At 56.4% G+C, this 134100-nt stretch overlaps 12 protein-coding genes, 1 long non-coding RNA gene and 1 other non-coding gene across 46 annotated transcripts in view; 6 read left to right on the top strand and 8 right to left on the bottom strand.

Moving 5' to 3' along the window:
* Positions 1–3375: 3375 nt before the first annotated feature.
* Positions 3376–16725, bottom strand: EPN1 (epsin 1). Of its 3 annotated transcripts, XM_060130212.1 has the most exons (11): positions 16565–16725; positions 13417–13743; positions 9470–9719; positions 8068–8192; positions 7625–7699; positions 6997–7080; positions 6066–6369; positions 5604–5714; positions 5419–5505; positions 4078–4335; positions 3376–3996 (listed from the first exon to the last, which is right to left on the bottom strand). In XM_060130212.1, the coding sequence occupies exons 2-11, from the start codon at positions 13642–13644 to the stop codon at positions 3788–3790; spliced, it is 1731 nt and encodes a 576-aa protein (XP_059986195.1). In that variant the 5' UTR covers positions 13645–13743; positions 16565–16725; the 3' UTR covers positions 3376–3787. The 3 variants fall into 3 exon arrangements, with proteins under 3 accessions (XP_059986195.1, XP_059986196.1, XP_059986197.1); XM_060130213.1 differs by lacking the exon at positions 7625–7699; XM_060130214.1 differs by lacking the exon at positions 3376–3996 and having other exon boundaries at positions 4247–4384.
* Positions 16726–17859: 1134 nt separating this feature from the next.
* On the bottom strand, positions 17860–33900 carry U2AF2 (U2 small nuclear RNA auxiliary factor 2). Of its 9 annotated transcripts, XM_060130218.1 has the most exons (13): positions 33101–33284; positions 31971–32081; positions 29752–29887; positions 29092–29136; positions 28697–28800; positions 28217–28368; positions 26681–26797; positions 26370–26508; positions 22050–22129; positions 21849–21971; positions 21464–21550; positions 20947–21195; positions 17860–18138 (listed from the first exon to the last, which is right to left on the bottom strand). In XM_060130218.1, exons 1-13 carry the CDS (start codon positions 33267–33269, stop codon positions 18004–18006), a joined length of 1647 nt encoding a protein of 548 aa, XP_059986201.1. In that variant the 5' UTR covers positions 33270–33284; the 3' UTR covers positions 17860–18003. The 9 variants fall into 9 exon arrangements, with proteins under 9 accessions (XP_059986201.1, XP_059986202.1, XP_059986205.1 ...); XM_060130219.1 differs by lacking the exon at positions 33101–33284 and adding an exon at positions 33688–33900 and having other exon boundaries at positions 21452–21550; positions 21849–22129; XM_060130222.1 differs by lacking the exons at positions 31971–32081; positions 33101–33284 and adding an exon at positions 33688–33897 and having other exon boundaries at positions 21452–21550.
* Positions 33901–35384: 1484 nt separating this feature from the next.
* On the bottom strand, positions 35385–39645 carry CCDC106 (coiled-coil domain containing 106). 6 transcript variants are annotated; one of them, XM_060130231.1, is made up of 6 exons: positions 39319–39645; positions 38600–38678; positions 38348–38450; positions 38085–38261; positions 36757–36969; positions 35385–36254 (listed from the first exon to the last, which is right to left on the bottom strand). In XM_060130231.1, the coding sequence occupies exons 2-6, from the start codon at positions 38627–38629 to the stop codon at positions 35938–35940; spliced, it is 840 nt and encodes a 279-aa protein (XP_059986214.1). In that variant the 5' UTR covers positions 38630–38678; positions 39319–39645; the 3' UTR covers positions 35385–35937. The 6 variants fall into 6 exon arrangements, with proteins under 6 accessions (XP_059986214.1, XP_059986212.1, XP_059986215.1 ...); XM_060130229.1 differs by having other exon boundaries at positions 38348–38455; XM_060130232.1 differs by having other exon boundaries at positions 39315–39645.
* A 687-nt stretch (positions 39646–40332) lies between these two features.
* Positions 40333–43050, bottom strand: ZNF581 (zinc finger protein 581). Of its 2 annotated transcripts, none has more exons than XM_060130234.1 (2): positions 42753–43050; positions 40333–42042 (listed from the first exon to the last, which is right to left on the bottom strand). In XM_060130234.1, the coding sequence occupies exon 2, from the start codon at positions 42021–42023 to the stop codon at positions 41430–41432; it is 594 nt and encodes a 197-aa protein (XP_059986217.1). In that variant the 5' UTR covers positions 42024–42042; positions 42753–43050; the 3' UTR covers positions 40333–41429. The 2 variants fall into 2 exon arrangements, with proteins under 2 accessions (XP_059986217.1, XP_059986216.1); XM_060130233.1 differs by lacking the exon at positions 42753–43050 and adding an exon at positions 42517–42657.
* Positions 43051–43085: 35 nt separating this feature from the next.
* On the bottom strand, positions 43086–52423 carry ZNF580 (zinc finger protein 580). 6 transcript variants are annotated; one of them, XM_060130236.1, is made up of 3 exons: positions 49381–52423; positions 45925–46360; positions 45271–45847 (listed from the first exon to the last, which is right to left on the bottom strand). In XM_060130236.1, exons 1-3 carry the CDS (start codon positions 49751–49753, stop codon positions 45529–45531), a joined length of 1128 nt encoding a protein of 375 aa, XP_059986219.1. In that variant the 5' UTR covers positions 49754–52423; the 3' UTR covers positions 45271–45528. The 6 variants fall into 6 exon arrangements, 5 of the variants coding, with proteins under 5 accessions (XP_059986220.1, XP_059986222.1, XP_059986223.1 ...); XM_060130235.1 differs by having other exon boundaries at positions 49372–52423; XM_060130237.1 differs by lacking the exons at positions 45271–45847; positions 45925–46360 and adding an exon at positions 43086–44047 and having other exon boundaries at positions 49112–50235.
* Positions 52424–63979: 11556 nt separating this feature from the next.
* LOC132510543 (U6 spliceosomal RNA) lies at positions 63980–64086 on the top strand. Its single transcript, XR_009537347.1, has one exon. It is a non-coding gene; the product is annotated as a U6 spliceosomal RNA (small nuclear RNA).
* Positions 64087–67827: 3741 nt separating this feature from the next.
* LOC132509926 (uncharacterized) lies at positions 67828–74646 on the bottom strand. The gene is made up of 3 exons (XR_009537172.1): positions 74572–74646; positions 73816–74252; positions 67828–68542 (listed from the first exon to the last, which is right to left on the bottom strand). It is a non-coding gene; the product is annotated as an uncharacterized LOC132509926 (long non-coding RNA).
* On the top strand, positions 69477–71737 carry ZNF784 (zinc finger protein 784). The gene is made up of 2 exons (XM_060131524.1): positions 69477–69570; positions 70808–71737. Exons 1-2 carry the CDS (start codon positions 69493–69495, stop codon positions 71696–71698), a joined length of 969 nt encoding a protein of 322 aa, XP_059987507.1. The 5' UTR covers positions 69477–69492; the 3' UTR covers positions 71699–71737.
* Positions 74647–74856: 210 nt separating the features above from the next.
* Positions 74857–84922, bottom strand: ZNF865 (zinc finger protein 865). 4 transcript variants are annotated; one of them, XM_060130829.1, is made up of 2 exons: positions 84789–84922; positions 74857–78436 (listed from the first exon to the last, which is right to left on the bottom strand). In XM_060130829.1, the coding sequence occupies exon 2, from the start codon at positions 78408–78410 to the stop codon at positions 75267–75269; it is 3144 nt and encodes a 1047-aa protein (XP_059986812.1). In that variant the 5' UTR covers positions 78411–78436; positions 84789–84922; the 3' UTR covers positions 74857–75266. The 4 variants fall into 4 exon arrangements, with proteins under 4 accessions (XP_059986812.1, XP_059986816.1, XP_059986814.1 ...); XM_060130833.1 differs by lacking the exon at positions 84789–84922 and adding an exon at positions 82632–84774; XM_060130831.1 differs by lacking the exon at positions 84789–84922 and adding an exon at positions 80894–82616.
* A 1579-nt stretch (positions 84923–86501) lies between these two features.
* ZNF524 (zinc finger protein 524) lies at positions 86502–89261 on the bottom strand. 2 transcript variants are annotated; one of them, XM_060130855.1, is made up of 2 exons: positions 89141–89261; positions 86502–87557 (listed from the first exon to the last, which is right to left on the bottom strand). In XM_060130855.1, the coding sequence occupies exon 2, from the start codon at positions 87516–87518 to the stop codon at positions 86733–86735; it is 786 nt and encodes a 261-aa protein (XP_059986838.1). In that variant the 5' UTR covers positions 87519–87557; positions 89141–89261; the 3' UTR covers positions 86502–86732. The 2 variants fall into 2 exon arrangements, with proteins under 2 accessions (XP_059986838.1, XP_059986839.1); XM_060130856.1 differs by lacking the exon at positions 89141–89261 and adding an exon at positions 88115–88265.
* Positions 89021–95044, top strand: FIZ1 (FLT3 interacting zinc finger 1). Of its 5 annotated transcripts, none has more exons than XM_060130849.1 (4): positions 89021–89051; positions 89643–90075; positions 91587–91926; positions 92839–95044. In XM_060130849.1, exons 2-4 carry the CDS (start codon positions 89726–89728, stop codon positions 94036–94038), a joined length of 1890 nt encoding a protein of 629 aa, XP_059986832.1. In that variant the 5' UTR covers positions 89021–89051; positions 89643–89725; the 3' UTR covers positions 94039–95044. The 5 variants fall into 5 exon arrangements, with proteins under 5 accessions (XP_059986832.1, XP_059986837.1, XP_059986835.1 ...); XM_060130854.1 differs by lacking the exon at positions 89021–89051 and adding an exon at positions 91020–91091 and having other exon boundaries at positions 89400–89727; XM_060130852.1 differs by lacking the exon at positions 89021–89051 and having other exon boundaries at positions 89400–89727; positions 91020–91926.
* A 7052-nt stretch (positions 95045–102096) lies between these two features.
* On the top strand, positions 102097–105290 carry ZNF579 (zinc finger protein 579). Its single transcript, XM_060130198.1, has 2 exons — positions 102097–102201; positions 103182–105290. Exon 2 carries the CDS (start codon positions 103184–103186, stop codon positions 104873–104875), a length of 1692 nt encoding a protein of 563 aa, XP_059986181.1. The 5' UTR covers positions 102097–102201; positions 103182–103183; the 3' UTR covers positions 104876–105290.
* A 20839-nt stretch (positions 105291–126129) lies between these two features.
* SBK3 (SH3 domain binding kinase family member 3) overlaps positions 126130–134100 on the top strand; it is a 137221-nt gene continuing 129250 nt past the window's right edge. Inside the window, exons 1-4 of one of the 3 annotated variants that reach the window (XR_009537131.1) lie at positions 126130–126603; positions 127132–127282; positions 127808–128013; positions 129290–130193. Coding sequence is in view for 2 of the 3 variants with exons in the window: in XM_060131269.1 (XP_059987252.1) it covers positions 126439–126603; positions 127132–127282; positions 127808–128013; positions 129290–130108 (1341 nt within the window). In the remaining variant the exon portion in view is untranslated. Of the gene's footprint in view, positions 126604–127131; positions 127283–127807; positions 128014–129289; positions 131918–134100 lie in introns of those variants that run through there. The other 2 variants (XM_060131269.1, XM_060131270.1) reach the window with 2 other exon arrangements.
* SBK2 (SH3 domain binding kinase family member 2) overlaps positions 133233–134100 on the top strand; it is a 5768-nt gene continuing 4900 nt past the window's right edge. Inside the window, exon 1 of one of the 2 annotated variants that reach the window (XM_060131736.1) lies at positions 133233–133316. The gene's annotated coding sequence lies outside the window, so the exon portion shown is untranslated. Of the gene's footprint in view, positions 133374–134100 lie in introns of both variants that reach the window. The other variant, XM_060131737.1, reaches the window with a different exon arrangement.

A 134100-nucleotide genomic window follows, 5' to 3' on the forward strand; every position in this document is an offset into this window, starting at 1 on the left:
TCAGTAGTTTGCTGCTATGGGAGGGGTGGGGGTGGGGGGGCGCAGTTCTTTAGAGACTGGTGAGTCTGTCGCTGCAGGTGTGCCACCCAGGGAAAGGGGATATGAGTGGAGATTAAACTACATCCATCATGGTACCATTTTTAGTATTTGTCTTCTGTTTAATTCACATTCTCAAATAATCGTCATTTGCCTTTATAATGATTGAAGTTAATGAGGCTTAATCAGGTTTGCCTGCGTGATTGAAGTGAGGCGATATGAAGTCATCAGTTGGGACATTCCGAAAGGCAACAGGGAAGCAATTCTGCCATAGTCCTATCGTGAACCTCTCCCCCATTGTTTATTCCCCTTTGAATGTGTCGGGTTAACTGCTACACGGTCCCCTCCCCCCCATATATGCACTAACACCAAACTGTTCCCAGCCAGGGTACAATTATCATTTAAAAATTCTCCAGGGGAAGGGGCTGCGAGGGGGTGTGTAGATGAAACTAGATCTCCTGGATGTAAACGATGGTTGAGGGCAGACACGAGCTCCCCAGCTGTGGGGGGGGGGGGCAACTGATGACCCTGTTATCTACAGTTTTGTGTGCTTGAAAACGTCCATTAAAATCGTATTTTAAGGAGCAAACGTTAAATAGTACTCTTGGAAATTATAAGTGTTCGAACAGAAGTAAACTGATGTGGATGAAACAAAGAATTTGCCCTAGAAGTAGAATAAGAGCAGGAAGACACACTCAATAGGAAACGAAAGACAGCAAAAAGAACTTGCTGAAAAGCTCTTGGGAAACCTATGGTTGTCCCGGGGGCTGGAGGCCCTGTGGGCTTTCAGCTGGTATGGCTGGTGGGCACTAGAATTCCCGCAAGGTACAAGGAGCTGCTGGGAGCAAGCTTTTCCTCAGTCAGGTAGTAAATACTTTAGGCCGGAGGGTCTCTATGACACCTATTCAACGCTGCCTTTGTATGTAGAAGCTGCCCTAGAGGACGGGTGTGGCTGCATGCCAGTAAAACTCTACACAGTGAGCGCCCCTTCCCACCCTCCAACCACAGGGCGCAGACCCCGGAATTGGGGCGTCAGCTGACGTGTGTGGGTTTCACTCCCGCACGGTAAAGGTCTGGTTACACCGACTCAAAGCAGGAATGAGGGCGTTGGTTCCAGTGTGGCAGGAGACGGACGGGCGTTCTGCAGAGAGCAGACCGTTCTGAAAAGTATTTCTGCTTTAAAGGAAACATGGGGCAAAGGCCGAGTCTGGCTGAGGCCGAGTCTGGGCCTGAACTGGAGTTTCCGTGTGAGAAAAATTAAGACGGGGTGAGACTGAAACCCTGTGAGCTTGTGCAGCGCAGGGCGGTCAGTACGGACGTGCACCTGCGTGAGAAGGGGGCATCTGCAGGGGCAGGTGAGAGGGAGGGTGCAGGTGAGTGTGGGGACGTGCTGAGGGCGTACGTGCAGACGTGCAGGGTGCCTGGGAGAGGAAGCGTGTCCAGCGCTGGCGCCCAGCTGCCCTGCGTCGCCTCCGCGCCCGCCGCCCTCGGTCTCTGGCGCCACCTGCTGGCCACAGGCCCACAAGCCGCTCCCCGACCCTAAACCAGAACAGCCCTGGGTGGGGGCTTGTCCCTTCAACCCCCTGGACACAGACGCCTGGTTGCAGGCGCACGCACAACGGCCCGGGCGGCGGGCGTGAACCACCAGGAAGGGACGAGTCACTACAGACCAAACGCTCGGGCCTACGAGGCGGGCGCCCTCAGGCGGCAGCTCCCACTGAGAGTTGGTGGCCGGAACACTCTGGAAAGCGTGATACACGAGGAGACCCAAGGTTCTGGAGCTCCTGTGTACTTCACGCTGTAAGGAATGAAAAGGAGGACGCCCGGGAGGTGATGCTGCCTCATGGGCACGTGGCTGCCCGGGTTGTGGTGGTTTCTCCTCGTTTTGACAAATAAGGAAACCACCAGAAAGACTGCAGTCTGTAACCTTTAATCCTTCCACTAGCGTAAACTGAAGTCCCACATTCCCGTCATTGCCTTCCTCTGCATTTTTTAAGAGGTGGCGGGCAGGCTCTGCGGCATCACGCCCAGTGAACACAGAGGGTCTGGCTCGTGTCTGGAGGGGGAGGGTCCTCGGGGACCCCAGGGGCTGGAACAGGAGGGCTCAGGAGCCCGAGTCAGGAGCAGGGATCAGGATGGCCCCCAAGGATGGTACCCCTGCCCTTGGCAACTGCCCCACCGCCCCCCCGGGCCACCTCCCCACTCCCACAGTCCAGGTGGCCAGGAGCCCGCCCCCCACACCCCGTAAGCCCAAGAGACACAGCACCCTGAGTCCTGAACCAACCGACTGGACCGAGTTCCCTGGGCCCCGTCCTCCTTGGGGAAGGGTGGTGGTCCCCTCTTCCATCTATCCGGACCCCACAAAGCTCCAATCACCACAGGTGCGCAGGAGGGAGCCTGACCTGACCAGTCCAGGGCCACTTGATTCTAACCCCCGCCTCTGACCTGTACACTCGCTCCTGTTCTAGGACCCATCGGGGCCACCGTGCCACAGCCGTGTCTGAGGTTCCCCAGTCACCCCCCCACACCGTGGGAAGTGGGCGCCACTGGAGGCAGGTCAGTGCAGGCCAGCCTGGGCACACCCTCTGGCCCCCGGTGGTCTGCATGTACCTGTGCCCTCGCCCACCCCATGCCAGGGCACCTCCTGGGAAAGAACAAAGGCCAGTTGGTCCCGTGGTGCCCGGCCCATGGGATGGGCCCCTGAGCCAGCTGTTAAAGGGAATCACTTCGGGAACAAACCGGGGCGGGGACCTGACCCCACGAGCCTGGAGGGAGCCCCCGTCACCCAGCCGGGACTGCGGGGCCTGGACCAGGCGACGCTTGCTGCTCCTAGGGGCGACAGTGGCTTCACCCTGCCGGCTGGCCTGCAGACCCCCTGGGGCCCAGCCTAGAGAACAAACAGGCAGTAGGCACCTGTGGTCTCCGAGCTCAGCCAGCAGCAGCCGGCGCGGGTCTCCAGCGGTGCCATGCTGGGCACAGGAGGATGGCTGGAGTGTGTCTGAGGTGTGTCAAGTGCGTGCCGCCTCGGTAAGGACCCCCCGTCCTCACCGACAACTCACGAGCCCTGGACCCCAACCTCACCGTGCTGTCCGCTGGTACAGCCCAGGGCCCCGCCAGCTCTCCAGAGGGACTCCTGACCCTCATGAGGGTGACTGGCCCTGAGTGGGCCACAGCTCCACCAGGACTCAGTGCCCCCTCCGTCCCTCGGCACAGAACCCAACGGCACCCAGGGTCAGGGAAATCAAGGCTTCCACGAGGCGCCAGCTCCCACCTGCCCCCCGAGGCCCATGGGTTCGGAGCCCTGGGTGCCCCAGGTGAAGGAGCCACAGAAACCATGAATGGGAACTTGAGGGCACCGTGCCCATAAGAATTGCCATTTATTCCCGAAGTTGCCAAAATCATCACCAAGGATTCACCGAGGGGTGCATGAAGGGACGAGGAGGCTCAAACACTGATTGAGGGGCCAGTCAGGAGTTGGGAGGGAGGGAGATGGGTGGGGGGACCCCCCGCTGTCCCTCCCCCTTCTAATGCCGTGGGCAGGGGTCCCCCTCCGGCCGCACCCCTCCCCATCCCCAGGTCCAGTTTCTCTCCGGGGAGGCAGGGTCGGGGATGGGGGGAGATGGTGTAGTGTGAGTGGGCCCCAGGAGGGGGAAGGACGCTGGGGTGGGGGCAGGGGTCCCCCACTTCACATGCACTCACAACACTGGTCGCCCAGGGAGCAGGAATGGGGGAAGCCCCCTCCCGCCCTGGATTATAGGAGGAAGGGATTAGTGTTGGGGGCTGGGGGTCCCTGGGGCATCATGGGGGGCAGGCCAGGGCCCCCGCCAAGGGGAGAGATGTACGTCGGCGGCGCTCCAGCGACCGGGGGCACGGGGCTGAGCCGGAGCTGGTTCAGGGTGAGTGTCGCGGGGGGTGCGGGCTGGAAGGGGTTGGTGATGGAGGGGCCGGTGGCCGGGCCTCCTGCGGGGGGAGACGACAGGGAGCGGAGTCGAGTCGGGTCTGCCGGGCGGGCCAGCACCCCTGCTCCCGGGCCATACTCACCGCTCGGCAGGAAGGGGTTGGAGGCCTTGGCTCCTGGCGGCGTGGGGCCTGGCCGGCTCACCAGCGAGTCCAGGTCTACCAGGGCAGCATTGGGCCCCAGGAACGACTCAGGGGTCTTCCGCGTGGGCGGCGTGGGCGTCGGGGTGGCTGCAGGCGGGGGGCTCCCCACAGCTTCGGCCAGAGAGCCCCCGACCCCACTCATGTCAAAGGCACCGGGACTACGAGCGGGCACCTCTCCGGCGAGCAGCTCCAGCTCCCCTGGAAGGGGCCGCAGAGAGGGTTCAGGGGAGAGGCTGCCGTGGGGACCCTGAGGAGGCAGCCCCAAAGCCAAACCATGCGGGTGTGAGGTCAAGAGGCAAGGCCGGGAGGACCACCCTCTGACAGCCTCCAGGTCAGGGACCGACCCCAGCGGGTGACAGCAGAATAGCACCGCTTTCGGGACGCTCACACGACGGGTCACGACTGCCCCAAGGGGACGCGCGGGGGGACAGTGGCAGGTGCCCACCGTCCCAGGAGACTGGGTGATGTGCCGTTAGCGTGAGGCCTGATTTTTTGTTTCTTAAGATTTAAGAACCCCGTCTGATACTGAAAGACAGGCACACGTAGCTGAAGAGAAGCCTGGAAGGGTGAGACCTGCAGAAGACTGGATGGCAACCTACAGTCAGCCTGGGGTGGGGGAGGCACTAGTGCCAGGCCTGCTCCCTCCACAAAGCCTGCTGCACTCGAAGACGCAGAAAAACCAAGGGACCAGAGGAATGTTACCCAGGGCGGGGAGGTGGGCACTATGAAGAGAGCCCCCAACACCACACAGACTCGGGGTCTCACCTCGAGGACAAGCCCAGGGACAACCTGCAGACACAAGGGTCAGCCCGGACTCTGGCCGGAAGACAGGCGCTCGGAGCTCCAGGAAGAGGGGCGCACAAACACCCCTGCCCCAGGACGCCGGTGGGCAGGTGAGGAAAGGCGTGCAGTCCCCAGAGGGAGGGGCAGCCATCAGGCCAGTCCAGGCGCCACACTGCCCGGAGGCCCCCGGAGTCTGCACTGCACTCCAAGGAACATTCCAGGGTGACAGCAGCATTTGGGGAAACTGGAGAAAGGGAATTCTCTGCACGATTTTTGCACCTCTTCTCTAAGTCTGACGTTATTTGAAAACAAAGTAAGAAGTTCCTCTTTACGACAGGTGAACGACCAGCTCCACCTCAGTCACGCTGTTACAAGGGCCCTGGGGGAGCCCTGGGGGCCGGGCCCACCTGGGGGCTGCAGCCATCCTGCTGTGTCTCAACCCTCAAGCAGCCGCCCAGCCTGAAGGGCAGGCCTCCTGGGCTTGGGGGGGACACTCACCCGTGCTGCTCCCAGAGGCTGGCAGGGCTGTGCGCAGTTGCTCGAAGTCGGAGAACTCGTCGGGCTCCGTGTCAAACCCCCCGACCGCTGTGGGGTCAGGGTGTGCCCTCAGCTTCCCCAGGGGCCCAGGCGACACAACTCCTCCCACACTCGAGGCCCGGCCCCCCCGGGCCACCCCCCAGTACCTGCGGTGCCATTGGCGCTGGGCTTGGTACGGGACCCCCCCCAGGGGTCTGAGAAGGCCGGGGCCGGGGCCCAGGGATCGGAGCCTGGGGGTCCGCCGACTGGGGCCCCTCCTGCGTGAGGAAGAAGGCAGGTGAGGGGCTGGCAGCCCACCCCACCCCCAAAGCCAGGCAGCCCCGAGGCTTCAGGCCCCTCCCCAGCTGGCCCCTCCCACCACGTCCCCACCCTCCAGCCCTGCGGCTCACACTGCCAGGCGCCCCCTTCTGGCAAAGCCCTCCTCAGCCTTGAGGCCTCCAGAAAGCCCCCGAGAGGCCCCCAGCCAGGGTGGGGTGAGGGGTCTCGTGCGTGCCTCACCCAGGCACCCCCCCGCCTCCTACAGCCCCCACAGCCGCTGGGCACCCACCCCCCCAGGCACCCCAGGACTGCACGCCACACGCAGGGCCAGGGAGGCAGCGGGCACTCACCATCTGAGCTCCCCCACGGGTCGGGGGTAGGTCCTTCTCCAGCCACAGGGGCCGCAGTCCCACCCCAAGGGTCAACCGGGGGCCCCGTGGGGGCAGCAGGCCTCCAGGGGTCCCCGGAGGCCGGTGTAGGAGCCGGACCACCCCAGGGATCAGCAGCAGGAGGCACGGGGGGTCCCCCCCAAGGGTCCGAGGTGGGGGCCGCCGTGGGGAGGGCAGCAGCCATGGGTACTGGGCCCCCCCAGGGATCCGCGGCCTGCGGAGCAGCCGGAGCCGTGAAGACGTCAGCAAGATCCATGAGGGACGACTGCAGGGAAGAAAGAGGACAAAGAGAAAATGGGGAGTGGGGCAGACCCCGACCGAGAGAGAGAACGCCGGGGGCTACAGGACAGCCACACAGCAGGAAGGGCAGTGGGAGCCGGGTGTCAAGGTGAGGCAGACCTACCGCCAGGGGACCTCCTAGCGCCCAGAGAGGACGGGAGCGGGGGCAGACACCCAGCTGCTTGTTCCTCTGACACGCTCCACCCTGTCCACCTCCCCACCCGCCCCGGCCCTCCTCCCCCCAGCCCCTCCGTCCACTCTCCGCACAGCAGTCGGCTGGCTCTACAACACCACACACCCGCTTCCCACCCAGCCCAGGCCACTGACCAGTCCCCGACGGAGTGAGGACAAGGGCCGCAGCCGTCGCCCTCGGCCCCGCACCCGCAGCTCCCCATGCGCGTCCCAGGGGTAGCCCAGCTCGCTCTGGATGGGAGGTGCCCCTGCAGACCCTGCACACCCCTTCCCAGGGGCAGGGGAGCAGGCAGGGCAGGGCCGAGATCCTCCTGGGCTGCGTCGGACACTGATGAGGCCTCCGGCCAAGGCCGGCCTGGACACGCTATCCCGCCAGTCCGCCCGCCCACCCACCTAGGCCCGGCCCGGCGCCCACACTCACCTCCTCCTGGCCCACGGTCTCCCTCTTGCTCTCCTCGATGGCCATCTGCAGCCGCAGGTCATCCCCACGGCGGATCCGCTCCTCCTGTTCCGGCCAGAAGCAGCAGGCAGGGGAGGGGTCAGACTCTGAGCGATGGGGCTGACACTGCACTTCCCCCTACCCCACCCCCAAATGGACAGCCCCGAACCCTCCCACCCAGACAATGGCGACTGAAAATTAAAATGGGATGCGGACGATGTGTGGGATGCGGTGGGACACGGGGTCTCAGGCCGGGGCGGGGGGAACAATGACGGGAGGGTGCTGTGCAGGGGACGGGACGGGATGGGATGGGCTGCTCTAACGGGCTGGGGAAGCACGGGGCGCCTGACTCCGGGTGTTTTCTGCAGGGGGTGAAGGTGGTGGAGCCCTGGGGCTGTGACAGAGAGAGAGAAGGGCACCCTCACCACCCAGAGCAGCCACAAGGCATCTGCTTCACGTGCCGGGTATCCTTCCGGGGACCCATTAGACACAAGGTCCCACTGAAAACGCTGCAGCACGGATGTGTAGGGGTGGGGCCCTTCAAGGTGAGAGGAGGCGGGGACCTGGGGAGGGTCTCAGGGGAGCCTCGGGGTGGGGAGGCTGCTCTGACCTTATCGTGCTCCTCACGGCTCAAACTAAGGGCTAGCTGGAGCTGGACGTCATCCTCGGGGCCGCAGGACGGGGGCTGGGGGAGAGAGAATGTGAGGGGCTGGGGGAGACAGGTGGGGCCCAGAGGCAGGGAGAGAGAGACGAGCACACACAAGGATGGAGACAGAGAGCCAGGCTCGGGCAGAGCAAGAGACACACACACAGACGTAGTCCCCGAACTGGTGAAGAACAGCAAAGAGACAAGCCTGGGGTGTGGGTGGGAGCCGGGCTGGGCAGGGCCAGGAAGGCCAAGCACCCAGAGAGGAAAGGGAGCGGGGAAAGACGGGGCAGAGGGTGAGCAGAGGAGGGAGACCGGGAGAGGAGGGGCAGGCAGAGGCTGAGGGCGAGGCGTGGAGACGGACGGCAGAACGGCGGGCAGCCCCGCGCCCTGTGGCCAGGCCGTACCTGGTCGGCCTCCTCCTTGCTCATGGCCAGGGCCAGCTGGAGCTGCAGCTCCTCCTCCCCGCTGCTCTGCGGCCAGGCCTGCTCTGCCTCGGGCGGGGGCCCCGAGCCCACGGCTGCGGAGGAGGCTGAGGGGACACACACGCTGAGGCCCAGATGGAAGAGGGGACCCCACGGCCCAGGCAGCCAGGCTGGCAGAGTCTGAAACCCCCCACCTCCCCTCGGGCCTAGCCTCCCTCCCCCAAGATCCCCAGTGGGACCCAGACCCCAGGCTCCATGGTCAGGGAGGGGGTGTGGTGTGCATGCAAACCCATGGAGGGGTACGGCGGCCCCACCTGCAGGAAGGACAGGGTTAAAGAAGGACAGCCCTGATGGCCCAAGACAAAAGTCTGCTGATAAAGAGGGAGGGCCCTGGGGAACCTCTGAGCCCGTGAGCTAAGTTCCCGCACCGGGTCAGAGATGCCTTGTGGCCTGTCTCGGGGCCCCATCTCAGGCCCCAGGGGGATGGAGGGCCTTCCTCCCTGGTCCCCAGGTGGGAAAGCTCCCAACAGCCCCCAGTGGGGAGCCTGGAGCCTCGGTCTCCAGGGCTAGGGCCAGCGGCTGGATGCCGGGGGAGGAGTGGCCTGCACACCTGGCCCCCGGCCCCATCCCGGGACAAGGGGGACAAGGGGCGAATGAGGAAAGGATGGAGAGAAGACATGGGCCCAGACAGGAGGGAGCGCCCAGCCTTCCCTCAACGGGCCAGGCTCGCTCCTGCCGGCCAGGGAGCGCTCGCCATCACACGTTGCCTCTCCATCCTGACCACCTACCAAGACACCACCTCCATCACCTGGAAACTGCTTGGGCCTCCTACACGGTCCCGCCTCCCCAGCCCCGGTCCGAGAGCTGCCAGGTAGAGCTGCCAGGCCCACCTCTCGGCATTACTCCCATCTCCACCCTTCCCGCTTCAAACGCACAGACGGCTTCCACCCGCGCTCACGACACCACTTGGGCAATGTTTCTACCTTCGACACCCACCCAGTCCCAGCATAAAAGGCCCTTCCCAGGAGCACTCAGAATCCTGCACACCCATATATAAAACTGAAAGCTTCCCGACACAGCTGGACCTCCCATCATGGAGGACGCCCTTTCTATCTCCTCTACGTCACCTCTTGTCCTCCTAATCGCTGGTCGCCACCCAGCACCTACACTTCCTCCAACTCCAGCCGAGTCCCGCTCGCCACCGCTCTGGCCCTCCTCCGTCCTGTGCAGCCGCCTAGGGCCTCAGCCCCCTGCCCTCTGCCTGAGCACAGCTCCCGCGGTGGCAGCAACCTCCTCCGGACCGCGCACTCCCTCTCGGGCACAGGCCGCCCCCAGACAGACCAGAGGGGGCACGCAGGGGATGGGCCCGGACACCCTGGCTCACCTGTGGCGGTCTGCGCCAGCTTCTCCTTGGTCTTGAGTGCATGGGCACGCTCCTCCCGCAGCCGGTCCTCATCGCGCAGCAGGGCCACCAGCTGCTTGGCCTTCTCGCGCACGTTCACACCCTGGTCCTTGCCGTCACGGTCCACGTACTGGAAGTCCTTCAGCGTCTGCACGGCGTACATGTTCTCCTTGCACTGCTGCGACACGCGCTCCGAGCCCGTCTTGATGAGGTACTCCATCAGCGTCATGGCCTGCAGGGGGGGACGCACTGTCACCCGAGGCCCAGCTCACCCACACCCTCTGCAGCACGAGCTGCCACCGGGATGGACCTTGAAAACACCACGCGGGGTGGCCGAAACCAGGCCCCAAAGAGCAGAGTGTGCGAGAGTCCATTCACAGGAGATGTCCGGGCCGGCAAACCCACAAAGTGTGCCCGGGGACTTAGGGGTGACTCTCAGTGGGATAGGGAGATCCCCCCTTCTGTCTAGGGGGACGAAAATATTCTGGACCTAGGTGGGGTGATGGCTGCACAACACCGTGAATGTGCTTAACGCCACCAAGCTGTGCACTTTGAAAGGGTGAATCGTGTGTTACGTGACCTACGCGTATCTCAATAAACACCGGGAAAGGCGAGACGGCCGGTGCATCACCACAGCCCACGTGGGGATCGCCAAGCGATCGGTGCAGACCCTGCTCTGTTCATTAAAACGAAGATCTAAGGTCACACGGCCGGAAGGCAGCTTGTTAGGTCCCGCTCAGGGTGCCCAGTGCACGACACATCCGCCCGCTTTCTTTAGCACCCTGTGAATCTGGAAAGTGTCACCCCACGCATAAAGTTTCACACCACCCGGGCACAATCTGAAGACAATGGCGGAGGAGGGAGACGCCGTGCCGGCAGGGCCCGTCCAGGCCTGGGCACCCCGAGGGAGGACCACGTGGGCAGGGAAGAGGGAACACCCTTTGGGATTTTCTGCATTTTATGACATGGGAACAAATCCCTTTTCAGCAAGGTTTAATAGGAAATACCCCCCCACTCCTCACCCCAGGCAAGGCCTTTGTGGTCTGAAGAGCCTGGAATCCAGGCAGTCTGGGGAGTGAGGCGAGGGGTCCTGGCCCCTTTCAGGCTCTGTGGGAGGCCATGGCCACTGTCCTCAGGAAAAGGGAACACCTTAGATTTTGCAGGTGACACCAGGGGCCTCCCAGAGTTCCCAGATCCACCCAGGGCTCCTAGGTCTAGAGCAGAACAAAACAGAGAGGAAGGGGCAGGCCACCCCGGGGAAGCCGTCTGAACCACAGCGGAACAGCGGAATCCGCCAGGGTCACATCTCCTCATCCTTCCCAGGGAGCCTGACCTGTACCTGGCATGGGTCCTGAAGGTGTGTTGACACTATTCACCTCTGTAATTAGAGATTAGTCTTTAACTGACCGAGAAATGTTTACGCCTTAGAGGAGAACCGAAAGAAGTAAAAAGCACATCCGCGTGTGGAAGGCAGGTTCCAGAACCCCTGGGCCAGCGGTGCTTTGGAGTTCAGAATTTTCACGAGTTCGCGCCATAAAGACTGCACACACCACGTGTAACGGAAGTCCCCCAGAGGAGGGTGACACCACGGTCGCACTCTGTGGGACCCTCAAATGCCAGGTAGACCACCTCACCACAGTCCAGACGGGGCCTTGGTGCCAAATGCCTTTTGAAAACTTTCGTTTTCAGAGCTTTGGAACTGCAGTTTACAGACTGCAAACATGGAAATAACCCAAACACCCCACGGGGGGAAATACACACGTATGAGTCGTGGCGTGTTCATATGACAGGAGCCCCACACACACAGCCGCGTACGTGAACGAGTGGCTGCTCCACACATCAACCCCCCAGACGTGACGGCGAACAAAGACTAAAGACAGCAGGCACCAAGGCTCACAGGCCACAGGACTCCACGCCTGGAACAATCTCAGCAGACAGAAGGCCGGGCACGGTGCCTCCTGGGAACACATACTCTATCTCCACCTGGGAAGTGGCTACAAAGCGGTGCACACACCTAAGAGCCAGCTGGGCTGTGCACTCAGAACATGCGCCTCGATGGAAAACATCACGGGTTTCCAAAACAGCCTGGTCCAGGATGTCCCGGGCCGTCAGAATGCGAGCATCCGCTTAAACAGGGGTCAGCAAGCTTTCTCTGTAAAGGGCCGCGTGATAAACCCGCCAGCATTTCAGGCCGTACACTCCCGGTCCTGAGAGCTCAGCCCTGCACCAGGCCACGTGTGATAAAGCTTTACTTACAAACATAGGCGCAGGGCCAGGTGTGACGCGTGGGCTGTAGTTTACTGACCCCTGCTTTCAGAAATAAAGACTGAGACCCTGCACTCCTCAGCAAAGTCAGGTGACACAGCCCGGAGTCAAGAGGGTGGGCTCAGGGACGGCCCTCTCAGCCCCACCACAGCGAGGGCGGGCCTGAACCTCTGCATCTCAGTTCCCCCACCTAGAAGAAGTACCTCTGCTGCTCTCCGCCCACAGGCACCGGTCACAAAGAACCTGCCACCTGTGGCCTCTCAGGACTCACCTCCCCTCGCACACCTGGCCCGGGCCCCTCCCCCCAACCTCACACAAAGGCTCCCCAGCTCCCCCTGCCCTTTCCCTTCACAAGAAATGACTCAATCAAATCCAAGACCAAGACCCAAGCGTGGCTTGTAGGGAGGGGCGTGGAAAGGAGCCAGAGCAAACGGACCTCAGATCCCGGCTGGAACATAAGCAGCGCCACCTCTACAGGCCTCAGGCTCCTCGTCCTGGAACCCACCAGGGACCCACCCCAGCCTCCGGAGGACAGACATGCCCCCGGTCCACATCCACGAGACCAGGGGCCTCACCCACCTTGCCCACCGCCACATACAGAGCAGGCCCTCAACTGCCATTTTACCGAAGGAACAGCGACAGAAGGACTCACCAACACCCCTGGGCCCCAGGAGTCGGACTCTCCCACAGAGGGATGTCCCGGGACTGGCCTGAGGCCGCAGTGCTGGGGGAGGGGCCTCGCCACCTGCCCCAGCCCAGGCCCTTTACCACTTCTTGACCCACCTTGGGACGCCAGGCCCCAGGTCCCCAGAACAGCAGTCAAACGAGAAACCCACCCACTGAGCGCTGCCTGCAACTGAGTTCCCTTTACCCAAAGCCTGTGGTCTGTCCTTCTGTCTGTTCACTGGATCGGGGCGTGTGCGTGTATCACTGGGGGCACTTTAGCCACATTTATCAAAATGGCACAGGCACATGCCCAGAAATTCCAGTTCTGGAAAATGGCAAACATACAAGGACATTCATGGCTGTCTTGTTTGTAAAAGCAGAACACTGCAAACAACTTAAAATTCCAGCACCAGGTAGCTGGCTACGTCAATTATGATCAACCCAGACAGTAGACAGGAAATTGTTTAAAAAAAAGAAAGAGTGACAAGTCTTTGTTGTCCTGATGAGAAACGATCCCTAACACGTATGCCTGTTTTCCTTTTTAAAAGTAGAGTATGACTTCCACACGGTAAAATTCACCCTTCCTTTCACGTTGCTTTGCGCTCTGGTAACTGCATACAGCCACAGGACCACCGCTGCAACAAAGATACAGAACCAGTCCGTGGCCCCCCAAACTGCCCGGAGCTGCCCACCTGCCTGGACTTCCACGCACAGATCATCAGAGAGGACAGAAGCTGGGGACACAGCCGCCTCTGAGGGAGGGGTGGACACTGGGCACCCACTTAGGCCTTCTAAGTGGATCAGTCTTGAGAATGTGCCACTTCTTCAAAAACCACAAGGCCCAAAATTCTTTGTTGCCTTCACTGAACAAGAGAGAAATTTACATAAATTACGTAAAGACACAGAACTCCAGCTCCTCTTGGAAAACAGGAAGGCGGCCCAACTCTGGACGTCTCTTGGTGGGCATGCCCCCACCCAGCTCTGCACCCCGCACTGACCTTGTAGACGTGCCGCCAGTTCTTGCCGTGGTCGTTGAGCCGCTTCCAGATCATGCTCATGATCTCCGAGAAGGCGACGACGTTGTAGGTGAGGTCAGCAATCTCAGACATGAGGGAGCTGGACGGGCCCCAGGGGTCGTTGCTCGTGGCCTCCCGAACCTTGATCTCGGCCTCCGAGTAGTTGTGGACGATGTTCTTCATCTGGCGCCGCAGTGAGGAGGTCGACATGGTGGCTGGCGGTGGGGAGGGGGGCAGGCCCCCCGGGGCGTGCAGAGACGGGGCGGCAGGAGGAGGGAGGCCGCGGCAGGGACTGGCAGGTCACCGCATCTGGGGAAAGGAGAGGACCTTTGGGAACACAAGCGGGATCTGCGGCCACCCGGCTCCCCGCTGCCTGCGGGGTGGAGGACCAGGTCCCCACTGTGGCCTGCGAGGCTCTGCCTGGTTAACCTCTGCCTTAGTCACCCCATCCACCTTTCAGTTCCTCAGTCGTGCCCAGATCCTTCCTGCCAGGGCCCGGCTCAGCGAGGCAGAGCGTGCAGCGGCAGGCCACAGGCCTGAAGGAGGCGCGCCCCAGCCAACACTTCCTAGCCTGGCACCTCCCGCACCGCAGTGTTCTCCTCTGCGAGATGGGGCTTCATTCGGAGTCCAGAAAACTGGAGGGAGGCTGCTGCACAGGAAACGCGCTATCCACGTGGGTGGTGTCATGAGACAGTCCCCCTCACGAGGTCCTCGCACCCACCCGCGGGCTCCGCTGGAACACCCCACCCCAACACCACAGCCACCATTCCCCAGGGGGCCTCGTCGGTAGGCTCACTCGCCCTGGTGATTTTCTACTCGTTTGTCTGACTCTGTGGCTGAGGCCGCCCTGAGAGCCCCATGGGGCCAGAGACCACGTTTGTCTGGACGTGGCTTTTCCCATCAGAGGAGCTGACCCGGAAGAGCCATTCAATAAACCGTGCAGGAAGGAAGGGAAGGAGGGAGGGCAGGAAAGACCTCTGGAGCAGGAGTGAGGGGGGCAGAATCCCCTGCAGAAACAAGGACACACAGGGAGGAGGCCGACAAAGGGAGCAGAGATAGACAGGAGGGGGTATGCCAGGGGGACGAGGTGTCCCAACTCGGAGGCTCGCGGAGGAGAGATAAGGAACAAGCCCGCTGGCTAGGCCCCAGCTTCGTGCCAGGCACTCCTGGAGCACGAGACATCCATTATCTCATTTAACACTGCGGGCGGGGTTCTAACAGCTGAGGAAGCAGAGGCTCACGTAGGTTAAAAAACCCAGCCAAGGTCACACACTAGGCATGGCGGCACAGACTCCACCCCAGGCCACCCTGGGCTCCAGGACATACACTTTTAAGTTAACCTGTGCCGAGAGGAGAGTGATGGGAAAGAAACAGAAAAGAGGAGAAGGGGATCAGGCCAGTGAGGCCCATCACAGCAAGCACTCACACAGTCCTTGCGCGGTGCCAGGCGTGCTCTTGAGTGCCTTACACACGGTAACTCCGCTCATCCCTATGGCGCCGTGATTCACAAACACCTCACAGGGGAGGAACCCAAGGCACAGGCCTCACCTCCGGAGCAGCCCGGTTGCAGAGCAGGCTCTGACCACACCGTCCACAACCATTCCAGCATGCTAGCCACAGGCAGAGACCTACGGAGATCTCCTACAACCTGAGTCCCAGGGGAGGCAGCTGGCCCCTGTCTTGAACACAGGAAAGCAGGCACTTGGGAGACAGATGTGAACAGCTGAAAAGGGATGGCCAGGGTGCCAAGACGGACTCAGCCAGACACACTAAGACGAAGAGCTAATTTGACAACTAACAGTATAAGACTGAAAGGAAAGGGAAAGAGATAGAAGAAAAAGAGGCACAGAGAAAGCTGGGCAGACAAAGACACGAGAAACAGATAAAGAAACATGGGAAGAGAGTGAGGCAGGCGGGCAACGAGAAAAGACGGAGACCCTGAAACGCAAAGAGGCAGTAACCTGGGACAGGGAAATAAGAGACAAGAAAAATGGAGAAGAACACGAAATCTGGGTCCAAATTCTGGCCTCCCTGAGATTCAGTTTGCTCAACTCTGAAATGAAGGAAAAGATTCCACCCGGCAGAACTGTTGATTAAATACAATGGGTACATAAAGTTCTTGGCACTGCGCCCCGTGGGTAGTAGTTCAATAACGTTGGCTACTATTATCGTCAGAGAAAAAACAGAACTATTTCCAAAAGGATGGCCATCAGAAAATGTGCTATCTTAACACCGTGTATTTATATTAACGGGCATTAGAAGATACATTCAATCTTCACAGCAAAACTAAAACTTCACAGATACTGCTTAAATCAAGACTACGTTTTTCAAAATTGCTTAGCCCAAAGAGAATTACTAGATCGAATAAAACACAAATCATACGGCAAAATTCTCCAAAGGGTAGTCAGATACCAAACGATGTCAAACGTCATCTGTGTGGAACAAAAAAAATCTACAAATAATAATGGAAACCAGAGCTGCCAGCAGTTAACTACACACTTACTACGCGCCAGGATGAGGCACTTAAAAGCATCACCTCCGTTATTAGGCAAAGCTGCCCTATTACGCAGGAAACATAAACACACTAATTTTAAAGACTAGGAAACTAAGGTTTGGTGATAAATCACCTGACAAATCTTACAGGCTCGCAAAAAGTGGACCTCTGATTCCAGAGCCGGGTTCTTCACCAAAACTAACTCAAGAACCTGGGGGAAGGGGCAGACCCTAGACCAAGCGACAGACCCGCGGAGAGGGACTCGGGCTTGGAGGACACGGGTACCAGAACAAAAATGAGATGGGAAGACGGCGGGGAGAGATGCACAGAGACTAGAGACACCTGGCGAACGGAGACACCAACATTAATCCTGACCCTCAGACGCCGAAACGTGACAGAAAGGCAGAACGAGACCGGAACAGACACACGGAGACAAATGCTTTGCAAAAACGCCGAAACAGACACGGACAGGAGCACAAGCGAGGCCCGCGGGAGGCAGCGGCACTGACACACAGACACAGGCAGACGCAGGACAGACGAAGAGCCGCGGGCGGCCCAGGCCGGCCGGGAGCAGACACACGAAGGCCACGGAGACGCCCGAGCGCGCCCGCCCGCCGCGCCCCGGCCCGCGCTCACCTCGGCCCCCTCACGCCGCGCTCCAGGGGGTCATGGCGGGCAACCCCCTGCCCCCGCTCGGCCTCGGTGTCGCGGGGCACGCGCCGAGCCGCGAGCGGCGGACGCGGAGCCGCGCTTAGGCGCACGCGCGGACGCACGGAGGGCCGCACGCCGACGGCCCCGCCGCCCCGGCGGGGCGCGGAGAACCGGGCGGGGGAGGGGAGCCGCCGAGCGGACGGGAAGCAACCAAAGGAGGCGACGGACCGGAAGCGGAAGTAGCCGCGCGACCCGCCCAGCCGCCCCGTCTGCGGCGAGCCTGCGCAGTGGCTACTTCCGAGGACACGCTCTCCCGCGTGCCGTCACTTCCGGCGCGCGGGAGCCGTCGCCAAGAGCCGCTTGCCTCATTTCCACCCGCCTCCGCGAAACCCCGGGTACGCGCACGGAGAGGCGGGGCGCAGCGAGGGCTCGGCCGAAGGCGAAGAGACCACGTCGTCGTCCGCCCCCGCGCGGTAGCCCCAGGCCCGCTAGACCGTGCCCCACCGCGGTGCCTTGGGACGATCTGAACTCCTGCGCCCACAGGGCCAGCCGGATGCGCCCCTCCCCACTTCATACGGGGGCCGGTCCACTGCACCCTCCTCCCCAGGGCCACGCCCTACGCCCGTCCTAAAGGAGCAGGCCACGCAGGCGGGGTGTGCCACTTCGGGTGTGCCAAGGGCACGGGTGCCCGTGCCAGATCGACAGTGCGGACAGCTGGGCCTCCCAAGGCCAAGCCTCAGCCTGGGGCCAAGGGAACCCCTGAGAACTGGAGGGGAGGGGGTTACACACACCGGACACGGAGCAGCTCCATAAAGTAAAATACAACAAAATGTTTAATGAGCAAATTCGTCTTAGCAAATATGAAACTGCCACAGAGAGTAGGAGAGGGACAGGGGCCACAGGGTGGGGGGCAGGTCTGGGGAGACTAAAGAGGAGAGAATCAACTATGTAAGAAACCAGGGAGGACACGGTGGAGAGGACCAGAGGCCAAAAGGGACAGGAGCTGTGGTCCTGAAAGGGGAGAGCAGGGTATCGGGGCCGGACAACGAAATTCAAAATCATTTGGCCATAAAATATAAACACGCTATGTTTCTACGGTGGGGAAGGGGAGCGAAAGGGGGCATAAGGGAAGAGAGACTTCTGGGGAAGGGCCGTGGGGGTCCGACCCCGCCCTGCTGTGCACCCCCTCCCCACCCCTTCCCTCTGTGTCTGTGGGTGCATGTGTCTGTGTGGGTCTGTGTGCGCACTTCCCCCGTCCCCTCCCCGCCCCCAACCCCCCCCACCCTTAATCGGTGCCATTCCAGTTGCTGCCGGCTGTCATTCGGCTGTCACTCCTCTGCCCATCGTCTTCAGAGGGGGAAAAGAGGGGGAGCTGGAGGGGGAGAAGCCCCAGCCAGCCCTGCCCCTGCCCTCCCCCGCCGCCTCTACCAGAAGTCCCGGCGGTGGTAAGAGTCGGGGTCACAGTATTTTGTGACAACCACTCTGTTGGCGAACTTGCGACCCGTCAGGCCCTGCATGGCTTTCTGGCAGTCAAACACAGAGGTGAACTCCACGAAGATCTGTGGGAACAAGACGCAGGTTGTGAAGACCAAGGCCTCCCGGCCTCCAAGGATGCGCCGGTTCACTCACAGCAACCAGCCAGCATCTATCTACCCAAACCCAGAACTCCGCGGGAGGGAGAGGGAGGGAGGGAGGTTTACCAAACATCCTCCAGCACCCCAGGATCAAAGAATGACAGAAGACAGAGACATGCAGAGGCATGGAGAATGAGAGCAGAGAAAGCTTAAGTCAAGAGCCCCAAAGGGCAGGGGACAGGGGTGAGCTCAAGGAGACTGGTCACTTATGCTGAGTGTCTCCCCTGTACCAGGCACCATGCTGGGTGCTCCCCCAGCCACCCCAAGGGCCATGGGTGTCTCCCCCAGACAAGGGATGAAGTTAAGGAAAGCTGACAAATTAGTACTCAAACGCAGGTTGATTCAAAAAAAAACAAAAAAACACCTGAACCTTGATCTGCTCAAGCTTCTCATCTTTCTTGAACCACCAGTTACAGAAGTGGAGGGAGGGGTGGATATAACCAGCCTAATTCAGAACATGGGGAGTTCTATAAAAACATGCCCCCTAATGCCTCAACAAGCAAAACGGCTTGCAAAACAAAACAAAACAAAACAAGTGACAAAACTGATAAATTTTAAGGAAGTTTGAAACCAAACTGCAGGGTTCCTTATTTTGATCAAAGCAACTATAAAAAGACATTTTTGAGACAGTAAGGGAAATCGGAACATGGCTTGGGTAGACAAGTACTAATGGTAATTTTGTTAACGTACTAATGGTACTGTATGGTTTCGTTAAAATAATTTTTTAAAGTCATCTGTTTATAGCAGTAGTTCTCAACCAAGGTGAATTTGTCCCCAGGGGACATTTGGCAATGTCTAGAGATGATTTTCATTGTCACAAAGGCATGAGTAACACTACTGGCATCTAGTGGGTGGAGGCTGGGATGGGGCTAAACATCCTACAGCACACAGCACAGGCCCCAAAGCAAGAGTGACCAGGCCCAAGACATCAGGAGTTCAGATAGAGAACTGTACTTAAGTGATATATATCTTGTTTCGGCGGGGGGGGGGGGGGGAAGGGGGATGGGAAGCTGAATATATAGAAATCGTGAATGATAAGATATTGGTAACCTGAAGCTGGGCGACGGGCCACTAAGACACTGCTACACATACTAGAATACGACTTTAAAAACATTATACTATAACCTTAACTCTATCGCCACGACGGTTTCTCTCAACTCCTACGTTTGAAAAGAATGATAATAAAGTTTGAAAACAAATCACATAGACTGATCCCTGAGACCAGACCGGGTCTTTCAATTAGTCCCCCCCAAACACGTCCTCAGCCCCCAGGCAGCCTCCAGGCTCTCCTCTCTCGAGCCACGACTGCACTAAGGAGACTGACCTGTCATGGACGGAGTGTCTCCAGTGCAGCAGTTAGGGGCAGGTAGGAGCGCAGGCCAAACCCAGTGCGGCCCACCCTCCCCTCCTGCCCCCGCCCCACCCCCCTCTGCCCCCACCTGCGATGCTTTTCCACTGCTCCTCGGCAAGTCTGTCCAGCCTGACACCTGAACAGGGATCAGGGTGCCTACCAGACCTCAAACTTGGAAGCAGCTCTGTCCAGCCCACTGCTCCCCGCAACATCTCTGCTGGGGTCTCAGGACCTCAAAGCCAGCCCCCCAACACTGACCATCGTCCCTCCCCCGCAGACCTGCTCAGGTCCCCTGCTTCTCACCTGCCATCTCTGCCAGGTCACCAAACCCAGAAGGCTGAGATGAGCATCTCACTGGCTCCTCCCCCTCCCCGGCACACCCAGATCAGCCGCCGTGGTCCCGGCATTCACAGGCCGGTCCCGGCATTCACAGGCCACTGACTTCTCTTCATCCTCCTGCCTGCTCTGAATCAGGTCACCGTCTTTCACCCAGATGACCACAAGCCGTTAGTACCCAAAGCTCCAAACATCACACGGCTGTCACCCCCCACCCCTCCAAATTCCCAGCTCTGCTTTGCACTCCATGCCCACCCCCCCCACTGTAAGGCACCACCTCGATGTGCCAGGTGTTTCCCACGTTTAAGAGCTTTCGAAGGCTCCCCCCATCCTCACTCAGAACAGCCAGCATGCTTCCTAGCACCCACGCTTCACCCCCTCCGGCTACACCAGCCACCTCACTGCCTCTTGCCAGGACCCCACCTGCCTGCCGCGAGAACTGGGTGTCGCTCGGGCTTCACCAGCTCCTGACTTGCCTACCTGAACACAGGGCCCAGTGCGACGCTGCTCCCCTCCCAGCCACCACCGGAAGCAGCACACGCGCTGTCTCTCAACGTGGGCATCCCGCTGACCCACAAGGCGAGCAGCCACACACGCTGCAGGCATCCCGAGGGGGGGCGTGAGAGGCTGGCACCCGGCACAGTGCCAGGGACAACGTGACTCGGTGAGCTCAGAATCAGACCCCAGAATCAGAAACCTAACTGTGGAGAAGGGCTCGGAGCTGCTGTGAGAGCTCAGGACGGAAGACACAGGTGGGTTTGCTGCTTTGGGGACTATTTTTAGCACTTTTCTCCCCCTTCCATAGACAAGGCCAAACCACTTACCCAAGATCACATGAAACCCAGGTTCTGAACCAAAGCTGCTTCTATACAGAGGCAAGAGGCAAGTCCTCAGCCACAGCGGCACAGCACGCGCGCTGCCTCTCGCCGCAGGCCTGGGCCCCCAGAGGCCCCGCTCTCTCTGGGTCAGAGTAGGGTGTGGGTGTGCGTGTGTGCCCGCACACGTGTGGGGACAGGGGACGCTCACGAGAGCACGCTCCCACGCACCTTTCCACAGCCGGGCACCTCCACGCCGTCCACGGGGCGGGGGATCTCGATGGACTTGACGAGCCCGTACTTGCTGCATTCGTCACGCACGTCCTCCACGATCTCCTCGTACTCCTCATCGTCCAGCAGCTCCTCAGGCAGGACCATGTTCATGAGGCACAGGACCTCAGTCGGGTGACCACCCATCTGCACCTGGGAGCTCATCAGGCCAGGCACTTGCAAGGTCACGGGGGTCTGGTTGATGGTACTCTGTGGGGCAGCAGGGGCAGGGGCGTCACGGGGCAGCTCCGCCCTCGCCCCCTCCATGCCCACTTCCCCCGAGCCCTCCCCCAAGACGCCATCCCAGGGAAAGACCCTGCTCTGCCCTTGAAGACCCAGGCACCCACTCCCAACACTGGCCAGGAAAGCCAGGGGCAGAGCTTAGGACGGCCCACCCAGCGCGCCCCCCGGCCCCTTCCCACCCCCTCACCCCCAGATGTCCCCTAGCCAATGGAAGATGACGTGCCGGGGGGCTCACCAGCGTGGCATTCTTGGCTCCCACGCTTGCCCTCTGGACAAGCAGCTTCTTATCCCCCAGCTGCATCCCGTTCAGCCCCGCAATGGCCTGCATTTGGAGAACGCGGGATGGGGGCACGCAGGAGAGAGGTACAGGTCAGAGGCCAGTAGCCTGACACCTCCTCCGCAAGCCCCACTACCCCAGAGCCGGACACTGATAGGGAAGAGGGCAAGGCAAAGGGGTGAGAGCTTGGCAAGAGCTAGAACCGAGGGAAAAGGGCCCCTATGCCCAGCCCTGCTTCGGGGTGGCCTCCTCCCACCCATCCTGAATAAGGGAGACCTCAGCGAGGATACAGAGCAGGGTGAGGGCAAGGACAGACTCGCCAGCGCAGGGTCCCAGGGCTCACCTGGTCTGTGACGTTGATGTCCACGTACTCACAGAAGGCGTAGCCCTTGGAGAGCCCTGTGGCACTGTCCTTGACCAGGTTGAAGGCCTTGAGAGGCCCAAACGATGTCAGCAGCTCTTTTACCTGCGGCAGGCCAAGACGCCATGAGAGTATGGACGAAGGCTGTGACGGGGGAGGGGCGGGAAGAGACGAAGGGTCTACCTGGTCGTCATTCAGGTAGTTGGGTAAGCCCCCAATGAACAGCTTGTGGGCAGAGTCCGGGACCACAGTGGACACGACTCCTAAGGGCAGAAGGGAGCAGACGGACTGTGAGTGCCAGCACCAGGTCGTTTCACAGACCCTGGCAGATGTCTGCAGGGAGAGGCCCGGCAGCCCTGGTCAGGCCACGTCCCTCCCACCCATGCGCCCTCCCCAGACCCGCCTCGGAGGCGCACCCCGGCAGCACTCTTCGTTCGGGACGCACTCTTCGTTCGGGACGCAGAGCGACCCCAGCACAGCGGCACATCGGGGCCCTGGGGTCAGAGACGCGAGGTCACACCCCAACCTGCCACCTGCTGCTGCGTCACCTGGGCAGGTTCCCTCGGCTCTCGGCCTGCTGGAGAGGCATCGTGGGGATACACAACCTCTCCTTCATCCTCAAGCCTCCACTCAGAGCCCTCCCCCAACCTGCCTCTGCTGAGACCAGGTCTCCCCAGGAAGCCTCCACGACCTTTCCCCGTGGGCCTGTGCTATGCACAGCTACAGGTGTCCCGAGCCGCTCTCTGGCCTCAGTCACAGGTGACCTCGGAGGAGTCTGCTGCTCGGTGTCCGTGAGGGCTGGGACGTGCCCGGCTCACTCAGCACCCTGGCAAGGCGGGGCCCACATCAGCCAAGCAGGTTTAACGACCACCGTGCGTCCACCCCAATCCTGCCCTCTCCACTGAGCTTGTGACTCGGGCGCCTGCCAGGACTCAGCCCAACGTCTCGCACGCTTCCAAAACGTTGTCCTTCAATTCCTGGAGCCTCCCCACAGGGCCTAAACTACACAGAGCTCCAGGACGCCGCTGGACACAAAGAGGATAGAAACGTGGACCACCACCCACCCGGCCGGACCTGCTGTTGACTTTGAGTTCAAGGCCCACTAGGCCCACTACTGCCAGAGGCACCACCTTGCCTTCCTCTGCAATCCGGCACCAGGTGGCCCCGCTCCACCTCCTCCTGACCTTGGAGAGGAGCAGGCGACATGGGAGATGGGAAAGAGCCTCAGACACTGCCACTGCGCCCACAGAAGGGCTCCCTCTCCCACCACCACCCACCGGTCCAGCCCCTCCGGCCCTGCCGCTCCAACCACCAGAGCCCAGCCCCATCGGGGTGGGGCATGCAATCCTCTGAGACGTGGCCTGGGCAAGGAGAGATGAGCAGAAGCATCTGGGAGCCAGGGCCGAGCACTCCACACCGGGCACCCCTGGCCGAACTCCTTCCAGCTATTCGTTTCACGTTCTCCCACCCCTACCCACAGCACGACAGGAGGAGACTGAGGCCCAGGGAGCAGGTACCACGTGAGGTCACACACTCCAGGACTCCCAACTTCACAGGCAGCTCTCAGGGAGCGAAAGGCTCTGCAAGGGTGCCGTCACAGGACACGGGCTGCGGATACAAGACTGCAGAGTGGCAGCACTGGGGCTGGAACCTGCCCCACCACACACCTCAGGGAAGCACACGGCACCGAGGGCACCAGAGTTGCGCTCCCTGGGCTCCAATCTGGGGTACGAGACTGAATGAGGCTCCTCTGGGCCTCAGTGACCTCATCTGTGGAACGGGGAGAAGCTCGCACCCCCCACCCCGAGCGCATGGATGAGCACGACGGAGCCACACGAGCACTGGACGCGGCCTGGCAGCCAGGCTCGCCACCCCACGAAGCCCAGGCCGCGCCAGCACGAGGGAGCAGCAGGTCGGCGCCTCAGCAACCACAGCCCCTCCGTGCTCACTCGGTTCTGCCAGGGGAGAAGGGCCTGCTCTTCAGGGTCGCACGACCAGGAAAGCACAAGATAAATGGGGAACCCAGGCCAGTGTTGATGCCCAAAGTCAAAGCCCCGAGCAGCTCATCTCCGGACGGCACGCTCTGGGCGCCGCCCTGCTTCACACACCTGTTCTCTTCCAGAGGGGCTACCTCTCACCTTCACCTCTAAAACCTCACCACCCCCCATAAGGCTGCCCTGGACCCCCAGGTGCCAAGCAATCCTTTCTCATACCTGCAGCGTCACCTGCCCCTCGGCAGGAGGACCGTGACCGCCTCGTGCACTGCTGTGCCCCTGGCACCCCCGGCACTGCTTCGTAGGATCCTCCTGGGGGAGTGGAGGAAGCCCCACAGGTAGGGGCCTCTGGAGGCAGAGTCAGATTCGCCCCTGAACTGAGGAGTGAGCCTGATGCAGGACGGGCACTCCGGGTGAAGCTAAATTCACAAATTCAAAGATGCTACGCCTTCCTGCTCCCAATTTCCATCTCGTCTTTAGGACTACTGCACAGTCAGGCCTGAGATCAGGGAGCGCAGTTAAGGTCTCACCCCTGCAGATGATATACACTTTCAGTTTCAGGTCAGTCCCCTTTTACCAAGACAAGGAAGTTACCTTCCAGGTTCCTACATGGTTTCTTTTCCAACCAAGTGTGCCTGCCGAATTTTATCAAATGCTTTTATCAAATGCTTCTCCCGTTTATCGAACATTAGATCGAAATATGACCTTTATTGCAGACAACGTTTAACCTGCAGCCACCATCACTTTTCCTGCCATCCCCGGCACCCAAGGAAGGAACAGACTCGCCCAGTCACTGGTGGCTGGACCCCCGGCCTCCCTGGGGAGATAAATCCCAGAGAGGAGGTCAACCGTAGTAACAGAGCCTGCGACCGAACACTGTCCCTGCCCCTGCGATGCCTCCGGTTCCACAGGAGAGAGGTGACAAGTGGGGCAGCACGGGAGACGGCCAGGCAGACTCTGCGGTCAGGCTGCGCCACCCGGGGTCCCAGCAATCACGCCTCTGAGCACGTCACTGCTCGCTTCCTGCCTCACTCCCCTCCTTCGTGAGAGGGTGCCCCAGCACCTACCACAGGAGTCAAGGGCCACTGCAGCACGAAAGCAACTCAAACCACGCGCCAGTGCGAGTGGCTACGTGCCGATAGATCTTAAAGATCTGGCCCCTAGTTGTCACCTGCCGACCCTGTACTACAGGACAGTCACGATGACGAACACCTGATCCACGGGGCACACTTGGGACTGTGCTGGCCCAGGAAGCAGGAGAAGCAGTGGGCTCCTGTGTAAATAGGAATGAGTTAAAACGCAGGGAATTCACTGGAAAGAGACACAAAGGAACGTTCCGTGGCTTGATCTGGGAGGTGGCCCCACAGACATACGTGCACGTAGAGCGTCAGAAAGTCAATAACTTCTCAAGTTTTTTTTTTATAAGCTAGAGAGATGTGCTGAATTTACCCAAACTGGTACGGTGGAAAACACTGGGGATGAGCCAGGGACCCAGCCCTGAGTCCCAAGGTGCCACCCTCTCTGGACTCCACATCCCCCATTTCACAAAGTGAAGAGCCAACTCAGTTTCCAAGAGGTGTCCTTCAGCGTGAAGCCTCAGCCAGCAGAACGCCACGTTCTCAGCCCCCAAGGGTGGGGCTCACGGCCCCCACACCCAGAGCACCCGGTGCTCACCCTGCCTTTGCCTGAGAGCTGGGCTCCCAGCTCGGCTACCGCAGCACTGGCCCCTCCAACCCCACAGCGTTCCCGGCCCCCAACAGGGCCCCTCACAGGCCCAAATCCTCACTTCCACTCGGCAGTCAACCATAGGGGTCAGCAAACAGCCTGCAGGTTCCTGTTTCTGTACAGCCTGCAGGCTTTCTGAAAGGTTGTTTTACCATATGTGAACGTTTACACGGCACCCAAACATCAGGATCCATGGATGTTAAGGCATACGGGACACAACCACACCCACTCGCTTAGGAAGCACGCGTGGCTGCTTTCCTGCTACAACTGCAGGGTAGTTTCAACAGAGACCACGCGGCCTGCAGAGCAAAAAACAGTCACTCTCTGGCCCTTTACAGGAGAAAGTTCTGCCGACCCCAGGTCTGCTATGTTACCTACCGACCTGAGGTGGTACTAAACACGGCTGCGTAGGCTGGCCCGGAGCACAGGGGTCGACGGAAAATCCACATCAGACCCCGCACCAGGAGCTCTACTGACCACCTGCCCATCCACACAGGCTCACCCACGCTCGTACTGACCCCGCGGTCCAGAGCAGCGGCCTCTCACTGCCCACAACACGTTCAGTCTGGCCCTGGCTCCGCCACTTACAAGCTATGAATCCTCAAGCAGACCACAGCTCACCCTCTCTGGGTGCCGGGCGCCACCTCTGCAAACAGGGAGACGCCCAACTCCCAAAAATTCGAAGGCCGGATGAGACGACGCATCCCCTCTGAAGCACTCGTGCTGCTTCCCTGTTAGCTCCAGCTGGCCTACAGAGGGAAAGGTGGGCAAGCTCCCCACTCACCAGGCACATAGACAGAGGGATTCTCTGACATGCCAGGCAGGGGCTGGTAGTCGTGAGGCCTGCGGATCTTCAGCGACTGGCCCTGGAAGATGATGCCATCAAAGGCCATGGCCTGCGTGGTCTCGTCCACTGAGCGGAACTGAAGGAAAGAAAAGGAGGTGGTAAGGGACAGGGTGAGTGGCCAGCCAGCCCCCCAACCCCCGAGGGCTCTGGGACAGCAACCTGGTAGAGAAAGGACTGCAGAAGAGCCCAGTGGGAACAAGGGCTGCTGCAAACGGGCTGGGCCTGACCCCACCACATGCCCGGCTCACCTCTAAGAAGGCAAAGTTCTTGTCCTGGTTAATCTGCACTGCCAAGACGGGATTGCCGGGGGCCTGCGTCAGCCCCCCCAGGCGCATCTGGGCGTTGAAGAAATCCATCATGGCCTCCTGCAGAGGGAAGAGGAGACGGGGGGGGGGCAGGGGAAGGGAGGTGGAGAGAGGAGGGGAAGGGTGAGAGAGGGAGACACAGAGGGGTTTGGGGGTAAGGGGAGAGGGATGGGGGGCGGGGGGGAGGGAAGGGAACAGTGGAATATGGGTGGGGGCACAGAGATCAACAGTAGGAACAAAAGCAGGAGAAAGATCAGAGAAAGTGGGGGGGAGGCAGCAGCAGGAAAACAGCCAGGGACCAGGAGGCGGGACAGGAGGTGTGGAGAGAGCCACAGGGCCCCAACCAGGGGGAAAGAGAAAGATTGCTCAAGAAAGATGCGACAAACAACAGGGAAAGGCAAAAAAAACATAAAACAGAGAACAAGGAAACGGAATGTGTGAGAAAAAGAAACATCCAATGGCGACAGCAAGAGAGAAATGGCAAGGAAGTAGAAAAGCAGCAGCAGGCAGAACACAGAGGAAACCCGATTGAGTGAGTGAGTGAGAGAGAGAGTGAGAGAGAGAGTGAGAGAGAGAGTGAGAGAGAGAGTGAGAGAGAGAGAGAGAGAGAGAGAGAGAGAGAGAGAGAGAGAGAGAGAGAGAGAGAGAGAGAGAGAGAGAGAGGAGCAAAGGGATGGAGGAAAGAGGGCGGGAGGCGGGGAGCGCAGGGCAGAGGGTTGGGGAGGAAGGGCGGGCGGGAGGGGAGGAGAAAAGAGTGATGTGGAGGAATCTGGCCCTGGAGTCCGGGGGCTGGTTTATCAAATGTAGCAAAGTGCAGGTTGAGAAAGTCAGAATGGACCTTACTTGCCTTCGACGACGGTAGCAAACTTTTTGTTGCTACGAGGGATCTCAGCCCCACAATATTTCACTTTAAAGAGAAATGGAAACAACTCTTTGATCTCGGGATTCTCAGGGGGTGTCACGGGAAGGGGTGGGGGAGAGGGGAAGGGGAGAGGAGTGGTAGGGAAGGTGAGGGGAGGTCGGGGCGATCAAAAATAAAAGAACAGCGACCATGGGAGGGATGTGGGGAGAGGATGGGGGACACAGGCGGCAGAGAACAAGAGGCGTGTCAGAAACACTGAGGGGGAGCGTGCGTGTGCATGTGCATGTGTGTGTGTCCGAGTCTCCCTCTCTGTCTCTCTCCACACGGATTCGGATTCGTGGATTCGTAGGTACGTTACGTGTGTGCCTGCTCTCTGGGTTGCTGGAGGAGGTTGGGAAAGGGAGACGGGAGAGGGAAAGGAGGGAGGGAGAGGGCCACCCCCAGCCCGGCCCCTGGCTGGCTCAACTCCATCGGTCCGTCTGGGAGGGGGCCGGGGGGTCTTGCAGGAGCAGAGTCTCACCCGTGCAGGTTGGGGGACGGAATGGAGGGAAGGGGAGGAACAGGTGGGGGGGACAGGGAGAGGTAGGGGCAGGGGGAGGGCAGGGAGAAGGCAGTACCTCAGTGATGCCGAAGGGGATGTTGCCCACATAGAGGCGCCGGGCCTGTCTGGTCATCTGGCTACCGACCACGGGCACCGGTGTCGGGGTCACAGCCAGACCGTCGGGGGTCATGGTGGGGAGAAGGGCGGTGGCTGGAATCTGACCGGCAGCTTCAAAAGGAAGAGACGGGGATTAGAGGACATCAGGGCGCCCGTGGAGCGGCTCAGCAGCCGCGCCCTCCCAGACATGGGCAACCACCGCCTCTGCGAAACCAGGTCTGTTGACAGCTTCATCCCTGCTGTCAACTGCAACAGTAAGGACTGTTGTCAAGGGGCTTCAAAAGGCAGAGGCCAGAAAACCCAGGGTGAAAACCCCATCCACCACCCCCCCAAAACCGAGGCTCTGCTTCCTGACCACCCCAGTATACAACCACTCCAGCTCACGAGAGGGTAAGGGGGCCAGAGGACCAGCAGATGTGGGGCGGCGGCCGGAGCCTACCTTGCATGGCCTTGTACTGCATGGGGGTGATGTGCTCGAAGCCGGGCGGTGGCACGTCCCAATATTTACGGACCTTCTTCTTCTTCTCGTGGCGGGGGGAACGACTGGGGGAGGGGGGAGGGGAGAGCGGGGCAGGGCGACCTCAGTCTGACCAAAGGTGGGCCTGCGAGTCCTCCCAGGTTCCCCTCGGCTCCCCCGCCCAGCTCGGCTCTCTCCAGGAGGGAGAGGATCCGGGTCAGGGCCGTGCCCAGGCCCGGGGAGGGTGCTATTGCAAGGCAGGTGGGCTCTCCCCAGTGCTCGGGCCGGGGCTGGACAAGGACAGGGCAGGGTGCACAGCGGGGAGGGAGGCGAAGGGAACGGACGTCAGGGCGGAAGGGGCAGGAGGAGAAGCTCACATCAATCCACCGTGCTCCTCTTTAGCGCCTCTGGTCAAAGGTTTGCTGGGGGGTGGGAGGGAAAGGTGTGGGGAGGGGTGACTGGGGACCCTCGTCTTCCCCACACACCACACCCCCCAAGGCCGCTGAGTCCAGGGCTGGGGCAGGGCCGAGGTGAACAAGCAGCGGGCAAACCCCCTCGGCCCTGCCATTTCCCCCACGCCCCCCACCCCCAAGCAAGAGGAAGGGAGGAAGGGCCAGACAGACCACTTTCTAGCTGAAGAGACTGAGGTGGGAGGAGGCAGGACTTCCACCTATCCCGCCCTTCCTCACCCAAGGGGCAGAGAGGACAGAGGGGAGCCTGGGGAGGGAAGAGGCGTTAGAGCGGAAACCGCCGTCCCCCTCCCAGGGCGGCACCCCGGAGACCCGCACAGTGGGCACAAGAGGGCCGGGAAGGGGAGGGAGCCCCTCACCAAGGGACAGACAGAGCAGCTCCCTGTCACCAGACTCGCCTTGGAGATAAAGAAACTGCCGCACCAGCGACCCACCAGAAACTGAAGGAAACCCCAGGAACAGGGAAGAAACTGATTCAGACAGATGAGCAGCAGCGCCTCCCCCAGGTCCACGCGGAGAGGAGCCCCAGAGCCCCGGGACGCAGCCGCCCGCTCCCCGCCCTGGTACCTTCGGCGCCGCCTGTCCCGGGAGGCGCTGCGCTGGTCCCGGTTGCGCCGGTCCCGGCTGCGGCTGCGGCGCTTGCGGTCCCGGCTTCGAGAGCGGCTGTGGCTGCGCTTCCGGTGCCGGTTCTCCTTGTCACGCTCTGGGCAAGGCGGGGGAGAGGATGAGCTGAGGGATGCCACGGCCCAGCCCACCCGCACACTGCTGGCTTCGCCCCAGCCCCAGGGAGGCCACCCCCAAGGGGAAGGGGCTTGATGGAGGAAGGGAGAGCAGGCTTCCTGGGTCCACACGCGAGTCCAAAGACCCTCGGGACCGGGGAGGGAGCTGGTTACCTGAGGGGACAGGGCCTGGAAGTGCCCCCGGGGTGTAAGGTACCTGAGGATGCTCAGGAGGAGCTGGGGAGCCAGAGAAGACAGAGGAGGCTGGCTCCTGGTCCCCCTCGAGGGCTGAGGGGCCTGACCCCAGGGTCGTCCCTGAGAGGGGCAGGGCTAGAGGCTGGGGAATCAAGAGACCCAATGATGTTTTCCTGAAGGGACCCAGCAGCCCCTCAGGAGACCTCCTCAACCAGCTGGCCCCCACTGCCCCACCATCAGGCCCCGGGGTCAGGCACCAGGCAGGACCCGCTTCGCTGAGAAGCAGGGACACCCAGCCCATCCCCACCCCACCAGCTGAACAATGCAGGATCCCCTCCTCCAGAAAGGCGTGTCTTTCAGAATCTGGGGGGTGGGGGGGAGGTGCCGGCCCACTACCCCCCATTCCCACACTCCCTCAGAGCCAAGGACAGCAGGAGCTGGGGCGGGGCTTTCTCCAGAGCTCCCCTTGGCGCCTTCAACCTCCCCCGACTCGCCTTGGGGGCGGCGCCTAGGAACAGAGCACAGCCTTGCCAGCAAAGCACAGAAACCTTGGCTCCCAGCAGACCTCTCCCCCTCTGAAGGAGGTGCAGCTCCTGCACCACGCTGTTTGTACTCTATTTCCTCGGTTCAAAGACGCCACTGATTCCTCAACTATCCTCGACTACCCCTCAAACACGTGTTAACTTTACCACATGTCTGGGGACGGGGCGGCAGGGGGCGGGGGGGGGGGTGTGTGTGTGTGGAGATAATAAGAGAATGTCATGGACCTCACTACAACAGGATAAACCTGCACCTTAAAAAGGAAAAAACATCGTAGCAATCATTGGGATGCCGCCTAAAACCATATTCTACGCTAATTTTACTTGCACTCGATCCTTACTGTTACTTCGGGAAAACACTGGGGAGGGGACCTTGCTCACGTAAGAGATGAGAAACCTAAGGCGCAGAGAGATCACGTGACTTACCCAGAGCCAAAAAGCATGAAAATGGTGAAGCCTGAATGTGAACCTTGAAATGTCAGCTAAGGCAGCTAAGCAGCGGACAATACTCCTAAAACACTGGAACCACTAACGACAGTGGGATTGCCTCCTTGAAAATAAAAAGACTAAACATAAAAAATAAATTGAAAACTGGCACCTGGAGGGGACAGGAGGGAACGGGCAAGCAGTGTGAAGCCAGAGGTAAGCACAGAGTCATGGCACTGGGCCCAGGGAGGAGCCCTGGCCAGAGGCTTTGGGCCTCTGGCTCCATGCTTGTGAGACGGGCAGGTTGTGAGCAGGAGACCCTTTCCTGTGGCTTAGGCTCTAAAACAGACAAGCAGGGAAAGCGACGAACACAGAGGAAGCAGTGGCACCTGCTGGGTGCCTGGGACACAGAAAAGGAAATAATTCCCTGGAGACACAGACTGACACTTGGAGGAAGCGGGACCGCAGAGACAAAGACCCACAGGCACAAAGACCCATGGGCAGAGCAACACATGGGCAAAGCTTCCCCCTGAGGCAAGAGTAACACCCCCCACACACACACCCACCGATACAGCACAGATCAGAACAGAAAAGGGAGCTACAGTTGCTCAAAATGCTGTCGCCACCTTGTTGTGGGAACAACTCCACCAACCCAAGGGACATGCCCCGGCTGAGGGCCTGGCCCCCCAGTACCAGTAGGAACACCCAGGGAGAAAGCAGGCAGCACACCTGCAAGTGCCCCAAGGAAGGCTCCATCAGTTCCACTTGGCTTTCCAGCCTAGCGGAACATGGCTTTGCAGCCCAGGCAGACTCGGGATCGGTTTCAGCTTTTCTGCATAAAACCATGCAACAGCAACCAAACCTTTAAATCTCATTTTTCTCTTCTTTAAATGAGACTCATGCTTACCATCAGGTGTGGGACCCGGCAGAAGGACGTTTGGAAAGCAACTTTCCCTGCCTTTCCCCATCTCTAACACCATCTCTGAATGAGCTGAAAACCTGCCTCTGTACTTCCTCCCTAAATAAGAAATCACACTAGGAATTATTTCACAATAAAAAATATCACTAATCGGGCACTTAACGTATGCCAACCCCCATGCCACACACCTTACATATGTTGCCCCATTTAATCTCAGCTCTACCTCTGATCAGCTGAAACATGGGAAAGTTTTTACTTTCTGAGCCTGTTTCCTCCTCTGCAAAGGACAGGAAATCACTTCAGCCTCATAGGGCTGTTGCAAGATCCACTTAGAAAAACTGTGCAGAAGAGCTTAGCAAAGTGCCTGACACATGCTCAAAGTTTACCTGCAACTATTATTTCTATCATCCCTGTTTATTCCAACATCCCAACGACAAAAACAAACAAAAAAAGTCACCCTACACATACAAAAAAAATAAGCATACAACTACTGAACAATGAAGTAGGTACTAAAACCCAGGTCTGCTCACCTCCAAAGCCTGTACTGTTAAACGGTACATCATGTACGTACAGACACCCCGTGGGCACCCCGAAACGTGACTTCTTGTCTCCTAATCCAGCCACCCCCTACCCCACTCTAGGGTGGGCCGAAAGGGGAATCCCAGCGCCCCATGGGGCCCTCCGAACACAGGTAGCTTAAGCCTCAAGCCTACCACCTTCCCTCGGCCTAGCTTCCTCACTCTCAAATCGGAATAAGGAGACAAAAGAAACCTGTTAACTATCTAACGCTTCTCTCAGTGCTGACATTTTTGGGGCCCCCAAAGTAATCAGCGTTAGCACGGCCCCGTGCTTGGACTCGGCGTCACCCGAGGGGGACGTGCCTCCCACCCTCCCGACTGAACCAGGTCCCCCTACTCGCTCAGCCTCAGTCTCCTCCCCTCCACGCTGAGATTTACGAAGCTGAGTCTAGGTGTCCCGAGCTGCGATCCTACAGGACGTGGGGTTTGCCTCTCTAGCTAGGGAGCGATGGAACGCAAACATTCCGCACTGTGATCGCCGGGAGAGCCAGAACCCCGAGGAAGGGGTACAGGCGTGTGAGAGGAACACAGACCACGCACAATGAGGCCTCTTCCACAAGCGCCGACCCTGGCGCCCCACGGCAGCGGCCCGGCGTGACACTGGCGGCCGGTCCGCAGGACCAGGCGCAAAGGGCGGCGGTGCTACAAGCGCCCCCCCCCCCGCGCGGCCCGGCCCGTGCCCACGTGAAGGGGGTCCCACAACGGCCATTTTGGAACAAAGGGGGCGTGGAGACCCGGGCCGCGGGCCCGGCCGGAAGCGGAAGTGCCAAGGCAGCCGTAGAAAAGGAGGAGGTGCGAGACCGAATCTATATAATCTCCTTTCCAGATTAAAAAAACCTAAGTCCGCGAGGGGACACCCGGCGAGCCCGCCGCGCGTGCCGGAGACCACGTGGGGCGCGGAAAAAGGAGCGCATGCGTCCGGGCCTGCGCTCGCCGCTCCCTCCCCTCCCCTCCTGCGCGGCGGCACGCCGGGAGGTCACGTGAGCGAGGCGCGCGCCGCGGGACTTGGTGGGGGGGGGCGCAGCGCTGCCCTGAGAGGAGGGGGAAGCAAGGAGGAAAATGGCGGGGGACACGGAGGGAAGCCAAGAGTCGCCCCGCCCGCCGTCCCGCACCCCCGGCGCCCTCACCTTGCTTATTCTCGTTGAGCTGCCGCTCGAACTCGTCGAAGTCCGACATGCTGAGGCGGCCGCGTAGGGCCCTGTGGAGCTCTCGCCTCGCCTTGCCGCGCGCCCGCTCCGGCCGCTTCGGCTACTTCCGCCGCTTGCTTCGGCTACTTCCGGCCGCCGCCGGCGCTCCACGGCCTCCTACCTAATCAAGCCCGGGCTGCCCGCCCCACCCCAGCTCCGCCCCTCTCCCCGCCTGCGCGCCCGCGAGGTGCCCCTCCCCCCCGGGCCTGGCTCCGAAACGCGTCGGCTATTTCCGGACCGTAGAGGAAAGCCTCGGGAGCAGCAGCTACGGCTGCTTCCGAAAACACCCGAAGCGAGGGTTTCGCCGCCTCCCCAGGTTTTCGTAACTTTTCGGATATTAGCTCTTCAACGTTCAGATGTTTCCGTAGATCCTCGCGTTCCTCTGCACCCAGCCCCCTCTAAGAATTCGGCTTCTTCCGAAAATTGAAATTGTCCCAGTCTTTGACTGCTTGCGCAGATTCTCCCCGCTCTTCTCCGCCGGCCCTGTCCAAGCAATCGGCTACTTCCGACAAGCCTAACCGTCCCGGACTTCGTCACTTTCCGAAGGCTTCCGGAGCTCGCCCTCAAACCCAGCCAGAGATTAAGCTCGTTTCCAAACTTCGGCTCTTTCCGGAGATGCCAGGAGCACCCTCCTCCCCTCTCGGAGAACTTCGGCTCCTCCCGCCACCGCTTCGGGAAGGCTTCACTCACGGGAGATAGCTTCGACTTTTTCCGTCGGCACTTCGGCTCCTTCCGGCTCCGGGAACCGAAAAGGGAGGGAGGACAGAGGAGAGGTGGGTCAGGGGAAGGGAAACGGAGAAGGGGCAGGGTCCCGGCTCTCGGAACCTGACTCTCCGGGTGGGGAAAGGGGAGGAAAAGAAGGGCTGATCTTGCGGAGGGCCTAAGAAGGTTGCGCGAGACAAAATCAGCCAGCGGGGTGAAGGGTGCGCGCGGCCGCTGCGGAGGTTGCCAGAGCGGCTTTGTGCGCCTGCGCAAGGGGGAAGAGGCGGGGCGCGAGGTGGGCTTCTGCGCCTGCGTAGAAGCCGGTCTGAGTCGAGGTTTCTCAACTGTTCCGGAAGGGTGCCCGCTTCCCGAGCCCCCAGAGCGCGTGCGCGAGTCTTTCCCTTCCTCCAGGGAAAGTACTGCATTCCCGACCGTTAAGCTAGGCCGCCCTCTCCTGGTTGCCATGGCAACCGCACAAGCGCGCCCGCCCCACCCACCCACCCGCCGCGCAGGCGCAGCAGGCGACGTAGCGGACACTTCCGGGAGGCAGATAATTTCGCTTTACCGCCTCCTGGCGGAAGCCTACGCTCAGAGAGTCCCCGTTCCCCTCGTTGGCCGCCTCCGCCAGAGGTTTTATTCAGACGCGCCTCCTGCCTCCGTGCCTCTAGTCCAAGTAGCCCAGCGGGTAGTGCTCACGCCTTTTTTCCGGAGCTCTGCCCCTCCGAGTTCCCCAGGGCACAGCTCCTTCTCCCCTCCCACCCCTGTCTCCGGGGAGCTAATTACACCCTGTCTCCCCAACCTCCCCGTTTCCCGCCTGACCGTCCGTGCCCCGGAACCCCTCAGAGCCTCCGTCACCCCTCAGAGCCTCCGTCACCGTCTTCGCGGCAACGGCCACCCCCTCCCAGGAAAAGGCCGGGGCCCAGTTTATTCCAAATTTTATCATCTCTTTTTAATTTAAATTCATTTAATAATTATCTGTTTCACGTGGACTCGAGGCGGTCCCGGAACGCGGTTTGGGAGCTCCTTGCAGGGCGGGCAGGTGGGCCAGCCTCTCCTTGGGGCTGGGGGCGGCAACGGGGTATGTACAGTGCCCTCGCCTCGCAGTCCCGCAGTTTTCCCAGGAGCAAGGGCCGGGTGACGGCAGGACGGTGCCGCTCAGGTGGGAGGGGGTGCCAGTGTTTAGGAAAGGGCAGAAACCGGCCCCTGGACAGTAGTTCTTGGACCGCCCCCACCCCAGGGAATGCGGAGGACGGGGAGGATGCTAAGAATGAGAGAGGCAAAGGGGCAGATCTATATACAAGGGACCCGGGAAGGGGGTGGCGGTCCGCAGGAGGGGAGGGAGAGAGGCACGCGCAGAAACAGGCCACCCATCCGCCCCCATGCCCTCGTGAGGGCCCACCACTCCTACACACGCTTGACCAATGCCGGGAGAGCGGAGGGGGAGGGAAAGAGGGGCCGGGGGCGTGTCCCGGGCCAGGTGGGGCGGAATCACCGCTTGAAGCGGTAAGTGATGGGAAGCAGCAGCTTGCTCTTCTTGAGGGCCTGCACCTTCTTGAGGGTCTCATCGTCCAGGGCCAGGAAGCAGCGGCGCGAGTACTCGAGCAGACGCTCCTTGGAGGGGTCGAACTCGCCCACCTCCGCCAGCTTCTCGGGGGCCACGATGAGCAACTCCGCGATGGGCGTGGTCAGCGCCACCGTGTTGCGGTCCACTCGGTGGTGCTCGAAGGCTCGAGACATGCTCTTCAGCTTCTGGAAGGTGCCCAGGATCTTCTTGTAGCGGCAGAGCACACCGTCGGCGTCCTTCACTGCAGGGCCGAGGGGAGAGAGCGAGAGAGAGGCATTGGGGGGGGGGGCAGAGAGAGGAAGTGGGAAGGGGAGGCCAGAAGATCAGGAGAACAAAACAGAGAACGAGGAAAAGCAGTGAGAGTTACAAGAGGCGGAAGAAATGTAGACAGAAGTCGGACCAGAGGAAAATCAGAGAAGGCAAGCCCAGGGAGGGGGATGAGGAGGAAAAATGAAGGAGGGAGTGGGTTCAAGGGTGGAGTTCAGTCCACCTGGGCCATCGCCCCCTCCCCTGTTACTGACAGGAGCCCAAGGCTCAGGAAGGTCAAGCCCCAGGCGGCGGTGAGGGTGGACACAGATTTAAGGATTGTAAACCAGGACCACATGTGGAGGCCGGGACAGACAACCAGGTCTGGTCTCTTTGCTGATGGGGAGACCAAGGCTTGGGGGGACAAGGGGGAGCTCCTTGGAGGTCACACAGCAAGTCCCCAGCCCAGAGCCCCCCACCCCCTGTGCTTCGCTTACCCCGCTGCCTCTCTCGGGCCTTGGGCTTCCCGAAGCGCCTCCGGCCAGTGCCCCCTTTCTGCTTCTGCCTCTTCCTCTCCCCGTTACTGCCTTGTGCAGATGCTCCGCTGAGTGAGGAGGCAGCCGACTCGGGGTCTGAGGCTTCGCCCCCAGCCCCGCCTCTGCCGTCCCCCTCAGCCCTCCGGGGCCCAGGCTTCAGCCGGCAGTGGTCCTCTGGAGAGGTGAGAGGAGACACGCGCATGCGTGAACTTCACGAACAGGAGGGAGGGAGGAGGAGTCGGCCAGGTGGGGACCGACAGCACTGTCACACAGGTCCCCAGGAAGGGGTCCCCAAGGAGGGAACAGGCAGGAAGTGCACTGTAGATGCTGAAGTTCCACAAGCAGCTGGGATTTGGGGACAGAGATCCCAAGTCTCTGTGGGGTGGGGCATGGGCTGAGGATGCTCCTCAACTCGGTGGCAAGAGGTCTGGGGGAGGGGCCCAGTGGACCAAGAGAGTCCCGGGGACCTCGAGACAGTCTTTGACTTTGTGGGGTTCCCACGGTGGAGGAGGGGTGTTCTGGGGACCCAGTGAGGCCTCTATAAGCGGGGAGGCAGGCAAAGCCTGGGTAGGGGTGGGAGTGCAGACCCGGAGGGAAACCTTAGTCTCTGGGTCTAGTGCGCTGGGAAGGGCAGGCGGGCGCCCACCCTCACCCAGACAGAGGAAGCGGCGGGGGTTCTTCCCGGCAGGGCCCTCCGAAGGGTGGGTTTGGAGGTCCAGTGTTGGGGTTCCCACCGAGGAAATCCAGAAGCCCCTGGGCCTGACCATCCTTGGTAGGTTCCCGTCAGTGTGGGTGGATGGTGGGAGGCCCCAGCAACCCAGGCTAGAGGTGGCTCAAGAGAAGAGGGGTCCTCAGTAAAGTAGGTGTTGAAAAAACACAGGCCCTTTGCCCAGACTTTCAGCTGACTTCACAGAGAGGGAAGCGGAAGCTTTTGAGGGAGCCAGCCAGGGGCTGAACGGCAGGAAGGGGAGAGGACAGTCTGGATCCACCAAAACACAGCTAAAGATTTGGCAGAGACAAGCCCTATAAGGGAAGGGGATGGGACAGTGTTCAGAATACATGGACCAGCAGGGCACAGTGTCCTGTCCAGCAGCAGAAGGACTCAAGCAGGAAGGAAGCTGGGCTTGAAGCCCCAGACATGGCCACAGGTGCAAGGAGCGGGCAAAATGACAGGTCCCCCTGAGCCGCCAGAGGATGAGTGTGGGTGAGAAGGGTCCTGTGTCCCTGAGGAGGGCCGAGCTGGGTGCCGGGGCCCAGGAGTGAGATGGGGAGGGGACTGGCGGCCTCACCTGCATCCATGCGGGCAGAGGAGATGAACTTGTCCAGCTGACACCGCAAGAAGTCCCTCTCCTCCTCCAGGTCCTCAATGCGCTTCTGCAGCCATGAGTTCCTCTCCAGGGCCATGTGCAGCTGGGCCCTAACACCGTTCATCAGGGCCACAGTCGGGGACGCAGCCCCCGGAGGCTCTAGGGACAGCAGAGGACCCTGGTCGACCCCAGGCCTCAGGGCCCTGCACCCCTGCCTGACTCAAGTCCCCTTTCAACCAACTCACCCTCGAAGTTTCCCTGAGAGGGGCTCAGACTGTAAAAGATCTGTGGGTCTAGGTGGGGCGTCTCGTCGAAGGGGATGGAAATCTCGAAGGCCTCATTGTCCTTCTTCACTGGAAAAAAGAGGCCGGGGTCACCCCAGGGAAGTCCCAAGGAGCCTCGGACCAGCCCCCAACCACGCAGCCCTGGAGAGGAAAGGGCAGGGACAACGGGCAGCAGCTGTGGGACCAAGGGTGGAGCAAGGTCCAGTTCCTCACCTGTCCTCCTCCGGCTAATGTTTCGCTCATTCATGGTGCGGCCTCCTGCGGACCCCAGCAGCTGAGAGCCTCAGGGGCACTGGACAGAAACAGCAGCCACAGATGAAGGAACACAGACGGACTCCTCGGGGACATCCCGGGGGAGCTGGGGCTCACGACTGCGGGAGGGCGTGCTGAGGGCCGGGACTCCTGGGTCTGATGGAGGAGGGGACCCAGACCCCTCAGGACTGAGGGAGGACCCCTGGGGTTACAAACTCCTAGATTCTAGAGAACGAGGGTGCTGGAAGAAGAAGGACCGGTGGGGTCGACAGAGCAGGCACATCCTGGCCGAAATAGGACAGAACCTCATCACAGGTCGCCTCGGGGCCAAAGAAGTGAGAGGTGCGGGGGAGGGAGAGTGTGCCCCCAACTTCCAGGCGCAGGGTGGGGGCCCAAGCCACGAGCCGCGCCTCCCCACCCCCGGTCACCCCACGCACTCGCGTGGGCGATCAAGGCGATCGCCCGTTGGGGAGCTGGGCGCGTGCGCAGTGCGAGGGAAGGTCGTGAGTGGGGATGCGCCCCCGCCCCCGCCCTTTGTCCCGCGGGTGGGAGGGGGAGCGACGGTGGCAAGTGGTCTCAGCGGGGGATGCACCTGGCCGCAGGTGCCGACGCGGCCACCACCGCCCCCACGGCCCGCAGGTGCCCGGGGTCGGACTGGCCGGGGCCCCACGCTCACCCACCCGCGCGCGGAATCCGGCCGGAGGACCGACGGCAGCGGCGGCGGCGGCGCCCATGCCCGGCGCCGGGGAGCGTCTGCAAAGAATAACGGGGAGCGGAGGGAAGCGACCGCACACCCGCGGGCAGGGCGGCAGAGGCGGCGAGTCTCGGAGCCGGGCGATGGGAAAGGCAGGGACGCCAGGACCGCCCGATGCGCCAGTTGGCGTGCCTCCTCCAGGAGTCCCCGGCCCCAGATGAGGCCGGCCGTTTGCGGCGGAGGCCGGGGCCGCACTTGCGCGATGGCCCCTTGCAGCGCACCCCCCCGCCCTTGGCGAAGCCTGGGCAGGGAACGTCACGAATTTCCCAAATCCTGGAGAGCTGGCAGCTCCGGGGGTCCCCAGGGGTGGGGGAGTGAGGGGCGAAGGCGCGCCGAGTCCGGCCCGGGAGAGGCGGGGAAATATAGGAAACAGCCGGGAAAGTTGAAGCACAGGGAGGATCCCCTTAAGAGAGACCCTGGGAACTGGCCGGTGCGGACCCCTGCAACCCGCTCTGCTCCTTCGCTCCTTCATCTCCCACTGGGCTTCAGCACAGCCAGACCCCAGGGTTCCCAGGATCATGGGGTAGGGAGAGTTACTCCTCCCCGAAAATAAAGGCCTAGAAACCACTCCCCACCCCTGCATCATCACCCCCGTGTTGTTAAGAGCTGGCTTTGGAACATTCAGACCTAGATTCCAGTCCTGGCCGCTCCTTCACTGCCTCAGTCTACCTGTAAAGTGGGGAGATTATAATCCCTTTTAGGTTTGTTGTGGGTATATAGGATGATATGACACGCAGAACGCTCAACTCAGCGCCTGACCGCAGTGAGAACTCAAGACAGGGCACTGTTACTGTTATCTGAAGTTAGATGGTGGGAAGCTCTTTCCCTCTCTGGGAAGTAGAGACAATTTTTTCCTCCACCCAAAAAGAGGTGGGAAGAAGAAATGAGGCCCAGCACAGTGCCTGGCACAAATCCGACACACAAGGAAAATTCATTGAGAAGACAGATGTTTATTCAGCTTCTGGCCCAGCTCCACCTGCCTCTCCTCCCATTCTCAGGTAGCTTCCATGCTCTGGAATTTCTGCCAGCCCTTATGAGAGTCGTGCTTTAACCCTGCAGCGGGAGAACCTAAATGTCTGTGCCACCTAGAAAGTGTCACTCTCCCCTCCTACCCACTTCACACTACGGATAAATTGCAGCCTCAGTCAAAACGTCCAGGGGGAGGCACCTGCCCTAGATCGGTGTTTTTCAAACTACAGGTTCATGCGCAGATAATATGGTAGAATGAAATCTGGAATTGGCAGTCTTAAAAAAAAAAAAAGTAGATGGAAAAAAACAGATCTGCACATGGCAGAGGTAACTACTGTTAAACCTTTGTTTTGCATATATTGTGTATCTATACGGCGTTGCCATATAAAATGTTTCTTACAATGGATCGTGGTTTAAAAAAAAAAGAAATATTTAAAAACATTCGGCCTATATGACACAGGCGGTCAGGAGCCAAGCTAGGGCGAACCCCAGTGCAGGCCAACCTTCCCAGGCAAGCCAAGGCCCAAGTGGGCCAGGCACTTGCTCAGTCTCTGTGCTAGACAGTCGGCAGAGACACGGTCCCCCAAAACCTCACACGCTCAAAGTGGAACCTGTGTTTAGTGAGTGTCCAGTCTCAGACCCTGGCTGGGGAGTGGGAAGCAGGTCTGGGGCCCCTTCCCCCAGCATCGCAGGGGGGCCTCAGCAAGATGCTGCAGATTCCTGATGGCCCCCAACCATGGGTTTCCAGGCCCGAGAATTTCAACACACAGCACTCTGCTCCCTACCCCTCCAGTCAGGGCTCAGCCGTGGACTCGCTGATGTCTCTGAGGTTAGAGGACTCCACTCTGTAAACGTGAGGTCTTTTTCCCATCCTTATCTCCAAAACACTGAGGCTGAGGACCCGAAGATTACTCCTCAAGGCAGGGCTCAGCCTCCCCACGGGGGGGTCCTGTGTTTGTGTCCAGGGCCCCCGCAGCCCAGCCTCTGGCGCTCCCGGCTGTTTGAGGGCGACGGGAGTCCACGCTCCCCACAGAATCCCATGGTACCTGAGGTACCCCGCAGCCTGGCTCAGGGATGCTTCCACCGAGCGTGCTTCTGCAGCGTGTTCTGCTCCATAAATCGGCGTGGACAGTGCGGGCACTGGTAGGGGCGCTCCCCGGAGTGGACCCGGCTGTGCTGGGCCAGCTCGCCCGCCTCTCGGAAGCGGCGAGGGCAGAGCGGGCAGCCGTGGGGCCGCCCGCCACCTGCCCGGTGAATGGAATGGTGCCGCGCCAGGTGGCTGGCCCGCTTGAATGCCTTCCCGCAGGTATCACACTCAAAGGGCTTGACCTCCGAGTGGGTGATGCTGTGTCGCTGAAGGTAAGACATGTACTCGAAGACCCGGGAGCACACTGGGCAGCTGTAGCACTTTTTCTGAGCCGAAGCCCCATCGGGTCCGGACTCTCTCTGAGACTCCTCGTCCACCAGCACGGTGTACGGGACGCCCTGGGTGTCTATGAGCAGGTAGTGGTTGGGCCTCGAAGGGGACGAAGTCTGGGGACATCCTGTGGAAGAGGAAGGTCCGGGTTCTGGGGACCCGCCTGTCCGAGGGGGAGGCGCCTCCATGGCCTCAGCGGAGGGAAGCGCCAGGGGCTGGGGGCAGGGGGACGGCAGCACCAGCATCCGGAGGGGTGACTGAGGCCTGGTGGAGGGGAGAGAGGATGAGAAGGTTACAGTAGAGGAGGGAAGCTCAGCCCCCACGGGCTCTGTTCTCCCCTCTCTATGTAACCTACTCAGGAATTCTGCAACCCCCATCCCCCATCTCCTCTCCAGTCCTTCGGCCCTGAACTCTGTGACCCTCTGTAAGGCTTCTACGCACCCCCTCCTTGAAAAACCTCTCCGATTCTGTTCCACCACCGACTGTACGCACAGGCTCTCTTTATCTTTCCGCTTTGTGCCCCCGCTCAGGTCACAGGTTGCCCGCAGGCCCCACCTAATAGACTTCCAGGCCTCTCCCTTGTCCACGCCACTGATCCCAGTCTGGGTGTCAGTCCATCCTACATATTCCACCAAGAAGCATTTCCTACCCCCTCTATATGCACTCAGGCCTTCTCAAATGGGCTGTCACGTTGGGAACCCCATGTCCTAACCCGCCCACCTCCCCTTGCCCCGCTACCTGCAGGTTCTCTCCAGTCCGCGCCCATCCACCCCCCAGTCCTGGCAGTGTCCCAGCGCTCTCTAGGGTTCCACCAGCGGCCCGGGCCTTCAGGCCTCTCTACGCAAGTTCTCGGCAGCGCCCCCTCCGAGCCGTCGGAACAGCCCCTCCCCGCCCAGCGCACAGGTACCCGCTCACCCGGCCCCGCCCCTCCCTACGGCCCGCTCCGGCTCCCTCCCGCCTCCCGGCCCCCGTACCCGGTGCAGCAGCCTCTCGGGTCCGGGCGACTCCGGAACGGCCCCGGGCTACTCCCGTGGTTGCAGATGGCGGCGGGTCGGTGGCCTCAGGGTATCCCCCAAGAGCTGGCGGCGCCGGGTAAGGGGAGAGAAGACCAGGGTAAAGAGAAGAGGGTCCAGGGGAGGGCGGTGGGGGCGGGGGCGCCTGGGCCATCAGAAAACGGCTCCGGCCAGAAACACAGGCCGAGATGAAGGTTCCCAGGTGCTTATGGTCCGGTTTCCATCCCCCAACCCCCCTGCCTGCTTCACCCCGTACGCCCCCACCGCTCCCATACGCAAATAAAAACCCTAAAATGGAGTGCGGAATGTTTATTGAGTAAAGGGTGAGGGTGGTGGGTGGAAATGGGGCGACACAGAAATAAGCCAGACTCTGCCCGTGCTCTTTTGTCAAATCTTCCACGCAGACAACAGTTCACCACTTCGGGGCTGACAACCAGGGCTCAGAGAGATTACGCCGCTTGCAAAGGCTCACACAGCACAGTTGGGCGGAAACTGGGCTCCGACTGGCTCCCAGGCACTGGGAGGGGCAACGACTTGGTCTACATCACACAGCTAGAGAGGGAGGGAGGGAAGGAATGTTTCTCCCTTTAGATAGTTGGGGAAACTGAGGCCCAGGGTAAGGCAGTAACCTCAGCGGAGTAAGGGAATGTGTGTGGGAGTGACGCTGTGTGGGTCAGACGTGGTGGCCCAGAGAGGGGCCGGGCAGCACAGGCCGGGTCTGGAACTTAGTGGAGGCGCACGTGCTGCGCCAACTCCGCTGCGTCCTGGAAGCGGCGTGGGCAGAGAGGGCAGGTGTGCGGTGGGCCGGCGCGGGCACGGTGCGTGGCACGGTGCCGCGACAGGTGGCTGGAACGCTTGAAGGCCTTGCCGCAGGCGCCGCACGTGAAGGGCTTGAGGTCCGAGTGCGACACGCGGTGGCTCTGCAGCCGCAGAGGGCTGGCAAAGACCCGGGCGCACTCAGGGCAGCTGTAGCCCTTGCGAGGGCCTGGCTCTCCCGTTGGTGCCTCGCGCTGTGGCGGGCCCCGGGGCTCCTCCTCCAACTGCACCGTGTACGTGTAGGGGACCCCGTTGGCGTCGATGAGCAGGTGGCGGCCCAGCCGCGGGGGTCGGGGCCCCGCCGCCGAGGAAGGAGTGGAGGAAGGGCCTTCCGTCTTGGGGAAAGGGGGAGCCTTGGGGGGCGGCGGGTCCATGGTCTCCGGAGAGGAGGACCGAGGGTGGGGTGGCCGCGGCGGCAGCAGGAGCATCTGGAGCGGCAGCTGGGAGCGGCGGAGGGGAGAGAAGTTAAAATCGCCACTTCCTGGGGAGAGTGTACCAATTCTCACTGCTTGTTACCCTCTCTGTACCACTGACCTACCTTCCCTACAAAAAAAGAAACTGCTTCTAGGCCAGATCGCTCTACTTGCATCAAGCAGCTTCAGGGGTTTCTACAACTAAGCTCACCATCTCAGGGCCCCGACCTGCCTTTCCTCCCGGGTCCTCCTCTCATCCCCCAGCTGGACCAGAGGGCTTCACCCAGCCACTTCCCTCCTCCTCCACCCCCAAAGCCAATCAATTTCCAACTCTATTTCCCCCTTTACATCTTCATAGCCTCTTTCATGTCACGCCAGGGCTCTTGCCTCCAGAATTTCTCTAATGGGTCGCTTCCTCTTCTTCCCAGCCCCAGCTCAGGTTGCATCCTCTCCGCCCAGGACCACCGCAGCAGCCTTTCTTTGGCCTCCAGACCCTCCTAGATCTCCATCCCCACTAGGTTCCCTGGAAGGCCTCCCATCTCTGGATACAGCTGTAGCCTCTCTTAATTTCCTCTCTAGGTACATCCCCGGAGCCCCACTAACCCAATTCCCCACTTTTCACCCAGGGCTCCTCTATCCTGTTCCTACATTTAGCACCTTAAGGTTTCAACATCCTCTCCCATTACCTAACCTGTCCTCGAAATTTCAGGTATGCCTACCTAGGACGCCTCAACTGCCGGCCTTCTACGTAGCCCACGGCCCATGAACTTTGCCACCTGCTACATCTCCACCCAAGGGTCCCTCTCTCTCCCCAGCCCCTAAGTATAAGACACTGACATCTTTGCTGTTCCTCTCTATACCCCTCGGGGCCTCCTCTCACTCCCCGTGACACACACCAGGGCCCCCGAGTCCCTCTCCCAAGCCCCCTTCTCCCTCTCTTCTGCATGCATCTGGCATCTTTATGTCCCCATTCCTATCCCTGCTGTACCAGCACAGCGCCTCCACCCCGCTTCTCTGCTCCGCTTCCTTCTGTAACCCCAGGGCCCCTGTGTCCCCCTTTCCACTACGCCCCCAGGAACCCCTCGCTCCCGCACTCCCTCCTGCCTGTCCCCCGAGCCCCGGCTCCTTCCCCGCCGTGCCCCAGCCCCACCCCCACCCCCGTTATCACCAGCCCCCTCCCCCAGCCCTGCCCGGCCTCACGCCGTCCCGGAGCCAGGCTCCTCCCTCCATCCCGGCCCCCGTACCCGGTACAGTGGCTTCTCGGGTCCGGAGGAGCAAGCCGAGGTCCCGAGCGGCCCGGGCTTCCCCTCGCGAGTGCCGGCGGCGGCGGGACCGAGGCTTGGGGGAGCTCCGGGCCGGCGGCGCCGGGGACGCGGGCGCGGGGGGCGCGGGGGCGCGAGGGGCGGCGGCGTCCCTGGGAAAGGGCGCCGACCGGAAACGCGCGCGCCGCAAGGAAGGTTCCGCCGTCCCAGAGCCCGCCGCTCTGACGGCCCGCTTTTTTTGAGTATCTAGGGATCGCGAGAAAGGAGAGGGGCCGAGCGCGCGGGAACCACACAGCCCGCCCCCTGCCCCCCGCTCCCTTCCCATTCCCTTCGGGGACAGTTCATTCTCTGGGACAGAGACTGATTAGTAGACGAGACTAGGCGAGGCTGTCTTTGCCCTAAGTCCCACAAGGAACGGACGCGCCCAATCCGTCCTCTTCCCACTGGCCGACCCGCCTGCATCCCCTTCCAAACGAGGCAGAGAGCGGGAAGAGGGAAGTTTCTGTCGGCTGGGCAAATGGGGAGACCGAGGTGCAGACAGGGCCAAACCTTGCCAGATGCAGAGGTGGGCAAGGGTGGCTCTTCCCATCGGGCAGGTGGGGAGACGGACGGCCCGAGAGGGCCAAACCTTGACATGCAGAGGTGGGCAAGAGTGGCTCTTCCCATCGAGGAAGGGGGAGACTGAGGCACAAGGAGCAGCAGCGACAGTGTCTGGGTGGTGTCGGCACAAAGCGCGGTGGGCCCGATGCTCCCGCGCGCAGAGAGGAAACCGAGGTCCGGCGGCCGCGTCCTGGTGCAGGAGCGCGTTGACCAGACAGAGGCAGGGCAGCCAGGCCAGATCCGGAACCTAGTGCGGCGGTCGGCGCCAGGCCGCGCCAGGTGGCCGGAGCGCTGGAAGGCCTGGGGCAGGCGGCGCACGCGGAAGGTTGGAACGTCGAGTGCAGCGCCCGGGAGCGCCCGCAGCTCGTCCTCCAGCTGCGCGGTGAACTAGTAGCGAATGCTGCGCGTGTCCACGAGCAGGTCGTGGCACGGGGGGAACCAGAGGGGGGCGGCCGCTGCAGCTGGGGAGGGGAGGCAGCTGGGGGCACAGAAGGGAGAGAACTGGCGTTACGGTCGCGCCCACACCAAGGACCCCGGCTTGGCCAGAGATGCGTCCGAGAAAGCTGCCGAAAAGAACTTTCTGGGATGATGAAAAAGTTCTATGATCTGCGCGTTGTCCACTGGGACAGCCACTAGCCGCGTGAGGCTATTGCTCATTAGAAATGTGGCTAGGGCTTGAGGACCTGAATTTTAAATGGTATTTCATTTCTCTTAATTTAAATCTAAATAGCCACAGGTGGCTAACCGCTGCCCACCTTACGGTACAGCTCCTAAGCCACCCTCAACCAGTTGCAAACTGGAGACCCGCCGGCCAGAGAGGGCACAGTTATATTTGGTTTGGATCACAGATATGTCTTAATGTTTTACTGGGCAATATTTAAAAAGCCAGAAGATGCACACACACATTGCCAGCTATAGAAAAAAGTCTCTAGATGAGGCGATTAAGCATTCTCAGAAAACCTTCAAGAAACCTCCAGTGACCCAACAACTGTGATCTTAGGCTTCAATTAAAGAGCCTCCAGAACTGTGCTGTCCTAAAGGGCAGCCACCGGCCACAGATAGCTCTTAAGCGTTTGGCATGTGTCCGGTCTGAACTGAGATGTGTCATAAATGCAAGACACCTAAAAGATTCTGAAGACTGAGTATGAAAAGAGTGTAAAGTATCTCATGAATGACTTCTCTGTTGATAACATTTAGAAATGATGCTCTGGGTCTACTGACTGGTTAAGTATGTTATTAAATTAATTTCAGCTGTTCCTCTTCACTTTTTAAAGCATGGCTCTCTACCGGAAACTGTTGTCCTAGAGGTTCTTCCTCTTTTGTAATTTTATGGGGTGGGGGGCAGTAGGGAGAGTGGAAACTGGTGAACTGGAAGGGTGTGCGCGGTTTAAAGGGGTAACTACACCTTCTGTCTGCACCAGGCTTCTCAACTTTGGCACTACTGACATTTGGGGGCTGGATCATTCTTTGTTGTGGGGGGCTGTCCTGTGCACTGTACGATATGGAGCAGCGTCCCTGGCCTCCACGCTTCAGATGCCAGGAGCACCGTCTCTCACCCCTCAATCTCACTGCCCCCTAGCTGTGACAAGAGACTTGGCCAAATGTCCCCCAGGGGGCAGCATAGATCCTGGGCTCCACACACAACTACCACAGGAGTCTCCCACCCAGATCCCTTGCTTGAGTTTCAGACCCATGAAACTTGCTTTGTCCATGAGAGCCACGCCCAGCCACGCCCAGCCCAGCCCAACCCACCCCGAACTCTGGAAATAATGACAAGGACCAACGTTTATTGGGCCCTTCCTATGGTGCCAGCCATCGCTAAATGCACTGAACCCTCAGAGCAGACCCAGGAGGGAGGTGCCATGCGGATGCCTATTTTATAGATGAGGAAACAGGAGCTCCGAGAGGTCACACATCCGCTGGACAGCACGTGCTTCTAACTGACCGAGTCAGAGCTCATGGCCACTGTCTGCAAGCACCTCATGCTTCTCCCTAACCCACTGCCGCCACCGGCCCAGCTCACCATGACAGCCTCCCCACCGCAACCCCCCCCCCCCCGTCCCTTCTCTCTATGGCAACACTGTAACAGTATAATTACGCTAACCCACAGAATCATGTCATCACCTGACCTAAAACCCTCCTTGCTGCACTTGGAATAAAACTCAGCCAGCCCACCTGGCCTACTTCCAGGGCCTTGTGTTTGCTGTTCTGCCCTCTGGAATACTCCTCCCAGCCCCTCACAAGGACACACCCTTTCTGGCCATTCAGGTCTCAACTCGAGTAATCCTTCGTCACTGAAGCGGCTGCTGGTTGTGTCAGAGCTCAAGCTGGTGAGCAGGTGAGGCCCTGCTCCGTCTGGTCAGGCCATTCCCTCCGCATCTCGTACTGCAGTCCGTAGTGGTCTTGCTCGTTTTTGGATTTGCTACTTTACTGCCTGCTTTTCCCGCTCTGTCCTAAGCAACATTCTACCCTCAGAACCTAGCAAAGGTCTGGGGAGAGGGTAGGGGCTCGGTTCAGTATTGGCTGAATGAATGAATTCAGTCACCCCGTCCAAAGGTAAAGCATCTCTCCCCACCAACGCAAAAAGCCTCGCTTATCTCCTGGGACAGGAGCATAATGAAGCCCCACACCCACACCAGTCTGAAGCTCTAACATCCTCATCCCGCCCCCCCCTTCTACACTCCCCAAAGCCAGAAGGCACCAAGTTCTGTCCCTCCCTCATCCTGAATGTTCCCCTCTGCTCCCCAAGCCCCAGCTCTGGCCCCTCCTTCCTGCGCAGGGCCCCTGCACCAGCCTTCTCCCTGCTATCTTGGCCCCCAGTACTGCCCCCGCCCTCCTTGACACTCTTCTCACAGCTGTCTCATATGTAACCTCTGCACAAAATCTTGTCACGGCCCCCATGACCCTCAGGACCAAGTCCCCACGTTCCTCAGCCTGGGATTTGAAGCCCTTCATGAGGTGGCCCAGCCAATCCACCTCATCCCAGCCCCACATGGCATCTCACGGTCCCCTAATGGGACCTAGGGATGTGGCCCTAGGAAAGCACTCCAGCCAATAACTCACACCGCAGAGGAAAGGCTCCCACCTCACTTGTGTTCCAGCCCTACCCCTGCAATTAAAAAAGAATCAAAACTAACGTTTCTGCACCTGTCTCAGCAGGCACGAGTTGCTATAAAGAAGTGATGGAGCAGTTGGCGCTACCTTCGTATTAGGTGAGTTTGCAGCTCACCTGATAAGGATGTTTCATTCTATCCCATCTTACAGATTGGGAAACTGAGTTCCAGAATGGGATGGTGATCTATCTCAGGCTATAAACAGAGGCTGTGGCACAGTCAGGGATTCAGCAAGAGACTCCTGCATCTCACCCCTGGCCAGGATGACTGGGAAACACAAGCCATTCCCTATTTCAGGATGAGGAAACTGAGGCCCAGAGAGGCAGCCTCAGGTCACACAGCAAGTAAACAGTGAGGCCAAAACCCCAGCCTCTACCTTCTGTACCAGAATCAAGAGATTCTATGGAGCCCCTGCAGTCTCTCCATGGTCCAGGAAATTCCTTCCAGCCAAGTGGTCCAGAACGTGCTGCGCCTGCTGCCCGGCATCCTGAAAACGCCAGAACACAGCGGGCAGGTGTGAGCCCGACCCAACCGGAGCTGGCGTATGAAGCGATACCTCGCGGGGCGCTTGAAGGCCTTGCCGCAGACGAAGGGCCGGAGTTCTGAGTGGGAGATGCTGTAGCTCCTGCGGTGCGGGCAGCTCTTGAAGACCTGAAAACACTGGGGACAACTGAAGCCTTGCGGAGCAGGGTGGGGGGGTGTTGGGCTCCAGCCAGGAGGCCTCCTCCGTGTGCACGTATAGGGAACACCATTCCCATCAGTGAGCAGGTGACGGCCCCTGAGAGGCGGGCTGAGGCCGCGGGATGGGGATGGCGGGGGTGGAGGAAGAGGAGGGGGCCGGCTTAGGGGCGGGGACCACCCTAGGGAGGGAGAGGCCCATGGCCTCCAGAGAGATTCAGGGTCAAGGTACACTTTGGGAGGCTGAGGGGAGGACAGACGGGCGAGTAGATGAAGTTCTTTCTCCGGAATTCACCAGCTCAAAGCCTCTCCATCCCGCGCCCGCGAGTCTAAGCGAGTGACCCAGCGGACGCACCGCTCGGGCCTCTCCGGTCGCCCGGAGCTCAGCGCCTACCTCCCGGCGCCGGCTCGCGGTGCGGAGGTCTCTCGGGTCCGAGCGCGGTGGGAAGCGGCTCGAGGGGCGGCCCCAGGAGGTCCGCCGCGCGGGGTGGTGGACTCGGAGAGCCCGGAGACGGCTCCCACTCCTACCTCCGTCTCGGCCAGACGCGGCCCCAGAAATCCGCCCCGGCGGGAAACAAACACCCGCGAACAACGGTTCCGGGTGTCTGCCCGCCTGACTTCTCTGCAATAAGGCGGAGAAAAGCCAATATAAAGTCATTGGCGACGTGGTAGATACAGAGGGAGGGAAGACAAAAGGGATGGCTTTTTGTCCGAAAAGTTGTGACTTTTCTTTAAAAGTCACTTTATCTATGGTTTCCCTGGCCGTCCAGTGGTTAAGACTCAGCCTTCCAATGGAGGGGGTGCGGGTTTGAGTTGGATCCCTGGTCTGGGAGCTAGGATCCCACATGACCGGCAGCCATAAAACCAAAACATAAACAACAGAAGCAATACTGTAACAAACTCAATAAAGACTTTAAAAAAAAAAGTTCCACATTAAACAAAAAAAAGTCACTTTATCCTTCTGGGCTGGAGAAGAAACTAGTCGTCCTAAAATAAATACTTTCTTCAATAGGAAAGAAAATAGACCGTCTACTTACAAATAGGAACCGAAACCAGAAAGGGCTAGTGACTGGTCGGCTGCTACACAGCAAAGACAAAGAGCCAGAATTATTCAGCCGGTGGGACAGCTGAGGAAACCCAGGCCTTGTGATTTAATGTGTTACATGGCAAGAAAATGGAGTCAGGTATCATTCTCTGTGTTGGTGGTAAAACCAAGGCCAGAGAGGGGTAGTCACCGGCCCTGGGTCACACAGCTAGTCGGGGCTGGCTTGTATGATGCCAGTCCCTCCACAGGGCTGGAGTGGTGGAGGGAAGTGACACCCGGGTCTGGAGAACACCTGAACTCCTGGCCTCAGTCTCCACAGCCAGCCAGGAAGTCCTGCCCTGATGAATACACCAGGATGCATTGGGCCACCCCCTGGAAAGTGGTCAACCCACCCCAGGTGGGTTAGCCGGTGCTGGCTGCGGTGGCTGGAGCACTTGAATGCCTTCCCACAGGGGCCACACACTTAGGGGCAGAGTTCCGAGTGCAGGACACGATGCTACCTGAGGTAAAACAGGCTCTTACACGTTTGTAAGCACATGGGGCAGAAGTGTGATGGGAGCTGGCCCATCTCTTTTTGCATCACCCTGAGCTGCTTCCTCAAGCCACAGAAGGATGTGTGTGGTGATCAATAAGTGACCACTTGAGCTTGCGAGCACAGGTGAGGACAAAATAGGTGACTGAGTTTGAGATGCGTCCCGGGACATTCCCAGTTTTAAAACTGAGAGGAAGAAACAAAGAAGAACCAGACAAGAACACAGATGTCTCAGCAGATTTGGCAAATTGCTACCATCTGGCCGCTGACAGGGAGGAGAGAATTCATCCCTAGTTTTTAAATGGGTTATTGAGGCCAGAGAGTGAACCCACCAGTCACAAAGCCCACACGGTGCAGTTAAAACTCAGGGTCCCTGCCTCTTGGGTAAGGCTAAAGGGGAAAAGGAGACCAGTAATGGCCCTGGGAGGTGAGGGCATCTTTCTTGCTACTTTCTCCTGCTTCCCCTGCCACCCATAGACTTGCAGCACACCCCAAGGCTGGAGATCATTCAGTCTTAACAAGAATAGCCCAGAAAAGGGTGTTGTCTTGCCCACTAGAGATGCCACGGTCTAGCTCTGCAACCGTCATCTCTCAAGCTGGACGCTGGCAACTTGGGAAAGATTAACAGCACGTGGCTCCCCAAAGGCATCAGTTTTATGCCCATATTAGGAGGAGACTCAGTCTGCCCTAATACACCAGGACATGCTGAGCCAGGTCCCTGGCAAGCCTGAGCAGCCGGGGGCAGAAGGAGCAGGTACAGGGAGCCCAGTAGATGAGCTGAGGCTGGCAAAGACTGCTGGGGCATTGGAAGGCCTTGCCACAAGTCTCAGAGATGAAGCCCCAGATGACCGGATGTGAGAGGCCATAGGCCTTGAGACAGACAGCATTCTGGAAGCCCTGTAGGCACTCGGGACAGCTGTACGCTGGGCAAAACTTCGTGCTTGTCATTGGGCTTCTCCACTCGCACTGTGTGTGTGTAGGTGTATTGTATGCCCATCTGGCCAGAGGCTGAAGGCCCAGAGAAAGAGGAGGAGGAAGGGCCAACTTGTGGCTTGTGGGAGGAGCACCTGACTGGGGCGGGGGAACCCACAGTTGATGAGGAAAATGTCATGGTCATCCATTTTTTTGCGGGGGGGGGCACGTTGCGCAGCATGCGGAATCTTATTTCCCTGACCAGGGATCGAACCTGCGCCCCCTGCAGTGGAAGCACGGAGTCTTAACCACTGGACCGCCGGGGAAGTCCCAGTCATGGTCATCCTTGAATCAGAGGAGAAGCTAAAGGAAGGAAAAACTGCATTGACTGAAGGTGTAGAGAGGTAAGCTAAGGGTTGAGATGACCAGAGAACCTCTCTGCATCCCCCAATCTTTGCTTACCTACGTCATCCTCCACCCCCTACTCCTCAAACCCCTCATCTCTCCAAGGGGCTGGGGGACTTTTCATGGGCCTCTCTCCATGTGCCCAAACCCTAGACTTTCTAACTTTACCACATCTCCATGCTCCTGGGATTTGCACAGGACTCTTGCATCTATCAATCGATTCCTATGATGTGCACTCAGAGTCGTCTCACACGCCCCCAGAATCTGTGGGACCCATGCTTTACCATATTGCCCTCCGTCTCCTCTTTCAAACCCCTTGTGGGCAGGGTGTCCTTTTCCTTTGTCTCCATTCCTCCCCATCAGGGTATCACTCTTCTCTTCTAGGACCTCCCCCAAACTCTCCGAGTTTCTTTTTCTGCCCAGATTCAAGATTTCTTCCTTTCATGCTGGTCCCGTGACACCATTAAGTGTTTCCATCCGTCCAGAAAGAAGTCTCTCGCCTCCAGAGTCTGTATTCGACCCACTCCACCACCTCCCCACCATCCCTTTCCAAAGCCCACCAAGGCCTCCCTGGTTTCTGCCTTTTCTCTGTTCCCGAGGGGTCCTCCGACACGAACCTCCTCGATCCTCCCCCATCGTCCGGTCTTACACACACACACACACACACACCCGGTCGTCCGGTCTTACACACACACACACACACACACACACACACACACACACACACACACACACACACCCGGTCGTCCGGTCTTACACACACACACACACACACACACACACACACACACACACACACACACACACACACACACCCGGTCGTCCGGTCTTACACACACACACACACACACACACACACACACACACACACACACACACACACACACACACACACACACACACACACACACACACACACACCCGGCTGCCCACCCGTCCTCGTGCTCCTGGACCCCTCCTCCAGGCATGGCCTTTGCTGTCCGTGAGTTATGAGGAGAGGCCTCCCGAGAGTCTGATCCCGGGATGCAAGAGGCGAAGACAGTAAACCTTCCGGGAGCCCTAAGTGGAGCCGTAGCGCTCCGACCAGCCAGGAGAGGGATGGGGTTCACAAGAAAGCCTTCCGGCCGGAAACACAAACCCTCAAAGGAAGGATTCCAAGTGCCTTCTGTTCCGCTGGCCTGAATCTCTGTCATTCATTCAACAAATATTTGTTTAGTGTCTCCCATACGCCAGCTTCTGGGGGTAAAAACATGAACCAACCAGACTGAGGTAGTCCCTGCCTTTCTCTACCTTAGAGGCAACAAATGTTATCTGTATTGCACACCTGCTGCGACAAGGAACTCTCCTAAGCCTCCTGGGGGCGACAGAGACCAAAATATTGAAATGTCTGCCCCCACCTTAGCGCCTGGGAGAAGCAGGTAGGGATGACATTCACGAGACAAGCTCAACGACGGACAGCGTCCCTAAAGAACCTGACTGAGCCCGAGAGGAGCACTTCAAATAAGAAGCTGTCTCAAATTCAGTCCTAGTGCTTCGCACATGAGGAAACTGAGGCCCAGAGAGGTTACGTGAGACGCTGATGGTCCGAGAGCAAGGGGGTGCCAGAGCCAGGATTACATCCTAAATTCTAAAGCGGGGAGATCTTTACACTTTCTCATCCCAATATCTTCATTTTGGACTTCCCTGGCGGTCCAGTGGTTAAGACTCCGTGCTTCCCTGGTCGGGGCACTAAGATCCCGCTTGCTGCGCTGTGCAAACAAAAAAACTCTAATATCTTCATTATGGGGAAATTGTTCTATGGCCCTCGAGAGTTACAGGATTGAAGCTAAAAGAAGTTTAGGGAAAGAGTTGCCTGAGTGTGAAACAGCCCTCAAGGCTAGCTGTAGATGCTGGCAAGGGAAAACCAGAAGGCTGGGCTTCCGAGCTCCCACCCGCAAGGAGCCCTGTAAAGTCATGAAGAGTCCCTTCTGGCCTCAGTACAGACTGTCTAGAAGGATGAGGCATTCCATGCGGATTTCACAGCAAACACCAGATGTTAATGAGGCAGCTTAGAAACAGTAGGGTTCCAATTCTGGTCGAGAGGCTTGTGGGATCTTAGCTCCCCGACCAGGGATTGAACCCAGGTCCAAGGCAGTGAAAGCACCGAGCCCTAACCACTGGTCCACCAGGGAAGTCCCTTCTCCAGGGAAATCTGAAGAACATTGTGTGACACCATTCCCTGTTTGGTGACTCAGTTTCCCCATCTGTCATGGAGAGGCCACCATTCTTTGTTTTTCCTTTTAATTTTATTTTTCTATATCGAGATGTAAGTTATGATGGAAGAAATTTTCATACGTTGAGGTACGGGGAAGTCCTTCTGGCTGATACATGATTTGACTTGAACTTTATGCTAACCAGAACAGCCTGTCTTATGGCCTGTCAAATGTACACTGCACAGCTGCGTTAACCATTAAAGAAAAGCGCATTTAAAATCAAAATGGGGGGAGGGGTGAACTGGGAGATTGGGATTGACATATATACACCACTATGTCTAAAATAGATAACTAATGAGAACCTACTGTATAGCACAGGGAACTCTACTAAATGGTCTGTGGTGACCCAGATGGGAAGGGAATCTAAAAGAGTGGATATATGTATATGTATGACTGATTCACTTTGCTGTACAGCAAGAAACTAACACAACATTGTAAAGCAACTATCCTCCAATAAAAATTAATTTAAAAGATAAATAAGTGAAAGGAAAAAAAATCAAAATGGAGTCACTATGGTTCAGGCATCCAAAATGAAGCTGGGTGGCCATTGTAGATGTGGTTTCAGACACGTTCCTGCATCACTGAGAACTTGAATCTTCCGAACTGCATCAGACTCAAGGCCAGCACCAGCCATTCTCAAAACAGTATTTGCTAGTAGTGGCCAGCTGCCACCTTACAGTACATCTCCACTTGGCCTAATCCTATTTCAAGCGCTCAATACCGATGCATGGCTGGTGACTACCATACTGGACAGACAAATCTAGAGGAGGCCAACTAACAAACAGGCAGCTACAATGTAAGGTCATAAGTGCAATGACAGGGCACTCCAGGGGGCCAGAAGGGGCTCAGGACCCAACTGGGGGAGGAGTATAGAACTGGAAAGTTTGGGAATTCCCTAGCCGTCCAGTGGTTAGGACTCCACGCTTCCACTGCAAGGGGCATGGGCTCATCGCTGGTCGGGGAACTAAGATCCCGCAAGCTGTGCAGTGCGGCCAAAAAACTAAAAGAAAAATAATTGGAAAGTTTTCCTGGAAGTGACACCTGAGTTCAGTCTTGGAGGACAAGAGAGTTAGCCAGGACAGAAAACAGCCCAACTATTCTTCTTTCAGAGTGACTAAGCATCATGTGCGCAGCCAGGGACGATGCTGACTGGAGACAACAAAGACCAGACTGAAGAACATGGAGTTTGTGCTGCAGGCATCACAGGAGAGTCTGGAGCTAGTCAGGGAACTATCATGTGAGGGCTTCACAGGCATTCCGGTGGAACTGGCAGCCTGAAGGGGTGCCTCACCCAGCCTGGGAGCCTGAGGTAGGCAGGAGTCAGAGGTTGCTTTCTGGAGGAAATAAGCCCTGAAAAAATGGCCAGGATTCCCCAGGAAAGGTTACTCTGGGCAGCAAGACCAGCCTAAGACCTGGCGCCTGGGGAAATGAAAGTGTGAGTGTTTCAGTGGGGGTGTGACACACGTGTGTCTCAAATGATGAGAGAGGAGGCTGGAGAGCTTGGCAGGCACTACAACATGCAAGGGCTTCCAACTCCAGGCAGAGGAGTTGGGATTTTTGTCTTGCGGTAAGCCCTCTTGCCGTGGAAGGATTTTGAGCTGGGAAAGGACAAGATTAGTTCCAAATTTTTGAAAGGTCTGTTTGGTTATGTTGGCGGGCTAGAGAGTGGAAGCTGGGGGACTATGGAACAGTCTGGTGCTGAAACCTACATGAGGAAGAACGAGGTTTGAGCTACCGAAGGGGCGGTGGGGATTGAGAAAACCCTCCAAAATCTTGGTGTTAATGCTCAAATGCCTGATTTTAATGCCCTCAAGAATTTCAGAGCTGCAGAAAGGAGTCAACATGCGAAAATATACTAGCATTACTTCCCACGTGTTACATACTGTCCGTGCAAAGACATTATTATGCTAGGTACTTTCATACGTGATTTTATTTAATTTCTCTAAGAGGTTAATCCGTTCAGTATTCTGTGAGAAAACTGAGATGCAGAGAGGGAGTTCATTGCTCAAGAGCACGGTGATAGTGACTAAGCGAGACGCGGAGGCCCAACACCCCACACCACACGCCAAAACCCCCAACCCTTGACCAGAGAGTCTTTTCTTTTGCGTCTTTAGTTCCCACCTTCGGAGGCCAACTCTCTTCCCCACACCTCCCTGCATTTCCCCGCCCCCCGCCCCACCCCGGCCCTTCTAGCCCAGGCCAGCCTCTCTATGGTTCCCCGCCTCCCACCCCTCTACCCACACGCTGCCTCTCGTTTGCCTCCCACCCTGGCCCCTCTATCCACCGCCAACTTCTCTATGGTCCCCCTTCTCTCTAGTTCTGTATTCATCGGCTCCTCCTCTAAACTCCACAATACCGGCCATCAGCCCCCCCACCCCTCGCTCAATACCGATGCTTGCTGTCTCTGAGCTGCCTCTCTGGTCAGGCCGAGCAGAAACGGCTGCCAATGGAGAAGTGCTTTTAGGGGAAGGCCCTGCAAAGAAGGAACCCCGCACTTCTAAGGGGTGACCCTGCGCTAAAGCGGCCCATTTCAGGCCCTTCGCGAAAATGCTCTGGCTGGAAACACGAGGCCCAGAGAGGAAGGATCCAGTTTGCACTTCGGCCCACCTCTAATAGGTGGGATCCCAAAAGGATCACTGTCTATAGGAGTTTCCTGTCTCTCCTTTCATTTTTGTTCCGACGGTGTCAGAGACAGACAAGGAAATCGGGAAATGCCCGCCTCCTTACACAGGCTGGGGAAAATGAGGCCAAGAATGGGGAAGGAACTTGCTCAAAACTAGTCAACCAGGAACCAAATGGGAATCAAGCCAGGGTCTCCTGGTTCCCAGTTCCCAGAACCTCAGTGGTTTTTCTGTTTTAAAATAGGTGAAGTAGATAGTAATAGCAAGGCTCCTAAAACAGCATGCAGGACCATCACATCCAGGTTCCAGTCTGATTCCCAACCCGATCTACAAGGATTCTCCTTAACACATAGCAAAGCAGATGTAATTCTTTCCTTCAAAAGTAGTTAAGCATAACTGCAGAGGTGGATTCACCATTAGGCTAGTGAACCTTAAGCTTCCAAGGCTTCTCACTTGCATAATGCTTTCTCTGGGTAGTGAGTGTTGACAATTCAAAGAGTACTTAAGATTAGTCACTGCTTAAAAAAAAAAACAAAAAACTTGCACCTAAATGTCCAGCGACAGATGAATGGCTAAAGAAGATGGGCCATGTATATACAATGGAATATTACTCAGCTATAAAAAAGAATGAAATAATGCCATTTGCAGCAACATGGATGGACCTAGAGATGATATTAAATGAAGTAAGTCATACAGAGAAAGACATATATCATATGATATCACTTATATGTGGAATCTAAAATATGATACATATGAATTTATATACAAAACAGAAAAAGATCCCGCAGACATAGAAAACAAGCTTATGGTTACCAAAGGGGAAAGATGTAGGGGGAGAGGGATAAATTAGGAGCTTGGGATCAACATATACACACTACTATATATAAAATAGATAACCAACAAGGACCTACTGTATAGCACAGGGAACTCTACTCCATATTGTGTAATAACCTATAAGGGAAAAGAATCTGAAAAAGAATATATATATATCCAAATCACTGTGCTGTACAACTGAAACTAACACAACATTGTAAATCAATTATGCTTCAACTTAAATAGTTTTTTAAAGGATAAATAACATATTAAAAAAAAAAAACTTGCCACACTCTGCAACCTTAAATTCATAGGTGAAGGAAACTTGCTTAGAATTTTCCCAAACTTGACAACAATACTAAAATAACTGTGAATCTGAAATTAAAGTTTCTTAAGTTAATAGTAAAGAAATGTTTTGATCAATCACATTACAGGAAAGATCAGATAATCTTTCTATTCTATCTACAGAAAATGATATTATAATATTGTTGTCATATAAAAAGCCAATCAAAGAAAATAGAGGGAAAGCATTATAGAGCTGAGTCAGGTAGTAAACTAATTAAAATGCTATCTATATGTGCTTTTCAATTGTGGGGGTTGTGCGTGGCAACTGTCACCTTTTGAATTTCGTAATTGGTTGCAACTTATTTTCTCATGCTAAATAAATGTTCTCTTGTATACCTCTTTTTTGTATTTAAAATTTTGTATTTCTAATCTGTACAAACTTCACACCCTACAAAACCTGGATCTGACCCTGCTCCGACACTCAGTGTGTTCTCAATAAACACTAGTGGGACTTCCCTGGTGGCACAGTGGTTAAGAATCCGCCTGCCAATGCAGAGGACATGGGTTCGAGCCCTGGTCCAGGAAGATTCCACATGCCATGGAGCACCTAGGGCTGTGCGCCACAACTACTGAGCCTGCGCTCTAGAGCCCGTGAGCCACAACTACTGAAGCTCGCACGCCTAGAGCCCGTGCTCCGCAACAAGAGGAGCCACCGCAATGAGAAGCCCGCTCACCGCAACAGAGTAGCCCCCGCTGGCCACAGCAAAGATCGTGCACGGCAACAGAGACTCAACACAGCCAAAAAAAAAAATCAATTAATTAATTAATTATTTTTAAAAAGAAATGTTTGTTGAATTAGTGAACACATATACCATTTTTAAATAAATAAATAAATAAACACACACTAGTTATTATTGTCAGTATTATTGTAATCTGCAGACCCAATAGGAAGGCTTGAGGGTGATCTACAATTTAAGGATGACTGTTGGCTTATGACTTCAGACAGCCATAGTCACCATCTTCTTCTTCATCCACACACTTATGTATGGATTCATTAATTCACTACATGGCTGCTGAATACCTGTATTCAGTACTGAATGCCCAGACACGAGTGTGGGTACTGGAGACGCAGCAGGAAATTATACAGACGTGGTCTCTGCCTTCAGGGAGCTTACAGTCTGATAAGAATTGTCCGTGGGATTGATTTGACATTTTCAAAAATCAGATTTAAAAAGTCGTCTAGGGCTTCCCTGGTGGCGCAGTGGTTGGGAGTCCGCCTGCCGATGCAGGGGACGCGGGTTCGTGCCCCGGTCCGGGAGGATCCCACATGCTGTGGAGTGGCTGGGCCCGTGGGCCATGGGCGCTGAGCCTGCACGTCCGGATCCTGTGCTCCGCAACGGAAGAGGCCACGGCAGTGAGAGGCCCGCGTACCGCAAAAAAAAAAAAAAAAAAAAGTCATCTACAAGCTCTCTCCACCCCACATTTTATTATGAAAATTTTCTTTTTCTTTCTTTTTTTCTGTTTTAATCTTTTGGCCACACTGCACAGCATGTGGGATCTTAGTTCCCTGACCAGGGAATTGAACCCCAGGGCCCCTGCGTTGGCAGCGTGGAGTCTTAACTACTGGACCACCAGGGAATTCCCAGAAATTTTCAACCACAGAGAAAAGTTGAAAGAATCACATAGTGAACATGCATACATCTATTATATAGGCTTATAACTTTTAAATATCACTTAGAGGTTGATCCTAAAAGAGCATCATGTTCAGCTGATTCTTTTTCTTTTTTAAGATTTAATTTTATTTATTTTTTGGCGGCACTGGGTCTTCATTGCTATGCATGGGCTTTTCTCTAGTTGCGGAACACAGGCTCTAGGCGTGTGGGCTTCAGTAGTTGTGGTGCGCAGGCTCAGTAGTTGTGGTGTGCGGGCTCAGTAGTTGTGGCACATGGGCTCAGTAGTAGTGGCTCACAGGCTCTAGAACACAGGCTCAGTAGTTGTGGTGCACGGGCTCAGTACTTGTGGCTCGCAGGCTCAGTAGTTGTGGCACATGGGCTCAGTAGCTGTGGCGCACAGGCTCAGTAGTTGTGGCACGTGGGCTCGGTAGTTGTGGCACGCGGGCACTAGAGCACAGGCTCAGTAGTTGTGGTGCACGGGCTTAGTTGCTCCGCGGCATGTGGAATCTTCCCGGACCAGGGCTCGAACCCATGTCTCCTGCATTGGCAGGCAGGCGGATTCTTATCCACTTTGCCACCAGGGAAGCCCCTCAGCTGATTCTTTTTTTCACAGCTTTATTGAGATCTAACTCACATGCCATATAATTCACCCATTTACAGTGTACAATTCGTCACAGGTATGTGCAGGGTCACCACAGTCAACCTTAGAACGTTGCGTCCTCTCGGAAGGAAAACCTGTACCCTTTAGCTGTCACGTTCTTACTCCCTCAATTCCACTCCACCTCCCACCCCAAGGAGCCGCTCATCTACTGTCTGTCTCTATAGATTTCCCTGTTCTGGACATCTCATATGAATGGGATAACAAACTGTGACCTTTTGTGTCAGCTTCACTCACTATTTTAAAAAATTGAAGCACAGTTGATTTACAATGTTATACCAGTTTCAGGTGTATAGCATGGTGATTCAGGATTTTTACAGATTATACTCCATTAAGTTATTACACAATAACGGCTATATTTTCCTCTGCTGTACAATATATCCTTGTTGCTTACCTATTTTATAAATAGTAGTTTGTATCTCTTAATCCCACACACTTATCTTGCCCCTCTCTTAATAAACTTAAAAGCTTTTACACAGCAAAGGAAACCATCAAAAAAACAAAAAGACAACCTATAGAATGGGAGAAAATATTTGCAAATGATTTGGCCAACAGGGATTAATATCCAAAATATATAAACAGCTTATACAACTCAGTATTAAAAAACTAAACAACCCAATCAGAAAATGGGCAGAAGACCTGAATAGACATTTTTCCAAAGAAGACATATAGATGGATAACAGGCACATGAAAAGATGTTCAACATGGCTAATTATTAGAGAAATGCAAATCAAAATGATGAGATATCATCTCCCACCTGTCAGAATGGCTATCATCAAAAAAATCTACAAATAACAAATGGTGAGAATGGTAATAATGGTGGAGAAAAAGGAAACCTTCTACATTGTTGGTGGGAATGTAAACTGGTGCAGCCACTATGGAAAACAGTACCAAGGTTCTTCATAAAACTAAAAGTAGAACTACCATATGATCCAGCAATTCCACTCTTGAATACATATCCAGGAAAAAAACAAAAGCACTAATTCTAAAAGATACATGCACCCTAATGTTCATAGCAACACTATTTACAATAGCCAAGACATGGAAGCAACCTAAGCGTCCATCAACAGACAAAAGGATAAAGAAGATGCAGTATATATATACAATGGAATACTATTCAGCCATAAAAAATGAAATTCTGTCATTTGCAGAAACATGGCTGGACCTAGAGAATATTATGCTTAGTGAAATAAGCCAGAGAAAGACAAATGCTGTATGATATCACTTATATGTGGAATATAAAAAATAAAACAAATGAATGTATATAGCAAAATACAAACAGACTCAGAGATACAGAAAACAAGCTAGTGGTTACCAGTCGGGAAAGGGAAGGGGGGAGGGGCTTCTTCACTGATCATAATACTTGCAAGGTTCATCCATGTTGTAGCATGTATCAGTACTTCATTCCTTTTTGTAGCCAAGTAATATTTCATTTTATGGATATACACCACATTTTGTTTATCCATTCCTCAGGCAATGACATTTGGGTTGTTATGAACAATGCTGCTATAAGCATTTGTTTACAAGGTTTTGTGTGGACATATATTTTCATGTCTCTTGGGTACACTCCTATGAGTGGAATTGCTAGGTCATATGGTAACTCTATCAGTCAATTCATTTAAAAGACAGGAGATCCAAGTCCAGAGAGGAGAGGTGACATGCTCAAGGCAGGGACAGAAAGAAGTAAGGCTAACACCCACCCACCCCATCTTCTGATTCCAAGTCCAAGACCCTTACTGCCATTTTTTTAGTGGTTCCATGTAGCCAGACTTGTAGCCTCAGGTCATGCAACAGACTGTTAGTGTAGTGCCAGCCCCTGAGGGTAACAGACAAGAGGGGAAAAGGCAAGGAATCCACATTTATTGAGCACCATCTGGTTCCCAGAATTATGCTAGACTGTAGCACTCTCAAAGTGAGAAAGGACGTCACTCGCCCAAAATTGTATAGCAAGTGGATAGACGGATCTGGATCCAGGTGCATCTGACTTCAAAGCTTATGGTCATTCCACTGAACTTGCCCTCCTCTTCAAACATTTCATATTCTCAGTATTAATATTCTCAGTATCTCAATCTTCTATATCCATTAATTCAGTTATTCATTCACTCATCTGTTCATTCATTCACCAAACATTCGCTGAGGTACTTATATGCCTCCTCTCTGTGGACGCAGAGACGGAATTGACTCTGCCCTCAAAGAAGGGAGAATAGAGGATGAGTTTCATGCGCTAAACCCTGTGCCGTGAATGATCTCATTTAATAAAGAGAATCTCAGTGGAATACCATTTCACACAAGTCAGACTGGCAAAAATTTAAGTTTGACAAGTACTGTTAAAGATGTCAAGTAAGGGGATTGCCCATTCATTGGTGGTGGATGTGTAAATTGGTAACAATTGTAGCTAATACATGGTGCCTACTTTGTGCTATAAAACACTTTACGCATGACTCATTTCATCCTCATAGCACCTAACACTTAACTGTGTTGAGTAAATACTATTATAATTTTTGTTCTGCAGATGAGGTAAAGGAGAAGGTTGACTTTCTATTAGACACAGCAGGTACATACACTGCCTAAGGCCCAGGACACTCTTAGGAGCCCGGGAAAAACATTTTAATTTTGAAATCAGAAGAAAAAAGAATGTAATCCAGACTAGCTTATGTTTGTCTTTATACCGACACAGATATAACATACAAGTTTAAATATACGTTTTGGAATGAAGGAGCCCACAAAGGCACAAATGCCAGGGCCCAGGAAAGCACTGGAGACCATGAGTGGTTAAAGAACTTACCCAAGAGGGACTTCCCTGGTGGCACAGTCGTTAAGAATCTGCCTGCCAACGCAGGGGACACGGGTTTGAGCCCTGGTCCAGGAAGATCTCACATGCCGCGGAGCAACTAAGCCCGTGCGCCACAACTACTGAGCTTATGCTCTAGAGTCCAAGAGCCACAACTACTGAGCCCATGTGCCACAACTACTGAAGCCCGCGCGCCTAGAGCCCATGCTCCGCAACAAGAGAAGCCACCGCAATGAGAAGCCTGCGCACCGCAAGGAAGAGTAGCCCCCACTCGACGCAACTAGAGAAAGCCTGCGCACAGCAACGAAGACCCAATGCAGTGCTCACTTCAGCAGCACATATACTAAAATTGGAACGATACAGAGAAGATTAGTATGGCCCCTGCGCAAGGATGATACACAAATTCATGAAGCGTTCCATATTTTTGAAAAACATGGGCAGAACACTCTATGACATAAATCACAGCAAGATCCTTTTTGACCCACTTCCTAGAGAAATGGAAATAAAAACAAAAATATACAAATGGGACCTAATGAAACTTAAAAGCTTTTGCACAGCAAAGGAAACCATAAACAAGACGAAAAGACAACCCTCAGAATGGGAGAAAATATTTGCAAATGAAGCAACTGAAAAAGGATTAATCTCCAAAATTTACAAGCAGCTCAATATCAAAAAAACAAACAACGCAATCCAAAAATGGGCAGAAGACCTAAATAGACCTTTCTCCAAAGAAGATATGCAGGTTGCCAACAAACACATGAAAGAATGCTCAACATCATTAATCATGAGAGAAATGCAAATCAAAACTACAATGAAATATCATCTCACACCAGTCAGAATGGCCATCATCAAAAAATCTAGAAACAATAAATGGTGGAGAGGGTGTGGAGAAAAGGGAACCCTCTTGCACTGTTGGTGGGAATGTAAATTGGTACAGCCACTATGGAGAACAGTATGGAAGTTCCTCAAAAAACTAAAACTAGAACTACCATACGACACAGCAATCCCACTACTGGGCAAATACCCTGAGAAAACCATAATTCAAAAAGAGTCATGTACCACAATGTTCACTGAAGCTCTATTTACAACAGCCAGGACATGGAAGTAACCTAAGTGTCCATCGACAGATGAATGGATAAAGAAGATGTGGCACATATATACAATGGAATATTACTCAGCCATAAAAAGAAACGAAATTGAGTTATTTGTAGTGAGGTGGATGGACCTAGAGTCTGTCATACAGAGTGAAGTCAGAAAGAGAAAAACAAATACTGTATGCTGACACATATATATGGAATTTAAAAAAAAGAAAATGGTCAGAAGAACCTAGGGGCCAGACAGGAATAAAGATGCAGACCTACTAGAGAATGGACTTGAGGACACGGGGAGGGGTAAGAGTAAGCTGGGACGAACTGAGAGAGAGGCATGGACATATATACACACCAAACGTAAAATAGATAGCTAGTGGGAAGCAGCTGCATAGCACAGGGAGATCAGCTCGGTGCTTTGTGACCACCTACAGGGGTGGGATAGGGAGGGTGGGAGGGAGATGCAAGAGGGAGGGGATATGGGGATATATGTATAGTTGATTCACTTTGTTATAAAGCAGAAACTAACACACCATAGTAAAGCAATTATACTACAATAAAGATGTTAAAAAAAAAAAAAGACCCAACGTAGACCATAAATAAATAAATAAATAAATGTTCCTTTAAAATAACAGAACTTACCCCAGATTTCCCAGCTAGTAGGTGGTGGAGATACTATGACGAGCAGTTGGGTGATATCTACCAAATTGAACATGGAAGTTGAAGATGTTCCTGTTCTTTGATCCAGCAACTCAACTTGCAGGTATATAACTTAGCGAAAACTCCCATCTGGGTTCAAGGAGATGTAAGCAAGAATTTTCATGGCAGTATCATTTGTAATAATCAAAAACTGGTTACATGCAGGTACCACCTCACACTGGTCAGAATGACCATCATTAAAAATCTACAAATAATAAATGCTGAAGAGGGTGTGGAGAGAAGGGGACCCTCCTACACTGTTGGTGGGAATCTAAATTGGTGCAGCCACTATGGAGAACATTAAAAATGTTCTCAAAACACTAAACACTAAAAATACTAAAAATAGAATTACCATATGATTCAGCAATCCCACTCCTGGGCATATATCCAGAGAAAACTCAAATTCGAAAAGATGCATGCACCCCTATGTTCATAGCAGCACTATTTACAATAGTCAAGACATGGAAGCCACCTAAACGTCCATTGACAGATGATGGGATTAAGAAGTTGTGAGATATATATATTTCATTCTTTTTTATGGCTGAGTAGTATTCCATCACATATATATCCATCATATATCCATCACATATTCCATCATATATCTATGATGCAATACTATTCAGCCATAAAAAGGAATGAAATAACGCCATTTGCAGCAACATGGATGCAACTAGAGATGGTAATATTAAGTGAAGTAAGTAAGAGAAACACAAACATTATACAGTATCACTTACGTGAGGAATCTTAAAAATAGTACAAATGAACTTATTTACAAAACAGGAACAGACTCACAGACATAGAAAACAAACTTATGGTTACCATAGGGGAAATGTAGGGGGAGGGATAAATGGGGAGAGGGATAAATTGGGAGTATGGGGTCAGCATATGCACAGTACTATAGATAACCGGTAGCGCGCTGGCCACGCATGTGTCTCTTGCTTCCACAGTGTTTGGACTGAACAGACCCAAGGGCGCCCCTTCCTCCAGACTTGGACCACCCTCCAAGCTTTTTTCCAGTCACAACCTTGGAATCACCCACTCAGCTCTCCTCGCCCTCCGGGACCAGCCAACACCATTTTCTGAGCTTAGCTCCTTACTGCCGACCAAGCATGAGCTCCCAGATTCGTCACAATTACTCCGCCAGGTGGAGGCCGCAGTCACCCGCCTGGTAACGTGCATCTGCCGCTCTCCCACACCTACCTGTCTCTGCGCTTCTCTTCCCACACGACGCAGCAGCTCGCGAGGGCGTGAGACATCGTTTCGCCAACGGGCCGAGGAGAAGCCGGAGGGCCCGAGCTCACTGGAAAAGGCAAAAGCAGCGCTGTGGCCGCGCCCTCTTCCAGGACGTGCCGAAGCCGTCCCAGGAGCGTGGGGAAAGCCCAGGACGCCGTGGAAGCCGCCCGGCTGACGGAGAAGAACCCGCGCCACGCCCTGTGGGTCCGCAGGCCCTGGGCTCTGCCCGCGCAGACTCCACCTCTGGACTTCCTGGAGCCACTTCCTGGATGAGCCGGTGAAGCTCATCAAGAAGATGGGCGACCGCCTGACCAACCTCCGCAGGCTGCTCGGCCCCCAGGCTGGGCTGGGCGAGTGACTCTTCCAAAGGCTCAGCCTCAGGCACCACTAGGAGCCCCTGGAGCCCAGCGGCCTGTGAGGAGCCCCTCCGGGGTCAGGGCTTCTGCCTGCAGCCTCTCCCTGCAGCCACTGGGCAGCTTGTTAACCGCCCTGGAGCCCTCTCCGAGCCCTGGGCCAAAGGGAAACAATAAAGCTTTCTGCAGCAAAAAAAAAAAAAAAAAGATAACCAACAAGGACCTACTGTATAGCACAGGGTACTATATTCAATATCTTGTAATAAATTATAACGGAAAAAAATGTTTAAAGGAATATTTCTATCCAAAAAAGAATATATATGTATATATGCATATATATGTATATCAGAATCACTTTGCTGTACACCTGAAACTAACACAATATTGTAAATCAACTATACTTCAATAAAAAGGAAAAAAATTGGAACCAACCCAATGTCCTTCAACAGGAGAATGAAAAAATGTACTATGGCATCATCACCAGTGGGCTATCACACCAGCATTGACAACGAGTGACTAGACTACAGGTATCCATGTTTACAAATATAAAAAACAATGTCGAGGGGGCAAAAAGTTAGAGAAGCTTACACTGAAATGATATCATTTATCCTAAATGTGTTAACATACGCAGAACAATATCATGTTGTATCAGATACGTAGCAAAATAGGAAGGCATGCGTGGGACTGATAAACAGAAAATGCAAAATCTAATAACCTCAGGGGAGGGAGGGAGGAAAATGGATGGGGGGATACACAGAGGGCTTAGACTGCTTCTGTAAAGTTGTATAGTCTTCTAAGTTTATTAGTGAGGATAGGGAGCCGTTTACATGATTCCAAATAATTTTGGTATACAGAAATGGTTCAAAATAAAATTAAGACTCCCTAGGACTTCCCTGGTGGCACAGTGGTTAAGAATCCACCTGCCAATGCAGGGGACACACGTTCAATCCGGGAAGATCCCACATGCCGCTGAGCAACTAAGCCCATGCGCTACAAATACTGAACTCGCGTGCCACAACTACTGAGCCCACGCGCCTAGAGCCTGCGCTCCACAACAAGAGAAGCCACCACAATGAGAAACCCGCGCACTGCAACAAAGAGTAACCCCTGCTCGCCACAACTAGAGAAAGCCCACCTGCAGCAACAAAGACCCAATGCAGCCAAAATAAAAAAGAAGAAGAAAAAAGACTCCCTAGGTTCATCAGTCAAGATACAATAGGTTCTGCTGCAGTAACAAACAACCCCAAAGCTCAGTGGCTTTAATCAAACATGATAATTTTAAATGCTATATATCCAAGGAAGATGAGCATCAGTTTCTGGTCACTGTAGATACATACTCTGGAATTCAGGCTGCTGGAAACTTCACTTCACCCAACAGATCCCCACACACAGAACAGCCTGGATGGAAAGTGGTGAACAGCTTGCAGGCTCTTATCTTGTGCTGAAGTTGACACACATTGGTTTCACTTATAGTTCATTGGGCAAAGGGAATCACATGGCCACGTCTAACTGCAAAGGAAAATGCAATCTTAATCACGTTCCCATAAGGAGGAGAAACAGAGAATTTAGGAATGACCTTCATGTTTAGCATCTCCTACCCTGCCCTGCCAAGAAAACAACTTAAGGTTGTTCCAAAGATCTTGCATATCTCTTTCTTATTAGGTTTTACAACCCTCTACACTTTTGTACATGAGAAAATGCAGGCACAGTCGAGAGAAGTATGTTGACCTCTCCAAGGTCACGCAGCCAGGCCATGAAATTAACAGTTGGAGGGCTAAGGCCTCAGCCCTGTCCTTGGTGCTGCCGAAAACCGCCAGTCTTTGGGCTCTTTCCTCCAAAAGAGCATTTCCCGGGACTTCCCTGGCGGTCCGGTAGTTAAGACTCCGCACTTCCACTGCAGGGGGCACCAGTTCATCCCTGGTCGGCAACTAAGATGCCGCATGCCGTTGCGCGTGGCTGAAAAAAAGGTGTTTCCCTAACGTTACACCACACCACCTAAGGTCTTTTGCAAATAAATCCCAGTATCACCAGTGTTGCTGTTTGCTGAGTATCTTTCTGCAAACGGACTTTAAAAACCTTACATTCATAAACTTTGCCTCACTGGGTTATCACAAGCCATGCAGAGGAGGTGACCACAAAAACGTGTAACATGAAAGGAGAACAAAGGTTATTCAATTCTGGTCAGTGTCAACTGACTGCCAGAGCTTACTCATATAGGTTAAAAAGAGAAATTCGAATTAGTTCGCAGCCACCCAGTAACCCACGCAGGCTGTCTCCTGCGGGAAGTGACAGGCAATTAGGAAGAAATTCATCACTTTCTCCCCGGGGAGGGGGAGACCCGGCTCCTGGGAAGCCCCGGCCCGTCCTCCAGTGCGCCTGCGCCAAGGCGCTGACGCCAACCCAGGCCACGCCCCCTCCCGGAGCGACCGCGGGCCTCGGGGGCGGGGCCTGGGCACAAGATGGCCGCTGCGCGCCCGGAGCCCCGGAGTCCGAGCTCAGCGGCCCCGGAGCCGAGATCCCCGGAGCCTCCGGACCTGGTGCGGGCGAGGAAGGGGCCTGGGCGGGGAGCTCGAGGCGGGAGGAGGGCGCAGGGGTGGGCGGGTCCAGGGCGGGGCTTAGGGCTGGGCGGGGAAGGTATTTAGTGCTCCGGCCCTGGGGGCGGTGCTTTCTCGGGGTGGGCGAGGGGTGGGGCTTAGCACGGAGCCTATGAGGGTGGAGGGGCGGGGCCTGAGTGGGGGTGGAGCCTGAGGAGGGGGTTGGGCGGAACATCTGAGCTGGTGATAGGTCCAGAGAGAGGAGTCCCGGGGATGAAGTTTGTCTAATTAGGGGGCGGAGCCTCCAGAGGGCGGGGCCTCAGAAATTCTAAGGTGGAAAGTTGGGAAGGTGACCCTGAAAGACAAAGGTGCGGGGTTATGGTTGGGGCATGCACGTTGGGGTGGGGGGATGATTCTGCAAGGGTCTGAGTGATGCGTCCTGATGCCCAGGGGAGGATTTGGGGGGAGAAATGACTGCTCCAGGTGACCTTGGAACCCCACTCAGGATGGGAGAGTATCTGAGGACAACCATTCATTCAACAGACATTTACTCAGCTCCTACTTGGGCTAGACAGATGGAGAGGTGAATGAGACACATAAGCTGTATTCTTTTGCAGCTTGCAGTTGGGTAGGGAAGAGAGACAGTAGACGAGACTTATTGTGTTACGTTCTATAAAAAAGAGTGAGCTGATAGAGTTGGGGGGTAGGGAAGCTAAATTTAGAAGAGAGAAGTCAGCTGTGTGCCGGCTTATATTTACACTAGGGTCAGAGAGATAAGCGGGAGCCAGATCATGATGGGTAGTAGATGGCGTTTTTGGATTTTAAGAGCAGTTGGAATCATGGGAGGGTTTTGAGTGGGAAAACGACTGCTGTCTGATTTCCGTTTTCAAAAGGTCATTCGGGCTGCTTTGGGGAGGTGGGTTATAAGGGAGCAGGCGTAGGAACAGAGTCATTCAGAGGGTCAGGGGACTTGGCAAGAAATGATTGGCTTAATTGTAAGTGGGGTGGAGGAGAGAAATGGCTGGTTCTGTGATATATTTTGGACAGGAGGGGAAGTCTTGGTGGTCATACGGCAGAATCTCAGAGGAAGGAGAGCCGAATCTAGAAATTAAGGGGCTCAGTATGTTACAGAGTGTGTTTTAGTAAGTGTGTTTAATACGTGTGTTTAATAAGGCGTAGTGGGGAGGCCTTGAGGCAGAGTCCACAGGCTCCTTGTTTCCCCCCCCCCCGCTTCACCCAGGTCCTGGTGCCTGATGATAGCCGCCCGGCCACCCCCCCGAGTGACCTCATCGAGATCCAGGTGGTGAAGGTGACGGACACCACGCTGGTACCTGAGCCCCCGGAGCCAGGTTCTCTCCACTGTGCCTTGTGCCCAGCTGTCTTCCGGCTGGTCTCCGAGCTGCTGTTCCACGAACACGGCCACCTGGCGGGGGCTGAGGGCGGTGGGCAGGGTGGGGACCCAAGCCGGTGTCATGTGTGTGGTCACAGCTGTCCAGGCCCCGCCAGCCTCCGTGCCCACTACAGCCTGCACACGGGAGAGCGGCCCTACCGCTGCCCGCTCTGCCCCCGGGCCTTCAAGGCCCTGGCACCTCTGCTGCGGCACCAGCACCGACACGGGGTGGAGCCGGGGACCTCTCAAAGGCCTCCGGAGGCGGCGGCGGCTCAAGAACAGCGGCCCGGGGTGCCCCAGGAGAGGTCGGAGGTGGTGATGGCTGCGGCGGCCGCAGGCGCGGCGGTGGGGAAGCCTTTCGCCTGCAGGTTCTGCGCCAAGCCGTTCCGCCGCTCCTCAGACATGCGAGACCACGAGCGGGTGCACACGGGCGAGCGGCCCTACCACTGCGGCGTGTGCGGCAAGGGCTTCACCCAGTCCTCGGTGCTCAGCGGCCACGCCCGCATCCACACTGGCGAGCGCCCCTTCCGCTGCACCCTCTGCGATCGCACTTTCAACAACTCCTCCAACTTCCGAAAGCATCAGCGCACCCACTTCCACGGGCCGGGACCGGGGTTGGGAGACTCTGGAAGCCAGCTGGCATCGGGGGCCGACGGGTCAGGGAGTGGGTGTGGGGCAGGAAACACTCTGGAAGAGGGACGTGGGGAGACCGCCAAAGTGAAGGTGGAGATCGACCAGTAGTCTGGGAGAGCAGGAACGTGGGAGGTAGGCGGCAGGTTGCAGGGGAGGGGTGGGTGGGATACGGAGGCAGGGGAGGAAGGGGAGAGGTTGGGGGAGAGGTGACGTAAGAGCCCACGGAGATGGCAACGAGCGGCCAGGGTGGGTGAGCAGAGGGAGAAGCGGGCTCAGGACGCTCACAAGCCACCCAGCACCCGCATGAGATTCAGAGGAAGGCACAGAGGCAGCCCTGTGGATGCCCAGCAAATGCAAGGAACACGGGCTCGATTGCCTCGTTTGCCCCCCTGATGGGTTGTCCTCGCGCAAGACACAGCTTGCGGCAGCAGAGCTGAGCACTGCAGAGGGGGGACCAGGATGGAACATTTTGCCTACCTCACTGGATTGCACTGACCATGGGATGCCTACCCGTCCTCAGGCAGAAGATGCCCACCGGGTCCTCCATAAAGAGACTGGGACCCCATCACCTCAAAGCCAGAGGGTCCCCAAGTCATAGCCAGGAGCGCTCAGGTCGCAAGGATGGAAGCCTGACCGTAAGAATTTTGACTGCAGGAGCTACCAGCCCTGCTCCCATGTGGTCCCTCCCTAAGCCACCCAGACTCCTCTTCCAAGGCAACTGAAAACCCAGACCACGAACAGTCACCTAACATCCCCCTCCTAAAGCTTCAGGCTCAGAGCCCATGGTCCCCCAGGTCTACACAGTAGCCTCAAGTTTCTCTAACTACCTTCACTCCCAATTTGAAGCAAACCGCTTACAGCTTGGTCCCAAGCTATGCCAAGGAATGGTTGGTGGGTGGCAGTGTGGTGGCCTGGCTGGTGTCTGGCGGCTGGGGAACAGGAGTTGGGTCACTGGGGGGTTGGGCAGAGGAGGAGCTGCAGGTGGGAAACCTCCAGTTCTGTTCCCATTAAAGGACTTTATGAAGGGTTTTCTCTATGTTGGTCTTGTGTTCCAGGGCTGGGGGTAGAAGGGCCACACTGTGGTCCTGGCCCCAGCAGTGAGTTGCAACTCTCTCCAAACCTCTGTTTCCTCATCTTCAGAATGGGGTGGACAGCGTCTGGCTATTCAAAGAAGCTATGTCGTTCAGCTATGGGATTGGGGGTCAGGGAAGTTTGGCAAAACGAAGGGACTCCCGTGTCAGGATACTAAAGGTGGGAGAGCCCTGGATTTGCACCCCTTCCCCTTCACCCAACACCCCCTTAAGCTGTCCCACAGACAACTCATAAGGGGAACAGAATTCAGTTTTTACCAAGGAAACGCCCGTGTTTCCCATCACTGGCATCACCACCCAAGCTAGAAGCCTTGGCAGGTTCCTTGAGTCTTTTTCCTCCTTCATCCATTTATCTGACTCCCTATCAATTTCCCGCTGTTGAGCCAAATATCTTTGGAATCTGAACGCTTCATTTCATCATCACTACTCTTGTAGACCAAGCCGACAGTGGTCTCACACGTCCACGCCCTGCTCGCTTCATTCTCCATACTGTGGCCACGCGGATCCATCCTTCCACAACTCAGACCCCAACCTTGTCACCAACCCACAGATCCTTGTGGCCGTGAGAAGGGATTCCAAACGTGAGTGCCTACAGGAACTGTGGCGGCAATGTAACTAAGTGAGGAAGGTGGCCGGGTTTGAGGGGAAACATCAGGACCAGCGAGGTGAGATAGGACCACTGACACTTGGGCTCAGCGTTGGGATTTGACAGTGCTGGGGAAATGGCAGCAAACTGGAGGATATATGCCACGTCCAAAGAGAGCAACGGCTACTTGGCCCCGGGGAGGATGCAGACTGTGTTGCTAGATCTTCCAAATTTTTCAGAAGTTCCATTAGTTCGTATTATGTAAAATCTCTTGATTTTCAAATGTTGGCAGATAACTCAGCCTTTTTTTTTTTTTAATGTATGGGCTAAACCAAATGTGTCAGTGTCTTATATCCAGCAGCTGCTAGCTGCCAGCCCCGGGCCTACAAGATCACCCAAGCTCCGCTATTGGGAATTCATGGCCCTTCGGTATCCAGCCTCCTACCGCCAGCCTCTCAAGCCGTACCAATCTATTTGAAATTCTCTGGAAGAGCTGGGTTGAGTTAGACACACAAAACCCTCCACCTGGAATTCTTTGCCCACTTTACCTGGCAAGCTCCTGTGGCTCTGTCGTCCTTCGGGCATCCTCCTCCTCCTCCTGCAGGAAGCTTGGTTAGTCCCCTAGTCTGATAAAGTGACTCTTCCATGCTCTCAGCCCCCGGTGAAACTTCCATGTCCTTTATATTATGGTGGTCCACATCCATGTGACTTCTGAGCCCTGGTACGAGGTCTGTCGCCTGCTGGATCTCCAGCCTTAGAGCATGGTGGCCACACTGCCGCCCTCTCGTGGGTCAAACCGGACTCACCCAGGCAGTGCCCGCTGAGCCGGCTTTGTCTTCAGGTTTCAGTATTGAGGGTCCCCGGACTGTAGTCCCAGTGTTACCACGAACTTCTTAGGGATCTTTGGGGCCTCTTTCTTCTCTACGAGCTCAGCATCCTCTTCCGACAAGGATAACTAAATGAACCTTGCAGGTCATATATTTCACTGTTCCAAGAACCAAAATGAGGGCTGTGAAAGGGCTTTTGAAGTTCCCCTAAGTCACCCTGGAGGGAGAGGTTACTACGAGCGAGCTGTATAATAAACACGCATCTGCACAAGGCTGGAACACAGTAATGGTTTACCGGTTCTTTTCCATCTCACTCGAGGGCAAGGAACACGTCCAATTCATGTTTCCCCAGAGTCCATCGAAGGACCCGGCAGACAGGGGCCTTGGGGCAATGTTGGCTGAGTGAACAAATGCCAAAAGCTTCTTGAAGGGGAAGGAGTATAGGCACATCGTCAGTTCCCGAAAGCAGCGACTTACCTGTTTTGTTCATCTCCCATTTGCCCGACTGGAAGCCTAGAGCCTGGATATGGTGAACCCTTGGTAACTACCAGCTGAAGGAGGAAAAGCAGAGAGAGCGAGGGTGAGGCAGGAGGTGTCAGGAAATCAAAATCCCAGGGAACAAAACTTCTCAACCTTCGGTTTGTCAGTGCTTAATCCCCTCCCCCTGGGAGGGAAGAAAGGACTCCAGCGGCCCTGTTGATAAGATTTATTATTCTCCGCTCTGTACAAGCCGCGTCTGCCACCCGCCCCCCACCCCCACAAACCAAGAGCGCCCAGTCCCCCCGTGCCCTCCCAAGCTGCTTGTACTCCACTGTCCGGCCAGATTCCAAAGGAAGGGGGAAGGGCTGTTCAGGCCCATCTCCACCAAGCTGATTGGGGGACTGAACAGCTGCTGGGGCAGGGGACTGATGAGGGTTACAAAACGGGGTTGGACGGAGGATCAAGTTCAGCGTCTGATAGGAGGAGAAGGGGGCCAGAGAGGTCCAGATGGGAGTGGTTCAGTCTTGAGTTTGCATGACATGGGCCTTGAAGGAGGCTAGTCTGTCTGAAGTTCCGAAGGATGGATGGGACAAAGAGAGGAGGGGAAGGAGTCCGATCAGCCTCCCGAAGGGGCGAGTCCGGAAAAGGACACCTGATTGGAGTGGCAGATGGGAAGCACCCCCCCGCCCTGGTCAGGCATCCTTCCCGGGCAAGGTGCCCGTCCCTGCTCCAGGCCCCCCGAGGCCCTCGGCCTTGTGGGCCAGGCGGTGTTTCTTGAGGCCATAGGTGTTGGCGAAACCCTCACCGCAGGAGGAGCAGCGGAAGGGCCGGCCGCCCTGGTGAGCCGCCAGGTGCTTACGGAAGTAGCCAGGATCCTTGAAGGCCTTGAGGCAGGCGGGACAGCGGAGCTCGGGCCGCGGCGGCTCGTGTGCGCGCTGGTGGCGCAGCACGGAGCTCAGGTAGAAGAAGCCCTTGCCGCAGTGCTCGCAGCGGTAGGCGCGCTCGCCCAGGTGCAGCCGCTGGTGCTCCAGCAGGTTGGAGCGGTAGCGGAAGGTCTTGCCGCAGGCGCCGCAGCGCTGGGGCCGGGCCACCGCGTGCAGCCGCCGATGCTCCGCCAGGCTGGACGACTGCGCGAAGCGCTTGGCGCACACGCCGCACTTGAAGGCCCGCTCGCCCGTGTGCACCACGCGGTGCTGCCGCAGGTACCAGGAGCGCAGGAAGCCTCGGCCACACACGCCGCACCGGTAGGGCCGTTGCTCCGTGTGGCAGCGCTGGTGGCGCATCAGCAGGGCCGCCTCCCAGAAGCGCTTGCCGCACACCGGGCAGCGGAAGCCCCGCTTCTGCCGGTGGCTGCGGCGATGCAGGAGCAGGTCGTAGGCACCCGCGAAGCTCTGGCCGCAGAGGCCGCAGCCCAGGGTCCGCCGCACCAGGTGCACGTACTTGTGAGTCACGAGGCCCAGGAAGTGCTTGAAGCTCTGGCCGCACGTGGCACAACTGAAGCGCTCGGGGCCCGCACCAGCAGCCCCGCCGCCCCCGGCCACCGCCGCCCCACTCGCATCGTCACCCCCAGACACCCCTGCCAGCGCCGCCACGGCCGCTCCCACCTCCCCGGCCAGCCCGTTGTCCAGCACGTTGGCCGCATCGGTGCTGCTGGAGCCATCCGAGGGCTGGGGGCCGCCGGGCGCGGGCGGGAGCAGGCGCTCGGGAGCAGCCTGGTGGACCAGCTTGTGCCACATAAGGTTCTCAATGAAGCCGAACGTCTTGCCGCAGGCGTCGCAGCCGTACGGCTTCTCCGCCATGTGCGCCTCCTTGTGGCTCATGACGTGGAAGAGGTCCGGGAAGTGCTCGCCGCAGTCCGAGCAGGCATAGCTCAGTCCATCGGCGGCGCCCCCGGACGTGGCCGAAGCGCCCGGGCCACAGGACCCCGTCGCGCCCTGGCTGGCGGGGAGGCCAGCGGCCCCGGCCAGGGCGCAGGGCAGCTGGAGCCGGTGCACCTGGCGGTGGCGGGTGAGGCTCTGCGGGTAGCCGAAGACCTTGCCGCACAGCTCGCACTTGTAGGGCCGCTCGCGGGTGTGCACCACGTGGTGCTTGCTCAAGTGGAAGGACTCGCGGAAGCGCTTCCCGCACACCGGGCACTGGTGTGGCTTCTCGCCCGTGTGGATGCGCTCGTGGCGCTTCAGCGTCTCGCGGCGCCCGAAGCCGCGCCCGCAGATGCCGCAGCAGAACGTCTTGCCGGGGACGCTGGCGCCCGAGGCTCCAGCCCCGCTGGTACCGGCCCCGCCGAGCAGCAGCGGGTGAGCGCCCAGGAGCGGGACGGGCACGGCGCCGTACACCACCGCCGCCGCGGCCGCCGCCGCCTTCTCGCTGTCTGTGGCCGGGGGGTCGGGGGGTAGGAGGTAGGGTCCCGAGGGGAAGGTGGGCGGGGGCTGCGGGACAGAGGCCGTCGCGTCCTTGGGCGCGTCGGGGGCCGCGGGCGGGGCGTGGGCAGCCTTGTGCCGCAGCAGGCTCTGGGGCGCCGAGTAGGACTTGCCGCACAGGTCGCAGGGGTACACGGGCCTCGGCCCCGCCGCGCCCGCGCCCGCGTGGGCCGCCTGGTGCTTGAGCAGGTAAGCAGCGTCGCGGAAGGCCTTCCCGCAGATGCCGCAGGGCAGGCGCAGCAGGTCGGCGGAGTGCGTCTTCACGTGCCGCTTGAGGCTCTCCCTGCGGTTGAAGCTCTTGCTGCACACGGAGCACGAGAAGGGCTTCTCGCCCGTGTGGATGATCTGGTGCTGGTGCAGGTGGCTGGGCTTCTTGAACACCTTCCAGCAGAGCGTGCAGGCGAACGGGCCGTCGCCGCCCCCTGTCGCCGCCGCCGCCGGAGGGGGTACCCCCAGACCCGCAGGGGCGGCGGGGGTCGCGTTGCCGTCGGCGGGGGCGGCGGGCGTGGCCGGGGGTCCGGAGGACGCCGAGGTGGGGGCGGCGGCGGCGGCGGGCGCGGGCAGGCCCAGCGGTGGGAGTGGGGCGCCTGGCTGCTGCGGGCCCCCCGCGGCCGGCGGCACGTCCTTGTGGCAGCGGCGGTGGCGGATGAGGCTGGAGACGTGGTTGTAGGTGCGGCCGCAGACGCCGCACTCGTATGGCCTCTCCCCCGAGTGCACCAGCATGTGCTGGACCAGGTGCGAGGACTGCTTGAAGGACTTCTGGCACACGCCGCAGGGGAAGCGCCGCTCCATCAGGTACTTCAGCCTCCGGAAGTAGCCCTTGTCGTCCTTGGCTGGATCGCAGGCCGCCCCCGCGGTGGGGCCCGGCGGCGTCTGCGAGGGCGCGGGGAGCGGCCCGGGCGTCCCCGTGGGGGCAGCTAGCCCCGGCGTCGCCCCCGGCCCGGTTGCCGGCCCTCCACGCTTCAGGTTCCCGAACAGGTGCTGGTGTCCCGAGAGGTCGACGATGCCCCACTGCGGGGCCGGGAAGGCGGCATCGAAGAGCGGAGGAGGGGGCGCCCCGAAGGCGGGCGGCAGGGGCGGGTCGGGCTTCTTGGCTTGGGAGGACGACGACGAAGAGGACGACGAGGACGACGAGGATGAGGAGGGCACCTCGGCCTTGGGTTTGAAGGTGGACTGGGGCGGGTAGTCGTACTGCGGGGGTGGCGGCTGGGGCGGCGGCTGCGGCGGGGGCCCGGGGGCGCAGGGCAGCGCCGCCACTGCCTTGGCGTGCTCCCCGTACAGTTCCATGGGCTCAAAGCGCTGGTGGTTGAGGAACTCCAGGAAGTCGAAGGGGTAGCTCTGGAAGTGAACCCCGTCCTCGCCCCCTAGGCCGCTGCTCCCGCCGCCCCCGGCGCCGCTGCCCGCTGCGTTGGCCTCCATCCTGGGCGGGTGGGAGATGGGGGACCCTGCAGAGAGGAGGACGGGGCTGAGGAGGCAGGGCCTCGCGCGGGGTCCCCCAGCTGCGGGCACTGGAAGACGCACACCCACCGGCTCGAGATCCGCTCCCTCCTCGTCCGGCCTTGCTCACCCGTCCCTCTGTCCTTCCACCCCACAGGCCAGCCTTCCTCTTGGCTCCGCTGGCCCCACTGACCTCTCCCCCATGGCCTGTCCCTTTTCTGAGTCCTCTTCGCTCCTCGTCTCCCTGCTGTTTCTCGGATGCCTTCTCTCTCTCCCCTTTTTTCTAGGCTTCTCACACATCTCTATCCACCCTGCAGACCCTGCAGGCCCCCACTTCCTCTCCTCAGATTCTAGTTCTTCCAGCATCCCTGGCTTCTGCTCTCTCTCCCTTGTGCACACTCTCTCAGGCCTCCACTCTGGGTCTGCCCAGGCCCTCTGCTCTGTAGCCCCCTCACCCCCAACACACACACACTATCCCCAGCCCCCTGCTCTCAATCCCCTCAGGTTTTGCCTTTGTCAAATGATAAGTTTCCATCAGAGCGGTTAAGAGGGTGGCCTCTGGAGCCAGAATGCCAGATCTGAACCTAAGCCCTGCCATTCTCCAGCTGTGTGACCAAGGACAAGCTCCTCTCTGTGCCTGGATTTCCTCACCTACACATCCCTACCTCACAGGGCTGCTGTGAGGACCCAGCAAGCTATGTGTGTCGGTGGGTGCTTCCCGGCACACTGGACGGGACTCTAGTTATCACTCCCACTGCTAGGAGCACAAAGAGAAAGTCAGGACACACGAGGACAGCTGGAATGAAGCCAGTGTGGGGAGGGGGCATTCTTTTACTATTCTTACTAGGTAGGAAAGAGACTTTGCTTGCCTGGGGAGAACAACTCACAGCAGCGCAGCTGGGCAGCCTGACACAGCAGGAAACACGTGGGCCCTGGCCCTGGGTTCAAGTCCCGTCTCCTTCCTGACCCATACCCTCTCCACTTCTACAAGGGGGCGGTGACCCCCAGAAGGCAGGGGGGCTTAAGGGGGCTGAAATAGGAGGTAAGGAAACAGCCATTGGCAGAGCTCATTCAGCCCCTGGAGCTATCTGTACCTTCAGTGACATCGCACACCTAGGAGGAGCCTGACGGCAGATGCTCCGGGAGTGTGGGTTCCTGTCCTTGCCCCTGGGGGGGCGGGGTTCCTGCCCTGTCCAGGGTGGCAGTTACTCTTTGGGCACCTCCTTTACAGGACTTCCCACTGCAGGCTGCAGCTGTCCATGCCTGCCTGCCCACCCCCCAACCTCGTCTCCTGCGACTGATCTGAGCCTCAGACCCGCCAGGGACTTCGGGCAACGCCTCCACTAAGCGGGTGGAAGGCCAGTGGGAGAAGGGCCCGCAAGGTCTGCCACGGTTCTTGGCCGCCATCCCCCTTCGCTGGCTCTGCGCCCAGCCCACCACAGGGGGGCAGTGGGGTCTACCAACGCCAGGGCCCATCAACCCCCATCCATCTGGCTGACTGTCTCCCCAGACAGGTGAAAGGTGAGTGTCTCTTCCACACCTGCCCGGAGGTCAGTATTTTTAGCCTCCAGCTCTGGGTGTCCCTGGATGAGACTCAACATCCTATGGCCTTCACACTTCCCTAGTTAAGCTGATCTCCGGAAGCAGCAGAGGAGTGCCTGGGTGCTTGTGGAAGCCTGTGGGCAGAACCTGAGTCTGGGAGACGGTACTGGGCTGGGCTGGGGGACAGAGAGAAAGTACATGGAGGAAGGGTGCAGGGAGTAGGGGAGCAGTTAGGGTGCTACGGTGGGGGCATGGGAGGAGGGGGTCCCAGGAAGGAAGCCCCACCCTGGCTCGCCTCCATCAGAGCACATGTTAACAGCTAGCTCTGCTGGGGCATTTCCCACAGGCCAGCACCCGTCCAAGCAGGTCACGCACACTAACTCACTGAATCCCCATCACAGTTCTATGAGACTGACACGGGGACTGTTGTTATCCCCATTTGACAAAACAGAGGCACAGAGAGGGCAAGTGACTTGGCCAAGGTCACAGAGCAAGTTTGTGGCTGGACCCCACCACTACCACCACCACCACCACACACACATACAGGATTGTTCCCTGAGGAGGACGAAGGGGAGGGTGGAACTATGGGGACAGGAGCCTCATTTGTGGGTGCTCTCTGCATTATGAGGGGCATTCATAGAAGGGGCCAAGTGGCTGGGGGAGGTATTTACCATCCTGAACAGATGGAGAAGTGATGTGGTGAGGCCGTTCCCTCTTGCCTGGAACATTCTTCCCCAGACCTCAAGGCTCCCTCCCGTGCCTCCTTCAGGTCTCTGCTCAGATGTTATCTCCAAGAGAGGGAATACCTCTAACCCCACCACTCACCAGCCCCTCATCCTGCTGCATTTTTTTCACCACAGTCATTGCCACCAACTTATTGCATATATTTCCTTTGCTGTGTATTTACTGTCTGGCCTCCTCACCTAAGACAGTGAAGACTTGGCCTGTCTTGTTCACCACTGGGCCCCTAGCACCTAGCACAGCACCTGGCACAGTGTGGGTACTTGATAAATATTTGCTGAAATGTGGGAATTAAACAGCGCCCTCCCAAATCACCAGGGGGTCTACAATGAAATCACAAGGAAAATTAGATGAACAAGAAATGGAAAAGCAAAATACCAAAACAGGCGATGCAGCTAAAGCTGTGCTCAGAGATAAATTTATAGCTGTAAGTGTCTACTGATACATATTTGTTGAATGAGTGACGGGATGAGACTATGCTGACCAGAACTACCTGAGGGAGGAAGGGGGACATTTAGTGGAGATGGAGCTAATATTGGCAGGGTGTTCCCAGGAGAATGAATTCTGGTGGAAGTGAGGTTACGAAGAGGGCCCCAAGGGCAGGTGGGCAGATGCTGAAGGACTGCTGCTGGGAGAGGCACAGTGGGTGTTACTGGGGGACACAACTGCTCAGGCTCACAACTATTTCCAATGGTAAATGAGAGACACTTCCTTTCTCAGGGGACCCAAGCCTCAAACTGCTATCTTTCTAAGGGGAGACGTGCCATGGATTTCATGCACAGAGTGGTGCAATGGGGGGAACCGCCCCCAAGGGGCCGGAGTCCCACAGCAACCGCAATCACAATCATGACAACTCGTGTTTATTGTTTGACCAGTTTCACACGTACCATCACCTTGATGCCTCATAATAGTGCTGTACCATTACTGGACCCATTTTATACGTAGGGAAACTGAGGAGAAGTGGGGGTCATTTCCCTAAGGTCATGTGGCCAGTGGAGGGGAAAGCAAGTATTAGATTCCAGGTCTCTCTGATGCCAGGACCTGTGGGCCATTCTGGTACAACAAAGCTGCCTTGTGATGAAACTCTATGTCTGTAATAACAATAGCAGTAACATATAGTAACATGTAACACTGAACCAAGTGCTTTTTACATGTCCAGTACCCTCCTAGATCCTTTACATGTGTCGACTCAATGAATCTTCCCAATAACCCTAGAAGATGGTTAGGATTATTAACCCCATTTTACAGAGGAAGAGACTGAAGGCCAGAGAGGTCAATTAATCTCCTAAAGTCATACCACTAACAAGTGGCAAGGCCAGGAGTTGAAGGCAAGCAGTGGGGTTCCAGAGTACGCGCTGTTACCCTTACAACATCCTATCTTTCCTTTTTTTTTGGACGCACTGCGTGGCTTGTGGGATCTTAGCTCCAGCCAGGGATCGAACCCGGGCCCACAGCAGTGGAGTCCTAACCACTGGACCGCCAGGGAATTCCCATGCTGTCTTCGCGTATGTCTCTCTCCAAAATAAAGGAAAGCCCTCTCTCCACCTTATACTGGAAAGATACTTTGCCCCATCCACTTCCCTGGCACTCAGCCCCAGGACTAGCCACTGGCATTTACTGAATGCTAACAAGCACTGCACTAGGTGTCTAATGTGGCTTGTCTCAAGCAGACCTCACAACAGACTCATAAGGTAAGCATTACTACTGTTCACATTTAGTAGACAGGAGGACTAAGGCCAAACCATGTCACTGTCACTCCTCCACTCAAAACCTTCAGTGACACCATCTTAAAGCGCGTCAGAGATGACCTCCACAGCTCCAGCAGCTTCCTGGCTGCTCCACCAACGTGCCAGCTCTATTCCTGCCCCAGGGCCTTTGCACTGGCTGTTGCTTCTGCCTGGAAGGCTCTTGCTCCCTCACCTCCTCCACGTCTTTGCTCAGATGCTGTCTTCTCAGTGAGGTACTCCAAGACCACTGTAACCTGTCACTCAAACCAACATTCCTGCTCACCCCAGCCTTCTTCCTTTTTCTCCTTTCCTGTCAGCATCATCTGACAAACCATATGGTCTGTTTGTCTGTCTTCTTGCTGTTGGGCTCCCACTCTAGGAGGCGGGGTCCAAGCAGTCAAGATTTTGTACCTGTTTTGTTCACTGCTCTATGCCCAGGACCTAGAACAGGGCCTGTCTCAAGTATTTGTTAAATAAGTGAATGAATGAAGCCTGGGAAATAGGGAATAGTTTGCTCAGAGATACGACAGCTGGTGGGATCCAGGGCTCATCCTTGTAACCATTTCACTCTCGGGGGAGGGGAGCAGTAAGGCAGCCCCCTGGTGGGCCACAGCTGTCCAAGAGAGGAGTTTACACACAGGTGTAACTTTCTGGTGTGTGGCTTTCTGGGGGTGGGTGACAAGAGGATCACAGGAATCTCTTGAAAGAGGCCTTCCTGCCATGCCCTCTGACACCACAGCCCCTGTAACTCTATGCCCTTATCCTACTGTATTTTCTTCACACAAACATTTGTAGTTTGCTTTTTAATTTTGTGCCCCATGAACTGGCATATACACTCCACCAAGACAGGGGATTTTGTCTGTTTTGTTCTCTGCTGCATCCCCAGTGTGTATAGGTGTTCATTAAACAGTTGTTGAACAAAGGAAAGAATGAACAAATGTAGAACATTCTGGGCTCTGTAGAGGTAACAAAGGCCAGGTGACTGATCACAATGCCCTCACTTCTAAGGCCCTATGAGATCAAATCTTCTCTCCCCTCATTCTTCCCTTCAATTCCTCTGCTCCAACCTCACTGGCCTCCCCTGCCGCCCCTCTGATCATCACGATCGCAGCCACCTCAGGGCCTTTGCACGTGCTCTCCCTCTGCCTGGATGCCTGGAACAGTTCACCCACATCTTTACATGGTGAAGTTGCCTCTGCCAATTCAGGTTTCATCTCTGAAGTAGCTCATAAGACTCAGAAAACCCAGAAGACAGCATTGGTCTTGTTTGTTTGCTTGCTTTTGATCTGTCTCCTCAACTAGACTGTAAAGACCCACAAAACAAAAACTGTGTGTGTCTCTCTCTTTCATGGATGTACATCCTAGACCTAGAACAGTGAATATTCATTCTGCAAAGAGCGAATGAATGAATGTCTAGGGAAAAAAGAAGTCATGCCCTAGTGGAGCTGGGAGTCTTCCTCAGGGAGTCCAGGAGAAGGGAGTGAGAAGGGAGTGAGAAGTGGAAGGTCAGGATGAGAGCTGCCAGGGGCAGGGGAAGACAGCATCACGTAGGGCACTGCTCTGTGGGAACACGGCAGACAGGAGCTGACCCGGAGGAGGGTGGGGTGAGAGTGTTTCATGGGAGCCTGGGGCTAAACTGGCAGCTATTTCTACCTAAAGGGGGAGAGGATGTGGGTGTGAGAGCACAACTCTAGACGGAGCTGTTTGGGGGGGGGGGGCGGGTGAGGGGTGTCGGCGATTGAAAGGATTATTCTCAAGGGGAATTACTGGGGGGGAACTGGAGAAGGAAAGAAGGCATTCTTGGCCACTGACCAGAATGCAAAGTATTTTTACACTAATGAAGGGGGCGTTTTGGGGGGGGGCGCTGGCTAGGAGCTTTGGGGGCTGTTGTGTGTAGACAGAAATAATGGGAGACAGATCTGCCGTAAAGCACTAATGCCACACTCTTCGGAGGCAACCTACAGGGGATACTAAAGGGAGGGTTCACGGGCAGCTGCCCTGCATGGGGACGGGCAATGCCGGTGGCATTTTGGGGGCTGTCCTGGAGGAAGCAATGACGGGGTGGGGGGGGTATGTAGAAGAGATCCTATGAGAAAGCCTCAGTGGGGGGCCCTGGCAGCAGTTGGGGGCATCGCCACGAATGAGGGCGCTCTGGCAGCTGTCCTACATGGGGGCATTAATGGGGAGATATCTGGAGTAGTCTTTCGGGGGAGCAGTCACTGGGGGGCCCCTGGCGCGGGCTCAGCGGGAGAAGCAGTGATGGGAACGTTCTGGGGACCAGGGCGGGCCAGGGCGGGGCCCCCCGCCCACGTTGCCCCCGGGACCCCGGGCCACGCGCCCCGTCACTCACCGGCGCCGGGGTCTCCGCCGGGAGGAAGCCGAGGAGGCGGAGGAGGCGCCGCCGCTCCGGGGAGACCCGAGGGCCCGACCGGAAGTGCCGCCCCCTCCCCCTCCCCGGCAGCCCCGCGCCGCCCGCCTGCCCGCCCGCCCGGAAGCGGAAATCGCGCCCGTCTCCGCGGCGCCGGAGTGGAGCAGCGGAAAGAGGAGGCGGCGGCGGCGACCGGGAAGGGGAAGTGCGCCTGCGCGTTGGCACGGGACAGCGGGCGGGGGAAGACCCAGCCGCTTCCTGTGGGCGAGCTGAGCATAGTGCGCCTGCGTCCTGTGCGCCCGCCTCTTCTTAGGACACCGCCCACATCCTCCGGACATCCGGTTAAGCCACGCCCCTCATGTAAATTTCACATTTAAGCCCCGCCCTGGTCCCCGAATCACGCCTATTTCAGATGTTAATTATAATAATCCCCACCCGTCGTCTGAATCCGTCCTCCTCGACCCAGCCCCGTGAAGTTTACCCTGTTCTTCCCGCCTCCAATCTCCTAATCTCTAGAACTCCAGCTCTCCCTCATAAGCCCCTCCTCTCAGAGCTCCTTAGGCAGAACCACGCCCCTGCGTCTAAGCCCCGCCCCTTCCGTCCATACTATTTAAGTCCCACCTCTCTCATGACTTTCATGCTAAATTCATTCTGCCTCGAACTTCCAAAGCGTTCTCTGAAGTCAGTGGGTCTCAAAGTATGGTTTGGAGACCAGCAGCATTGGCATCACCAGGGAATTTGTTAGAAATGTAAATTCTCAGATCCCCCTGCCTCTGACTTCCTGAATCAGAGACCCTGGGGGTAGGGCCTAAGGACCTGGGTTTTAAAATACCCTTCAGGTGATTCTGATGCAGGCTGAAGTTTCGAACCACAGCTTTACCACACCTTACATGGTCCCTCTCGTACACTCTCTGTAAACCTCGCCCCTAACTCGGCCCCACCTCAAGCAGCTAAGCCCGATTCTATTCAGCTCTTCCTCCTAAGCGCCCCCTCCCTCAGGGGCTTTCCTTCGTTACTTCTCTTAGGTACCCCCTTTTCTCCCCTTGGCCTGCATAGCAGTCATACCCACCTCTCAGCATCTTAACAGTTCAAGTCCTACCTCTCCTAACACCTTGCTCTCCTGCAGTTTCCCCTTGAAACCCCTCCCCTCAGATAAACGCTATCCATTCTCTAAATGCTCTCAATTTCTGCCCGTCAACCCTTACACCTCCTTAAGCCCCAAGCCAGCTCTCAGCCAGCCCTGCCCACAGTTCTCACCTAACTGCCCTACAAGCCTCGCCCCTCAGCCTCAGCCCCGCCTCATGAGTCCTTAGCCCCGCCTCTCCGGCCCTACCAAAGTGGTTACTCCCGCACACAACCCTCAACTCAGTGTTTCTCTGCAAACAGTGCCAGGACAGAGATGGGCCAAAGTGATGGCTGCAGAATTTCCGGGAATCTGGTTAGAACGGCGCCGGGGGTTGGCGGGGGACCTAGAGTCACGTTTGCACAGAAGGTTCAATGTTAAGAGTGGATCTTTAGAGGGAGTGCTTTGAGGTCCACTGGAGATGGGAGAAGCGTCAAAGTCTTCCCCCAAGCCAGTCTTTAGCGCCAAGCTAACGAGGCACATGACAAGGGGGTGGTGCAGCGGGGAAGGACATTTGAAGGGAGGAGAAGAGGGGCGCCAGCCCTGGGATCATCACGGAACACACACAGGAAGCCAGTAGGCAGATATTTATTTCCACAGCCCCTGCCTCCACAGGCCTGTCAGTCCGAGGGAGGGTGGCAGAAGACTGCAGGACCCGGAAGTGGACGTCCTCACCCTCGACCTTCTCCCACAACAGGAAGACTACCAGACAAGAATGTGTCCCAGTTTCCCTGCCCAGGTTCAGTGCCAGCTGAGCGCCCGGCTCTAAACCTGGCCTGGGGAGCAGTGGCCGGGGGTGGGGGTCAAGCCAGCTCTTTCCCCTCCAGCTCCTCCTCATCGGCCCCTGCCGTGGCCGGGATACCCTCGTCGTCCCACGGTGGTTCAGGTCCTGGGTCCCGAGGACCCAGGGGTGCCTCCATGGCCTCGGGGTGCTTGCGCCTGGCATGGCGCCGGAGCGTGTTGGCCTCGGTGAAGCGCAGCCGGCAGACAGGGCACTGGTAGGGGCGCTCCCCGGAGTGGACGCGGTGGTGGTGGGCCAGCTCGCCCGCCTCTCGGAAGCGGCGGGGGCAGAGCGGGCAGCGGAAGGGCCGAAGGCCGGCATGGATGTTGCAGTGCCGCCGCAGGTGGCTGGACCGCTTGAAGGTCTTGCCGCAATCCTTGCACTCGTGCGGCTTCAGCTCTGAGTGTGAGATACTGTGGCGCTCCAGGTCGGAGAGGTAGGGGAAGGCCCGAAGGCACACCGGGCAAAAGTGCGGGGCCTTCTTAGGGCCAGAGCTCTCAGGCCCGCCTGCTACTGACCCTTCAGAAACTGTGTAGGGCACACCCTGATCATCGATCAACAGGAGGTCACTGCCACCGCCGCTGCCCACCGGGGCTGTCACCCCCTGTGCCAGTGGCGGCTCCTGCCCCGACTTGGGGGGGCGGCCCCGCTTGCGAGGGAGGGAGGCCTTAAGAGTCCGATTCGAGGAGGTGCCCCCCCCGGGACGTCGGCCTCGGCGGCCCCGGGGAACAGAAGGAGGTAAGGCCAGAGGTTTCTCTTCTTCCCCGGGCAAAGGCGAAGGCCACGGGTCTGGGCTGGGCGTGTCCATTGAGCAGTGGGGGGCTTGGGTCTGGGCACTGGAGCCGGGCTAAGAGGAGAGAAGGGGTAGCCGTCAGTGCAGGAGGGTATGGAGCGCCCTTGTCCCCCAAATCCTCGCCATCCCTGGGTCCGAGTCTGTCGACCTGGGCGCGGCCAACATTCACTTGGACGCACAAAGCCACACTAGTGGGTAAAATAGTAAGATAATCCTGTACCAGTTGGTAAACAGGCACTGCCCTGAGCCCCACAGGTGTCTCCCAGACCTCCCTAACCCCTCCTAGACATTCAGGGTCAACTTGAGCCAAAATACAGAAAAATCTTCCAAGGAGGATAGAGTCCAACTGAGGGTGCAGGCGAGTATTTCGATCCTCAAAACAGAGAACCCATCAAACAGAAGAGCTACAGAGGCCTCAGAAATGTTTTTGTCCCTCCTTCTGACAGAAGTGACAGAGGGAGAGAAGGGGGGTCAGGACTGGAAGAAGAAAGGGATTGGTCCCAGGTGATGTTTGCCCCTAAGTTGTGGATGTGGACATATATCAGAGCTGTTAAAGAGTGTGGGCTCTGGAGCCAGAGGTTCTGGGTTCGATTCCTGAGTCTGTTACTTACTCTTTGTGTAGTGCCCTTGGGCAAGGTGCTCACCTCTCTGAGCTTCAGCTAAGCCTTTTGCAAAACAGGATAAATACTTCCACCTACTCGCACATAAAGTGCTCAGTACACGGAAGTGCTTAGGAGATATTAGCTCTTATTATCACGGTGAGCAGCTAAACCTCACACCAACTCTCTGAATAAGGGTATATCACGCCCATTTTGCAAATGGGGAAACCAAGGCACAGGAAAGTGAAATCAGTTGCCCCAGCTCCCTCTGGCGGTACGTGGCAGGGCCAAGACTTAATCTCATGGACCCCAACGGCCCAGGGAGTGGGAAGTAATGGACCCAAGGGACATCACAGGTCCCTTAGTCCTGCGCTTGAATCCAGCTCTACCGTTCATTAACAAGTGGCTTTGCCTATCTGAGCCAGTTTCCACCTCTGTAAAATGGATACAGCAGGGTTGTTGGTCGGCATATATATAGTAAGCACCAAATGAACTACCATCACCAACACCACCATCAGCAGCAAAGCCTGGGACCATGGGACTGGGGAGTAATAAAGTGCAGGGGGAGGAGAGCACAGGTGCAGTTAGGATTAGGGGTTACAGGTGCCACTGCACCCCACTGGAACAAGCACACAGATTAAGGTCCAGAGAACGGCAGCCACTTTTCCATGATCACACGGCTCGCTCGGTTGGGGTTGCCTGGACTAGAACACGGGTCTCTGGAACGGTGCCCCTGACCCCCGCCCTCCTCCACCCCGGTGCAGGCGCGCGCCCGTGAGCACCGACCGCGCGGGGCGGGCCCTGCGGGGGCGGCGGCCAATGAACGGCGCCGGGCCGCGGACGGCGAGGGCCGCCAGGAAGGGGGTCTGCGCGCGCGCGCCCAGGCGGGCCGGCTCCGCGGGGCGCGAGGTCGGCGCGCGCGCTTCAGCGAGCGCAAGAGCAGAAGCAGGTGGGGGGCGCGCTCCAGGAGCGCGCGGCCCCGGGCCTCCCCTCCCTCCGCTCCTCTCCCCCCACCCGGGCCCCCCGCCTCTCGGGTACCTCATTTGCATGTCGCCTGGATTCGCGAGTGTGCGCGCGCGGGGGCGCGGGGCCGGCGCGTGGGAAAGGGCGGGGGCGAGGGGGCCCTGCCCCTCGGCGGCGCGCGCGCGCGGGACTGCCCCGCCCCTCGGAGCGGATGCCGGTCGGCCCCTCCCTCCCCTCCCCCTCCCCGTCGGGCCCGCGCCCGCGGGGAACAAAGGGGACCCGCTGGGTCCTAAGAGCCGGTCATATCCCCGTCGGCAAGCCGCGCCTGCGCACCCGTCGCCCTCGCTAGCCGCGAACGGGAAATTACCCCACCAACACATCCCAAGCACATAGAAATGTCTTTCCTCCCACAAAGCACCCAGCCGGGTGACCCAATCAAAGAAAGGTACCGAAAGGATAAAGAGCGGGAAAATGGCCCCTCATTCCCGTAATTAACATGGCGCCTGATTAGCTTCAAAGCCCACGGGAAGCCTAAGCACAAGATGGAGCCTGCTCTATCCTCCTATCTGTATCGCAGATCAGCGAACTTCGATTTCTCTCTTCTCCTGATGCAACTCTACATCCTACCCAGGAGGAGCCTGAGGCTGCGAAAAGGGAATCATGTCAGCCCTCATCTATGTTAACACCCGCCAGCGTCGATACCGCAGGGGGGAGGCCGCGCGCGCTCAGCCTTTTGCCCTTAGTCTGTATGGCGCCGGGGGCCACCCTAAACCCCGCCCCTTCTCCATGCCCTCACCCAAGATGGCGCCACCCTGGCTTCTCGAACCTCCAGTAGCTGGGAAAGGGACGGGAAAGAGAGAGAAGGGAGGGCGGCGGGGAGGAGGGAAGCCAAGAAGGCGGGAGAAAGGGGGAGTGCGGGGGAGAAGGGAGCCGAGGCGGAAGTCGAGGGGCCCCCCGGGTGGAAGTGACGCTACCCCCGCTGCCCAAAATGTCGGCGCCCAGAGGGAGGTGTAAGTAATTAAAGAGGAAAGCCGACTGACTTTCCCGGCCTCCCGGGGCCGCCTCAGGGCTCCAGAACCCCCGCTCCGTACGAGCAAGGTGGACTCGCCCGACTGCGGGTCTAGCCTGACCTGCCCCCGCCCCGGGCGCCCGGGGCCGCACCTTTTAGGGACAGGGGGGAGGGGTACAAAAGGCCGACTCTAGGGGCCTGGGTCCTCGAGCTGACTGGGGAGGGGGGCTCAGTCCCGCGGGCGACTGGGTGGGGAGGAGGCGGGGCTTAGTGGTGGCTGGGGCGGAGCAATGGGTGGGCGTGGTTTAGAGTGGAAATGGGCGGGACTGTGGGTAGAAAGTGGGAGGAGCTTAGGCAAAGGGGTGCGGTTTGACAAAGGGGCGTGGCTCAGTGAGAATGGTAGGAGGGCCCTAGGTTGAAGGGTCCTAATTGGGGCTGAGGGGGGTAAAGGGGTTCAGTGTGGAGGTGGGAGGAGCTTAGAGTAGAAGGGGTGGAGTTTGTCTAGGGATGTGGCTTTCAGGAAGTGGTGGACATAGTGAGGGGGTGGGGTTTAAGCGTGTAATTTGGGGCGTCGTAGTGGAAATAGCAAGTCTTTATATTGCAGGTGAAATGACTTAGGATGAGGAGGGTGTCAGAGAGGAAGGGCTGAGATGGCAAGAGAGGTAGAGTGGCAGGTGGTCTTGGAAAGGAAGGGGTTTACTTAAAGGCTGAGTTTAAAGGAAAACTTGAGTGGGGTTTAGGAGGCGGATCTTAGTGAGGAAGAGATGGGGGACTTCAAGAGGAAACTCGGAGGAGCTTTGCAGATAGTGGTAATCAAAACAGCTTACCTGTTGAGTCTCTGCTGTGCACAGGCGTCAGTAAGCACGCCGCACGCATGGCCACAAGTTTGCTTAGTCCTCACCACCACTCCATGAGGTAGGTCCTCCCATTATTCCTATTTTGCAGATGGAAAGAGAATCAGTTGGCTTTATCCAAGGTTCCAGGACTAGGCCTGGTCTCCCTGGAAGGTTGACTCAGGTGCGCTTAGCCCCAAATTTTCATACTGTCACTGGCTAAGATTGTCGTCAATCTTCATCTGAAGATGACTTTCATCTTCAAAAAAGAGTGGGAGTGGCTTTCAGAGGGGAAGGGGCTTGTCAAGGAATATAAGAGGCTTCAGGAACAACATGGAGACTTTGGAAGGGGTAGGCGGGACCTGAACACGAGTGGGCGGGGTTTAACCACACTCGGCGGGGCTTAGAGCGGGGCGGGAGTTCATTCACAAGGGGAGAGCTTAAAAGCATTCAGTGGCATAGAAGTGACTTGGAAGTGATTAGGAAGCTAGATGAGTGGTGGAAGGGGTTGTAGGAGAGTGGGAGGGGCTTAAAGAGCAGTAGGTGTGGCTTGGGTAGATGGGCGTGGCTTATAAGGTAGTAGGCCGGGCCTCACAGGTCTGTGAGTCCAAGGAGCCTGATAGGGGGAGGCTGATGGGGACGTGGCCCCCTCACCCCACTCCATGTCTCCCCGCTCCAGAGAGAGCCCCCACCCGCCACTGCCCTCGCACCACGCCACCATGGATGACGCCCCGCTGCCAGCGCCCCCGGTCCCTGCCCCGGCTCCGCCCGCTGTTGCCCCCCGCGTCCCGTTTCACTGCAGTGAGTGTGGCAAGAGCTTCCGCTACCGTTCGGACCTGCGGCGCCACTTCGCTCGGCACACTGCGCTCAAACCTCACGCGTGTCCGCGCTGCGGCAAAGGCTTCAAGCACAGCTTCAACCTGGCCAACCACCTGCGCTCGCACACCGGCGAGCGGCCCTACCGCTGCTCCGCCTGCCCCAAGGGGTTCCGAGACTCCACCGGCCTGCTGCACCACCAGGTGAGTCCTGCAGGCCGGCCCCAAGCTGGCCTCCCTGGGCTGGACTCGCCCTTGGAGCCCCGGGGACCCACTATGGGCAACAGACAGCTGGCCCCTAAGAAAATTTCTGTCTCCCTCCCTCCCTCCTTCCCTCTTCATCGAAGCACCCTGACCAGTCAAAGCATGAGTTGTTTCTATTTCAGGCTCCACCCAACCCGGGAACTTAAACATTCATAGTAAATTTGCCCCACCTCTATGCACCTCCCCTCTCCCATGCCCCTTCTCATATGCCAGCGTCTGCAACTTTGTGCTCATCATTCCGTTACCATTTTTAAACATAGATTTACCACGTATGTACTTGATTCCTTTACTCAGCAATTACCTATTGAATGTTTTCCCTGCTCCCAACACCTGGGATACCAAGGTGAAATCAATAAAGTCCACGCCTTCCGAGAACTTACATTCCATTGCGAGTGGTCCATAGCCAGGTAGACAATCAGCAAGAAAGCAGATACACAGGCAAGGATGATCTGGGAAAGGAGAAGCGTTGGGAAGGAAGTTAAAACAACGGCAATAATAACCATCTGATATGTAGGAGTAAAGAGGGGAGAGCTATGGGCTACCACACAGTGGGGGAGGGGGAGGTCAGGGCAAGGTGATATTTGAGCTGAGGCCTGAAGGAAGAGCAGGAATCCACCATGGAACAGCATTCCAGGCAAAGGGAACAACAAGTGCAAGGATCCTGAGGCTGGAGGGGCCAAAAGCATGCTAACGTGGCCGGAAGCAGAGAACAAGAATGAGAGGGTTGAAGCTAGATCTTGGCCCTGTGGACCTGGCAGGGAGCTTCCTCCGCATCTCTCTGGGAGGCCAAGAATCTGCCCCGCGGGCTAGACCCTCAGCCCTGACGCTGGGCTCTTCCTCCTGCCCTCCCAGGTCGTCCACACTGGCGAGAAGCCCTACTGCTGCCTAGTCTGCGAGCTCCGCTTCTCCTCGCGCTCCAGCCTGGGCCGCCACCTCAAGCGCCAGCACCGTGGGGTGCTCCCGTCCCCCCTGCAGCCCGGCCCAGGCCTGCCCGCCCTGAGCGCTCCCTGCTCGGTCTGCTGCAACGTGGGGCCCTGCTCGGTGTGCGGGGGCGCGGGGGCTGGCGGCGGAGAGGGCCCAGAGGGGGCAGGCGCGGGCCCGGGGAGCTGGGGGCTGGCGGAGGCGGCGGCCGCGGCGGCGGCCTCACTGCCCCCGTTCGCGTGCGGTGCTTGCGCGCGGCGCTTCGACCAGGGCCGCGAGCTGGCAGCCCACTGGGCTGCGCACACCGACGTGAAGCCCTTCAAGTGTCCGCGCTGTGAGCGCGACTTCAACGCCCCCGCGCTGCTGGAGAGGCACAAGCTGACCCACGACCTGCAGGGACCGGGCGCGCCCCCCGCGCAGGCCTGGGTCTCCGGGGCTGGCGCCGTGCCCGAGACGGCCGGCGAGGGCGGCGCTGCGGAGGCGGGCGAGGCTCAGCCGGCCTGGGACGGCAGGCTGCTCCTGGGCCGCGCCGGGGGCGGCGTGCCCGAGCTGGGGGGCCTGCTCCCCGAGAGCGGCGGGGAGGCCCCTGCGCCCGCGGCCGCGGCCGAGCCGTCGGAAGACACCCTCTACCAGTGCGACTGCGGGACCTTCTTCGCGTCGGCGGCGGCGCTGGCCAGCCACCTGGAGGCGCACTCGCGCCCCGCGACCTACGGCTGCGGCCACTGCGGGGCCCTCTACGCGGCCCTGGCGGCCCTGGAGGAGCACCGGCGCGCCAGCCACGGCGAGGGCGGCGGTGCGGAGGAGGCGGCGGCGCCCGCCCCGGAGAGGGAGCCCGCGTCTGGGGAGCCTGCGTCCGGCTCGGGCCGCGGCAAGAAGATCTTCGGCTGCTCCGAGTGCGAGAAGCTGTTCCGCTCGCCGCGGGACCTGGAGCGGCACGTGCTGGTGCACACGGGCGAGAAGCCGTTCCCGTGCCTGGAGTGCGGCAAGTTCTTCCGCCACGAGTGCTACCTCAAGCGCCACCGGCTGCTGCACGGCACCGAGCGGCCCTTCCCCTGCCACATCTGCGGCAAGGGCTTCATCACGCTCAGCAACCTCTCCAGGCACCTGAAGCTGCACCGGGGCATGGACTGACGTGGCCAGGCCGTGCGCCCCTCCGCTAGACCACCCCTCCCGAGGGCTGGACTCAGGGCCCGGGCCAAGGGACCTAGGGACCACGAGGGAGGCCCCGGCCCTCCAGACCCAGACACGGGCCCCTGAGCTGGGGGGCAGTGAATAAACGGAGAGATTCCTCAGCTCCAGGCCCCTGGAATGCGTGCTGAGCACTCCCAAATCAACAGGCTCCTAAGCTGCGGGAGAAATGGGTCTCCACAAGTACTTCTCATCTTGCGGGCCCAAATAATAAAAGATGGGCACCCCTCCCCCAAGGGAAGACTGGCCCTCTCCCTAAGAGCCATCATTCCGACGACCTTGATCCGGAGAATGGGGGGGAGCCATGTCCCCGGATTTCCCTGGATCCCCTCCCAATGCTACCCACCAGAGTCACTGGTGCCCCCAGATAAAGGATATAGCCGGAATCTGCCTCTCCACTCCCCCGACTTTACTCCCTATGCGGAAAGAGGACCAGGGTAGTCGCCCCCTGCCCTCAACCCCTTCCCCAATTAGGTCTCCCTCCCCTACTAAGGAATGGATCGACCCTAATGATCTCCCCCACCCCAAAAAACTAGAATAGCCTGGTTCAAAATCCCTGCGCCCAGTAGGATGGACTGATCCAGATACACATACCCCCACGCCCTGTCCACTGGAATGGGCTGCTCCAGGTTGCCACCTGCGCCCCACCCTCCTTAGAATGCATACGGCAGGCACTCCTCCCCTTCCTCTAGCGTGTGGGCAGGTCCACGTCATTCCGCATTATGTGAACTCATGAGTGGGAGGTGGGGGACATTGGGGTATCCCTCCCACTCTGCTGTAGCACCTGTCGGTCTTTCTCTCCATGTCTGTCAGTTTGTCTCTGTGTTCTTCCCAACCCCAGGGGGAAGGGGGATTTGGCTAGGGGGTTTCCCCCTGTGAGCCTCGACCTTGCCCCCATCCCACTCCCCAGTGTCTCCTGGACCCCAATAAACCTCGTCCTGTCAGCCACCGCCGTCTCATTTTCTGATCCTTGGCTTTAGGTAGGTGGGGATTCCTCCCCCTCTGATTCAGGACAGGCCTCCTAAATAGAGGCAGATCTTTCCTTCCACCTGAGAAACTTCGAGTCCTTTAGACGGTGCATGACCCTTTTAATATCAGAGATGGTTTAGATCTCATCTAAGTGAAACCCTGCATCTTAACTACAAAATCCACCTCCAACGGACGGATATGCCCCCTAGAAACCTTCAATCCCATAGGACACGCCCCCTGAAAACCAAACTCTTTACAGACGTCCTACCCCTAGGAAGAGGCCCCGCCCCTTAGACTCTGTCTCGCAGGCAACCAAATTTGTACCTTAGCCGCTAGGTCCTTCCCCTAGATTGGGATCCGCCCATCTAAGGATGGGCGGGCCCCTCAGATTGTCTCCTAAGGGCTAGATTACATTCCGTTACCGAGTGCCAGGTGCTGTCACCCCCTCTGGGGATCCAACAGTGAACAAAATAACTCTTTAAGAAAACGAGTGGCTGGGCTGTGCCACCTTAGGTGGGGTGGTCCAGCAGGGAGGAGGTTGGGGGGGGTGCTTCTCTGCAGAGGTCGCATTTGATTTGAGACCAGAAGGTCGAAGAGCGGCCGGCCAGGTGGACACCTAGATGAGCCCAGGAGGGGAGGGAGGGGTGAGATGAGGTGGAGAGGTAAGCAGGGGTCAGGGTACACAGACCCTGGTGGGCCAAGATGGGCATTTTACTGTGCTTTGTGGGCAATGGCAAGCAAGACTGTAAGTGTGAAGGGATGTGACCACTCTTTTACTTTCCAAGGGTCCCTCTGTCTGCTGAGTGGAAAAGGGACTGGAGGGGGCAGAGTGAATGCAGCAGAGGCTACTGCAGTCCACCAGGAGAGGGGTGTGGGGACCTGGAGCAGAGGGATGGACAGAACTAGGTGAGCCCAAGATGAATTCTGGAGGTGGAATATGAGAGCGTGTGTTGTGTGTGCGCCTGCGTAATGGAAAGGGAGGAATGGGGGCGGGGCTGGGAACTGGTTGCGTGGTGCTGCTTTGTATTAAGACCAGAAAACGGAGAGAGAACAAGTTCGGGTGGAGGCTAGAGGGGTCAGGAGTTCCATCTTGAGCTTCTTAAATTTGAGACGCTTGGGAGATTGGCATGCTCTAATAAGGCTGAAGATGTCCATATGACAAAGATAGGCACGAATCCTAGAGAAACTCATGTTCACCTGCACCAGGAGACTCATATAAGAACATTCACAGCAACAAAATGTACAGCCCTGAGCTCAGAACAACTCAAATGTCCATTGGTTTGGGCTGAATGTTTGTGTCACCCCAAATTCATATGTCGAAATCCTAATGCCGGGACTTCCCTGGTGGCGCAGTGGTTAAGACTCCGCCTGCCAATGCAGGGGACATGGGTTCGAGCCCTAGTCCGGGAAGATCCCACATGCCGCGGAGCAACTAAGCCCGTGCGCCACAACTATTGAGCCTGTGCTCTAGAGCCTGTGCGCCGCAACTACTGAGCCCGCATGCTGCAACTACTGAAGCCCGTGCACCTAGAGCCCGTGCTCCGCGACAAGAGAAGCCACAGCAATGAGAAGCCTGCGCACCGCAACAAAGAGTAGCCCCCGCTCGCCGCAACTGGAGAAAGCCCGCGCGTAGCAACCAAGACCCAACGCAGCCCATAAATAAATAAATAAATAAATAAATAAATAAATAAATAAACACACAAATAAATAAATAAAAGAAATCCTGAGGCCCAATGTGATGGTACTTGGAGGTGGAGCCTTTGGAAGGTGCTTAAGTCAAGAGAGTGGAGCCCTCATGAATGGGATTAGTGCCTTTATAGAAGAGGCATCAGAGAGACCCCTAGCCCCTTCCACCAGGTAAGGGCACAGCAAGAAGGAACGCTTGTGAACAAGGAAGAGGACCCTCACCGGAAGGTGACGGTGCTGGCACCTTGATCTTGGACTTCCCAGCTTCCAGAGTGTGAGCAATACGTTTCTATTGCTTATAAGCCACCTGGTCTGTGGTATTTTGTTATAGTCGCCCCAACAGATTAAGACATTCATCAACAATACAGTGGATAAATAAATGATGGTATATTATGCCATAGAATACTATACAGCAAGAGAACGAATGAGTACAGATGCACAAAATTACATGAATGAAAGTTACAAAGAAGCTGGATGCAAGAAACCAGGTACATAGAGTACCATTCCATTTCTATAACATTTAAGCAAGCAAAACTAAACTGTAATATTGTTTAGGATGCCTTGTGGATGTGAGCCATCTAGAAGAGCAAGGAAAACTTTTTTTTTTTTCATAAAACTCAGAACAGTGGAGTTGGATGGGTTAAATTCGGGATGGGACATGGTGGAACCTTCTATGGGCTGTGGGGTGGCTGCCAACATTCCGTTTCTTAATCTGGTGATTATTTTATAATTATTTGTTAAATTGTGCGTTTTTATCGTGCCCCTTTCATCTATACGTCTTATATTTCACAAGGAAAAACATTTAAAGGAGGGAGATAAGTTTGGAGGCAAACAAGTAAGAGTTTGGCATTCAAGGAAGACATTTTTGCCTGGAGATCCACAATTGCCCATTTGAAAAGGCTCCAGGTCGGCCCCTGGGAACGCTCAACCTTGGAGACATTCCTCTCCACTCTGCCACCAGTACACAGGAAGGGGGATCAGACTCACCCCTTTGCGGGGGGGGGGGAATCCTTCGCGTTGGAAAAACAAGACCCGCCTCCTTAGATATAGGTGCCGCCCCCAGGGACAAGACCTGCCCACTTGGAGACTGGCTCGGCCTCCAGAGCTGAGGGCCTGGAAAAGTGCCAGGGTTGTCATGGAGACGGCCGCCAGGCAGTGGGGTGATGAATAGGGACCTCCTGCCTACCTCACCTCCACTCCAATCCTTTCTCTTCTGAGAGGGTAGCAATAGGGATTCGTCCCCTTTCCCGAGTGTCTCAGTGCCAGGTGGTGGGCTGGACCTCGTCCCCAACTCGTGGCCGCATCTTATCAATGTGCTAATTGAGGCTCGAAGGCAGAGGGGGAGGATTTTACCCTGGGGGTGAGCTCAACCGGTCCAGAGCATCAGTTACTAGCCAGACGCTGGCGACTCCGACGCCTCTGTGGGCAGAGCTGACTCTCACATGCGGACAGGTGGAGCCAGCCACCCGCACCGCCCGCTCACATCTGATGTGATGCGCTTCGCATCTCCCCACCACGTCAGTCTTCTCTCCTTCCAGGGCGCCCCCCACTCCAAAACCTGAGGCCCTCACTCCTCCTCACCCTTCGTCCCTCTTTATTCACCCACAAATACTGCTTGATATGCGAGGCTTGCTGAGGGTAGAGCAGTTACACAGGCGAAGCCTGGCATATAAACTCCCTGGGAATTTATATTCCATGTGGAAGGGGAAACAGGCAAAATAGGAAAAGTAGCCTAATGTTTGCAGTAAGTACAAAGTTGAAAATTAGGGCAGAGCAAGGACTAGAGGGTGTCAGGAAGGCTATTTTATTTTTATTTATTTATTTATTGGCCGTACTGCGCAGTTTGTGGGATCTTAGTTCCGCCACCAGGGATGGAACCCATGGCCCCTGCAGTAGGAGCGCGGAGTCCTAACCACTGGACCGCCAGGGAATTCCCAGGAGGGTTGTTTTAGGTAACGTGAACGGGACAGGTGTCTCTGGGGAGATCTGTAAGAAATGAGGGAAGTACGGGAAAAATTATGGAAAGCTAGGAGAAGGACATTCCAGGCAGTGAACTGCACGTGCAAAGGCCCTGAGTCCGAAAGAGCAGAGAGGGCAGTGTGGATGGAGCAGAGTGAAGCAGAGGGAGAAAGACAGGAATCCGTGAAGGGAGCTTCCAGGGTTCAGACGGTAGGGCGTGGGGTGCAGATGAGGAAGGTGGGGAGGAAGAGGTGAGAGCCACGGGACGGTGTTCAGCACAGGAGCGAAGTGATGTGATTTCTAGGTGCCGGAGACTGCACGCGAGGGAGGCGGGGGGCCGAAGCAGGGAAGCCAATGAGGAGGTGGAGGCGGTGGGAATGGCATCCAGGAGGGCAGCCCTGAGCCAATCAGCGCCAGGTCCCGCCCCCTGCCCGAGGCCAGCCCCGCCCAGGCCCCCCATCTCTCACCTGGACCCGGGCACCGCCTCCTTCCTGCTCCCCGCCTCGGTCTCCCCTGCATCCGGCCGGGCCTCCTCGCGGGTCCCACAGGAATTTCTCTAAAACACTAATCGGATCATGTGACTCTCCAGCTTAAAACCTTTTCAATGGCTTCTCAGTACACTCGGAATGCGTCCAGCATTCAGCCTGGACTAGGACGCCGGACATAGTTGCTCGTGCAGCTCCGGCCTCTCTCCACCACACTGGCCGCCTTTGATGCCCCAATCCAAGGCCCCAAATCTCCCCCAGGACATGATCCCCACCTCTGCCTACGCCTACACACACATATAACACGCTGATCTCTCTGAAATTTCTTTCCCCTCAACCTCATTGCTGAATTCGTTTCTTTCATTTAGGAAAAAATATATATTAAGTCTTCAAAATATAGATAATAAAATAATAACACACTCACACACCCTAGGTATATACGCAAAAGAACTGAAAACAGCCATTAAAAGAAAAACTTATACATAACAAATGTTCATAACAGTACTGCTCACAATAGCCAAAAGGTAGATACAACCCAAGGTCCATGAACAAATGAATGGATAAACAAAATACAGTATACCCATACAGTGGAATATTATTCAGCCATAAAAAGGAATGAAGTGCTGCCACACGCTACAATGTGGATGAACCTTGAAAACATTATGCTAAGTGAAAGAAGCCAGTAATAAAAGACCTCATACTAGATGACTTAATTGATATGAAATATCCACAGAAGACAAACCCAAAGAGACAGAAAGACGATTATTTGTTGCCAGGAGATGGGGGGAGAAGGGAATGGGGAATGACAGATTAATGGATCCGGGTTTCTGTTTGGGGTGATGAAAAAGTTCTGGAACTAGATAGTGGAACTAGTGAATTTTTCTTTGTTTTTGTTTGTTTGTTTGTTTTTGTTTGCTTTTGGCCGCCCTGTATGGCAGGAGGGATCTTAGTTCCCCTATCAGGGATCCAACCCGTGCCCCCTGCAGTGGAAACGCAGAGTCCTAACCACTGCACAGCCAGGGAATTCCCCTCGAGAATGTACTTAATGACACTGAGTTGTACACTTCAAAATGGTTAAAATGGTAAATTTTATGTTACATGTATTTCAACAAATAAAAAGTATACACACACACACCCATATATTGACTACCAGTTTTATTAAAACGTAAGAGGTACACCTGACTCCATAGACCTCCCCCCCTCCAAGATGATTGCCTCTCCCTTCTCAAAGGTAACCCCTACCCCAAATTTGGTGCTTATTGTTTCCATGGATGTGTTTAGACTTCTGCTCTATATGTATATGTCCTTAAAAATGTAGTATTATTGACCAGATGTTTTGAAAAATCATGCTCCTCACCATCATTTCTCCCATCTCTTTGTGAAATGCAAAGACTTAGACTCACTACTTTGAAACCTCTCAGTACCTCACTTTACTGCTCTGTGAAATGGGAGAATGTTACGCACTTCTTAACGTAAGGAGGAACAAATGGGCTTGTATTTGTAAAGCACTTACAAGAGTAAGCTATCATTTATTTTCATTGTATTTATTTTTATTATCCCCCATCATTTGTTTCTTTTTCCTTTACTTTGTTAAGTATGAAACACATTCACGTGGTTTCAAATTCCAAAAGTATAAAAGGGCAGAGCGTAGGAAGTTTCAGTCCTGGGAGTTAGAATGTTGCCAGTTTCTTCTCTCTCCTTCCAGTTCTCCCAGACACAACCCGCTGATAAGTGCAGACAGAACAGGCTGCAGGCTGTGCTCCACCTTCCGTGTTTTCTCCGTTATCATTTGGAGCCTTTCCATGTTTTTACACAGTGAGGTTAACCTCTTCATTCTTTTTTTTATGGACACATAGCGTTCTGCTGAGTAGATCAATCACGATTTATCACTCAAATCCCTGACCGATGGGCAGGTAGCTCATTTCCTGTCTTTCGAAGTCATGCACAATACTGCAACGATTAACCTGGTACAGACACCGTTTGTGGCATGTTTCTGAGTAGAACTATCAGAAGAATAGTGTCTGTGTTGGTATATTTCTCTCCCATTTCCATTTGCCTCCCGCTTCCCATTCCTAACCCTCGGCTTTCATCCTGCAGGTTTCAGCGGAAACATCGTTGCCTCCAGGAAGCCTTCAGGGATCACTCTCACTCAGTGTTGTCTCTGCTCCCTGTAATCGCACTGCATCCTGCTTCTGGCTTTAGAGCACACTCTCCAGAAGGGCCATTGGATCTGTGTTTGTCTGCCTCCTCTGCCAGACCCTGAGCTCCCTATGGACAGGGTCCAGCGGCCTCTGTCTTTGCCACTGCAGCTCCAGCACCAAGGACAGAGCTAGAACATAGTAGGTGCTCAGTTAATATTGGTGGCTTAGGATCGAGTGAATATATGCTGCAAAATGAGTAACTGGTCTCTTAGGGTCAAGTGGATATACGCGGGGTTTATCACAGAGGAGGAGACTGAGGCTCAGAGAAGGGAAAGTCGCTTGCTCAGGCACCCACGTGAAGGCTGCTGTCAGGTTTTAGTCCAGATTGCCGGTACTTTCCCTGAAGCCTCTGTCACTGCCTCATTCATCTCCTTTCCCGGCCACCCCTCTCGCCCAACACAGTGCCTGGCACAGACAGGACCTGATAAATGTGTATTTGTTGAAGGAATGAATGAATATGTGTGTCTGTTGGGGAGGGGAAGAAGGGGGGCCGGACCCAGCCCCCTCCTCCCTCGAGAGCCCAGAGGACGGGGCCCCAGCCCCCTCCCCTTACAGAACCCAGGAGTCCAAGCCGCGCCCCCCTCTCCGCCCCCTGGCTCTCCTCCTCCACCATCTTCCGGCTTCCCAGCCAGTCTTTCCTCTCTCAGGCTCGGACGAAAAGCTGGGTTTCCGGGGGGAAGGCTTAGGCGGTGACACCGAGCCCAGCCTCCTCCACCCCCCACCACGCTCGGGGCCCTCCCTCCCTGCCACCACCATCCGCGCTCGGCCGGCCGCGGGGAAGGAAGAAAGGAGCAAAGGAGGCGGAGGTAAGAGCCGGGCGCCCAGTCATCGGGGCGAGCCCCAGGCCCCGGGCTCAGAAATCTGCAAGGCCTCGGCCCGCGGCCCCAGTTCTGCAGATCATGCCTGCGGGGAACCAAAGGCTGGGCCCAGCGGGGAGACCGCGGCCCCCCCTTGGAGACCTAGGACTCCCGACCCCCAGCAGCCTTCCTCGGGGGCGTGTGGGGGGGTCCAGGGCCCTGGTCCTCAGCCTCCTCCTCGCTGGAGATTTCGAGCAGCTGGGCCCCCAGCCCCCTCCTCCCCCTTGTCTTGGGGGCTCAGCCCCCTCCCCCCAGCCCTGTCCACCACTGGGACCCAGGAATCCATACCCACCACGTACAGAAGTCTAGAGGCTGGACCCCGGTCATCTCCCAACCCCCCCCACACCCCCAACCTCAGCGCCCGGGATCTCGCCCCCTCCCTCCCTAGCCCCCTCCCTGCCCAAGAGTCTGAGCCCTCCTACTCCCGGCCTCTCCCAGACTCTGGCGACTGGGCACCCACACTCCATTTCCGGGGCCTCCCGATTTTGAATCCCACCCCCTCCACTCCGGCACCAAGGGCTGTTTCCCAGCCCCTCCCCATACGTTCCAGTGGGGCCCCTGGAGGAAAAGCAGTTCACTGACTTTGACTGCCTCTGTCTCTTCTACTGTCTCTGTCTTGTTCTCCCTCCCTCCACCCTGCCATGGTTCCTCTGATCTCTGTGTTTGCACCATCTCTGCCTAAATCTCTTTGTTTTCTCTTCATCTCTGTCTCTGCTGGGTGTCCCCATCTCTCTCTCCTGCTTTCTGCCTCTCACCATCCTTTCTGTTTCTCCTGGTCTCTACCTCTCATCTCGGCCTTTTTCGTCTGTCTCGCCTTCCCTTGCCCGGCTAAATATCTGACCCTCTCTGTGTCTCCTTGTCTGTCTCCTTGTCTCTCTCTGCACCCCCCTGCCTCCCCAAATCTCCACCTCTTCCCTATCTCTTTACAGGCATGGATCCGCAGCCTCCTCCACCAGCCCAGGGCAGCCCACCTCACCGTGGCCGGGGCCGGGGTCGTGGCCGGGGCCGGGGTCGTGGCCGAGGCCGTGGCAGGGGGGGCGCTGGAGCTCCTCGGGCGCCCCTGCCCTGCCCCACCTGTGGCCGCCTCTTCCGCTTCCCCTACTACCTCTCCCGGCACCGGCTGAGCCACTCGGGCCTGCGGCCCCATGCCTGCCCCCTATGCCCCAAGGCCTTCCGCCGGCCTGCCCACCTCTCGCGCCACCTGCGTGGCCACGGGCCGCAGCCCCCGCTGCGTTGCGCCGCCTGCCCCCGCACCTTCCCTGAGCCTGCCCAGCTCAGGCGCCACCTGGCCCAGGAGCACGCGGGCGGCGGGGTCGAGCTGGCCATCGAGAGGGCAGCCAAGGAGGCGGCCGGGTCCGGCTGGAGCCCGCAGGACAAGGGCGCCGAGCAGCCCACCTCTGCAGCAGCGGGCGCTGCGGAGGAGGAGGTGGAGGCGGCGGCGCGGCCCGACACGTGGTCCGCGGGGGAGCCGGCCACGCTGGCGGCCGCCACGAGCGCGGAGCCCCGCGAGTCGGAGGAGGAGGAGGCCGAGGCCGGGGCGGCGGAGCTGAGGGCCGAGCTGGCGCTGGCGGCCGGACGGCAGGAGGAGAAGCAGGTCCTGCTCCAGGCCGACTGGACGCTGCTGTGCCTCCGCTGCCGTGAAGCTTTCGCCACCAAGGGCGAGCTCAAAGCGCACCCGTGCCTGCGCCCCGAGGGCGAACAGGAGGGCGAAGGGGGGCCCCCGCCCCGTCCCAAGCGCCACCAGTGCTCCATCTGCCTCAAGGCCTTCGCCAGGCCCTGGTCGCTGTCCCGCCACCGGCTGGTCCACTCCACCGACCGCCCCTTCGTGTGCACGGACTGTGGCCTGGCCTTCCGCCTCGCCTCCTACCTCCGCCAGCACCGTCGCGTCCACGGCGCGCTCAGCCTCCTGGCCCCGCTGCCCGCGGCGGGCAAGAAGGACGACAAGGTGTCGGGCGGACGGACCTCAGGGAAGGGGCCCGAGGGGGGCGAAGGGGCAGAGTGTGGGGGCGCCTCGGAGGGTGGAGAAGGCGGGCAGAACGGAGGGGATGCCGCCCCGGCCCGGCCCCCCGCCGGGGAGCCCCGATTCTGGTGCCCCGAGTGCGGCAAAGGTTTCCGGCGCCGTGCGCACTTGCGGCAGCACGGGGTAACCCACTCTGGGGCGCGGCCCTTCCAGTGCGTGCGCTGCCAGCGGGAGTTCAAGCGGCTGGCCGACCTGGCCCGCCACGCGCAGGTCCACGCGGGCGGTCCGGCCCCGCACCCGTGCCCGCACTGCTCGCGGCGCTTCTCGCGCGCCTATAGCCTCCTGCGCCACCAACGCTGCCACCGCGCTGAGCTGGAGAGGGCCGCCGCCGCGCAGCAGGCGCTCCAGGCCCAGGCCCCGCCGTCGCCCCCGCCGCCCCCGCCGCCCCCCGCTGGCCAGGAGGAGGAAGGGTTTCCGCTGCCCATCGCACACATCAAGGAGGAGCCGCCCTCCCCGGGGACCCCACCTCGGCCGCCGCCGGCACCCCCCGTCTTCCTCAGCGCCTCCTGTTTTGACAGCCAAGACCACTCAGCCTTCGAGATGGAGGAAGAAGAGATCGACAGCAAGGCTCACCTGCGCGGATTGGGGGGCCTGGCCTCCTGACCCGCACACCCATCCTCAGCCCCTCCGTTTGACCTCCCGGTTTGCAATATGAAGGAGGGAAGTTGAAGGAGAGGAACCTCCTCTGTGTACCCACCCCTCCCCTTCTAGCCCTCGACACTAAGGAGGGAGGAGGCTGGGCCACCCCTCCCTCCCCATCGCCCACCCCCAGTCCCCCCTGATGCTGGTTAGAAACTGCTCACCCCACTTCTGAAGGCAGGACGCTGATTCAGGAGGTGGGGGACACTGGCCAGAGGGATGGACACTGAGGCGGGGGCCCCCGGCCTGGCTGTCCCCCGTTACACACACTGGACACCATCACCTCTTTGGAACTGCCAGACCCTATGGGGGGTCCCCAGTGAGCAAAGGTCTGTCCCTGTCCCTTTGTCTGTCTGTGAATAAATGTGAGTTCGTGGAACTGGAGAGAGTGGGACTGTCTGTGGGAGTGAGGGCTGGCTGAGGGCATCTGGGTGAGCAGGGATGTGTCCACCAGGCTCGGAGCTTGGGTTCAGAGCGGGAAGGATGCAGATAAGCACGTCAGGGACCATGGGGCTCTCAGCCAAGCAGGAAACTCACAAGAAACGGGAGTGGAAGAAGGCAAGCGGCCACCTGCCCTGGGCATCTTCAGGGATCTCTACGTGGAATCCATCATTTACCAGACGCAGTGCTAGGCCCCACAGAAAGCCGCACTGGGAGGGGCTGGAATTGCAGCTCTGCACAGCCTGATACGGTTTAGCTGCTAGCCCCTGGTGGCTGTTCCCAGTGGAGAATAATATCAATACATTTACAATAAAATAATTAAAATGAAATAAGATTAAAAGTTCAGTTCCTCGGTCACACTGTTTCTAGTGCCCAGTATCCCCCTGTGGCTGGTGGCTACGCTGTTGGACAGCACAGATCTAGAACATTCCACATCGCAAAAAGTTCCACTGGACCTCTCTGCCCTAGGTAATAAACCAATCTGCAACATAACATCAGGTATTGGTAAGGGCTCCCAAGAAAACTACAGGGCACTGTGAAAAGGGAGCCCGTGGGGAGGGCGGGGCCTCTGGGGAGATGACATCTGACCTTTGACCTTCAAAGAACCAGGTGGGGGGCGGGAAGAGCAGGGGCAAAGGCCGTGTGTGGGGTGGTTGGGTGCTACATGTTTGAGAAACCGCAAGGAATTGGTGGTGGGTTGGGGAGCGTCGTTTTCTACATATCCTCCAGGGTGTGTGTGTGTGTGTGTGTGTGTGTGTGTGTGTGTGTGTGTGTGTGTGTGTGTGTGTGTGTGTGTGTGTGTGTGTGTGTGTGTGTGTGTGTGTGTGTGTGTGTGTGTGTGTGTGTGTGTGTGTGTGTGTGTTTAACCCATTTGTTTAGGTCCTAGTAGTGGGGCGGGGGTGGGGGTGGGGGTGGAGGATGTCTCCAAGCCAATCCTCCTTAAACTTCTCTTTCCTCCCGTTGACATCCTGCCTTCCCCAGCTCTCCCTTGCTCTATGCAGATAATGACACTAACTACTTAGGTATCCTGACACCTGTAAGGCCAGGCCAGAGAGGGGTGACATCATGCTTGTTTCCCAGGGCAACAAACCGAGTTGTCTTGGAGGCTCAGGAGGGAAGTTTGCTTCCCTGGTGTGATGAAACACAGGCAGAGGGAGGGCGGGCGGGAAGCTGGAAAGAGGGCCGCTGAGAGTCAGGGAGGGGAGATGATGACCACCCAGAGCTTTGCAGAATTCCCTCTGTCCAAGAGGTAATGAGACACATCTTAGCCGAGCCCTTGGAACGGTGCCTGGCACGTAGGAAGCACTCAACACGTGCTAGCCTGTTTGATCAGCCCTGTGTTCACTACCACCCAGTGCTGGATGCTGGGGGCAAAGACCAGCTGAGCACCTGCCCTCACGGAGCTTACAGACCAGTGGGGAAGACGGATAAGAATCAAATATTGGCACAAATAAATTAGGGTTTCCAAATGAGCCTATGCACTAGATCCTACAGGAATATGTAACTTAACCTTGGGTGTTGGGGAGAAGGGGGGCTGGGCTATGCTTTCTTCACAGGCCAGCCACCTCCCCCCCGCCCAGGAACCTTCAGTGGCTCCCTATTACCACATCCCAGTGTGGGCCAGAAAACTTTTCAGCACAATCTCATGGACAAAACTCATTGAGGGAGACGTTTATATAGCCCCATTTATAGAAGGGGCAAACTGAGGATTAAAGCTAAGAAGGCACTTGTCCTACTTCTGTGATCACTAATATGAATTGAGTCCTTCGTATTAAAGGGTTACTTTGGGGAATTCCCTGGCGATCCAGTGGTTAGGACTCCGCACTCTCACTGCCGAGGTCCCAGGTTTGATCTCTGATCTCCGGTCGGGGAACTAAGATCCCACAAGCCGAGCAGCGCGGCCAAAAAAAAAAAAGGTTACTTTGTGGAAAGAGCTGAAGACAATGGTTGGCACCTGGGAGGAAGTCTTTGCTGTTGTTGCTTTGTTATTATTATTCTCCCAGGTTGCTATAAATATGATCTCAGGGAATCCTAGTTCTTGATGGGAAACATCCTCACCATTTTCCAGAGGTGGAAACAGCGCTCAGAGCGGAAGTCTCTTGTCCAAAATCCCATAGCTAGGAACTGGTGGACACAGGATTTGAACCTAGGCTGGACCAGCTCCATGCCCTGAACCCAACATCAGGCCCATGTGACCTTCACAATCAGCTCCCAGCCACACAACCCACCTTTCCAGCTCCCCCCGCACACACACACACATCCTGGTCTCCAAGCCCCAAGGCAACCCCTGCCACTACAGATTTGCCCGCCACCTTCCCCCACCCCATACGCTCCCTCAACCTTGACATGCCACATCCGAAGAGAAACATTCCTAGAACAAAATACAGAACTTATGGCAAGAAAAGGGCCTTAGAGATGGAGCCCAGTTCTCCCATTTTGCAGATAAGAAAACTGAGGCCCACGTCTGTGGGACAGGCACAGGAAATGGTAAAATAACCAAGTAATTTGTATTATTATGAAGCAATAGTAGTGGTGTTCATGAATCTAACCCTATTGCTTGTCTTTCCCTGTGGTGAGCATCTTACACGGACGATCTCAACACACTTGTTAATAATAATACAAAATACATTTCTTGAGTATTTACCCTACATCTCTTTCTGAGGGGATTTACGTGGATTAGCTCACTTAATCTTCGCCTCATTAGATAGATACTATTATGAGCTCTGTTTTTTTCTTCTTAAGCAGCTTTGTTGAGGTATCATTTACATGCCACAGAATTCACTCATTTTAAGTGTACCATTCAATGATTTTTAGTAAATTCACAGGATTGTGCAGCTATCACCACAATCCAATTTTAGAACATTTCCACCACCCCAGGAAGATCTCTTGTGCTCATGAATCATCACGTCCCGTTTCCACCTGCAGTTCCAGGCAGCCGCTAAAGTACTTTCTGGAGATGTGCCTTTCTGGACATTTCATAGACATGGATCACACAATATGTGGCCTTTTGTTATCTGGCCTCTTTCACTTAATGTCTTCAAGGTCCATCCATGTTGTAAATTGTAACAGCACGTCATTACTTTTACGGCTGAATAATATTCCATTATATGGACAGACCGCATTTTTTTTTTATCAGTTCATCGTTGATGGGGGTTTGGGCTGTATCTACTCTTTGGCTGTTATAAATAGTGCTGCTATGAACATGTGTGTACAAGTCTTCCCGTAGACGTATGCTTCTGTTTCTCTTGGGCAGATTCCCAGGAGCAGAATTGCCATAGTGTGTGGGAAGTTTACAATGAACTTTTTAAGAAACTGCCAGACTATTTTCCACTTGCCATCCCACCAGCATGAGGGCTTCCCAAGGGGGCTCCATTTTCCTGAGAAGGAAACTCAAATACAGAGATGTGAAATGACTTGCCCAAGGTCACACAGCTAGTAAGTAGCAGATCTGGATAAGATCCCGGGCATTGTGGTCCCAAAGCCTGTGCTCTTCTTTTTTTTTTTTCATTTTCCAGTTCTTTTTTTATTGAGGTAAAACATAACATAAAATTTACCTTTTCTAACCATTTATGTGTACAGTTCAGTGGCATTAAGGACACTCCTATTGTCCTGTAACCATTACCATCCTCCATCTCCAGAACATTTTCATTGTCCCCAACTGAAACTCTGTCCCCATTAAACAATAATAACTCTCTGTTCCCCCTCCATCTGGCCCCCGGCAACCACCCTTCTACTTTCTGGCCCTATGAATATGACTACTCCAGGTATGCAAAGAAAAACTCTTCTGTTTTTCTTCTCTACTCTCCTACAACACTACTCATGGAATACTTCACCTCTGACACTTCCAGTCACCAAATGTGTGTGTGACATTTGGTCACACATCAAGCAATTCTGCAGCAAAGCTGGGTGTCTACAGTTCGGTTCAGTTCTGACACTGTCTACCTGTGGATGATGTCAGATCCCACAGATGCAGGGGTCAGTCCCGCAAGACGGCATCTTCCCTCCCCAATTTCAGACACAATCAAAGTCTGGGTTGTTACCCATGCCAAAGCCTGTGCTCTTAACCCCTTATACAAGGATTCACCCTAACCTTGTTCACTCATCATTCATTCATTCATTCATTCATCGAGCAACATGTGCTTACAGGTAGGAGACACATCAGTGGACAAGCAAACAAGGTTACATTCTGGTAGGGGATGCAGATAAACAAATATACTTAGGACATCAATTCAACAAATACTTACCGAACTCCCACTCTGGGCTGGGCACCGTCCTAGGTGTTGATCGTCCACCGGCTAATGAAACAGACACAAATCCCTCCCCACGTGGGGCATCCATCCTGGTGGGCAGAGACAGACATGAAAACACAGTGAGCAAGTAAGTGATGAAGCATCTTGGGAGGCGACGATGCTATGGAGCAGGGTGATGCAGGACAAGGTGGGGGTCGGGTGGGAACTGCAGGCCTGTCCAAACAGGAGCCAAAGGGGGGAGCCTCGCAGGTAACTGGGGATGTGTCCCAAGGGAGGTGCACAGTGCATGCACAGGTCCTGAGGTGGGAATGCGACCAGCATGTTCAGGGGTCAGAGAGGCCAGCCTGAGTGGAGGGGGGGATGGGGGTCCAGATCCAGTAGCAACTCGAAAAGACTCTGGTTTCTTCTCCAAATGAAATGCAGACAGAGGGACTTCCCTGGCAGTCCAGTGGTTTAAAACTTTGCCTTCCAATGCAGGGGGTGCAAGTTCAATCCCTGGTTGGGGAGCTAAGATCCCACATGTCACATGGCCAAATAAAACAAAACATAAAACAGAAGCAATATTGTAACAGATTCAATAAAGACTTAAAAAATAAATTGTCCACACTAAAAAAATCTTAAAAAAAACAAAACAAAAACAAAGAAATGCAGACAGAGCCCCAAAGGGATTCATCAAGAGGCTGGCATAATTTGACTTGCCTTTTCCCTTTTTTTTTTTTTAATATTTATTTATTTATTGGGTTGTGCCAGGTCTTAGCTGTGGCATGCAAACTCTTTTTTAATTTTTAAAAATTTTTATTTTTGGCTGTGTCGGGTCTCAGTTGCTGTGCGTGGGCTTTCTCTAGTTGCGTCGAGTGGGGGATACTCTTCGTTGCGGTGCGTGGGCTTCTCATTGCAGTGGCTTCTCTCGTTGCAGAGCACGGGCTCTAGGCGCGCGGGCTTCAGTAGTTGTGGCTCATGGGCTCTAAAGTGCAGGCTCAGTAGTTGTGGCGCACGGGCTTAGTTGCTCCACGGCATGTGGGATCTTCCTGGACCACGGATCTAACCCGTGTCCCCTGCATTGGCAGGCAGATTCTTAATCACTGTGCCACAAGGGAAGTACTCCATCTTTTTAAAAATAAATAAATTTTACTATCTAGAGCCGTTTTAGGTTCACAGAAAAACTGAGTGGAAATACAGATGGTCCCCATCCATCTATCTTTTTTTTTTTCTTTTTTTTTCTCTTTCTTCTTTTTTCATCTATCCTTTAAAAATTCATTTCAAAGCAATTTGCAAACATTAGACCACATCACCCCTAAATACTTCAGCATGAATAACATAACAAGATATCAAATATTTATTGAACCTTCTTGTCCTTGATAAAATTTAAATCCCGTGAAATGCATGCCTGAGACCTTACCATCTGATGAACTCTGAGAGATACAGAACACCTGAGTAGCACAAATTCCTCTCCTGATTTAACAGATTCCCTCTGGCTTCTTTTTGGAGGACAGACTGGTGGAGAGTGGGAGCAGAGGTCCTCTTATGCCTGCCTGCCTTTCTCCTTCAACAACCTTTTTCTTTTAGAATCGTTTTTAGATTTACAGAGAAGTTGCTACGATGGTCAGAGCCGTCTTGTGCCCCTGACCCAGGTTTCCCCAATGTTATCATGTCCCTACCATCCCAAACCAAGAAACCAATACTGGCAGATGCAGCCCTTTCCTCAGATTTTACTCACTGTCCCTAATAGCTTTCTGTCCCAGGATCCCACCCAGGACACCACCGTGGCCTTACTTCCTGCCTCCTGACTCTCCACGGGTCTGTGGTCACCTTTCAGGCTTGTCTTGGTCTTTCATGATCCCGACCATTTTGAGGAATCCCTGGAAGAAAGGCCACGCCCACGTGCCCAGCGCTCCCGGGCCGCGCCTTACCCACGTGACTATCACTGAAGATGTTAACCGGCCTCACCTGGTGGTTTCCACGCTGTGCAGTGGCCCCTTCCCCGTTCCAGACTCTTACTCTTTGTAAGCAAGTCGCTGAGCTGCAGCCCACATGGAGGGGAGGGGAAGTATCCAGACACACTTTTGGCGAATTCTGTCCCTTCTCCTCACCCTGTTTATTTATCTATTCAATCATTTGTTTGTTTTCTGTGTGTGTTTTGTTTCGTTTTGGCCACGCCACGCATCTTGCGGGACCTTAGTTCCCCAACCAGGGATGGAACCTGTCTCCCCTGCAGGGGAAGCTCGGAGCCCTAACCCCTGGACCGCCAGGGCATTCCCAATCATTTATTTGTATCCGTATGGATTCACAGACGTTTCTTTTATACTTTGGGTGATAGTCAACTACAACATTACCTCATATAAATAGTTTATATTGTAGTCCCATGTCACAGTATGTATTTCCTTGAAGCCCACCTGTGTTCGGATGCCAGGTACCATCAAGAGCTAGTGAAGCAAGCACTGGGAGCTCAATATCTTGTAATCACCTATAAGGGGAAAGAACCTGAGAAAGAATAGATGTGTGTGTGTGTGTGTGTGTGTGTGTGTGTGTGTGTGTGTAACGGAAGCACTTTGCTGTACACCTGAAACTAACACAGCATTGTAAGTCAACTCTACGTCAGTAAAAAAATAAAATCAAAACTAAAAAGAGAGAGAGAGAGAGAAGCAGCGCTGAGCAACAAGCGGGAGTTTCTGGCCGGCGTGTGACGGGAGATGTGACTTCAGCCGGGTGACCGAGGAGGGCTTTTGAGGAGGGTTTGAAGACTCGGTCCGGAGGAGCTAGGGACCTGAGCACGTGAGGGGCTCTGAGGCTCCAGGGGACGGCCACCTGCCCGTGGACATCCAGCCACGCAGAGCCACACCCACCTTTCCCAGGCACCAGCCCCACAGCGGTTTCTACCCCCTGTTCCCGGCCCCCTGGGCGGGCAGTTTGGAATTCAGCCTCCGAGGCCAAGTCCCCACCCTCCACAGCCCCTTATCTCGCCACGCCCGGCACTGTGCCTGGCACCGACCCGCGTTCCATAAATATTTGCTGCCACTCACCCGGCTGCGCAAGCCCCAGCTGCCCTCCTTTGCCCTCCTCCCGAACCAGCTCTTTCGTCTCAAGGAGGGAGGGGGGTGTTGGTGGACCCCGATGTGGAATCAGGGACGTGACCCACCCAAGGTCACCGGGAGAGGGAGGGCCAGAGAGAGAGCGAGCTGGGCGGCCTCCAGACTTCTAATAATGGGATAAGTTAGCTACTATTTATTGCCTCGCCCATTCGCTGGTGTCAGGTCCAGACTTCTAATAATGGGATAAGTGTAGCTCTATTTATTACCTCGCCCATTCGCTGGTGTCAGGCACTTCACACGCATTTTCTGGTTTCATCTCCCCAACGACTCTGCTGGTTCCTAGCGCAGATCAGCTATCTCACCTCGTGGCCTGGGACGGACGAGCCTCTTTGCCTGGGATGACCCCCTCACCCCTCCTCCAGGAGGCCCACCCTACATCCCATGTTTCTCTAGCGATCCCCTGTCATAGGCCCAGGTAAGATGGCCCCAAGATCCCTGCTCCCTGGGTGAATACACGCCTCTTCCCAATTATTCAGTCAGACGCTGATTTAGGTGCTGCTATGAAGGGACAGTGCAGCTGGAATTAGGGTTCCAAATCTCAGATAGGAACTGGGTCTTCTGTGGGCCTGCCTCATCAGGTGACCCTCCAAAAGAGATGGGGCTCTTCCTGGAAAAAGAGACTCAGAGCATGAGGGGCGTTCTACAGGAGGGAGATTCTCCGTTGCTGGCTTGGAAGGTGGAGGGGATCCCACGACAAGGAATGCAGACAGCCTCTGAAAACAGAGCGGATTCTGCCCACAGCCAGCAAGGAGGCGGGAACCTCCTTGTCTACCCCAAGCAGAGAACCCAGTCAAGCCAGCCTAAGCTCCTGACTCACAACTGTGAGCTAATAGCCGGTGCTGTGTTTGCATTCGGTCTTCGTTGCTGCGTGCGGGCTTTCTCTAGTTGCGACGAGCGGGGGCTACTCTTCATTCCAGTGCGAGGGCTTCTCATTGTAGTGGCTTCTCTTGTGGAGCTCGGGCTCTAGGCGCGTGGGCTTCAGTAGTTGCAGCACGCGGGCTCAGTAGTGGTGGCTCACGGGCTTAGTTGCTCCACAACACGTGGGATCTTCCCGGACCAGGGCTCGAACCCGCGTCCCCTGCATTGGCAGGTGGATTCTTAACCACTTCGCCACCAGGGAAGTCCTGCGGGTGCTGTTTTAAGCTGCTACATTTGTGCTAATTTGTTACCAGCACAGAAAACAAATGCAATCTCTCTGTTTTGTTTCCTTCAGGGCACTCACTGCCAAAGTAAGTTGGTTTCTTTGATTACTTAATTGCTTCAAGTCTATCCATCTGTATCTGGTTTGCTAGGGCTGCCATAACAAAGTACCATGAACCAGGTGGCTTACAACAACAGCAATGGACTGTCTCACAGCTCTGGAGGCTGCAAGTCCAAGATCCTGTGTGGGCGGGGCCGTGCTCCCTCGGAGGCCTGCACGGGCCTCCTTGCCTCCTTCTGGTTCCTAGTGGTTGACCAACAATCCTTGACTTCCTTGGCTTGTAGATGCGTCACTTTGATCGCCACCTTCCTCGTCACACTGTGTTATTCCATGCGTTGCTGTCTCCACTTGGCCGTCTTACTGAAAGGGCACCAGCAGTAATGGATTAGAGCCCATCTTCTCCAGGACAACCTCCTCTTAACGAATTACATCTGCAATGACCCTGTTTCCAAATAAGGTCATGTTCTTATAAATAAGGTCATGTTTATGGGTTAGGGCTTCAACCCATAAACCATCCCTACCTACATGTGTCATCTTCCAGGGTGCAAACTGTGGCTGAGTTTTCCCGCTGGGTTCCTAGAGCCTAGAGCACAGCCTAGCACACAGTAGATGCTTAACTTTTTGTTGTTGTTGTTAAATCATCTGACGAATTCTTTCTCTGAGCCTCCTTCCATGTCTTTCAAGTGGGGATAGAGATATACAGCAAATAATTGTCCAACACATGAATGAAGGGAGGATTATAACATGCCTCACCCCCACTTGACAGAGGGAGAAACTGAGGCTCAGAAAGATGAAGCGAGTTGCTCAAGGTCAGTGCTGCTGTCATGCTGGCAGCCTGGCCAGGAGGGACCTGGGAGCCCTAACACATGTCCTGCACTCCTCCCACCTCTGGCCGACAGCCTGCTGACACCTTCCAGTGGCTGAACCCAAGAAGAAGTCAGATGCAGCCCAGGTAACGCAGTCAGCAGGAATGACCCAGACAGAGAGGAGAGAGATGGACAAATGGAAGGCTACCAGCACAGGGTGTTCACCAGAAGGGGAGTCCTCACACTTGGGAATGTCTTCCCTCTCGCTCCCCAGAAGGACACACCAGTCTACACACACCCCCAGCGCTGCCTAAGGGTCCCCATTTCCCCACTTCCTAATTTCTGCCTATCCACTTGGTGTCAAATGGAATCTCCCCTGAGTGCCATTCTGTGGTGGGGACTGTGGAAGGGTTCTGCCCTAGATGCAGGTAGTAAGGGAATATTGCACCCAGAAGATATAAAAGCAAGAATAAAACCCATTAAAGGTTTGGTCTGCTTTTCACTTTTACCACACACGGGCGATTGCAAACAAGGTCAGTGGTAAAACAAGGTCAGTGCTTCCCTGCAAAATATCTTTTGTTGGTCTAAGTTCTGAGCATTTGCTGCAAATGTTACCATGACGTTTTAAATACATATACTTAGGGCTTCCCTGGTGGCGCAGTGGTTGGGAATCCACCTGCCAATGCAGGGGACGCATTCCCTGGTTCGGGAAGATCCCACATGCTGCGGAGTAACGAAGCCCATGTGCCACAACTACTGAACCTAAGCTCTAGACCCTGTGAGCCACAACTACTGAGCCCACGAGCCACAACTACTGAAGCCGGCGCACGTAGAGCCCGTGCTCCGCAACAAGAGAAGCCACCGCACTGAGAAGCCCGTGCACTGCGACGAAGAGTAGCCCCCTCTCAGCACAACTAGAGAAAGCCCACACACAGCAACGAAAACCCAACGCAGCCCAAAATAAATAAATACATATATTTAAATACACACATATACATATATATACATTTCAAATGTAACAAATCCAGAAAAGGATGATAAATTATTTGTTATATATGGGAGAGTTTCTTACAAAACTTAACATCATCTTACCATATGATCCAGCAATTGTGCTCCTTGGTATCCACTCAAATAAGTCAAAAACTCGCGTACACAAAAACCGGCACATGGATGTTTATAGCAGCTTTACGTATAACTGCCCAAACTTGGAAGCAACCAAGGTGTCTGTTAGGAGATGAATGGATAAATAAACTGTGCTACACCCACACAATGGAAGATTACTCAGTGATAAAAAGAAATGAGGGGGGCTTCCCTGGTGGCGCAGTGGTTGAGAGTCCGCCTGCCGATGCAGGGGACACAGGTTCGTGCCCCGGTCTGGGAAGATCCCACATGCCGCGGAGCGGCTGGGCCCGTGAGCCATGGCCGCTGAGCCTGAGCGTCCAGAGCCTGTGCTCCGCAACGGGAGAGGCCACAACAGTGAGAGGCCCGCGTACCACAAAAGAAAAAAAAAAAAAAAAAAAAAATGAGGGGGCTTCCCTGGTGGCGCAGTGGTTAAGAATCTGCCTGCCAATGCAGGGGACACAGGTTCAAGCCCTGGTCCGAGAAGATCCCACATGCCACGGAGCAACTAAGCCCATGCGCCACAACTACTGAGCCTGCACTCTAGAGCTCGTGAGTCACAACTACTGAGCCCGCGAGCCACAACTACTGAGCCCGCGTGCCACGAGCCCGTGCTCCGCAACGAGAAGCCACCGCAATGAGAAGCCCGCACACCTCAATGAAGAGCAGCCCCCACTCGCTGCAACTAGAGAAAGCCCGCGCACAGCAACGAAGACCCAACGCAGCCAAAAACAAATAAATAAATTAATTAATTAAAAAACGAAAAAGAAATGAGCTATCAAGTCACGAAAAGACATGGAGGAATCTTGAATGCATACAACTAAGTGAAAGAGGCCAATCTTAAAAAGGCTACGTGCTGTATGATTCCAGCTATATGACACTCTGGAAAACACAAAACTATGGAGACTGTAAAAAGGTCAGGGGTTGCCAGGAGATGGCAGGGAGCACTGAGGATTTTTAGGGCAGCAAAAATACTCTGTATGATACTGTAGTGGTGGATACATGTGATGATACGTTTGTCCAAACCCATGGAATGTACAACACCAGGAGTGAGCCCTAATGTCAACTATGGGCTTTGGGTGATAATGAGGTGTCAATATAGGTTCATCGATTGTAACAAATGTACCACTGGTGGGGATGTTGGTAACAGGGAGGCTATGATGGGTGGGGTGAGGGGGTGTATCTCTGTACCTTCCACTCAATTTTTATTTTAAGATTTATTTTTTATTTATTTTATTTATTTTTGGCTGCATTGGGTCTTCGTGGCAGCATGCGGGAACTTCGTTGACGCGCATGGGGTCTTCATGGCAATGCGCCAGCTTCTCTCTAGTTGTGGCGTGAGGGTTTTCTCTTCTCTAGTTGTGGCATGCAGGCTCCAGGGCATGTGGGCTCTGTAGTTGTGGTCCATGGGTTCCAGAGAAGGTGGGCTCTGTAGTTTGCAGCACACGGGCTCTCTAGTTGAGGCGCCCAAGCTCAGTAGTTGTGGCGTGCAGGCTTTGTTGCCCTGCGGCACGTGGGATCTTAGTTCCCTGACCAGGGATCGAACCCATGTCCCCTGCATTGGAAGGCAATTCTTTACCACTGGACCACCAGGGAAGGCCCGTTCCACTCAATTTTGTTGTCAGCCTAAAAGCTCCAAAAAATGTTTATTAATTAAAAAGAGAAATAAAAAACACAAATCAAGAAGGATGCTGATGGTTCTTGCATGGTAATGACTGAAAATCTTTCTGTTCCATACAGGAGGGGGAGGGTGTTAAAATGATCTGGGTGTCCAATACGTCAGGTCGCTGGGGCCTCTGATTAGAGTGTGTGCTCTGCCGGGACAGGGATTTTTTTTATAGCTTTATTGAGATATAATTCCCATACTCCACAACATGCCCATTTAAAATGTACAACTTGGGGGCTTTTGGTGCCGTCACAGAGTTGTGTGACCATCAGCACGATCACTTTCCGAACATTTCCATCACCCCGAAAAGAAGCACCACACCCTTTAGGCATCGCACCCACCCCCCCGCCCCCCCGCCAGTGACCCATCCCCTGGGCAACAACCCATCCCCTCCCCATCTCTGAGATTTGCCTCTGAGGGTGGGAGTTGTTCCCTTTGCTCTCTGATGTGTCCGCAGAACCTGCAACCCTGTTGGATACACCCTAACGGGCAGGTGCTCCATTGTTAAATTTAACTAATCTGTTTTTCCTTTTCTTTTCTTTTCCTTTTTCTTTTTTTTTAGCCACCCTGCCTGGCTTGTGGGATCTTAGTTCCCCGACCAGGATCAAACCCCGGGCCCACGGCAGTGGAAAGCACGAGTCTTAACCACTGGACCGCCAGGGAATTCCCTTAACTAATCTGTTTCTGTTTGAGTCCCAGTTACCACTGGCTTCTGCTCTGAAGCCTCTTTCTCCTCCACCCATTGTCCCATCAGGACCTTTCAGAGTTACCTCCGTTAGAGCAGGTAACACCCTGCCTCATAATTGCCTGCATCCCGGTACTCGACACCCTCCAGACTCCTCCCAGATTCCTCCCGGCAAGGACAGAATCTATCTGCTGCTCTTTGCCTCACCTCAGGTCCCAGGAAATGCGTGTTGCATTTGAATGGAAACAAGACCAGTCAGCATACTAGACACACACGTGTCCCCAGCTCCTGGCCGGCAGACACACAGCCCAGCAGAGAGGCCCGGAGTGTGAAGCGTGGAGCCCAACTGTCCCCGTGTGAGTCCCGACTCTGCCGTGACCCCCAGCAGGACACTGGGCAAGAGGCTGAATCTCGGCAAGCCTCCCTTTCCCCAATTATAAAACGGAGCTAATAATAGGATCTACCTCTCCCCGCTGCAGCGAGGATTAGCACAGGGTCTGGTAATACACAGAATTCAGTAAGTACTAGCTATAATTATCGCTAAGCACACGGGATTTATGAAGTCATGACACACGGCCTTCACTCGGCCATCCGTCAGCCTCCTCACCCTATGCACATTTCCCAAGGAGAGGGAGAGAGAATCCAGGGTGCCCCCAGGAACTGTGAGGCCTTCCTTGTGACTGGGGTGTTAGGCGAGATGGGTGTAGCAGCAGATAGGATGGGGCCAGTGCCAGCCGCGGGAGAGCTCAGAGGCCAGGCTGGGGAGCTTGGATTCCTTCCCAAAGGCAACCAACGAGAGGCCAGGCTGGGGAGCTTGGATTCCTTCCCAAAGGCAACCAACGAGGAGCCAGGCTGGGGAGCTTGGATTCCTTCCCAAAGGCAACCAACGAGAGGCCAGGCTGGGGAGCTTGGATTCCTTCCCAAAGGCAACCAACGAGAGGCCAGGCTGGGGAGCTTGGATTCCTTCCCAAAGGCAACCAACGAGAGGCCAGGCTGGGGAGCTTGGATTCCTTCCCAAAGGCAACCAAGGAGAGGCCAGGCTGGGGAGCTTGGATTCCTTCCCAAAGGCAACCAACGAGAGGCCAGGCTGGGGAGCTTGGATTCCTTCCCAAAGGCAACCAACGAGAGGCCAGGCTGGGGAGCTTGGATTCCTTCCCAAAGGCAACCAAGGAGAGGCCAGGCTGGGGAGCTTGGATTCCTTCCCAAAGGCAACCAACGAGAGGCCAGGCTGGGGAGCTTGGATTCCTTCCCAAAGGCAACCAACGAGAGGCCAGGCTGGGGAGCTTGGATTCCTTCCCAAAGGCAACCAAGGAGAGGCCAGGCTGGGGAGCTTGGATTCCTTCCCAAAGGCAACCAACGAGAGGCCAGGCTGGGGAGCTTGGATTCCTTCCCAAAGGCAACCAACGAGAGGCCAGGCTGGGGAGCTTGGATTCCTTCCCAAAGGCAACCAACGAGAGGCCAGGCTGGGGAGCTTGGATTCCTTCCCAAAGGCAACCAACGAGAGGCCAGGCTGGGGAGCTTGGATTCCTTCCCAAAGGCAACCAACGAGGAGCCAGGCTGGGGAGCTTGGATTCCTTCCCAAAGGCAACCAACGAGAGGCCAGGCTGGGGAGCTTGGATTCCTTCCCAAAGGCAACCAACGAGAGGCCAGGCTGGGGAGCTTGGATTCCTTCCCAAAGGCAACCAACGAGAGGCCAGGCTGGGGAGCTTGGATTCCTTCCCAAAGGCAACCAACGAGAGGCCAGGCTGGGGAGCTTGGATTCCTTCCCAAAGGCAACCAACGAGAGGCCAGGCTGGGGAGCTTGGATTCCTTCCCAAAGGCAACCAAGGAGAGGCCAGGCTGGGGAGCTTGGATTCCTTCCCAAAGGCAACCAACGAGAGGCCAGGCTGGGGAGCTTGGATTCCTTCCCAAAGGCAACCAACGAGAGGCCAGGCTGGGGAGCTTGGATTCCTTCCCAAAGGCAACCAACGAGAGGCCAGGCTGGGGAGCTTGGATTCCTTCCCAAAGGCAACCAACGAGAGGCCAGGCTGGGGAGCTTGGATTCCTTCCCAAAGGCAACCAACGAGAGGCCAGGCTGGGGAGCTTGGATTCCTTCCCAAAGGCAACCAACGAGAGGCCAGGCTGGGGAGCTTGGATTCCTTCCCAAAGGCAACCAACGAGAGGCCAGGCTGGGGAGCTTGGATTCCTTCCCAAAGGCAACCAACGAGAGGCCAGGCTGGGGAGCTTGGATTCCTTCCCAAAGGCAACCAACGAGGAGCCAGGCTGGGGAGCTTGGATTCCTTCCCAAAGGCAACCAACGAGGAGCCAGGGGATGCTATTGAGAAGCTGAGGGACAGAGGATATCTCCGAGTGTTAGGAAGATGCCTTCGGAGGTGGGGTGATGGGGGCTCACTCGAGGGGGAGAGACTGGAGTCGGGCAGGAAGCGGGGGTGATGGTCCACATGGGAGAAGATGCAGCCAGGCCCTTGGCCTGCAGCCCCGTGGACATGGAGAATGCCCTGATTCTGAGCCCACTGTCTCTAGATTTCTAGAGAGATCTGGCAGGGACTGTAAACCTGGATGTTGTCTGCTAAATCCTCTTTCCATTTTTACAAAAGTGCAAGAGAAACAAGGTGAAAGTAACTAATATGTTTTAGTTCACTCAGTACAGTATATTCTTTTTACTGGCATCACTCAATATAGTTTATTCTTCTCATTCACGGTAGTGATGGTCTATAACGGCATAGTGAACACTGAATAATTGATCTTGAGCCACTGCCCCGGGGGAAGTACAGGGTGAGTTGCCTCCCAGACTATGGTCACACTTCTGTTGTTGTTGTTGTTCATTGATTTATACATAACCTTGTTTTATGTGTACTTCCGCTTAAAGGCACCTTGTCTAATATGCATATTGTGGACTCACTGACATTAAACTCACAGCCAACAGTGGTGTAACTCATGCCCAAAGGAAGCTTATCTAAAATGCATTTTCTCCATAAGCCCCATCCCAGCCTTTAGGACCCTAGACCGCACTTGGGCTTCATGTCTGGGGAGGCGTTTGAAAGTGGAAAATCACCAAGAAGTAGCGCAATACTGCAAAAAGGACACTCGTTTACAGGATGCGAGTTTGTTCAACCTTAGCTGGGAACACGTGTCAGAGACTCCCGTTGTTGGCTGCTCTGCGCATGCCCGCGAAAGCACTGTGCTCTAGGTTCAGGGGTCACAGGAGCATTTTTAGTGGGTAGGCAAATTTGCAAATATGGAATCCGCCAATGATGAGCTCGACTGTATATCCAAAACATCATCATGTCATCATGTAATTAATATAAACATCATCAACGGGTAGTTTACATTCTCTTTTTCGCGCTAAGTCTTTGAAATCCGGGGTCTGTGTTGTACTCACAGTACATCTCAGTTTGGACAAGCCACGTTTCAAGTGCGAAAGCGCTCCACACAGCTAGTGGCTTTCATATCAGACAGTGCACGTCTCTATAGCTTTCTTGAGACTCTCCAAGAGACCTGCGGACTCAAAAATAAAAATAAAAAGGCGATGTCAGATACAGCCACCTTGGAGAGCCATGTGGCAATATCTAAGAATTTAGCCGCGCGTTTTTCTTTCGACCCAGGAATTCCACTTTGGGGCCAGTGCCCCATGAAGTGTACCACTCAGCACAAGGCAACACGTATAAGAATATTCTCTGCACCCCTGCTTGGAAGAGCATGATAGTGGAGAAAAATAAACTGTCCATGCTCGGAAGAATGCATCCATAAAATACAACGTGTCCATACACTAGACTGTTCAACATCTTTGCAAAAGAAAGAGCCTGAGCTCCGTGTAACCGCACGGATGAAACTCACAGGGGTGAGCTGGTGAGGACGAAAGCAAGCTGCGGAAGGTCAGAGAGGTGATGCTATTTATACAACATTTAACCTTCGTATAGCATCAACATTTAACCTTTGATGCTATTTATACAACAACACCTCCTTAAGGATGGTGATTACTTCTGGGAGGGAAGGGAAGGACTTGGAGAAGGGTAAGTACACAGAGGGTTCCAGTTATATTTGAAAAGTTATATTTCTTCAGCTGGACGGTGGTGGACATGGAGGTGCTTATTATGGTTATTTGGGATATTTTGTGTGTGTGTGCCTGAAATATTCTTTTGCACAAGGAACCATAGCAAGGGTTTGTACTGCTGTGTTGACCAGGTCAGACAGACAGGCAGTGAGGGGTCGTATGTGGCCTGCGTGTGCCTTGAAAAATATTAGAGCCACTCTGACAGGTAGCTGGTGAGGATTCCGTGAGATTCCTGCACCGGGGAATAAAGCCCCCAGCACAGTGTCTGGCCTGTTGTAACTGCCATCAGCGTATTTGTTGAGAGCAATCGTAACACTGAGCAATCGCTCTGTTCTAGGTGCTATGTCTAGTGTTTTCATCCATTATTTTGTTTAACAGTATTTATCCAGTGCCTGTAGGAACAGAGCCCCCTGCCCGGGTGCAATAGAGAGAAAACAGCATGATTCTTGTGAACATAGAGGAGAGGGCAGCCCAGTCTTCATGACGCACCCCGAAAACTGCTAATGGCCAAGATTTGCCCTACTAGTATGTGATCTTATTCTTTCCGGACAAGACACATCAATGTAACGTTACAGGTTTTTTTTTTTTTCTTTTTCTTTTTATCTCTTTTTTTGGTCCAAGGATATGGGGGTGGGCAGGTGAGTGATCAACTGCGCAACATTTTTTCTTTTTTTGGGGGGGGAGGGTCATGCCATGTGGCCTGCGGGGTCCTAGTTCCCCAACCAGGGATTGAATCCTGGGCCCTTGGCAGTGAAAGCACGGAGTCCTAACCACTGGACCACCAGGGAATTCCCCAACTGTACAACATTTGAAGTGTAGTTTTCTTTTTTTGTTTGTTTTTTGTTTCTTGCGGTACGGAACGCGGGTCTCTCACCGCTGTGGCCTACTCCCGTTGCAGAGCACAGGCCCCGGACGCGCAGGCCCAGCGGCCATGGCTCACGGGCCCAGCCGCTCCGCGGCATGTCAGATCCTTCCTGACCGGGGCACAAGCCCGCGTCCCCCGCATCGGCAGGCAGACTCCCAACTACTGCGCCACCAGGGAAGCCCTGAAGTGCAGTTAATTCTTGATGTGATCTTTAAGTAAATATTTTATTTGGAAAAATATATAAAGTATATAAATAATATATAAGATATATACCAGACCTCATATATATGATAGTCCATAGTATATATAATTATATACAAGATCATGTATATTGCATTTGTGATTGTATCAGGTACAATCATTATGTATTGTCAGTGTATAATATGTTACAAACTTTAAATGTTTCTTTGACAATAATGCTCTGAGTACGACCAGCAATTGCTCCCATTTCATGAGGAGGAACCTGAGGCACGGAGGTAGCTGGACACTTGGCCAGGGGGACAGAGGCAGGAGACAGTCACAGGAGGAGTCCTTGGGAGCTGGAGAGCAGCAGACACGGGGGCGTGGGGAGGCAGGAGGCCCAGAGCCCAGCTTCAACAGGGGCGTGTGCACCCTGGGGCCTGGGCTGGGCCTCCCCCCGCACCATCACACCTGCATCTCCCGGTCACTCTGGGTGACCCCACGCGGCAGTGTGGCTAAATGGGGAGGTGTAAAGCTCCCGGATCATCAGTGAGCCTCTGGGGGGGCTGGGGAGGGCCAGAGGCCTGCAGCGGCCCCTCTCACCCTCCCACTGGGGGACCCAGGTGGCCAGCTCTGCAGCCTGACCTTTCAGCTCCAGCCCAGCAGCTGCCCTGCAGGCCCTGCAGCCCCCCAGGGGAGGGACTCAGCTCTAGCCTGAGTGGGGTGGTGGCGTGGTAGAGGGCAGCCTGGGGTCCCCGGACCCTCGCGAATCCTGGCTCTGCCTCTCTCTGGCTGCTGACCAATGCCTCTGTTTCTCCAGGGCTCAGTTTCCCCCTCGGTAAATTGGAAGCCATCATCTTACTCGTCCAAGCCTTGTCGGGAGGACTCCACAAAGTCTTGAATGAATTTTAAAAAGTTAAAAAATAAAGAGCCAGGGCCTGACACCTTATAAGCACTGAATGAAGGGTCATCATCGCATTATTTAATTTTAGTTTTAGTTTTTGAATAGGTAACATGCTGTGGGGGAAATTTAAATAATACGAAAGGCAGAGTGATCAAAAGTTCCTTCAGGGGCTTCCCTGGTAGCACAGTGGTTAAGAATCCACCTGCCAATGCAGGGGACATGGGTTTGAGCCCTGGTCCGGGAAGATCCCACATGCCGCGGAGCAACTAAGCCCGTGCGCCACAGCTACTGAGCCGGCGCTCTAGAGCCTGCAGGCCACAACTACTGAGCCCGCGTGCCACAACTACTGAAGCCCGCGCACCTAGAGCCCGAGCTCCGCAACAAGAGAAGCCACCGCAATGAGCAACCCGCACACCGCAACGAAGAGTAGCCCCCGCTTGCCGCAACTAGAGAAAGCCCGCGTGCAGCAACAAAGACCCAATGCAGCCATAAATAAATAAATAAATATATTTTTTTAAAAAAAGAATCACTATGCTGTATACCTGAAACTAACACAATATTGTAAGTCAACTATACTTCAAAATAAAAGAAAAAGTTCCTCCAAAGTCACATGTTGACACTGATTACTGACTCAACTGAAGCAGCAATAGAAAACTGGGAAAATTGGGGGACGAAGAATACAGACTGAGTATTAGCTTATGTTAAGGAATTACCGTTAGTACCGTTCGATGTGATTGATAAGAGTTTTGCAGTTGAGCTGGAAATTTTCCTTCCTTTGATGGAAACGTAAACCTGAGCATTGGGGCAGAATTTATCATGATGTCTGTAGTTTATTTAGTGACTTTTAGCTTTTTATGAGGGAAAATTTCTAGGAGAACCAAGAGTAAAGAGTAAAGGAACTTCCATGTGCTCAGCAACACATGTGCTGTTGACTCAAGATCCCCACCCTCACTTGGGCCATGTTTTCCTCCGCTGGAGTATTTGAAACCAAACACCAGGCAGTGTATCATTTTGCCCCAGATGATTTCCCTAGGCTGCAATTTACTTTAAAATACTCCATCCCCACAAAAGAAAAGAGAGAGAAAGAGAGTATGGCAAAAAGTAATGTTTGTGAAGTCTGGTCAATGGAGTGGATGGTGTTCCCTGTGGCTTTCCTTTTCCACTGTTCTGTGCTTGCAACTTTCCACAAACCTCGAAAAGTCAAAGAACAAAGGAAGTTCTGCCTCTGCACCGCACCCCGCCAGCCCTGCCCAGGTTCCCAGGGCCAACACAGAAGCCAGTTTCCTGGGGATCCTTCCAGGGGCCCAGAGACCTTTCTAGCTGCGTCTTTATTAATAGCAGGTTGTAGTAGTAGTTGAAACCTGATGGGGCAGGCGTCCGGGCTGAGTCACACAGGCCTGTCCCGCGTCACCCCACACCTCCTCCTCTCTGACCCCACGTAAGCCGATTGCCACTCAGAACCTCAGTTTCCTTTTCTGTAAACTGGGGATAAATCACCACCCTTTTGCGTGGCTGGGAAGATGCAGCATAAAGGCCCCAGCGCAGAGCTGGGCTCAGAGCCTTGCTGAGTACATGAAAGAAGACTTTTCCCCAGAGTCTCTCTATTAAGAGCTCCCGGGTCTGATGGGGGAGGGCTGGGGGTGGGGACTCTTGGTATTAGGGGGCTTTGGGAGTGGTCTCCCTGGTCACCAGAGGCCCATGGAGGCAGGTGGATGCACAGAGCCCTGGGTCTCCCAACCCAGGTAAGGTGTATGAAGGGGCTGGGCTCCCCTTTCTCTGCTGCCCTCAGGCCCGGCCCCTGGGGGTTCAAAATATGTTTTGTCCCCTCTGTCCTGGGACCAGAGCCCAGAGTCCAAGCTGGTCTAAGTTTGGAAGGGGGAGGGAGGGGTGGGGGGGTGACAGGATGTCTCTGAGCTGTCACACACACCCCTGTCCCAGGCCCAGAAAAAGGGAGGGACAAAAGGCTTGGAGAGAGTCAGAAACAAAGACGGGAGAGAGACGGAGAGACACTGGGGAGAGCAGGCCAGAGTGGGGGACAGAGTGCAGACATCCTGAAAGACAGACAGACAGACAGCGGCCACAGTGGGAAGAGCGTGGGGACAGGAGCGAGGGGCCAGGGACCAACAGACAGGCGGGGAGACCCACCCTGAGACCCAGGAGCTAGAAAAAGGGCAAGACAGAGACAGGGAGGTGTGGAGAGAGGGGGCCAGACAGGCAGGGAAGTCTCTGGACTCGGACGCAGAGGGGCACGGAGGCAGACCCTTCAGATGAGCTCCAGGCCTTGGCTCTGCTCAGGGGTGCAGTGGAGCTCAGTGGGCGTGCTGCTTTTGGGGAGCCCAGACCAGGGGTGCTTGCCCGAGGGCCAGCTGACACCAGGTCACCCTGAGATGGAGCTCAGGGACCCCGAGAACCAGGAGGATGGGGACCCGGAGGTGAGAGAAAGGAGACGAGGGAGGGAGAGACAGAGAGAGACAGAGAGGGATGCGGGAGATGGAGAGGGCCAGGGGCAGACACACACAGAGAGACACAGAGAGACACGGAAGAGACAGGGAAACAGAGAAACATCAAAGACCCAGAAGAACTAAACCCGAGGACACACAGCAAGGCCAAGACCCCTGGGGGAAATGTACTCAGAAACAAAGAACAGGAAACCGGGGAAGAGAGGAGGATGGAGAAAGAGAGGGGTAGAGTCGGGGTGGTGTGGGCTGAGGAGGCCCCCAGCGGGGCTGGGCTTTTGGTGACTCCCACAGATGGCAGTGGGCAGGGTCGCTGAGACAATCACCCATAACCCCGCCAGGACACAAAAACAGGTGGCCCGAGGGCGGGTGAGTCATTGTGACTCATCCCCCTCTCTGGGGACCAACCCCCCACCTCAGCCCTGGGCTGGGCCTCCAGGCCCCCCTGCTGCTCTAGGTGGCCCCCAGACTCACCCCCTCCCCACCTCTGTCCCTCTCCTGCAGGAGGACACAGCCACGGCCCTCCAGAGGCTTGTGGAGCTGACGGCCACCAGGGTGACCCCAGTGAGGAGTCTGCGTGTCCAGTATCACCTCATCCGAAAGCTTGGCTCCGGCTCCTTCGGCCACGTGCTCCTTGCCCGGCCTCGCCAAGGGGGTGAGTTTGGCCACCAAAGGGCACAGTCCTTGATGTCCCCCAGGTTTCCCCCTCTGAAACCACTGAGACAGGGAGCAGCCTTGCGGGGAGCTGATGAGGACACATCTTGATGGGGCTCCAGAAAGTTAAGAGCTCTGTGGTCTTCCAAAAAATGGAACTCACCCAGAGAGGGTGAGACACTTGCCTGAGGTCACACAGCAAGGCGGGAGCACAACTTGGACTGAAATTCAAGTCTCCGCGTCCCCTACTTTATGCGAGAGGAAACTGAGGTCCAGAGTGGGTAAGGCAGTTGTGCAAGACCACAAAGCAATCTGAGGCAGAGCAGAAAGAGTCCTCAGGGAAGGTCTCCTCCAACCTCCACTTCACAGATGGAGAAACTCGAGGCACAGAGAGATCAGACACTATGCCCTGCCCCTCTTGTTTTATAAGTAAGGCGTCTGAGGCTCAGAGAGGTTGAGTGGCTTGCCTAGGGCCCCACAGCAAGATCAGAGCGCCCTGAGTTCCCTTCTGCCCCCGCCTCCCCAGCAGGTCCGGCTGTGGCTCTGAAGCTCCTACCTCGGGACTCGGTCCTGAGAACCACCTTCCTGAGAGAGTTCTGTGTGGGCCGCTGTGTCTCATCACATCCAGGCCTGCTCCAGACCCTGGCAGGACCCCTGGAGACGCCCCGACACTTCGCCTTGGCCCAGGAGTATGCGCCCTGTGGGGATCTCAGCGGGATGCTGCAGGAACGGGTGAGGCAGGGAGGCAAGGGACAGAGGTTGCGACTGCTCATCCCAGGTCTGACTTTGTCCCTCCCCCAGTCCTGTCTCCAACCCTGACCCCCAAATCTTAACTCCACCCTAAGCCCCCAAACCACCTCCTTATTTCTAATTCTCAGTGCAGTTCCATGACTAACCCCAACCCTAATCCATTCCAGGGCAGGGAGTTGGGATTGGGGTTGAGGATGGATCAGGTCGGATGAGGGGGTAGGGAAGGAGACAGAGATGGGCTTTTAATTGGCATTGGCATTGGGAACGGGTGTGGGTGGAGTTGGATGGGTTGAGTTTAGGGTTGATTATAGACTGGTCACGGGTGTGGAGAAGAGCATGGCTGGGGCTGCAGAGTGAAGCAGAGATGCTTGGGAATGTGTATGTAGGTTGAGTTGGAGAAGGGCTGTAATGAAGTTCTCTCTAGAAAGACCAGGTCAGGACTGAATCCATGATATTCTGGGGGTACTTGAGTTTGCAGTTAGGGTGGGGCCATCTTTAGGAATAGACTTTGGATTTGAAATAGGGTTGGGGATAAACAGAAGGAAAAAAGGAAGCGAGGGAGAGAAGGAGGGAAAGAGTAGGATGGACGGATGGATGGAAAGATGGGTGGATGGATGGATGGATGGATGTTTGGATGGACTGAAGGATGGAGGGATGAATGGATGGATGTTGGCTATTAAATAACTGGACAAATTATTGAATTGCTGACTAGCTGGCGGAATGGGTATTGAGTGGAAACCCTGCTGTATAGACCGTTGGATGGATAACTGGTTTGATGGATGGATTGCTGTCTTGCTGCGTGGCTAGCTGGATGGATCGATCTATCAGTCGATTGATGAAATAAACTGTGGGACTTTAGAACTGGGTCTGAGTTAGAGATGGGACCTCCATTAGTACGGGACTCAGATGAGGATTAAGTGTGGGATTTGGGTGTTCACTGGAGATCTTGGTGGTCAGTTTAGAGGAGATAAGAAATATAAGGAATGGGTTTGAGTGTTAGGACAAAGTCTGATGGAAGTTCAAGAAGTTCTTGTTAGATCTGGGGTTCCAGTGAGGAAAACATCTGGGACTTGGTCTACAGGAGCACAGATGTGGGGGCAGCTTGTGGCTGAGGGTGACCTGGAGAAGCTGTTGGGGGGATGTTCTGGGGACACTAGAGGTAGCCCCTTGTCTGGGGATTTGGATTCTTGAACCCCAAGAAGCAACGTAAAGAAGGAACCAAGGCAGCCTGACCTTCGTCCTCTCTCTTTGACCCCAGGGCCTCCCAGAGCTGCAGGTGAAGCGGGTGGTGGCCCAGCTAGCTGGAGCCCTGGACTTCCTCCATGGCCGGGGGCTGGTCCATGCGGACGTCAAGCCAGACAACGTGCTGGTCTTCGACCCTGTCTGCAGCCGGGTGGCCCTGGGTGACCTGGGTCTGACCCGGCCTGAGGGCAGTCCAACCTCTGCCCCGCCAGGGCCACTGCCCTCCGCCCCACCCGAGCTCTGCCTCCTGCTGCCCCCTGACACCCTGCCCCTGCGACCAGCAGTGGACTCCTGGGGGCTGGGGGTGCTTCTCTTCTGTGCGGCCATGGCCTGTTTCCCTTGGGATGCGGCACTAGCCCCTGACCCTGGGTTCGAGGCCTTTGCTGGCTGGATGACCACCAGGCCCCAGCCACTTCAACCACCGCCCCCTTGGGACCAGTTTGCGCCCCCGGCTCTGGCACTGCTCCAGGGGCTTCTGGACCTGAATCAAGAGACTAGGATCCCCCCACTGGCTGTCCTGGGCTTCCTGGGGGATGATTGGGGGTTAAAGGAGAACAAGGAGAGACCTGGGGGCTTGGGGAGTGTGTCCAGTGAAGACGGGGAGGAGGAAGAGGGGGGAGCAAGCCTGGAAGAGTGGTCAGAGGGGGAGGAGAATGACGACAACAACGATGGTGGGAGGTGCAGACAGATGGGGGACAGCCCTGACCAGCTGACTGGGACAGGCGCCCAGAGCTTGGGCCAAAGGCCTCTCCCCCAGCCCCCATGGCCACCTGGATGGAGAGACAGCTGCTCCCGGGACGACAGAGATGGAACACATTGCATCTCTCCCAACTGAAGCCTGGACTTGTATGCACAATTCCCCTCCTGACTGAGGACCCAGGAGTCCGGTACCCCCGGCCCCTCCTCCCTCAGACCCAGGGGTCAGACCCTCACCCCTCCTCTCTCAGACCCAGGGGTCAGACCCCCACCCCTCCTCCCTCAGACCCAGGGGTCCAGGCCCCCAGCCCTCCTTCCTCAGACCCAGGGGTCCAGGCCCCCAGCCCCTCCTCCCTCAGACCCTGGGGTCAGACCCTCACCCCTCCTCCCTCAGACCCAGGGGTCAGACACCCACCCCTCCTCCCTCAGACCCAGGGGTCCAGGCCCCCAGCCCCTCCTCCCTCAGAACCAGGGGTCCAGGCCCCCAGCCCTCCTCCCTCAGACCCAGGGGTCAGACCCCCACCCCTCCTCCCTCAGACCCAGGGGTCCAGGCCCCCAGCCCCTCCTCCCTCAGACCCAGGGGTCCAGGCCCCCAGCCCTCCTCCCTCAGACCCAGGGGTCTGGGCCCCCACCCCTCCTCCCTCAGACCCAGGGGTCCAGGCCCCCAGCCCCTCCTCCCTCAGACCCAGGGGTCTGGACCCCCGGCCCCTCCCCCCTCAGACCCAGGGGTCCAGGCCCCCAGCCCCTCCCCCCTCAGACCCAGGGGTCCAGGCCCCCAGCCCCTCCCCCCTCAGACCCAGGGGTCAGACCCCCACCCCTCCTCCCTCAGACCTAGGGGTCAGACCCCCACTCCTCCTCCCTCAGATCCAGGGGTCCTGACCCCTCCTCCCTCAAGGACCCTTCCTCTCTCTTCTGTCCTGAGCGTGTCTTCTTGAAGGAAGGTGCTGTTTCCCCTGTAGATGCATTTCTGCACGGTGGGGACATGTTGGGTGCTTATGGACTTGTGATGTGGTCAGTCCTCTCCCTTAAGACCTTAGGTGACTCCCGCTGGCCTTGGCACCAAATCTGGGCTTTCCATATCCAACACCATGGAAACCTCGCCTTCCATCTCTCCCACTTCCCTGGGCTCTGGGGGACATTAAGGGGAGGCACTCATCCTTTCTGGACCTAAATGGACACACAGATAGGCACACACACACCCTCTCTTGCTTGCAGACGTTTGGAAACCCTGTGTTCTCCCCCGAGAATGCCTTCTTCCCAACTCCAGGCCTCCAGAAAGTAGACCCCTCCCCGGGGGCCTCTCCGGCTCCTCCGAAACTTGTAGCCCAGCGATCTGCGCCTCCACCTTTTTCATCTCCCCTCGCAGGCTGCCCAGGATAGACTTGGTCTTGTCCCCCTGCACATCCTTTCGGGTTCTGCTCTCACACGGCAAGCCTCCTGCGCCAGCTCCCTGAGAGCACAAGCACCGTGGCGTGTGCTGGTCCCGTCCACGCTGAGGGCCACAGCTGGTTTGCAGGGATCTGTGTTCACCCGGGCCGGCCCGATGCCACCCCCATCCCAGCACACAGACCCCTGACTTGTGAAGCTTCCCGCCTGCAGGGCAGGGGCTGCGTGGATCCCATGCCGCATGCCCCGCACCCAGCACGGCCACGGGGACCTGCTTCTTTCTGGGGAATCTGTCCTACGTGCTTTCTAGATTTAAAAACGTGAGTTCACTCCATACGACGGGGTGTCCTGAATTGGACCCTGGAGCAGGTAAAGGCTGTTGATGGACATGGGAAGCATCTAGCGTTTGACTGACGGTTACTGTCTTCATTTGGACAAATGCACCGACAGCTGGGTGAGGGACTCACCTGGCAGGGAGCTTGGTGAGGCGACATGGGAGCTCAAAGCAGCTGTCCTGTACCTCTAAAAATGATTCTGAAATAAAAAGTAAATTTAAAAAGAATCAAGTGAGTTCACATTGATCATCTCGCTCTAAACCTGAGGGGGTGGGTGCAACCCTCCGGGACCCCGCCCCTGCCTCCTCCTTCAGCCCTGGGAGTCCCTGCCTGCCCCCCGCCCAACTTTGAAGTCTGCAGACTCATAACTGGGACTCCCCTCCCTTCTTCCCCTCCCTTCAGGGCCTTCACTTCCCAGTTGCTGCACCACCTGCTCCCCCTCTGCTCCGAGTCTGAGGTCATTTCTCACTGCATCGTTCTGGAATCTTGTTGTCTCATCCTTTCCCCACACAGGACCCCATGTCTCCTCCCCCGGACGCCCCTTACCAAACACTTGTGTCAGACCTGTCAGTGGGGCACTGATGGGGCAGCTGGCTGGGGTCAAGGCAGGGGCAAGCTGGAGAAATGATTTCATCCTCTACAGGGGACCAGGACTCCTGGATCTGAGGGGGGAAGGGCTGGGGGCCTGGACCCCTGGGTCTGAAGGGGGAGGGGCTGGGGCCCAGACCCATGGGTCTGAGGGGGGAGGGGCTGGGGACCAGGACTCCTGGATCTGAGGGGGGAGGGGCTGGGGCCCGGACCTATGGTCTGAGGGGGGAAGGCCTGGGGGCCTGGACCCCTGGATCTGAGGGAGGAGGGGCTGGGGCCCGGACCCATGGGTCTGAGGGGAGAGGGGCTGGGGGTCTGGACCCCAGGGTCTGAGGGAGGAGGGGCTGGGGATCTGGACCCCTGGGTCTGAGGGAGGAGGGGCTGGGGGCCCGGACTCCTTGGTCTGAGGGGGGAGGGGCTGGGGGCCTGGACCCATGGGTCTGCGGGGGGAGGGGCTGGGGGCCTGGACCCCTGGATCTGAGGGAGGAGGGGCTGGAGCCCGGACCCATGGGTCTGAGGGGAGAGGGGCTGGGGGTCTGGACCCCAGGGTCTGAGGGGGGAGGGGCTGGGGGCCCGGACTCCTGGGTCTGAGGGGGGAGGGGCTGGGGGTCCGGACCCCTGGGTCTGAGGGAGGAGGGCCTGGGGGCCCGGACTCCTGGGTCTGAGGGGGGAGGGGCTGGGGGTCCGGACCCCTGGGTCTGAGGGAGGAGGGCCTGGGGGCCCGGACTCCTGGGTCTGAGGGGGGAGGGGCTGGGGGCCCGGACCCCTGGGTCTGAGGGAGGAGGGGCTGGGGTCTGGTCTGAAGAGGGAGGACTGACTTCCTGGCCTGGGATATCTGTCTGGCCAGAGCCAGTTCTGGGAGACAACGCACGATGTCGCTCTCCCCATGAGGTTCAAGGGGCGAGGCCTGGGGCGGGGCTACGACCCCCTAGGTGGGGGCGGGGTCTTGCAGCAGGGCAGGCCTCTGCTGGCCTGGGCTCTGAGTGCTGGGCACTGACCACAGCGGGCAGCCGAAGGGTCAGGCAAGCCTTGGAGAAGGTGAGGTCCGGAGGTTGGAGCCCGGGTCAGGAGGAGGCAAGGGTCAGACCTCCTGAGGTGGGCCTGAGGGTGAAGCTGTGCAGGTGGTCAGAGTCCTGGGTTCTTTGGGGGATCAGGGGCTAATTACAGACCTTGAGACTGTGGAGTAGTTGAGTGTCAGGGACACAGAGTCTTGGGGGGGGTCCCAAGATGTGTGAGTTACATAAGGTCGTGGCAGAGGGGTCGGCTGGGTGTCTGGACCCCTGGGTCTGAGGGAGGAGGACCTGGGGGCCTGGACCCCTGGGTCTGAGTGGGTAGGGGCTGGGGCTATTGAGTTGGACCCCAGACCACGTAAGGGCTTGGTGATCATCCCCGAGTGCTTGCTCCCACCCAGGCCCCAGGCGTCCCCCAGGCCCTGGTGTGAGCCACCCGCCCTGCACAGGCCCTGGGGGCAGAGAGCACCTGTTTACTCTTGGGAGGCTGAGGCTGCTCACCCACCCCCAGGGCCCAAGCCTGTTTGCTTTGGAAACAGGTGGGGGGGTGTCTCGAGTTATCTGGTTCATCTTTCATCCTCAGGCCATCAGGTGGCGCAGGGATGTGGGGGTGGGGTGAGGGACATCTGTGCCCTCAGACTTGACCTCACCCCAGCCCGAGACTGGCCTCCCCACTCCCAAGACGCCTCTAATAAGAAGGGAAAATGAGTCACGATGGCCTGAGACAATCAGCTTCCACCCTCCTCCTCAGATCCAGGAGTCCAGGTCCCCAGCCCCTCCTGCCCTGGCCCCTGGTCTGGCAGGACCTAAGT

Source organism: Lagenorhynchus albirostris, chromosome 19 (assembly GCF_949774975.1).
Source record: "Lagenorhynchus albirostris chromosome 19, mLagAlb1.1, whole genome shotgun sequence".
In the NCBI taxonomy this organism is placed as follows: Eukaryota; Metazoa; Chordata; class Mammalia; order Artiodactyla; family Delphinidae; genus Lagenorhynchus; species Lagenorhynchus albirostris.

Excerpts from the sequence above, each read along its gene's own strand:
- EPN1 (XM_060130212.1), bottom strand. The coding sequence starts at position 13,644 with ATGTCGACCTCCTCACTGCGGCGCCAGATGAAGAACATCGTCCACAAC. Across the intron at positions 7,700-8,067 it reads GCAAGGAGGAGGCCGACCAG|CCCCCGTCCTGCGGCCCCGA; the intron begins GTACGGCCTGGC and ends TCTCTCCCCCAG. Across the intron at positions 5,506-5,603 it reads CAGCGCCAATGGCACCGCAG|CGGTCGGGGGGTTTGACACG; the intron begins GTACTGGGGGGT and ends CTGACCCCACAG.
- U2AF2 (XM_060130215.1), bottom strand. The coding sequence starts at position 33,269 with ATGGCCGTTGTGGGACCCCCTTCACGTGGGCACGGGCCGGGCCGCGCG. Across the intron at positions 29,137-29,751 it reads CGGGACAGGCGGCGCCGAAG|CAAACCTTTGACCAGAGGCG; the intron begins GTACCAGGGCGG and ends CCCACCCCCCAG. Across the intron at positions 21,551-21,848 it reads ACATCAACGTCACAGACCAG|GCCATTGCGGGGCTGAACGG; the intron begins GTGAGCCCTGGG and ends CTCCAAATGCAG.
- CCDC106 (XM_060130226.1), bottom strand. The coding sequence starts at position 38,633 with ATGAATGAGCGAAACATTAGCCGGAGGAGGACAGGTGAGGAACTGGAC. Across the intron at positions 38,262-38,347 it reads CTCTCAGGGAAACTTCGAGG|AGCCTCCGGGGGCTGCGTCC; the intron begins GTGAGTTGGTTG and ends TGCTGTCCCTAG. Across the intron at positions 36,970-38,084 it reads CTCTGCCCGCATGGATGCAG|AGGACCACTGCCGGCTGAAG; the intron begins GTGAGGCCGCCA and ends TCACCTCTCCAG.
- ZNF581 (XM_060130234.1), bottom strand. The coding sequence starts at position 42,023 with ATGCTGGTGCTGCCGTCCCCCTGCCCCCAGCCCCTGGCGCTTCCCTCC.
- ZNF580 (XM_060130235.1), bottom strand. The coding sequence starts at position 49,753 with ATGGGAATGGTGTTCCCTATACGTGCACACGGAGGAGGCCTCCTGGCT. Across the intron at positions 46,361-49,371 it reads TCTTGATTCTGGTACAGAAG|CTGCCTCCCCTCCCCAGCTG; the intron begins GTAGAGGCTGGG and ends CTGTGCCCCCAG. Across the intron at positions 45,848-45,924 it reads GAAGAGCCACTCTTGCCCAC|CTCTGCATCTGGCAAGGTTT; the intron begins CTCTGCATGTCA and ends ACCCTTGCCCAC.
- ZNF784 (XM_060131524.1), top strand. The coding sequence starts at position 69,493 with ATGGCCGCTGCGCGCCCGGAGCCCCGGAGTCCGAGCTCAGCGGCCCCG. Across the intron at positions 69,571-70,807 it reads CCCCGGAGCCTCCGGACCTG|GTCCTGGTGCCTGATGATAG; the intron begins GTGCGGGCGAGG and ends CGCTTCACCCAG.
- ZNF865 (XM_060130829.1), bottom strand. The coding sequence starts at position 78,410 with ATGGAGGCCAACGCAGCGGGCAGCGGCGCCGGGGGCGGCGGGAGCAGC.
- ZNF524 (XM_060130855.1), bottom strand. The coding sequence starts at position 87,518 with ATGGACACGCCCAGCCCAGACCCGTGGCCTTCGCCTTTGCCCGGGGAA.
- FIZ1 (XM_060130849.1), top strand. The coding sequence starts at position 89,726 with ATGTCAGCCCTCATCTATGTTAACACCCGCCAGCGTCGATACCGCAGG. Across the intron at positions 90,076-91,586 it reads GTCGGCGCCCAGAGGGAGGT|AGAGAGCCCCCACCCGCCAC; the intron begins GTAAGTAATTAA and ends TCCCCGCTCCAG. Across the intron at positions 91,927-92,838 it reads CCGGCCTGCTGCACCACCAG|GTCGTCCACACTGGCGAGAA; the intron begins GTGAGTCCTGCA and ends CTGCCCTCCCAG.
- ZNF579 (XM_060130198.1), top strand. The coding sequence starts at position 103,184 with ATGGATCCGCAGCCTCCTCCACCAGCCCAGGGCAGCCCACCTCACCGT.